This window comes from Tamandua tetradactyla, chromosome 4, assembly GCF_023851605.1.
Source record: "Tamandua tetradactyla isolate mTamTet1 chromosome 4, mTamTet1.pri, whole genome shotgun sequence".
NCBI classification, from domain to species: domain Eukaryota; kingdom Metazoa; phylum Chordata; class Mammalia; order Pilosa; family Myrmecophagidae; genus Tamandua; species Tamandua tetradactyla.
This window is the reverse complement of record NC_135330.1, coordinates 18425592-18569770: the sequence shown is the minus strand read 5'-3', so window position 1 is coordinate 18569770 and position 144179 is coordinate 18425592. Positions and strand designations below refer to the sequence as shown.

The 144179-nt window shown below is 43.4% G+C and overlaps 2 protein-coding genes across 2 annotated transcripts; both read left to right on the top strand.

Annotated features, from left to right (window-relative positions):
• Positions 1 to 45433: 45433 nt before the first annotated feature.
• On the top strand, positions 45434 to 135573 carry LOC143680177 (LIM homeobox transcription factor 1-alpha-like). The gene is made up of 6 exons (XM_077156778.1): positions 45434 to 45722; positions 74245 to 74335; positions 79723 to 79955; positions 130963 to 131135; positions 133675 to 133752; positions 135424 to 135573. The coding sequence occupies exons 1-6, from the start codon at positions 45434 to 45436 to the stop codon at positions 135571 to 135573; spliced, it is 1014 nt and encodes a 337-aa protein (XP_077012893.1).
• A 2096-nt stretch (positions 135574 to 137669) lies between these two features.
• LOC143680234 (LIM homeobox transcription factor 1-alpha-like) lies at positions 137670 to 142180 on the top strand. The gene is made up of 3 exons (XM_077156789.1): positions 137670 to 137739; positions 137949 to 138119; positions 140044 to 142180. Exons 1-3 carry the CDS (start codon positions 137673 to 137675, stop codon positions 140202 to 140204), a joined length of 399 nt encoding a protein of 132 aa, XP_077012904.1. The 5' UTR covers positions 137670 to 137672; the 3' UTR covers positions 140205 to 142180.
• The last annotated feature ends 1999 nt before the right edge of the window (positions 142181 to 144179 follow it).

Genomic DNA, 144179 nt, shown 5'->3' with positions numbered 1-144179 from the left:
TCATCTTTTTGAACATTTCATTTCTCCAGCGAAAGAAATAAAAAACAAGAAAGAAAAAACTCATACATGCCATACCCCTTGCCCCTCCCTCTCATTGACCACTGATATTTCAATCTACTCAATTTATTTTAATCTTTTCCCCCTATTATTTATCTTTTATTCATATTTTTACTCATTTGTCCATACCATAGATAAAAGGAGCATCAGACACAAGGTTTTCACAATCACACAGTCACATTGCAAAAGTTATATCATTATATGATCATCTTCAAGAATCAAGGGTACTGGAACACAGCTTAACAGTTTCAGATACTTTCTTCTAGCCACTCCAATACACCATAAACTAAAAAGGGATATCTATATAATGTGAAAGAATAACCTCCAGAATAACCTCTCAACTCTGTTTGAAATCTCTCAGCCACTAACCCTTTATTTTGTCTCATTTCTCTCTTCCCCCTTTTGGTTGAGAAGGTTTTTTCAATCCCTTGATGCCGAGTCCCAGCTCATCCCAGGATTTCTGTCCCACATTGCCAGGGAGGTTTATACCTCTGGGAGTCATATCCCATGTCGATGGGGAAGGGCAGTGAATTCACTTGCCATGTCAGCTGAGACAGAAAGAGCCCTCATCTGAGCAACAAAAGAGGTTCTCTGGGAGTCACTCTTCAGCCTAATTTTAAGTAGGCTTAGCCTATCCTTTGCAGGGATGAGTTACATAGGGGCAAACTCCAAGATCGAGGGCTTGGCCTATTGATTTGGTTGTCCCCACTGCTTATGAGAATATCAGGAATTCTCCAAATGGGGAAGTTGAATTTTCCCACCTCTCTCATCATTCCCCCAAGGGGACTTTGCAAATACTTCTTTATTCACTGTTCAGATCATTTTGGGATTTATCAGGCCATCACACTAACCTGGACAAACCAACAAAATCTCATGCCCTATTCAAGGTTCCATGTGTTTATGGTGTTCAATTAAATTGACCATATAAGTGAAATTAGGAAATGTCCTACTCAAAATATAAATATTGCACCAAGTACACATTTCTTGCTTTAGTCTCACACAGAAGTTGAGGTTTTAAAATATGAATATCTATTTTCAACACCCTGCTATACTGACGTTCCTTTGTTCTTCCTCATGCAAAAACATTTTTTATTTTGTACATTTTGCCACTATCATTGTACACTCTAGGCATTCCTAGATTATACTATCTCAGTCTTTATTGTCTATCTTTCCGTCTTAGGGACTCATTTGAAGTTTTTCTCTGGAAGTGGGAATGTCTTTTCTAGGATTGGGAGTGATTCAGTGGTGGTACCCCATCGGAGAACTGATACTCTGGGTCTGGAGAAGATCTGTAGGGTCAGTGACCAGCTTGTCACCGATAAAGCTGGAGCCTGAGTCCCCAGCCATCTGGGTATCAGCGCCTCATGCATGCATACTCTCGGTCTCCACCTCCTTTCTTCATTCTTCCTTTTTCCTTGCAGAATTTCCTCCTAGATGCACATCTTACCCTTAATTTTTTTCACAAAAAAACCAGATTGCAGCCCCCATGTTTTAAGACAAATCTATTTAAGGAGAATATATTAATTGATTAAAAATATATGTTTCACCATAACTATATGTTTCACCTAACTCCTGCTCAATGACTTATCTGACAATGACATTGGGTTGTACTTGAGACTCTCAACATACCAGAGATATCAGCATGATAATCACAGATTATACAGTGTGGCATTAGCCATCCCTGCTGTATTCATACTTGTTGGGTTTGGTAGTCTAGGCTGTAAAATATCTATCAATAGTACTGCCTTCTAATTTTATGTCAGCATGTGGAAAACAGTATTTCTGTAAGCTTTTAGTGTTTGTGAAAGAAGTATTCTCTCCCCTTTATAGGGAAGAAACATATGTGCTTAAGACCCGAAAATGAAAATAAAATATCCAGTGAAGGTAGAGGTTTTAGCCTTGTAGTGGCTATCACAGAGAACTCTAAGTTTGGTAAAGCGGGTGGTTGATGTTTTGCAGTCACATGAGAGTAAAAAGACACTGAATTATAAATCACCTTTATTGAGGACGTTTGAAGATTCTTGATAGCTGCCTTTAAGTTATTTTCCAGAAAAGCTTTACCAGTTTGTTCTCCCATTAGCAGTGAATGAATGTGTCAGGTGCTTTTCAGCTCTTCCTTCCTGTTTTAGTTTGCTAGCCTGCTCAAAGGAGATACCATGACATAGTTGGCTTTAAACAATGGGAACTTATTAGCTTACAGTTTGAGGCCATGGAAATGTCCATATCAAGGAATCATCAAGGTGATACTTTCTTCCCCAAGACTGGCTGCCAGAGATCCTTGGCTCCTCTGCCACATGGCAAGGCACATGGTGGTGTCTTCTGGTCCCTCCTTTCTCTTTGAGTTTCATTGCTCTCTGTGGCTTTCTCTTTTTCTCTCTGTCTTTATCCCTTTTATAAAGGACCACAGTAAGAGGATTAAGGCCTATCCTGAATAAGATGGGTCACGTCTTAACTGAAGTAACCTTGTCGAAAGGTCCTGCTTACAATGGGTTCACACCCACAGAAATGGATTAGATTTAAGAGCCTGTTTTTTCTGGGGAACATGCAGTTTCAAACCACCATACTTGTCCATTCTTTATTTATAAATACCTGCTGATTTGAGAGTGTTAAATTGCATTTTTATATCACGGAGTTTGAATAAGTTTTCACATGTTTATTGGTCATTTGTACTTTTTGTATTTTTCATCCTTTTTAACACAGTTTCACTCTCTTTCATGTTTATTTGAATTAACACTTTATCCTATTTATTGCATATATTTTTGTCATTTACCGTATAATTTTTATCATGTACATAAATTTGATTTCCTATAATTATATCTTTCTTTTCTTGTGCGATGACATTTATACAATACACATATGTATTGAAGTCCTTCCCTCTTCTAGGAATTGAGCCAAGCAGGAAATAATAGTGAAAGATAGAAATGTCCCTGTCTTCATGGACTTAACTTTCTGGAGATCACCAATAGTTTATTCTTGGTTTTTAAGGTTTCATTTTTTACAGTTAGTTGTTTCATTCATCTGGGTTATTTTATATTGTCAAGCAAGGAATAGCTTTCTTTTTCTCTGAGTATCCTATATTCCTGACATCTTTTGTAGAAAGTCTTATCTTTATTCCATTTATTTATAATGCTTCAGTATTTATTTAGTATTTTCTAAATTCTCAAGTATATTAGGGGACATTTAAGGGCTAGCTAAATTGTTTCATTGGTTTGTCTATAAATTCTACATTTCCATTGTCATACTGTTTTAACTCTTATAACTTTGAAATGTATGTTTTATTATCTTGTTAGAGCATGACCTTTCTTACCACTATTTTCTTTAATAAAGGCATTTTCTCCTCCTCTGTCCATTCTTCATGTTGTACTTTTAATTCATTTTGTCAAGTTGGTGAAAAATATGATTGGGATTGAATTGTCATAAACTCTGAGAAAGTATTGCCTCTGCAAGCTAATCTTTTCATTCAATGACATGGTGTAGCTCTTCCTTTATGAAATTTATCTCAGTGAAGCTTTGCATTTTCATCAAAATGGTCCCACATATAACTTCTAGGGTTATTCCTACATATTGTATGTTTTTTTGCTGCTGTGAATGAAATATTCCTTTCTCCCCAATATAAATTCTGGTTGTTGCTAACGCCACAGGAAAGGTCATATTTACATAATATCTTATATCTCTCTATGTATTTATTATTATTTATTATTCTGTTGTTTTTAAGAGTTTATTCATTATTTATTTTTAAAAGTTTTTCAGTTGACTTCCTTGGTTTTATTCATCTTCATATAATGATCATTGTTTTGTCTCCTTTTCAGCACGTGCATATTTCATGTCTGTTTTAGTACATTTTTAGTCAGAACATCTTAAATATTCAAATATTTAAAGAGTATACTTACCTTTTCCTTGGATTTTAAGGGGGGAATAAATGCCTTTAGTATTTCTATTTTAAGTGTAACGTTGGCAATAACTTTAATGTTGACATTTTTTACCAGTTAAAGAATATTTCTATTTTCTACTGGGAGGTATTGGTGTATGTTTGTATATGAGAGAGAGAGGGTAAAGGCCAGGGAGAGGGAGAGGGAAGGAGGGAGGGAGATAGAGAGAAGGAGAGAGAGAGAGAGAAAGAGAGAGAGAGAGAGAGAAAGACTCTGTATTGTGTTCAGCTTCAGGTAGCAGAGAACCCAATGAACCCTGGCTTAAGCAGAGGGGAGTTTGTTTTTTCCACATTGAAAGAAGTCTGGGGATTAGCAGTATGGGAGATGGTGTGTGTGTGTGGGATAGGGGGTTCATCACATCACTACCATCAGCAGTCTGGGCTCTTCTTGTATTCTTTCTCTCCATCCTTTGCAGGAAGTCCTTTGTCCTCATGGCTACAGAAAGACTGTGTAGCCCCAGCCTTAGAATCACATTCCAGGCAGGAGAAAGGGGGTAGGGCCAAGAGGTGAAGGGGAAAAGCCTGAAGGGTCATGGCAGCTCCTTTGAAAAGCTCTCCTGGAAGCCCCCTCAGGGGTCTTCCACTTACATCTTATTGAGTCAAATGGGCAGCCCTTATCTCTGGAAATTGGCTGGGAGAATAGGCCTGAGGATGCCAGGTTGTGTCAACCCCCAGAGAAGAGAAGTAATGTAATGATTTAGGAAATGCTCTGAACCAAGAGCCAGTGGATTTCCACTGAATTATGTTCTCTTTTACCTGTCTGTGCACTCATGAGCAAGTCACTTAACCTTTCTGTGCATGGGATGTTGTCTGCCTCGGCTACCTGGGAGGGTGGTTGCAAAGTGCAATTGAAGTCAGATTCTCAAAGTACTCCTATTATCATTCGCTTTTTTTTGCATGAGGATAATTTGTTTTTGGTTAATGAGTAAACTGCTCTTTCTTCCCTGATTTTTATGGTATTATTATTAAATTACTCATGTCTAAACAGAGCTGTAAGCTGAACAGGATATCAGAAAAGATAGCAGGAACAACTATTAGCAACAGAAATGATTCCTTTGAGGGGGTGGAGAAATAAGATGTGCAGAGAAAAAACCACAAGATTGTCTCAACTTCTCTCCAAGCAAGGATTGGAAGAGAGAACATGCAGCAAAACCATTTAGTACTTTTCCCCCGTTGCTGTGCTTCCCTTCTCTGCCTTGGGGTAGGAGAAGTGCCTGGCTTCAAAATTTAATTGAGGAAAGCACCTCCAATCACATTGCTTTGGGGGCAACTATTAATTGCTTCCTGAATTTATAGAGCACAAATAAAATAGGTTGCCAGGGAGTGAATTACCCAGTGAATATAAATGGTGGGTCATTAATGTAGCGTTGACCCAGAACCCAGAGGATGACGTGAGATCCGTGAGAGCTCTCAAGAAATTTACCAGAACCCATTTCAGCTGGAGGTGATGTGTTTTAAATCCCCCAGTAATGCAATGAGGGGAATCAAATTAGATAATAGTTTGCAGAAATCTGCTGGGCTCAGAGCTGCACTCAGAAGGATTTTATCCTCTTGTATTATCATGTTTCACATTTTGAGGCTATACCTGTGTTTCAGTGGTTTCCAGAATGGCTTTATTTCCCCCTCCACAGGGTGGTAACCTTAGCAGACATATCTGAACTGCTTTGGTGTGCATTACCTTTGCCCTTATTTTTATAGTTGTTTTTATTTTATTTAATAAATTCCCATTTTGCCTTGGTCTTAAGACTAGGAATTTAACTACTGCAAAGGGAAAGGCAAATTCAATATGTGACTTCATTTTTATTACCTTCCTTGTCACTTCCTCCTATAAGAATATTCAAGGACCCATCCCCATGTATCTAATAGTTGGGGTATGTGCATTCATTGTATTTGTGGATGGCTGTATTTCCATGTGCTTTAAAAATTAGAATCGCTAGTTTTTGGGATTTCACCACTCTACTGTCCTCACTCAGACTGGGTTCCGCAAATTCAGGGTGTCCTCCAAATTAGCAGAATAATTAGCATTGATTGGGTGCTAATTGTGAATAATGCATCGTGCTGGGGGGTGGGATGGGGTGTAATTCAGATATATGAGAGATTGTTCACTTTCTCCTGAGCCGTTGCAGGTATCCTTTCTATAAACACCTGTCGGGGTCCCTTTTTTTCTTGAGTTTTTTTTTTCCCCTTCTGATTTTTTCCAAACTAATTCTCACTGAACCGAGTCTGGGTACACCTGGGGACCCAGGTGGACTATGTTCCCTCAAAAGAATGATGGCTGCTGGGCTGCCTCCCCACTCTGCCTCCTCTACTTCCCCCTTTATCTCCTGTGTCACAGAAGTACAAGTACATCTGGTTCCAGGGCCAGCTTCGTTCATGTAACTCAGATGACCTTGGGTTACCCCACCTGCAGGTATATAGAAATGAGGGCATGCTAACATGAAAGACTTCCACCTATTCAGGACCTTCAGCTCCCCAAGTACCCCCAAAGCATTTCTGGGAATCCTAAGGGACAGTGTCTACCTCTAAATATGCCTACCAGCCTCAGTCTCCAGCCCCTTTCCTTTCCCGCACCACTTCCTCCACGAAGCGCTCTCTAGTCATGCAGCTTCTTGAGGGAGACCCACATACCTTGTGCCAGGGTGCCTACCATAAGACCGCCAGTGTAGGCCTCCAGGGGCTCCCCCTGCTCCTAGGACCGTCACTCCTCTAGGTGCTGGGTGCCACGTGGAAGCTGGGGTTCAATCATGCTGGCCGCCGGCCCTGAAGCACCACTGCTGGTGCACCAGGTCTCTGCACCCCTGCGCTCACCTACCTCCGCAAACGAGTGGATGAGGCCGGGAAGGGTATAGACCCCGTGTGACTCCCTCCACTGCTCCAGGGTATACCTGTGTCCGGTATGCTGTCACAGAGGGGGTGTCACTGGCTCCAAGTTTCCCTAATGGCCTGCACTGTGCTACGAGAGGCAGATGGTAGAGCCTCATTCGAACAGTTCTCTGCCTCCCATGGCAGTATCTGAAATATTACCATGGAGAATAATTCCTTGGGCTTTTCAGACTCAATTTTCAGGACCCTTGATTTAAAAGTAGGACAGCTGAAGAGGAGTGGCCCCAGAACCGTTTTTTTTTTTTAAAGCGACATGTTGGTGGGGATTAACTCTCAGCCTCTGGAGGCAAGGTGTTTTCAGACAGGGGCAGAAGTATTTGGTGGGTCACAGTGTCAGGAGACATGCCAAGAGTGATTGGGACTCTCCAAAGCCTCATGGTGCCTCCACAGTGGCCTTGTGGTTTTGCCAAGGACCCCTGCCAGCTCGAGGGGCCCAGCACTCAAGGTTGCCCAGCTAAGTGCAGAAGTGTGAAACTCTGTGCTGCACTTCAGACAAGCAACGGTTTTATGGCAGAGGAGTCAGGATGACAAGGATTTAGTTTTTACAGCGTAGGATTAAGGACCAAATACAAGGTGACTTGGATAATTTTCACTTGCTGGCTCCTTAACTACGAGCAATTTATCCTGACTTTCTTCCATAATGCCAATTACAGCTGTTAACACACAGTTCAAAGCCAGTGTTGAAAATACAAAGCTATAGTTAGGATTTCCAGTGTTCCTGTGCTGATTGCCCTTGGGGGGCTCTAAACCAAGGTTGGAGTTGGTGGAGATGAAAGGAAGTAGAGCTTTTCCCTGGTGTGCTTTGGCTAGCATGGACATCAAGAAGGTTTAGGGAAGGTGGGTGTAACCAGCCCAAAGAAGGGCATGGCTGAAGGGCAGGATCAGCCAAGAGTTGTTAATGTGATCTGTGGTGACATCCCTTTCATGAACCCGAAGGCTCTAACTTATTGGAATCCCAATTCCCAGTCAGCGGGGAGGGGCAGAGAACAGAATAAAAGGGGAAGATGAGGAAATGCACAGGCTCAGTTAGAGAGAGAATTAATTGATAAGACATATCTTGCTGGACTTGACAAGGTTGACAAGCGGTGGAACTCCAGAACTGTCCTTTTTATTGTAGGATATTTGAGTGGTCACCAGCAACCTCTGGGTTTTGATATCCAAGGCTTTTGTCTGGAGGAAGTGGGACCGTTTTGCACCCATATGGAAGCCTCCCAGGAAGTTTGATTCGTAGAGGCTGATTCAGTGAGCCTGTGTCCCTTTTGTCATGTTCACTGCTTCGTCCTCCAAGAGACAAGCTCAGAGCATGTTCTGAAGCTCAGAAGCTCACATGTGGTCACTGTCCCCACTCCCACCCACCCCAAGGCATCTCCCTCACAACTGGCTGAGACAGCAGTTATTTCTCAAGGAAGTGTTAGCTTGTGGAGCTGTTTGCTGCCTGCTTAGGGAGCTGGCTTGGTGGCCTCTCTCTGTTAGCTGTTAACACTCCTTCACATGGCTATGGGGTAGGGACTGGCCCCTGCCATCTCTAACATAACTACTCACTGTCTTCATTGCCTCTGCTACCCAGTCCAGATGTCCGAGGACAGCTTGGGAAATGGCAACCAAGGAGTTCCTTCTGTGACTTGGAGTTTTTGCCTTTAGAGACTGATTGGGAATTATTGAGATTTCCCAGCTTCCTTATAGATAGGCTTAGCTTCCTAAGTCCCATGCACCCATGAGGTTGATTGGTAAACATTGCATCTGTGGACTCCCTCATCCTCTGGCTTTTGTTGGGCTCAGCCAGTAAGAGGCAGTGATAGATCTGCAGGCAGAAGGAGAGTGAGGCTGGGTGTTTACTGCCCTACTGCTTCTTAGTGGGGTTCCTCCATGTTGGTTTTATCCTTTCCCTAAAAACCATAGTTATTTCTTTCCATACAGCTCTCTCTGGGTTCTGGTAATTGCTTCCTTCTCTTGCCCCTTCAGGCCTAGGGGTGATGACAGCTTCTTAAAGATTCCAGCCCTGGGAGACTATAATATTTTTTGTTGCTTTCCTAAAACCCTGCCCATGGCTTTATAAATAGTACCTTTTAAAAGTTTTTCTCTATTATCTGGCTTCAACCACCACTCTATCCCCCAAATGAGGAGATAGGGGCATGTGCTTGTATGACTAAGTAAGAAGTTGGTCGTTTTTAAGAATGGTTTATGACAAGAGGCAGATTTTAAATTTGACCTGGTTTATTCTAAATGAAAATATCAGAATGGCATGGGGTAAGTTGCAGAGGAGATGGGTTTCTTGGGTTTGGGATTCATGTGCCTATAGTTTGAATCAGCAAGGCCACTGAGCTGGGATGCAGGGCTGGCCTCATGGACAAGTAGCCAGTGCAGTTGTATGGGCCCCCAGACTTAGAAGGGTGCCGTGCTTGGTTTAATGTTCTGCTGTCACATCTTGAAATCCTTAATAATTTTATGTAACTATAAAATTACAATTCTTAATACTTTCAAACAAGAGGCCCTGCATTTTTACATAAATTATGGTCTTGCTGGGATGAGCTCCCTATGGACTCTATTTTGTTCCCAGCTGTCATAAGTTGTGCATGAGTAATCACCTGCCAGGGATGGGGCTATATGACCATTAGACGAGAGTGCTCTTTCTTTAGGGGTCATTTTTTTCTGATGCTCAAGCTCTTTGTCTGAGAGCTACAGGTGAAAGATAATTCCTCTGTATTTTGTCCAGGGTCCCTTTCTCCCCCTGGAAGTCCAAATATGAGTGTCTTTTATTTATAGCTGCATATCAAATCACCCCAAAAGTTCACAATAACAACCACTGATTTTGTTCATGACCTGCAGTTTGGGTAGGGCTCAGTAAGGATGACTTGTCCCTATTTCATGCACCTTCACATTGCGTGGCTCAACTGGGAATTGAAGATCCATTTCCAAGATGGCTTACTCATGTGGCTGGCAAGTTGGTGCTGGCTGTTGCCTGGGAGCTCAGCTGAGGCTGTAGGCTTGGGGTGGGGAGTCTTGGTGCCTTTCTGTGTAGTACCCTACGTCAGGGTTACTTGGGCTTCCTCACAGCATGGTGGCTTGATTCCAAGAGTGAATGTTCCAAGAAACAGGAAGTGGCACATGCCAGACCCTTAAACCTGGGTCCAGAAATTGGTACAGCATGATTTCTACCGTTTTTTTGTTGGTCAGAGCAATTACAGAGCCTGGCCAGATTCATGGTGAGAAAAAAGTCCTAGCTCTTGATAGGAAGAGAGTCAATCATTTATAACTAGGTATCTGCAATCTGCCACAGTTAATATATTTGTTTTTAATATTTGAAGAAATAAAGGCAACAATGCAATGAAATATTTTTGAGGGCAACAGCAAATATGGGACAGAGCTGAGCTTAGTACCTGTTAGCTCCTGATTTTCTAAGCTGTGCTCTGTCTAGCATACCACACTGCTATTTTGCATAATTTAATAAACAGCAATAACTCTTCTCTGTCCTCATGGCCCCAGTTTTCCACTTCAAAGCGCATTAGAATAGTAATAAGGGAGATATTCACAGTGCTTTTTTTTAATGCTGAAATAGAGTCTTGGCATTTAGGAAACAAAGGAAAATATCCAAACCATAAGGCAGAAGAGATTCTCGTTTGTCTCGGTTGATGAGGAGATGCGGGGACGTGAGGAGATAGGACATGCTAATCTCTTGATCTTCTAGGGGCTGAGTAGGTAGCTCAGGACCACTTGCTTAAATGGCCAGGATTGTACTAGGAGTTCTGTTCTGGATCACTTTGAAGCAATGAGTTAGGATTAAAGGCTTTTGGGATTCTGAGCTCTCCAAAATGCCCTTCATGAGGGGTATTTCACCACCAGTGCTCTCTGGGAAGCTCTGAGGACAATTAAGCCTTAAAACAACAATTGCCCCATTTTCTTTTAAAAAAAATTGAATTCTTTTGTGCAGAGGGAGCCTGAAGAGTTCACTTTCCCAGGAGCCTTTGGGGCAAGCACACCTTTCTTTCTCCTTCAGTGCAGGATCTGTGGATTAGAAGATGCCCAAACCAGGGTGACAGTCCTGAACCTCTCATGACTGTTCCAAAAAAGAGGCTAATGATAACCAATACGTGGAATGTATGGCCCTTTGGTGTGGCCTTTGGGATCTAGTCTTCGGGCATGTCTGTACAGTAACTGCAGGGACGGGCATGAAGCTCTTAAGAGCCAGCAGGTGACATCCACATCTGTCAGTTACAATATCTAGAATTCTGAAAGGCAGGTACTCTTGTCATTAGATCTCTTAGGGGCAAGTAGAACAGACTTGGGAACTTCTGAAAATTTAAGAATCCAGGTGAGTGGAGGCTTCTTTCCCTCACAAACCCATATGAAGCTAGAATGTAGCACAAGGATGATTGAACCTGAGACTTATTTTTACATATGGGAGATAATTTTTCATGTAATCATGAACCTCTGATAAAATATTTATCATTTTAGGCCTGTGTGGTCTTGTACCCCATGACTATCATTTTGAAAAACTCAGATGAATAGTTTATTCTAACCACTCAGATGCAAGTCAGGCATACCCAGGGAAGAGTACAGGGCCCTGGGAGAGAAAAAAAAAACAGCAAATCCTGTTGATTGAGATTGTTAGGTCTTGGGATTCCATTCCATCTATGGATGAGATACCAAATAAGTCTTAAATTCCTTGAATGTTGGAACAAAGAGAAGTGGGAGAGTCAGAATAGAAATACACTCTCTCAGATTTGGGGGAACCTTATAGAAAATACTGTCATAATGATGGCTTTTCTTTATAAAAATTCCTTCATTGTCCTGTGGATGATCAAAAATTTACCCAAGATTATTGTGGATAGGAGTCAAGATCAAATACAAAATCCCTCCCAAGTCCTAGTCCACATGAGATCCCCTCTATATTGCAAGTACTTGAGTGCATGCAGAGAAAAGGAGAGCCCCGCTCCCCAAACTTTTGGTTCTGCCATTCAGCTGTAATTATTTTCCAACAGACCTCAGTTCCTGACACCTTACACATCCCAGGGCCTTCTGATAGAGGTACTAGCATAACTTCCCAAATCATAAAAAAAAAAAAAAATATTAGGAGCAGAGAGAAAGAAGGGAATAGTGAAGGTGCATGTGCAACAGCTTCACCTCTACCCTGTTGGGTGCAGAAAGTCCCTGTTACTTGCTCCTTCTTTACAGAGGAACTGACCAGCTTTGTCGCTACTTCCCACAGGTGGCATGGTGATTTCTAGCTCTGCATGGTAACTCAGTGTTACTTTCTGCTCCCAGCTTGGGTACCCTGTGGAATTTGATCAAAGCAACTCTGAGTTTGCGATGCTTTATCTGTTAACTTTGTGTTCAGTAGGAATAAAGGGAGCAGACAAAGGCAGTGTGTCTTATCACCTCAGTGATCGTTTGTTTGATGATGGAAGCAGGGTCAAGTATTCCTGTCTAATAAGAGAGCTGTGGGGAGGGAACAGAAAGTTAGGAAGGTTGAAAGTGACCCAGTCTGAATCAGGGGAATATCATTGTCTTTACCCATTGCCGGAGGCGAATTCAAATTTATGCTGTTGATTTGGTTTGCTAAAGCTTCTGGAATGCAGTGTACCAGAAATAGGCTGGCTTTTACAATGGGATTTATTAGCCTACAAATTTACAATTCTGAGACCGTGAAAATGTCCAAATTAAGACATCAAGATGAAGATACCTTCTCTGAAGAAAGGCTGCTGGCGTCTGGGGTTCCTTTGTCAGATAGCAAGGCACATGGCCAGCTTTTTCTTATCCTCCATTCTCAGGTTTCATTGCTTTCAGCTCCTGTTTCCTGTGGCCTTCTCTCTGAACTTCTCTTGCTCTTCTCTTAGCATCTACGGGGCTTTTCTTTCTAAGCTCTCTCAGAGTGTTTCTCTCTGAGCTCTCAGCTTTTTCTGCCTTTTTACCCTCTCATAAAGGACTCCAATAAAGGATTAAGACCCACCTGAATTGGGTGGACCACATCTCAATTGAAACAACCTAATCAAAAGATCCCAACTACACTAGTTCTATACCTACAGGAATGGATTAAAAGAACATGGCACATACTACATAGACCTAGGATGAACCTTGAAGTGTCAGGTGCCCCTGCCTTCAAGGAATGCTCAGACCACTGTAGGGGACAAGAACCAGAGAAGCTGAAATCCTGTGACACGAAGCTGAGAGCAACACCCTTTATTTAAAAGACCTGAGGCCACATTATGACAGCCACTTATTGGCAATAGAGCATCAGGCAACACATTACTGAGTCCTTTGCTTATCTGTAAAATGGGGAGAATATTTGTGCCATGGGATTGTTGTGAATTTCTAATAAAACAGCTTTGAGGAAATTGCTGTTCAGGGTTGGTGGAGAAGTATATTTCTCATTTTAATTTTTTTCTCATGAAAGCCGTGGGATGGGATAGGTCTTCTCCTTCGGCCCTTAGAACCTAGTGATTTTTGTAGAAGTTGGATGCTGTGATATGGTTTGAAAAAGCCAGCCTACCAACCAGCTTCTGTCTCTAGACACAAGGAGGATCATTTTCTTGTCTCATGAGGAAGGGAGATGGTTTACCTTCTTGAGCACTCGCAGTGTCAGGTCCCCAGTGGTCTTTGGATTCCTGCCTGGAGCAACTCCTGAGAGCTGTTCGGGGAGAAGTGAGTGCAAGTCATCTCACGAGTCCACAGCACCAGCAAAACCTATGGGAAGAACTGGATGGAACTTGGCTGGAGGTGGGGAGGGGACGCTTCCTTGAGAAAAAGGGGAAGAAGCCACCACACAGACAGTTGCTGCTGCTGTTTGATCCTAAGCAGAGGCCTGGGGGAAGGTCACAGGATGCCCTTGCATCTTGGGCTGGGAAGTAACAAATGAGCTGACAGTCTGCCCTCCAGCCCCCCACCAGGACTTCCTCGGTTTTGCCATTGGGGGCTCTTACTAGGCAGAGGTGCCTTCCCTGCCAGGTTTTTGTTATTAAAGTTGATCCCCTGTATCAGAAAATGGAAAGCCAGCCTTGGAAATCAGCATCCAAGTGGGATTCGAGGCTCTCTCTAGCAGCCTGTGCCAAGGGCTGGGGGTGGGGGTTTTGCAGTGAGCTCTTCGCTCAGCATCCAGGAGCGAGCCCTCAGCATCATTCACTCTGTCAGGGTATCTCAGTGGTAATCACTTCCAAATGGCAGTGGGCTGGGGAGGGGGCTCCCCTCCAATTGCCCAAGGAATGTCTTGACTCAGGAGGGAAAGGGAGGTTTTCCATAAGCAGCTCCTCTTTCCAAAGGGGACCAGCAATAGAATATGAGACACCCGTGAGTCTCTCCTAGCATCATCTATAATAACATCTATGTCAACAAAACAGAAGGGGAGGGAATAATAATCTAGGTTAGTGTCAGGTCCCATCCACTGACCCAGGAGGGGCTCTCAGATGAGCGGCTCACCCCTCCAGAATGACGTATTACATTTTGAGTGTCTTCTAAGGCGGAGTCTTGAGAGCATGTGTGCAGGCAGGTTCTGTCTCTAAGTTGATAAACACTGTAAAAGTTGTTCAGCGCACACGTCCATATCCTAGCTGCGGAGCACAGTGCAAGGAGATCAAAGCCACACGTCCAGGGGGCCAACTTCACATTACCATTTACTGGCTGCATGATTTTTAAGCAAGTGATGTAACCTTTCTGAGCCTTGATTTTTCCTACTTGTTAAATGAGGATTAAAATATCTATCTATGGGACTGTTGTGAGTACTAAATGATCTAACTTCTGAGAAAGTGTGAGTCACCAAGCAGGTGCTCGGTATCATTTTGCTCAATGACTTTTAAGAAATACAGTGTCCTTCATATTGTTTCACCTTAGAGGCCATGCCTTCCTCAGGTCTTACCTGGTGCTTTGCAGAGTTTCACATTCTACAGATGAAAATACATCTGTAGATGTATTTTCCTCTCTAAAATTTGCAAGGGGCTCGATTGCATTCGAAACTATTTCATCTGTTTCTTGCTGCAGCTCTTATTGCTTCCATTTACAGTTGAGGAAACGGAGATCCATAGAGTTGGTGGGACTTGCCCTTGGCTACCTGCCTGTGCTGTGGGGTGTCCTGACTCCTAATCCAGGGCTTCCTCAGTTCTCCCCCCTGGTATCTGGTTCTCAGAGTATGACTGCAGATTCCTGGGAGTCCAGTGAGTCTTCACCGAGTGGTCTCTGGGCAGCCTCCTGTCCTGCGAATGCAGCAAATATGATAGCATCGCTGCATCTATTTCAAACATGGACTAATCATTTCCTTATGGATATGCTGACCAATTTTCCCTCAAAACTATTTCTTCCATAGGCGTTTCCTGTCCTTTTATCCTTACTTTGGCATGCAGGCTACGAAACTCTGGCCCCTTGACCTCCTGGAGTGGTTCTGTGACTTCGTTTTTAAGAAACCAAGGAGGAAGAGGAAAGTAGCATCTGTAACCCGGGAGGGACATGATCTGTGGCCATTGTGGTCTTTTTATGCTTTTTTTTTTTTTTTTGAAGTTAAAAATGTAAAATGTGTGTTGTCCAGAAACTATTTTCATTCACATTCTGAGTACAAATAGCAGTTCAGATACGGACGGTCAAATGAGTTTGGTGCTAATTGCCCATAGTACTTCGTGGTCCTTCCACCTGTGGGTCAGGCCCCTATGGAGAGAAATTCCCTAGAGGTGTGTGCAGAGTATCAGGAGCAGCCGACCTGGGTCAGGCTGGCCTCTCAGTCGCAAACTCAGATGGAATCTGTAGCAGGGATGTTGAGATCTGCAGGTTACAGGTCTGTCAACTAGCATCTCAACAGCATCTGTATGAATTATGCACACACTGCACAACAGCCAGAAGTTCTTTTGGGTGTGGCATGACCCTAGGTACGGAAGGTTCGATGCTTTTCTTAATGCCTGTGGCATGGGCCCATTTGTGGCTTTTACCTGCTTCAAGTCGTACGAGGGCTTTTGGAACTGCTCAAGCAGTCAGGGTTTTTTTCCTCTCTCTGGCTGTTTGGCTATCTGGAATTCTTGTGGAATGACAGCCAAGGTTTTTAGATAGCAGGTATTTATGAGATTTAAACCTTCTTGGAACTGGATTCAGTCAGGTCCGGACCAGTTATGAGGGACAGTGATGTAATATAAATGGATTCTCATACAAAAGTTAGTTAGGGTTTCTCTTGCTCTCTATTATCCTTCTCCTCGCTTTCTTTCAACATCCAGAGCCGTGCCCTGGCATTGCTTCCTATGTTGGTCAGCAGAATGAATTCACTGCCATTTGTTTCACTGTCATATCTGGAACGAGAAGGGAAGTTTGGCCTGGTTTGTCTCCACTGCCTGATTCCCCTGCATGAAGCCGCAGGGAGTTCTCGTGGCTGCTGCCCATATGCACAGACACAGCATCTGTCTTCTGCCTGAGAGGACACAGGGAGAGTTGCTGCCAGCAGCTTCAAGGCTGAGCCCCTCTCCTGCTGACCACTTCACTCTGTGTGCTGCCTGGGCAGTGGGAGGGAGGAAGAGAAGGAGGGTAGTCTGGCACACACAACTTCCAATAAGGATTGAAGTGGAAATCCTGCTGATGGTGGGAAGTCAGACACAGGCAGCCACACCACCAGCCGTCCTCTCTCTGGGAAGCATCAGGCACAGAATACTGGATTTGCGGTGGTGCGATAGCCACCCATGGAATGATGGTGAGATTCAGAGACTATCCAACACTGACTGTGTTTGGGAAGGAGCCAGCACCTCATGATATAGATAAATGGAGAGAGAACAAGCTAAAATCAAGTTTAGCTTCTACTGATGTATTGATTAGCTATTGCCAAAGGAATGCTGCATAACAAAGCACCCCAGATTTCAGGGGCTTACAGAATCAAGCATTTATTCTCTCACTCATGAGTGTCTGAGTTGGCAGAGGCAACTCTGGTTCAGGCCATGTGTCACAGTCTTCAGGTTGGGGTTAGCTCTGCTCCACATTCCATATGGATCAGCAGCCACTTAGGCATATTCCGTGGGGGATGACAGAAGCCAAACCGCACAGGCGTGGTCACTCACATTTCAATGGCCAGACAAGCCTCATGGCTCAGTCCAAAGTCAGTGAGGCAGGGAATTAGTCTCCATCCCAAAGGGAAGTGGGGAGAAAATGTTTATTGAATGATAATCCAAAGTATCACACACAATTATAAAGCTATACATTTCACCGACCTGAGTGCTGAAGATTGGGGATGGGCAGATAGGAGGAAGGAGGAGATTGCAGAAGTAAAAGATGTCTGATGGGTGTGTGTGGGTTTCAGTAGGGGGTGGTAAGGGGACTGATCCAGGCAGATGTTGGGCAGTAAGCTGCCTGTATCTCCGGGCGAGAGGGCCGTGCTGGTTAACCAGGTGTTACGGTTCTTAATCCAGCAGTGGTGCTGTCACCCACCTTATTTCTTGGGTCCTAAGTCTGGAGTCTTGGTTGCTTCCCTTGCTGTATTTTTCAAGGAGCTATGAATATGGGCTTCTATGCCTGTCAGAGTGAGACCAATAATCCGGATAGAAATAAATATGGTTTGAGTTGCATGCTGCCAGCTCTTGAGTCAGATTGCTGTATCTCTGTGTTTCTTTCCAACACCTGATGAATATCCAATTTGGCTTTTCATCTGTAGAATGTGTAGTTGGCCAGCTCTGCCCAGAGCCATGTCAGGGAGGACAGTGGCGGTAGGGATGTGTCTGCTTCCCGACACCTACACAGCTCCCTGTTCTCGCCTCAGCCCTGAATGGAGAGATTTCTTTTAAGATGCAGTATTTGGCCTACTGGAGCCTTTCAAACTTAAGCTTCAAGGCTTTTCCTCTTGATGTCTTCTTTGCCGCATGCTAGTTTGCTAGAATACCCTTGCATAAATGTGTCACATGTTAGAGTTCTCCCTGCCTCCTTCTTCTCTTCCTCTCCCCCTTGCTCAGTCAAGAATTTCTAGCAGAGAGGCCCATTTCTCCAGGGCCTTGTCACTGCAGGGTAGCAGTGTATGCTGATGAATCGATCTGATCCCATCACTTGGGCAGTGTGTTATTTAGCTAAGTCACCCCCACCTGGAGCCTAGTCCATCTTCTCATTTCTCTCTCCTTCCTTTCTGTCCTTCCTTCCACAAATTCCTACCATGTGTTGGATACATAAAAAAGAGAGAAAGACACATTCCTTGCTCTCTGGGAGCCCATACTCCAGAGGGTCCAAGAGGCAAAGGATATAGATCATGGTAACTGTAGCGATAAAACAATGTGCAAGTCATAAATGGGACACAAAGTTAGATGCGTCTTGCCCTCATTTGGGGAGGAGGGACTACCTAAGTAGAATTCGCAGAAAAGAAAAAGGAGCAGCTTTCCAACCGGTGGGACAGGACGATTAAAGGAACTAAGCGAGAAAGAGCATATTGTGCGCAGGGAAGAGAGAAGCTGTGTGGTGTCGTGAATTATGAAGGTCAATACAGGGATGGCAGGTGATGAGGCAGGGCAGGTTGATGGGGTCAAATCATGGAGATCCTTGGATGTTATTTAGGGGGAAGGTTTGAAACACCAAAGTGATGTGGTGACATTTGCATTGTGTTTGTATCAGTGCGTTAACTCTGTACAGTTAGTTCTCGATTATCTGCTCTTAGGGAGGAGAAAGAAGTAATTTTCATCTATGTTTCACTGCACAACCAAACCAGCTCTACACACCCCTGCTGACAAAATTTAGGGGATCCTTGTAGAAGAGTCATATCTTGGATGAAATAATTTCCCAAATAGGAAATATGTTCTTTTTGCAAGTATTTGGGAGAAGGATGAACTAACTCTTATGGCTATTGAGGTTTTTTTCTTTCCAAGATTAGATTATAACCGTGAAAGACAAGACTTATTTGGGAGGGAGAAGCTAAAGTTCACTTGCCCTGAACCTGACAATGCACCATATTATTCGGTCCTTCCGATCCTACGAGTTGGGTTCCATTATTGCTCCCGTTTAACAGATGAGGAAATTGAGACCTGGAGAGATTAAGTAGCTTTCTCAAAGTGACCTGATTAGTAAAACATGAGCCTGGATTCACCACCTCAGTTCTGACTACCTCCAGAACTGAGCTTTAAACCAGTGTGTGGCAGTGCCCTGGTGACGTCCTCACTCCTCCAGGTCCAGGCGCCATGTGCCCTCCATGGAGGACGTGATCATCTCTGCATTTTACAAAAGCAACAGTGTCTGATCTGAGATAGTCCTGCCCAGATACCTGACATGACAGCCTGTCTAAAATACATAGAGCGCTTTATGCTGTGTACCTATTTCATTGAAATATACCCTGGGCTCCATAGCTTGTATCAAGACTATTAATTTAGAAAGAGAATTGACAGGGCAGAAGGGGTCTGAGTATGGGGCCAGCGGCTTCCTTCTCACTCCCGGTCCTGCTGTCTTTGTCCATCGCCCGCCTGCTCCCCATCGTGCCTTGACTCTTTGGGACCCAGAGGGGCTGGTGGTCTGAGTGAAGAATAACCGACAGCAGGCGTGGGCAGTGTCTGGAGGAACATGTCATCGGGCTGCCGAAGCCAAGTCCGTGACCAGCACAATCCCAGGAGGGCCAGCAGTTTGTGGTTACTTGGCCACTCTTCCAGCTAAGGAATGCGCTTTCCCCCTTCTCATCTGTCTTGTGCTTTTGTAAAATTTGACGAGGCTCTATGAACAACCCAAAGCACCAGAGTGGGTACAAGGTCAGCCAACCACAAAGCATTCCCACCCCCAGCACATTTGCAGTCAGGCGGATGCCACTGGTGAGCCATAAATGAGATGATCACTTCTGTGGATAAATACAGCAGGAAAGGCTCTTGCTACAGAAAGGTAGATGCTCAGGGAGCTGCTCCCAGATTTACATGCATTTTTGGGGGCATCTTGGAGTTCTCTGACTGTTTGGTGTTGTCATCTTTTTTTTTTTTTTCACATGGGCAGGCACCAGGAAGTGAACCCGGGTCCTCTGGCATGGCAGGCAAGCATTCTTGCCTGCTGAGCCACCGTGGCCTGCCCTGGTGTTGTCATCTTGACACAAACAGAATATTCTCATAGCTCAGCATTCATGGTTTTGGATCAAGAGGCTGAAAATTATATATTATCTTTCTCCTTAAAGCTTGAAAAGGCTTGAGAGTTTCATTATTATCATTTATACTATACTCTTCCAAAGAAGATTTGAGGTAATCCACAGTGAAGACAAAGATGCAATAAAATCTTTGAAGCATGAATAAAAGAATGAGAACAAGGGGCTGATAATGGAGCAAGAGATTCCCCCCCCCCCAAAAGAAAAACGGCACGGACTAAGGGGTATATTTCAGTTGAATGTATGAAACGTAGTTCTGAGCTTCCTAGAAGCCAGGGAGAAAAGGAACCAGGCTGATTACAGGAAGCTCATTTTCTAGCAACAGGTAGCCTACCCTTGCGCCTGGGGAAAATACACTTCCCCGCCCCTCTTGGCACTTTTCTTTGAGGGGAAGGAATCATAGGGACAATTGTCCTAAGGCTATTGGACCACTTAGTGGTCCAGTGATTTTGTAAAATTGACTTTATCAATTCAATAATGCTGTTCACAGTTCCTGGGTAAAGTAAAAAGCGAATGGATGCAGGTATTTTTGGTGGACCAAACAAGAAAACTGGGGGCAAGAAGACACCATGGTCAAACGCCGTCCATGAGTTAGGAGGAACCATTTGAACAACAGCCATGCCATCATTACCAGCGACCTCTCAGAACATTCTCTTCTTCCCACAGGACAGTGTGAGGAAAAACAGGAGGGAGGAGTGTGTCGGGGGGTGGGGACTGGCTTTCCTGTGACCCCCTCTGCCTGAACATCTGTCTGTGTGACCTTGGAAAAGTCACTTCATTGTGGCTGAGCAAAATGTGGGGCCTTGCAGTTTCCTCCTTTATAAATGAGACGGTGAATTGTGTTGTGAAGAGCCCTTTGAACTCCAGCGGTCTATGATTTGGTATTTTCCCCTCTTAACTAAGAGCTGTGAACTTAAGTGGAAAGAAAAACTTCACCTTGAAAATGTAAGTGGCTTTCCAGGGATAAATAACTTGGCAACAGTTGAAAACAAAAAAGAGAGAAGAAAAAAAAAAAAAGAACGATTTTTTTTTTTTGGTCCTTTCTGAGCTCACGGTCACATGACCTTTGCTCCTGATTTTTTCTTTTTAAAGTACATCTTGGAACCTGGCTGTCGTTTTTGACACTGGAGGGGCATATTTAGCAAGGCGATCTCACCTTTTTTTTTTTTTTTAAACACCAGATTCCCTCCAGTTGGAAGCTGCTTGTCTGTGTAAACAGGGAGATGGGTGCTTCTTCGATGACTATTGAGTAAGCAGAGAGCAGTCAGCTTGGTAAGATGTGGGGCGTCCCCAAGCTCTCTTTTGTCCTCCATGAGTGTTTCCAGTAAACTTCAGTCCTTATAGAAATCATAGTGTGTCCTGGTATTGCATTGACAGAAGAGTATGTGTGTTTGAAGGTTGGTGGCATGATTTTGGACTCAGGCTACTTTTGGGGCCAGCCACAATGCTGCGTGGTGGGGCTCTGGAGTTGTAGGATTCAACTAGTTAGGTGCCAGTTAGGGCTGAGTAGGTGGTTGTAATGCCCAGTAGAATCAGAGCCATGGTGAAATCACTTGTTAAAGGGAAGGGATATTGAAACATGCCATCAGGGTTTTTCACAGATGGCACAAAGGAGCCATCCCACGGTTTCTCACCAGGTTTGGAATTGTGTTAAGCCAGTCCTGAGAGTTGACAGTTTTGAGTCAGCATCAGGCATATTCGCACAGTGGGCAGTGTGGAGAATTGCACATTTCATTGCCAAGAAAAGTAGATACCTGGGCTCTAATTCATTTCAGATCAGACCATGCTGCTGTCCAATTCCTGCCCCTCAGATTCTCTTACACTTAGATGCCACACCGGAGCTTCTCCAGTTTAGCTCTCCAGGGTGCTAAATCTGCAGGCATCCTGGGAGTCAGGGATTAGGAGAGGCAGACAGGGGTGTGAAGGGGAAGGGAGAGTTCTGGGCATTTCTTCAATATTATATGCAAGTGCTATGCAAATAAAATGCAAATTAAAACCGCGCATTCTAGCACTGAGCAAAGGTGGTGCAAATTTGCTTTTAATTTATCTTCTTTGCAGTTAAAAGTGCAGCCAGGGCATCCAGGGAGCTGTAGTGAGGAATAGTGAAGCAGGGAGGTTGCTTTGAGGTCAGTTATGGACTCGAATGTTGGACCTTCCTGCCTGATGTATGCCTAAAGAGCTGCTTTTCTGAGAACAGCTGATGAGAACCACAGTCACTCTGGAGTTTTCTCTGCACTTAGATATGAGGGAGGCTTGGAAGGAAGGGTATTAGGACTTAATTGGGGCCAGGTCAAGAGTCTACAGGGATAGAAGATGAGTTAGGTGCTTTCTTCCACGTCTGGGTAGCTCTATTGAAGAAGGCTCTGGAAGCTGTGCCATTCCAAGTGACCCTTAGAGAGATGAGCAAGCCCTTTCCAGAAGATCAAAGGGAGAGTTCAATAGCCAGGTCATGAGTCAGGCCTAAGCCTGTGAGCACATTTTAGTTGATGGCAGTCTCTGGTCAATTCAGAGCTCAAAACGATTTGGAGATTGCTCAGGATGTCAGCTGAGAGGAGGGTTCCGAGGTTGGTTTGGGTTGGCGAGGGTACTGGCATGGCATCACCTGTCAGTATCATGCTCAACAAGGCTCCTGATGGGATCAGAACCACCTTGTGATTGATTCTCCCCAATGAGTTTTATCTTTTTTTTTTTTGCATAGGCAGGCACCGGGAATTGAACCTGGGTTTCCAGCATGGCAGGTGAGAACTCTGCCACTGCACCACCATTGCCCACTCTCCCTGAAGAGCTTTGAGGAAAGTCTCCTGACACAATGACCTTTGTCACCCAGAAGGTTCTCAGGCAGCCTATCCTAGTCTCATTCAGTGACCCAAAAGTGGTGGTGAGTCAAGGCCAGGACCCAAAGCAGGGCTTGAAATCTCCCTGCCTGGGAGACCATACTGAGGGGGGTAAAGAAGGGATTTGGGGTGAGAATATTGAATTTGGATAAAAGGGAGAAGTGAGGAGTCAGGATGAGCTAAGAGCCCCTCTTGGAAGTTACTAATTGTATAGTGGAGTTCCTGAAGGAATACGTTTATTTTTCTTTCTTTTGTTTTTGTTCTTTGTATTTTCCTTTTTTTGAGTGTATTTCTTGGTTGCCCTATTATCAGTCATACATGCAAGAGCTCCAAGAGAGAAATATGTTTTAACATCCTGAAACTGAATTATTAAATGGAGATTAACTTGGTGTTGACTTTTCTTCATGGCTGATTTGCAGTATAAACTGGGTTTAAGGCATCTTTTACTAAACCTTCTGGATTTTAGTAGCTCGCTTTGGATGAGCCATTCATTAAAGATTTCATGCTGATGTTATTTGTTTAGGCTTTGATGCCCTTTTCCTGTTTTCCCTCCCCTTTTATTCAATAATGATATCTTTCAGGCAGAGGATACCTTCTATCCTGTGGTATTAAGGGTGTTTCATGAGAGAGAGCATGGCCTAGTGGGCAGTGGCTAGGCAGGAAATCAGAGAGCTTTGGTTCCCCCCCTTCCCTGATCCTTAAATAGCCACCCAGCTAGGATAACCTATAAGAATGGAGTGGGTGCTGCCCTACTGTTATCAAACATGCGCTCTAGTTGCTCACTGAAAACCTCACATCAGTTAACAAGGGAGCTCACTAGCCTCTTCATTTTGATCTTACACATGCAGAGACGAGTAATGGTTTAAATTCATGTTGCTGTGTAAAAAGTCCAATAACACGTTCTTATCAGAGAGCAGATATTGAAGGCAAGGTAAAGACAGGGTGGCTGGGGCTAAGAGACACCTGAAGGGCAGGCATTTTGTTAAAATCGTGTCTCTGAAACTTACTGTCCTTCAGCAAGCTATTCATCCTCTTTGGATTTCTTCTTCTTTTTAATCTACAAAATGGAAATATTAAAAATGCCTACCAGAATTATTGAGCAAATGAAATACAATTATAATCATCAAGAACTCCGCATGTAATAGTTGCTCAATATTTATTTTCTTCCCAGCTGCAGACGCACTTCTTAGAGCTGAAATCATAGTAGTCAGATAAGTTTAATATGTTCGCTTTATTAAATATGCACCTTCTTGATTCTTCAGTCTCTCCTGGCATCGTTGTTTGTAGTGATCAAATATTGTATATAATATTTGATCTATTGCGTTTATTACTGTTGCTATTTTGTGGGTTCCGAACACTGCATTCACTTCTGGGGGCCTTGGGGCCTCCTATTTCAGGGAAATTTTAGACCCTGTGCGGGTTCATAACAGAAGGGGCTGCCTTGATTTCCTTTGGAACACTGGTGAGAGATGATCGCAGATGCCGTGGCCGCATTTAGCCCGGGCCATCTGCCCTGGCATGGGCCAGAGGCTGGGGACATCAGCACCAGGGTCCAGAATGGCACCGGAAAGGGCATTGCCGGCCCTTCAGGCCCCACGTGGGTTGGTGTGCTCTTGCAGCTGGGTTTCCTGACTGCCTGTGTCCGAGCCCGCCTCTGACCCCCGGCCGGCAGCACCACAGACGCTCCGCTCTCTGTTTCGAGCTGCCTGACTGACGGTACCGAATTCATCCCCTTGACCTTGCTGATGGCAACCTCAGCCAGGGCTGGGTTTTACTGACTGCACCCCAAGCCTTTCAGCTGAAAGTTGTACTCGACCCCTGAGAGTTATTTCCGTCTTCAAGTGACCAGTGTCTTTGCCGGCAGGAAACCAGCTCTCATCTTCCCAACTGGCTGGGGCTGCTGCGTAGAAACCAGACCTGCCAGAGATCAGCATGCCAGCCTGGAGGCGCGTGCATGTCCCAATTAAGGAAAAGAAGGCCAGTATCGTAGCCCCAGGAGGTGTTTCTCTGAACCGTTTTGAGGTCTCAACCCTTAAGTTGATTTTTTTTTTTTTAAGATCATTCAATTTCTGTGAGGCTACTTTTCCAAGGAATACCTTTAAGCCATATATCTTTGCTGCCCGGCTTAGGAAATGGGTATTCACTTTAAACGAAATAGACATTCAATGTGCATTGTCATGTGAACCCTTCTGTCTGATGCAGTGGGCTGGGCTTTGTTATCTCCATTTTACAGACAGGGAATCAGACTCTGAGTGGTTGAATGATTTGCCTGAGTTCCCACCACTCCAGAATGCTGATATTAGGTCTCAGTTCTGCTGACTCCGAGGCTTGCTTGTGGTAGAGCAGGATGGGTTTTCTCTTTGGCTTCATGGGCTGGATGGCTTATAACTCAGAAAGGGTTTTCTGGGATACATAGTCCCAGAGACCACAATAAGAGCCTGACGTTGGAGCTGAAATCTCCTTGGACTTTTTTTCTGTTTCTGCCAGTGTTCTAGGCACTATCCTGCCCTGATGCTGGCTGTCACCGTGCTGAACGTAGAGGCCATAAAGCCTTGGCTTGCCATCTTGATTCTCAGTATTGAGTGTTCTGCTCCTTAAGTGCAAACTAGAGATATCCAGATACTGGGAGTCCAGATTTCCAGGGCATTTAAGTCTCGTGGTTGCTTGTTGAGATACATTCCTACTGAGACCCTCTCTCTAAGTTCATGGTTCTCACACCTGGCTGCTCATTAGAAACCCTTGGAAGTTAAAAAAGATCCTCATGCCCAGGTGCTACCCAGGACAATTACACCCGAATCTCTGGGGGTGTGCCCTGAGCGCCTGAGTTTTTAAAAGACTTCCCTGGTGCAGCTGTTGTAGAAAGCCACTACTTTAATCCTTGAAGAAAAGAGATTTCCAGTACCTGGGCGGGCACAAAGGCAGAAGTGGGGAAGGGCATCAGGGGGCAGGCAGGGGAAGAGATGGAGAGATTTCTTTGTTCATTCATTGAGGACCTGGTGTGCCCCATGCACTGTGCTGGCAGCTGGGGCTCTAGAGACTAGATCTAGGATACCCCCTCTTCATACGCACACAGAATTAACTACAGTTCAGCCCAGGCCAGGATACCTGGCAGACCTCGGTGCACATTTGAATCATGAAGATGCATATGCTCTTTGGCTAACACACTTGCTAAATGAGGATTTACCCTCCTTATACAAGAACAGAAAGGAAATGCACACTCTTAACAAAAAAGAAAAGAAAACATGAGGATAAATTGCTTACGACACCAGCCAGCACAGGAAACCCTGTTCTTCAAGGTGTCTACTCATTCACAGGAGATAAAAGCACGTGTGAGAGGGAAAAGGCTGCAGAGGCCTGGACCCCATTGTACAAGTTCTGATTTGGTAACTTTGTGGGGGTGGGGGGTGGGGAGCACAGGAGCTGCCTTTTACACCACACTAGAGGTGTATAAAGAGAGTGCCCTAAGGGAACATGGAGACGAAGCAATTAATTTTGAGTGGGAGACACTAAAGAATCTAATTTCAAAGTTGAGGTGATATCTGATTTTCCAAGAGCATGTCCCTTCCGCTGAGCCATGCTCATCTCATCATGCTTTCTGGGCACATTATGGCCCTCAGGACTCCACATTGCATTGTGCTGTGTATGCTGTCACCTCTCCTTGGGGAACATTGACTCTAGGGTTATTGTACTAACTAACGTACATACTTCTCAGAATTTCCCATTTTAACCACTCTCAAGTGTACAACTCATCATCGGCCCTGCAGGACCACTTGGCTTCATCTCATCCCAGTCCCTACCTCACTTTTCATGCTTTACCCGCTTCCCATCTTCCTTCAACTGATTAACTCCTGCTTGTTCTTCAAGTCTCAGGTCAGGCTCTCCCACCCCCCCCCCTTCTCTTTTTTACTTTTTATTGTACTAACTAACGTACATACTTCTCAGAATTTCCCATTTTAACCACTCTCAAGTGTACAACTCATCAGTGGTAATTACATTCACAATATTGTGCTATCAACACCAATATCCATTGCCCCTACTTTTCATCACCTCCAACAGAAACTCTGCACATGTTAAGCAATAAGTCCCACTCCACCCACCTCCCCAACCCCTGCCCCTGGTAACTCATAAACTGCTATATGTCTCTATAAAATCTGCTTCTTCTAGATATTTCATTTAAGTGAGGTCATACAATATTTTTCTTTTTGTGTCTGGCTTATTTCCCTCAATATAGTGTCCTCAAGGTTTGTCATGTTTTGGTGTGCACCAGACCTTCCCAGCTGAATACTATTCCATTGTGTGTGTGTATAACGTAGTTTGTTTGTTCTTTTTGCTATCGAGGGACATTGGGTTGCTTCAAGTTTTTGGGTATTGCAAATATTGCTGCAGTGAACATCGTCATGGAAATATCTGTTCAAGTCCCTGCTTTCAGTTTTTTGGGGTATATTATATACCCAAAAGTGGGATTGCCAGGGCATATAGTAGTTCTGTTTTCAACTTTCTGAGGAACTGCCAAACTGATTTCCACAGTGACATTTTATGTCACCAGCAACGTGTATGGACTCCTATTTTTCCACATCCTCACCAACACTTATTATTTTCTGCTTTTTTTTTTTTTTTTTAATAATATCTGTCCTAGAGGGTACAAAGTAGAATCTCCCTGCGGTTTTGGTTTGTATGTTCTTGATGACCAATGATGATCTTGAGCATTTTTTCATGTGCTTATTAGCTATTTGCATATATTGTTTCGAGATTATTTATTCAAGTCTTTTTGCCATTTTTAAATTGGGTTGTCTTTTTGTTGTTCAGTTGCATCAATTTTTTTTATTTATCTGGCTATTAAACTTTTATCAGATATACAATTAGCAATTATTTTTCCCCATTATGAAAGTTGTTCTTCACTTTCTTGATAGTGTCCTGTGACATGTAAAAGTTTTTAACTTTGATGAGGTCTATTTATCTATTTTTTCTTTTGTTGTTTGTGTGGTCCCTTTTTTTGCAGAAGAATTTTCCTAGAGGTGGGACTTGCACTTTGAGGAACATCTTATAAGTTTGATTCTCATTGTTTTATCATATGTTTTGAAGAAACAGAATTTTAACAGGGAGAGGAGGGAAAGCTCAGGAAATAATGTTTCAGCAAAGTGATGAGCCTGCCACAGAGTAGAGTGTATTCTCAAGGACTGGCAAGCCCCTGGCAGGCTTCAAGGACTCATGGTGTAGGAGACCAGGATGTGATGTTTCGCTCATGAAGGACAAAAATGGCAGGCTAAGCTTGAACTTGGGACCCTGGCGTGGGTTTTTCAGCATACAGTGAGACGATCAGATCAATTTTAGAAGGCAAAGATGCCCTTTTGGTGGCAACGTGGAGGGTCTGGTTGCTTCACTGTCTCTGAAGATTGGAAAGACCTTCTGGAGTGAAATTACAGGTAAAGAGAAGAGGCAGTACTTTCGTAATGCACGTCCCTGATGTGTGTGTGTGTGCGCGCGTGTGTCTGTATATTTAAGCAATTTAAAATAACTCATAAGCAAGATAGATATATTGGTTTTTGTTTACATATATATGATAGTAAAATTACTAAACTGGATATTTAAGCAGTTCTCTAAAGTTTACAACTGTTTCCAATAAACCTTTTCTGGCCGAACAAATATTTAGAGAGAGAAATGTGCAATATCCTCTCCTATGTTGCTCAGGATGGCGCTCCAGACCTGGTGTGCAGATTCCAGGTCCATCTGTTTGACTTGCTCATTACAGCGATGTGAACTTTCTATGTAACCCAGTTCTCCTCCCATCTTCCTCTTGGGAGGTAGACTTCTCCGGGGCACGTAGCTAAGACCTGGCACTTAGGAGTCTCTCTTTGAACAGCAGGGACACCTCACCTTTCATTTTATGGGTTTGATACTTACTCTTTCATTCTTTCTCTTGAGGAGAAATTCTTTGGGGGGCCAGGGTAGCTGGAAAAACAGAAAACTTTAAGCTACGATCAGTAATGTCCTCAAGTCATTTCTTTTAAAAAAATAGCAATGGGGCAGTGCGACAGGGGCTCAGTGGCAGAGTTCTTGCCTACCATGCCAGAGACCCAGGTTCGTTTCCTGGTGCCTGCTCATGTGAAAAAAAAATTAGCCATGATATCTGATTATAAAAGGACTGCATATTTATCATAGAGAATTTGGAACATATGAAGAACCATAAAGAATAAACTGAAACTATCTGTCATCCTACTATCCAGAAATAATCACTGTTAATATTCTGGTGTCTAGCGTCACATGTTTTTTTTCCCCTTGCTCATATATTTTTATAGAGATCATATTATGTTTATCATTTTATAATCTACTTTTTAAATTTAGCAATTTATCATGAACACTTTCCCATGCCATTAAAAGTTCTTTGGCATATCCAACATCAGTTTCAATGGCTGTATAATAGTAAATTAAACTAATGTATCATCTTATACACAGGTTGGATATCATTCTTTTGTTTTGTTTTTCTTTGTGGATTCATAACTGAAACTATGGACAGACTTCAGGTTGACATCTTTGAGTCCTCTGAAATTATATGCCAATGCTCATGTGTATAAGATTTTTATGGAGAAAAGGCCCATAGCTTTTATCAGACACTCAAAGGTTTCACTGCTAACAGGTCAAAAATCAGTAAGAAATTTGTTTACATTAAATTCCTAGCAGAGTAATCACTGGTCCAAATGTCAGTACATTTTTGAGGCTTTTGATGATATTACCAGATTGTCCTCCTTGAGGGCTGAGGCAGTTTTCACTGCCACCAGCAGTAGTTAAGGGTGCCTCTGTTCCTGCACCTGGCCAGCCTTGGCCAACCCTGACCATCACCTCCTTTGAAATGTGTCATCAAGCTATTACCTGCTGTCCTGGCTTTTAACTAATTTACTCTCAAGCATGGCAGAAGTAGTGTCAGCATTAGAGTCACAGCCACCTGAAGATACTGCAGGGGCTGCTGAGGTACAGCTGGAAGAGCCTGGGTTTGTAAGTAGAAGATTGCAAAGTGTGTCCTAAGCTTACTGAGTCCTGAGTAGAAAATTAGGGTCTGTGCCATCTCAGTGGTTGGACTGAACAGACAGTCTGGTGGCTAGGAGTTTGATTGGTAGGTTCAGACTTGATTGTGTTTCTGCCTCGGTCTCGCTACCCACTGGTTGTATTTCCTTGGGGAAGAAAATATGTGTGTAAGCTCTTTGGGTCTCTCCTTTTAGAATAGGGATAATAGTATTGTCCATCTCATTTGTACAGCTCTTATGAGGGTCAGTAAGAAATCACCTGTATGGCATTTAGCTTAGTGTCTAGCACACAGAAAATATATAAACATTAGATATCATTATTAGGCGTCTACCATTTGTTAGGTCACTGCTCTCTCCAAGTCTTAGTTGTAATGCTGAGAGTCCCAGCCTTTTCCAGGTAGAAAAAGTCTTAGTGATTGCTCAGCCCATTGTCTTCTTTTATACATGAGAAAACTGAGGTCAGGGCAATGAAGTGACTTCCCATACTGGGAACGGAGATAATAATACCAGATGGTTTACAGGGTTGTTTTGAGGACCGACTATTGTATGTGAAAGCCTTTTAAGCTCTTCCATACTGATCAAGTATCAGTTAATTGTGCACTGTCTATACAGCCCGTGGAAAATAAAACCTAATTAAACAGAACTGGGCTGACTAGAACCCTCTGATAACTGAAAATGTCTCAAGTCCTTTGTTTTCCTAAGGGCACCTACCCCACGGCCTTGCATCTGGCTGTGACCCAATAAGTGTTTTTGATGTTGAAAAGGAGTGTGGTAAGGAGTAAATCCCAAGGCAGCAGGCTGGGGTAGAGGATCATCGGTAGCCCTGGGTTGTACTTATTTATTTGTCCCTGAAGAGTTCCCTGGTCTAGTTCATCTCAGTGCCTCAACACTTAGCACACATTTTGAGGGAATGAACAAATGAATGATACCTACCTCCAAGAAATAAAGGGGGATAATTGTCATCATCAGGCATTTTAAGGTACAAGTCATTTGGGCCTTTTAGCTGGTAGGTGCACAGATTACTGCTGCATTTTGAGCACTCCTGCTGCCCAGGTGACGTTCCTGATGAGAGCTTGTCTGCTCTATATAGGCCTTATAGCTACGTCACATGGTTTGTGTCCTTTCCTTCTCTTTCTGCCTTTCGATAAATAGCAACTACTACCCCTGACTCCTTTCCTGAACCTTGTGCCCAGCTTTTATCACAGGCCATTCTCTGTGATTCTTAGACTTTTAAAAATGAAAGCAAGTGTTTCCATGGTGGTCAACTCTGAGTCTCTGGCTGCCATGAAAGAGATAGCCCCAGTAGCCACCCTCATTTTGATCTGCTTGTTATGAAAGAAGAATCCCAGCTACCCATAGACACATGATACCAAAATCTTGCTCTTTTTCTGTTGGTTTTGTTGTCTGTCTTTCAAAGCCTAAAGGAAATGTGACTCCCTTCATGAGATATCCCTGCCCATCTCAGCCGTAGAGTATAGTGGCTCAGGTTCAAATCCCAGCTCAACCACTTATTAGCTGTATGATCTTGAGAAAGTTATTTAACCTCTCAGTGCCTCAGTTTCTCATCTGTAACATGGAGATAATGACAGAACCTACCTTTCATGGTTAATAGGATTAAATACACCAAAATGTCTAAAACAGAACTTGTCATGGGTGACATTCAGTAAATGTTAGGGATTGTCATTATTTTGAATTCCAGTGGCTCTTGCTGATGGCACTAAGAGGCATAGATAATTTGAACTTGTCTAGATCACTTGTCTCATTGTCTATGTGAGGAAACTGAAGAACAGAGATATAAAATAATGGGCCTAAATTCAATCAGCTAGTAGCATAGATGGAAAGAGGCAAACCTAGTCCTTGAACCTTCCTCTTCATCACTAAGCCAGGGGCTGCTTCACATCAGTGCTTCCATCCCTTTGATCAGTTTTCCATTCTGAGCATCACATCCTTAAAGTCAGCACCTGTTTTTTATATCCTTTCATTGCCAGGACAGTGCTGTAAGAGTTGGCATTCGACCATTAGCTGCTGAATTAATGTGTAAGGAGTGCGTTAATCCCAGACACTGGACCGTGCTTGTCTGAGCTGCTGTTAAGGTGGAGAGCATTGGTCTGGTGTTTTCAGTGTAACCAGTAATAATTCTTAGATCATATATTAGTGGCTGTAAGCCATTTCTAACCATTTTCACTCTAAACCGTAGAATTGGGCAGGTATATGAAGTGCTGGTACTTAAACAGAAGCAGGACAATAAATTTAATAGGGATTTTGGGGAACGTATACCCTATGATCCAGTGGTTCTCAAACTTGAGAGCCCATCAGAATTACCTGGAAACCTTGTTAAAGCACACATTTCTGGGCCTCATCCCTGAGGTTCTGATTCAGAAGGTCGTGTAGCGCCGAAGAATTTCTAACAAGTGTCCAGGTTTTGCAGATGATCCAGGGATCTCACTTTGAGAACCACTGCTCTAATGTCTCTTCCAAATCTGAGAGTCTGTAGTTCTTATTACTCCTTGAGAACACAATAGCATCTTTTTTGTTGTTGTTGTGAGCCCAGCACTTAGCATAATATCTGATCCATAGTAAGAAATAGGAGTCTGAAAATGTCCCTCCAAGATATGAGACTGTAATCTTGGGAATCTGTAAATATTATCTTATTTGAAAAATTGGTCTTTGTAGATGTGATCAAGTTAAGGATCTTGAGATGAGGAGAGGATCCGGGATTATTCTGAGGGGCCATCACAAGTGTTCTTATAAGAGGGAGGCAAAAGGAGTTCACACGCACGTACACACACACACACACACAGAGCGAAGAAGAGGATGTGAAGACAGAGGAGAGACTGGATCAATGTGGCCACAAGTCAAGGAAGGCTGGCAGCCACCTGCAGCTGAAAGAGGCAAGGAGCAGATTCTCCCCTAAGGTATCTGGAGGGAAAGCAGGCTTGCTGATAACTTGATTTAGATTCAATGAAATTGATTTCAGACTTCTGGCTTCCAGAACTGTGAGAAGATAAGTTTATGTTGTCATTCATTTAACATTATTTTTGGGTAATTTGTAACAGGGGCCATAGGAAACTACTATAGCAGGTATTCAGTAAACATAAATTAAACGAACAAGGGAGCCAGATGCGAGTGTAATGATGTCCATAAAACTGATAATAAAATGAGAGCTGGATGTATCTGGTCCAAACGTAATGTACACGTTTTTTGTTTGTTTTGTATGCTGTGTGGCGGGGTCACATTTCATTCTTTTTCCATGTGAATATCCTCTTATTACAGCACCATTGGTTGAATTTTTGTTTGTTTGCTTTTTGTCTGTTTGTTTGTTGTGTTTTAGGAAAGTACATGGGCCAGGAATTGAACCCAGGTCTCCCACATGGCGGGCAAGAATTCTACCACTTAGCTGCCCTTGCATGTACCCCAATGCACATATTTAATAAAGGGGAGGCCCAGGTTTTTCATACACCTCAGTTTTCTTTTCACTCGTCCAGTGGTTTACATCCCAAAGTGCACATTATGACAATTCAATCACAATCTCTGATGGTAGGGCCTTTGCTTTGATATTTTTAAAAAGAGTTCTTCGGGTGATTCTAATGTGCAGACAGGGTTGAGAACTTCTGCCCAGACTGGGGCTGCTTCCTAGAAGCTGGTGGAGCCTCCTAGAGCCTGCTAAGAGCTTAATCGCCTTTGCTGCTTTAGAGATCGCAGAGTGCTCCTATCACATTTAACCGCCTCATGGCCCTCTGAGGCAGACAGGTTAAGTGTCAGCCCCTTTTTCTGAATGATGAGTTCTAGGAAAGGGAGAAGACTTGGTCAGTGGCAGATCCTCAGCCCTTCGTCTGTAGCCTGTAGCCCTCTGTCTGTAGCCTGTGACTTGGTGCTGTCACTACCTGGGCAGTTATTTACGTGTTCCTAACGTTTGTTCCCAAGGATTTATTGTCAGATAATTTTATTTTTAATACAGTTTCTTTGAGATATATTCACATACTATGTAATCCATCCAAAGTATATAATCAGTGGCTCACAGTATCACCATATAATTGTGCTTCCATCACCACAATCGATTTTAGAACGTTTTCGAAAAGAACACCCAAAACATCCTTTACCTCCCTATTATTTATTTATTTAGTCTTTATTTTCTTACTGATCTACCCATACACTGGATAAAGGGAGTGTTAGTCACAAGGTTTTCACAACCACATGGTCACACCAGAAAAGCTATATAGTTACAGAAACATCTTCAAGAATCAAGGCTACTTGAAGCCAACAGTTTCAGATATTTCCTTCTAGCTATTCTAATGTTCTAGAAACTAAAAAGGAATATCTATATAATAATGCACAAGAATAACCTCCAGAATGACCTCTTGACTTTATTTGAAATCCCTTAGCCACTGAAACTTTATTTTATTTCATTTATTTTCCCCTCTTTAGTCAAGAAGACATACTCAATCCCATGATGTCAGGGTCAGTCTCATCCCTGGGAGTCATGTCCCATGTTTCCAGGGAGATTTATATTCCTGAAGACCAAGATTTTTGACATGAACACTGGAGACATGAACATTTTCATGTATTGAACCACTTTGAATTGTGGTGGGAGAGGAGGTAGGTCAGATGTGAGACCAGGGAGCCTTGATACCATTTCTTCAGCAGGACTTTCAGATTCATCCCCTGAACCATTTGCTGGAGCACATTTGCCTCTAATTGGGTTTGGGTTACAAGCAGTCCCAATCACAGGTTAGAGTACTCGCTAGCACACAGGTCAGTGATTGAAGGGTAGAGCATCTGGAGGGAGTGGAGTCTTGCTGATACCTTGTGGTTCCCTTCCAAATGCTCTCCCTCCAGGTGCTCTGGAGGAAACTCTGCTCCTTGTCTCTTCCAGCTTCAGGTGGCCGCCAGCCTTCCTTGGCTTGTGGCCACATTGATCCAGTATCTGCCTTCACATCACCTTCTCCTGTGCATATGAGTGTGTGTGTGTGTGTGTGTGTGTGTGTGTGTGTGTGTGTGAACTTCTTTTAGCTCCCTCTCATAAGAACACTTGTGATGGCCCCCCAGGACTATCCCGGATCCTCTCCTCATCTCAAGATCCTTAACTTAATCACATCTACAAAGACCATTTTCCCAAATAAGGGAACATTTACAGATTTCAGAGACTAGGACCCCATATCTTAGACGGACATTTTCAGCCTTCTGTACCTGCAGTGTCATTTTGTCTGTGTGAATACAAGGTCAGCTGGTTCTCATTCTTTTATCAGCAATCAGAGAAAAACAGTTGAACGCACATTTCAACGACTTTGGGTGTCTGGTTTTTAAGGTGGATTAACAATTCACTCCTCCCAACCCCCAACTCCAGATGGACACACAATCATAACTTCATAAATGTGCCCATGAAAGATTAGATGGACACACAGGGCAACCCGTAGGGTGGGAAGCGGGAGCCTCTGGTGTAGGTGTTTTCTAAAACACCCCCAGAGGGACCAGAAGTCTGTTTGCTCTGTCGGCTCGGCCCAGCTGCTAGCTCCCGTGATTCATTCTGCCAATTAGACATTACCTAGTGATTTTTTATGGAGTTAAATCTAAAGGAAATTTGAGGCGGAGATCGCTTCCTCTATTTTAATTAGAATTCTAAGAGCATTTGCCTCGAATGCAACTGCACGACAGCACATCTGTACAGTGGCTGCTGGGATGGCGGTGAGGCGCCGTGCATTTTAAATATCTGGCGAGGTCTGTTTGAAGAGCTGGGTCGTTATTGCTGCTGCTGCGGCCGCTGGAGCGGGTGTGTGCATGCACACACACTCACACACTCACACACCGTACCTCATACAGATGTTTGAACAGTCGCTGGGGACCGTTGTAATAAAGGAAAACACAGTCCTCACTTGTAACCTAGGAGACATAGGATCCCACCAGAATTGGAATCTTTAACCACATCTTGGCTGTTTGCAGGACTGGCCCAGGAGGTGTTTTCCTAGTGCAGGCTTCACATGGCCTCGTAGCTGAGGACATAGCCGCCTGCTGTCCGCTCACACATAAATCCCTGGGGAGAAATAAGAGCTAAGTGGTTGTTACAAAGGGGCGAAGGGTTTGACTCCCATGACTAGTCACAGAGACGTTTCAGGCTCTTCCGTGCCACACTCTCTCATCCCAAGACACCTTTCCGCCCTCAAGTCTCCACGCATGTTATGGAATCACAGGGCTGGAAGGGGTCTCAGGAGGCCACCTGCCCGTTCCCCTACAACCTGTCAATTCTTCATCCACGCTGGCCCAGCCTGGGAGAGCTGTCCATCTAGTGACCCCCCTGGGATGGGCATAAATATTGTTATCTCCATTTAATAACATCCTGCCTCAGCAAGGTAGGGCTTATTTGTTTCAGGGGAAATGACAGTGGTTTTGAACCTAGTGACTTGGAGGTGATTTAAGCCCCCTCATCTGGATTTGTTTAACACACTTCAGTTTTATTATTCGGGTTTCATACTGAAAGTTAATGAATAACTCAGTCTGGCTCTCCTGCTATAGAACCGAACAAGGGACCCTGGCTGGGAGGCTTACTGTCGGCACAAGCAGACCCTCGATTTACACAATAGGGGCATTCCTGGGAAATTGTCTATAAATCAGATTTTTAAATTAAAAGAGTTCTTATAGGAATACGCAGTTTTATTTCTTAGGAAAAAAGAGATGCATTTTGAAACGTGAACAATTTTCCCCTATTTGACGTTTCAAAGATTGGTTGGGAGTAGGGTATTCCTCAATTGGGCATTGCACAAACTCTGTTTTAAGTCTGGGGATGGCGCAGGGGCAGGTGTGGCCCTCTTAGAGGTGTTGCCTGGGAGTTTAATGAAGCAACACTGCTAGATCCTGGAATGTTTGGGCTGGGAGATGTTGGCAGAGGGACCCACCTTCACCCTGCCCAGATGAATAACTGGAGTATCCCAGTGCCCTGAAACAAAAGGAACAAAAGAATTTTACAGATGAAGCCCCACTGTGAGGGCCACATCCTGACCTAGGCTTGTACGGCCTCCCTTTTGGCAAATCTGAGCTTCCCTCTGTATGGGTGCTCTGAGTTACCTGTAGAAACAGAGTCAGAAAGAGTTCAGTGCCTTGGGTCCCTTGGAAAAATGGGCTATCTCATATAAGAAGAGGATTTCTAAAGTCTCTGGTCCTGTTCTGCCCCCAGCCTCCCCAGTCTCCAGGCTCTGGGGAATTGGGCTGGCTCAGACTGATTTTATGGAAGGAAGCCCCCAACCCAGCCTGAGGCATCTGACCAACCAGTGGGTAGATGGCGATTTAATTGGTATTTAAAGAAAATCTTGTATGCTTCTGCTGTTATCAAGACAAATACAGTGGGACTGTCTTGACTTATTTTTCCTGTTAAACCTGTTCTTAATATTAATTCTCATCTTATTTACTTGCTGGTGGTGGGAGTGGGATGCAGAGAGATGGCGAACGTAAGTTAGCCCTGGACTCTGCAAAACTTAAGAATTGGTCATCCTCTTCCAGCAACAAACATCCTTTATAGTGTGATATTATCATTTATCGTTCTGTAATGATTTCCAGACAAAGTGTCACAAATGCTCCGAACACCCCTGTGATGTGTTTAAAAATTGGAGAGGAACTTGTCTTCAGAGCTCCGTATGCTGGTTTTGAGTCCTGTGGCACACTCTCTGGTCTCAGACAGTTTACTTCTCTGAATCTGTTTCTTTGCCTGTAAAATGACTTAACTGAAATAACCCAGAAGGATTCTTGTGAGGGCTAAATAAGGGCAGTTGTGGAATGGTTAGTGCTTGGTACTCAGTGAGCACTCACCTTTCCACTCTGGATGATCTTGTTCCATCTTTACTGAATCAGGGGAAACTGAGTCAAAGAGAAGTAGAGAACCTTGCCCAAGGCAAAAGCAAGACTGGAACGTTTGGATTTGGTTTTTGAACCTGTGCGCTTTCATTGTCCAGGTGTACTGAGTTGGGATCATTTAGACCAGTCATGGGTCTGTTGTGAAGTGAGTCAAAGGACCTGGCGTGTCAGACCCACCCTGGCTCTTCCAGGCATGATAGAAACAGGAGGTCAGGATGCTTCCTGTGCAGATCCAGGCACTGCAGGAAGAAAAGGGAGAAACATCCATTCATTGAGGGTCCATATGAGAAGTGCTTTTGTGTAAGTTATTTCATAAGATATAAGAACCCTCCGAGGTTGGAATTATTGACTGGTCTTATATGTGGGGAAATAATATATCCAGAATCATAGAGACAGTGGCAGTGATGGAGGTAGGAGCCAGCTCAGCCCCGTGGGCATTGCCCCAGCCTCTCCTGCCGACCCCACATCATTCCCCTCTAAAGTGACTGCTCTTGCATTTCAGCCTTTACATCTTGGTTCTTTTCTTCACTGGCCAAGCAGATGGGGCTCTATTTTTCTAATTAGCTAGTCCATTCTGTGATCAATTCCGGGAAAAAGTGTTTGTCACATGGCTGTAAAGGTGGAGTGTCTTGTTGCCCCCTTTGCTTCCTCCCCACTCCCAGAGTCAGACGATTGAACCATCTCAGATGAACAAGAGTCCATCAAGCCATTGAAGCAGTTTGGAAAAGAAGATTATACTGCTTTTCTTAGTAACCGGTTGCCGTGTTTAACAACCCATCCTGCCTGGGAATGCTTCCCTGCTTCTAACCTAAGCCCTTATATTCCAGGCTGAGCCCAGTTCTTTTCATTTGGTCCTCGGTGGAGATGGTGAACAGCTGGTCCTCACGGGCTCTGTAATAATCCCTTCTATGAGGAAGCCCATGTGCATGCGTTCACCTTGGAGATTTAAACCTTCTCTTGTCTTCTGTGCAGGGGGCAGCCCTGAGACTCGGAGCAGCTCTTAGATCAGAAAAGGTCTGCATCACTTCTGAGCTGTCCCTGATTTCATTTTGAGAATAATCCCTGATTTCGTGGGTGTCACGAGGAGGGACAAGAATTATAGAATTGTAGTGTTTAAAATGGTAAGGAACATGAAGCACAATCCGACTCAACCATGTCATTTTACAGATGGAGAAACTTGTCTCATGGGGTCTTGGTCCACCCAGCCTGGATGGGCACATAGGGTCTAGAGTTCCCCTGGGATGCTCTTTACCTGAGGGCTTCCCTCCAGGTGTGCGATGGGACGCCACTGGACCCTTGCATCCAGGCAGGAAGATAGAGCTGTTTCCTGCTCCATGTTAACATCCAAATCAGGGAACATATTTTCTTTTCTAAGATCAGCACTGCAGACGTGTGGCTAAGGTATAAATGATGTTCTTCCAGACATCGAGCTCTGTCCACCTGTCAGAGCTTGGCAAAGTCAGCACTGTTTTTCCCGGCTGTCATCCCCCCCCCACCCCCCCCACACACAGATAGAGAAACTGAGGCATTCGGCTCTCCGAAAGGCAGTAGACATGCATGCACACCACCCCAACCCCTTTGGCCTGTATTGGTGGCGCCAGGTTCTGGTGGCCGTTGCAGGCTGGGAAGACCTGCCTGAACCCCCCTGCCTTGTCTCCACAAGCCCTTCCCGTGGGGAAGGAAGGAACACCCAGACGGAGCCTCCTTTCTTTCTTTTCGGGTGCTCTGGCAGGTGTGAGGCAGGGAAGGCTTTGTAAGTGGAAGGACTTCCGTGTTGGCAAACCTGCTTGCGCTCAGCAGACGCCACCATAAATCTTGATGAAAACAAATGCTTTAACTAGAGGAGGACTGTTTAAAAGGCCCTGTGGGCATATTCTAATCACTGCCTGCTAATATCAGCCAGCTCAGATTTAGAATGCAGTCGCTCCCAGCGGAGGGGCCCTCCATAGGCACCGTGTAAAATGCCGCTGGCTGTAATTAACTCTGACCTCTGCTGCCTGCCTACTCACTCGCTCTTAATATTAGCTTTGACTCCCAGAATGAGCCTTCCCTGTTTGTTGTTGTTGGTATGTGTTCTGTAAGATTCTTCTTCAGCAGTCCTCCTTTAGCTCCTATTCCAATTTCAAACACACGTACGCACACTGAGCAAAGGTAGTCATATGGTATCACATGAAAATTAAAAATCACATAGGTTTTTGCAGTCTTCAAAAATTGCTTTACTCTCAATTATGCTAACAATGCAATCCTTATATTCAGAGACCACACTTAACAGTGTACAACATCCATAGTTTCGTATACATAGTTTCATTACAACCCTGTCAAGTGGGCAGGGCTGATGTTATATTTATTTAACAAAAAAGAAGAAAATAAAGCTCAGAGAGGGGCTAGCTTTTTTGACCCCGCACCCCCACCCCGAAGTGAGTGTCTGAAGCCCGGAATTTGAGCCCAGGATTTGAATTCAAGTCTTTGACCTCAATGCTGCTTCTTAAAGACCTGTGTCCTAATGGATCACAGACAGAGATCGTCAAGATGAAGGTTGAGATGAGGGAGGAGTTTACATCTTTACCTCCTGCCAATCAAGGCAAGGATTATTTAGCAATTTCTTTCTTCTACCTCCTAGCAACAAAGGGATATTAAATATAAAGTAAGCATAGGCTTACTGTGCAGGATATATTTTGGATAACAAGAATGATGAGGATAATCCCAGCTGAGATGTTAAGACTAAGTGTTTGTGCCCATGAGTGTATTTGGGTGTTTCCTTGGTTTGAAGAGCCACTATATATTTAAAAAATGTTTACTGTGCATTTGCTGCCTGCAAGCCTCTAGCCAACGATTCTACACACAGTTCTCTGCTCAAGGAGTTTATATTCGAGTTGGAGGAGACAAATCAGGAAAAAGCAAGGAAATAAGAAAAGTAATGCCATGTAAGGCAAGTGGCTAAATGGGGCCTCTTTGAGCTGAGTTCTGAGTGCCAGGAAGAGCCATCCACATAAAGAAGAAGAAGCTTCCAAGCACAAAATATAACCCCCGGTGGGAGAAAGCACAGTACAGTTGAGGCATAGAAAGAAGTCACAGAAAGATTGCAGATTTTTGTAAATCAGAAGAGGAATTTTGGATTTTATTCTAAATCTGTTGGGAAACCACAGGAGGGCTTTATACAGGCACATGATATCTGATTTATGTTTTAAAAAGATCATTCTGGCTGCAGAGTGGCCGGGGAAGTTTAGAAGGCAAGAGAAATGGAACTCTGGACATGATTTGGAGGCCCAGCAGGGGGCGAGGTTAGAGAGGAACCTCCCAGGTTCTGCCATACAGACTATTTGAGGAGGATTGGATGGGGCATGGTGAAGACCATGTGGGAGCTTGGGGTGTGTGTTCTGTATCCAGGTGGAGATGTCAACCAGGCAATTGGATATGAGCTTGGAGTATGGAGAAATGGTTGGAGATATGGATTTGGGGGTCAGCAGCTTGTGGGATGGTATTGAAATCTGTGGGGTTGAGTGGTGTACCTGGGCAGAGTGTGTGGAGAAGGGAAGAAGCAGGGGCTCGGGGCTCAAGGTTCACTTTGAGCAGGAAGCAGAAGTGTCAAGGTTGATCTTTGAAACATGCCAACATATTCCCCTCTATCCATTCACTGCATCTGTGTTCCTAACCCCAGTCAGCCCTTTTACAACTGTGGGCCTTTGGTCAAAAGGGGCTGAGTGAGACGTTTATTTACCAGTGAAAACCAATTCCCATCTCAGGAGTGTGGGGAGGGGGGCAACCCTTAAATCATGCGGATGATATAAAAGTAGAATCACTGATCTGTCAACCAAGCATTTACTATTGGTTAGGCAACCAATAGCATGGGGATGCACAAGTCCAAATTCCATAGGGTAGGCTGCAAGCTGGAAACTCTGATGAAGGTTTTCCATGAATTCTCCAGGAGAGGCTGGCTGGCTGAAGTAGATTAAATGTCTCTCATTGTGAAGACACTGTCCTTAGTTCACAGGAGATGCAATCATTCATAGATGCAATCAACTCATGATGATTTAAGTCCACAAAATGTCCTCGCAGCAAGAGTCAGGCCAGTGCTTGCTGGATCAGACAACTGGACACCGTCACCTGGCCGAGTTGACACATGAACCCAACCAGAGGCCCAGGTCTTTGCTTTTGGGTTGGGTATACCTTCTCAGATGACACATTTCAGTGGAGGCAAAAATCTTCAAGAACTAGAGAGTCCTGGAATTTTTTAGAACGTGTAACATCTTGCATTGCTGCATCTTCTTTCCCAGACGCATCGAAAGTGCTTTATGCTCCTTATCCCATCCACCCCTAAGAGAGCCCTGGGAGGTCAGTGAGGTGTGGGAGTTGTCATTCTCATTTTATAGGGGAGAAGGCCCCTGCAGAAAATCTTGCCTGAGGTCACAGAGTTAGCAAGTGCTAGTGGGAGTCCGGCTACAAGGGGTAATTCTCCATATCCTGGGGTGGAGAGATGCCTTCTTCTAAAGGGAAGTACCGATCTCATTAAAATTACATACCATGTGTATGTGAGGACCCCAGTTTAGTCTGTGGGCCTTTAAATTCCTGCCTCCATCCCCGCTAACTGTTACAGAGGGTCCATCTCATACACAGATCCTGGGGAATTCGGATAAAGGGGCTCCCATAGCAGGAAAAAGGAGTGGAAATGGTATTTAGTAATAATAAAGTTCGATTTTTATGTTTTCTCCCAGATATATAAACCTGCTTGCATACCCTTTGCCTTTTCTGCCTAGCCCTATACATACTGCAGTAGAGAACCAGGCTGAACCACAAAAGTATGCCTGCCGATTTATTGAGCTGGCTTTCTATGTGGGTGCAGAAATACTAATAATTCTAGTGGTAATCATACTTTGAAGACAACAGTGACAGTAGTGAAGCCAAAATGAGTACTTCTCCAGTTCACATTTTCAGGCTTATGATCATAATAAACAGCTTTGAATAAATTTGTGAGGTGTCATTTGAGGAGTAATGGTAAAATGTGGAAATGAACCCAGAACAACCCGTATACTCCTTTTTTTTAAAAAAAGAATCAGCTCTCAATCTACTGAGAACTGGACTCAGCTGATATCTGGAGAGGGTGGAGTATGTTGGGGTTGGGGCATTTGTTTTTATGGTTAGGGCCAAATTTAAAAGCACCACCATTTACCTTGGTTGCTAAGCCCCCCTGAGCCTGAGGTGAGGAATTCTGATTGGCAGAATCTGTAGGAATTTAGACAAGGGTTGCAGCACGGAAAAACGGGAAGCTTAGGACGGAGACCCTGGCTGCAAAGCAACCGAGTGCTTCAATAAGCCTGAATCTGCTGAGAATACATTTTACGAACATGCAGCTAAGTTGGCTGCCTTTGTTTGGGGGTTTGTTAAGCATTATCTAAAGAATGCCATGGTTCAGCCTGCTCGGTGTGAAGCCTAATTCTTCCCCTTTCTGGAGCCACGGCCTGGTGTGTTCAATTTTTCTCTCTCCATAGGGCTGCAGGCTCTCTGGTACTCCAGCCAAAAAAACACTCATATTTTAGCAAGCTTAGTCCCAGTCTGGTTGCCAGGCAGTAAAACGAGCACTTGCCCGCCCCAGGGAGAGGAGGACAGCGAGATGGAAAGGGGTCATGTAAACGACTTGCCCAGGCCCTCCCCCAAATCTCCACTTAAGACTCTGGGGCAGTTGATACGTTTACTGATGCAGAGAGACGCTGTCACATAGGCCCAAACTGTGGTCATTTGTTGGAACTCTTAATACAAATTACTTTTATTTATAGAGATGCTTATAGTAGGATGTTTGCCCTATGCCTTCTCTGGAGGGTGTTAGATATACTCGTTTGAATAATGGTATTCCAGGCAGGTGGCACTGACCCCATTTAACCGATGGGGAAACTGAGGCATAAAGAAGTTGCACCTCCTGCACTGAAAGAACGATTGAGCCTAGCAACAGTACCCTCCGTCCTTCTCAAATGAGGACAATATTGCAGAAGGAGTTAATGCCAGCCTCTCAGAGCTTCTCTCAAGTTCCCTTGTGGTAGAATAGCCTGCAAAAATGAAAATTAACGTGCACTTCAATTCTGGAAATACTTAACTATAACCAGGATTTTGAACAGGACACTGAGCTGTGCATTCTGGGGCTTCTTCTAAGGCTCATCTGAAACAGGAAACAATCACGGGGCCAGTGCTTGCTGACCGCAGTGGTAGTTTTCAGCGAGGGGCCCTCTTCTCACTCCCCTACCGGTTTATTTCTTACAGACCACAGAATCCCTGACAGAGGATAACAGATTTCAGCCTCTATTGGACAAGTTTGGTGAATTTGCAACCCCTGGTTAAAAGGCTCTTAATTCTGGAACTCACTGACAAATGAAAATTTATTGAACGCCCTTAGGCTGCTGGTGGAAGTTTAACTGCTGGGCTGCTCAAGTCAGAATTCCAGAAAGGGCTCTCCCAGTCAGAGAAGCGCCTTCCTTCTTTGATGCTGGGGGAGAAGCTTGCACCTGGGGTTCTCTGCTGTCTCTGGCCTCTTGGGCTGAGGCTCCCCCTGGGCTTTGTGTGACACTCTCCCTCCTCAGCCCCTGGTTGCTGCTCTGTACTTTTCTCTCAGCTCCAGGTACTCCGATTAATGTGTTCGTGCCACCCTTTGGGCCTCTTTGCTGCTGCACGGAGGGTGAGTTTTCTTTGGAGGAGAACTAGGCGTTAGCAGTGCTGTGCAGAGGGCCTGCGGGCGGAAGGAGGGTGTTTGCTGAATTTCTTCCAGTGCCGCAGCCTCCCATCCGACTGCCAATCAAAACCAGGAGGTAGTACGAAAGCAGGTGGTGTGAGCTGCAGGGTTTATGGAGCAAGGGAGGTTCCTGAAAGACTGCAGGTGACAAGGGGAGATGTGGAAGGCAGGAGACGAGAGAGGGTGCAGGAGGCAGGCAGACAGAAAAAAAAACAGTGGCTGTGAAAATCCAATGGTCTTGGCATCACATAGGTGCCAAAAAGCGAGTGAATGTGAGAAAGAGGTAACCCCAAAAGAAAGACGAAAGCTGCAAACAGCGCTTGGATTATCCTAGGAGCTGCTGAGCACCTCCTGTGTGTCAGCCACAATTCTAGGTGGTTGGCATACAAAGAAGAAGAAGTCATAGCCCAGTGTTAGAGGTTGACAGCACGTTGCTGACATAAAGTTGAAGAAGTCTGGGCCTCTCTGAGAATATGAAATAAACTGGTGCAGTGTCTCTGCAGGGGCTCTGCAGTCACACTGCCTGGGTTTGAATCCCAGCTCTCCCACTTACTAGCTCTGTGGCTTTGGAGAAGTTTCGTAACCTCTTGATAATCCCATTCCTTCATCTTTAAATGGAGGGTAAAAACAGTTTATATCTCCTGCGTAAGGATTAAATCAATTGACACGTGGTAAGCCCTTAAAAGATCAGCCAGTGTATGAAAACTGACATTATTAGCTATTGTAGTTATTTCCAGAAATTCATCTAAGCCCTTATACTGAAAACCATACAATTTCTGGGGGTTCAAAGACCCCTCTGTCCAACCACAGACCCCTGGATTAGAATCCCACTGTGAGAAAGAAACCCTGATGTTTCCTATCTCTTCATTTCTGTCCCTGGCCAAAGGTTTTGATCTCCTCTTCCCAGCCAAATGGGAAAGCTGGAATCTCTCCTTCCTGTGCCCTTCTAGCAGGGTGGATGCTTCAGTGCTGAGTCGGGGTGGGGTGGGGGTGCACCTAGCGGAGGGCCCAGATGAACCAGGGGGCTCTGGGACTCTGGATTCCCATAGAGCTTCGAGCACCTGGGAAAAGCAGTTCCTCTGACCCTAATATGCACGTGCCCATGGTACACGGGAGAGTGAAATGAAGGACGCGAGCGACATCGTCGCAGGGCTGCACAGCCAGCCCGTGGCCCCTGAGCAGTCCCCCGAGGGCCTGTCCCAAGTGGACACCCCTGGTTGTGAGCGCTGGCGGTCATGGGGTGGTGGAGTCTGCCAAGACAACTTCATCGAGTGGATGCCCCACCCGCAGAGCTTTGCTGATCCCTGCCTTGTCTCGTCGCGAGAGTCTTTGCACTCTGCCTGCCCTGAATTTGAGGCTCCAGTAGAAACAGCGAACTTCTTATTCTTTCCCGATTTGGGGGCTGTTGCCAGTGAGCCCATACAGCCCCCTCCTCAGACACTTGCCGTTCCGGTCCCAGGCTGTCACAGCTAAGGCCCCAGCGGCTGCTCTGCCACGCCCTGCTTGCAGCATCTAATGCTCGTTCAGACCCTCCCTGTAAGTTGCTGATAATCACTGCCATCCTTGTGCTGTGCTTTACTTTTGACTGAGTACAGATTTTAGAGCCCAAATTTTGGGCTCCGTGGATGTCCTGCTTCTATCTCATTATAGTTCTTTACTGCTGAAAGCCAGATTCCCCTCCTGTAAGTTGGACTTATTGACAATAATGGCAGTAATATAAAATTACGCGTATGTAGTGCTGGTGTACTTTAGAACATATGTTAGTATGTATTAGCTTACAAATCTTTTTCTCCTTCACGATCTCTTGCCTCTCTCTTAAGACCTGAAGAACTTATTTCCTGTGGGGCTGCTGACTGTTGTCCTATTGAATTATCCATCAGCTTACACCTGCCCTCGCTTCCTGGGACCCACAGCTGCTGCTTGTGACTGGATTTTGCCAAAAGACAGAAAGTGAGGGTGGAGAAGCCGCTGGGCTGGCTGAAATCTTTTTACCTTTAAAGAGCACTTAAGAGTCAAGTGTCTGTTTTCACGATCAAAACAGGCTTACGTTATCAGAGAAGGAGAGGCTTGTCTCCCCCATAAAGAGCTACTGATTGGAAGGAAAAAGCAGAGAGGGCTTTCCAAAATATGTCGTTACCTGGGAGTTTAATTTTGGCAAGGAAAATCAGAAAATGCGTTTTCAAGGCTGTAGTCAGGTTTGAGGACCTCCGAAGGAGTGCGCTTTGGATTTTTTTCTATCCTTCATGCCATCTCTCGTGCCTCCCATCTTCCTCCTTGCAACCTCCCTCGTGTGTGCCTTCGCTCATGTCCCGGCTTCCCTTTGTGAAACCCCAGCGACATTCCCGAGTTACAGTGTGGCTATCTCTTTGCCTAGCCCCAGTCTGTTTTTCATTCTCTGAGTTGGCTGGTGTTCAGACTCACAGGGAGGAAGACACATTCACACGTACACACGCACACTCACATGCACACACATGCACACACCCCAGCACCACAATTGTTTTAGACATCAAAGGGACCAAAGAACAGACCTCCCAGTCCTTCCTGGGTGCTGTACTTTTCTAAAACCTACACTCTTCCCTCTCTGTGACCTCCACCCTAAGAGCACTGAAGTAGCTGCCTGCATAACCATTTGCTTTTGATGTCTAGATTTGTTGTATAAAGGAAAGGAGGGGGTTTTGCTGAGGATCTAGACATAGGGGTTGGAGTACAGAGCCCAGGGGAGGGGAACCAGCAAGGGTATGTGTGAAGGAAAAGGTATTGTGAGGGATTAGAAGTCACCTAGAAGTGAAGAGACCTGTTGTGCTCCCAATCAGATTGAGTGTGACATCCTTTGGCATTTTTATTGGGGTGTTTCTCACAAATGCTAATGAACAGTAGCATTGCAGCTCTAGCACGCCCTGACTGCTGCATATTGGGGTGTGTTATTCACACTGGCTAATGAATAACTGCATGATTGTATTAACCAGCAAAGTCAAACACGTGACTGCAGGGACCCAGATGCATGTTACTTGCCTAATAAGGCCCAGCATATAGGACTCAGGACCGGGGAGGGCTCCAGCATTGGGAAGAGTTGAGTTCTGTAGCTCTTCTGTGACAATTTCAGATGTCAGTCTGGCCATGTTTAATCACTGATAGGCCTTGTTTATTGGAAATCGTAGGGTTCCTTCCACCATTAACCCCAGAGTTTCTACAGATCCTGGAAGTGCTTTTTAATTAAAAATCAAAACCTGACCAAACAAAACCAAACCAGGGGGGTGCAAGGGTAGTTCAGTGGTAGAATTCTCACCTGCCATGCGAAAGAGCCGGGTTCGATTTCCACTCCATGCACTTCCCCCAAAACAAAACAAACAAGCAAAACAAACAAAAAAGAAACACAAATTCAACAAAATGGTGCTGCAATAACAGGATACTCATATGGAAAAATAATGAAATGTGACCCCACCATACAGCATACGAAAAAAAAAAAGACACTTCCTTCTGGGCAAAATGAAACAAACTGAACTCATCTTCCTAAAAACAGGTAAAGAAATGGGAATAACTATTATGGAAGGCCTACTATGTGCCACCCAGTGTGATTTACATATGCTATTGCATTTAATCCTCCCAAAGCTTATGATGTATTATCATCTCCAATGTAGAAGTGGGGAAACTGAGGCTCAGAAAGGTTAGGTATCTCACACTTGCCTGGGAATGGGCTTCCACCAGCGTTTTACCTCTAGGGGAATCTCAGCTTTGCTTCTATGGCCGGTTATACCCGTGACTGCCATGGCAACGATGCCATAAAGTTTCAAGGGCCTGAGGAACCCTGAGGCTGTGGCTGGAGACTGCATCCCACAGCCCTTTATGAGGGTGGTGGCTATCCATCAGTCTCGCTGCCACTTCTGATTTCTCAGTAAATACTCACCCCTGGAGTCCAGTTCTGGGAAGGTGAATTAGCTAAGGGCAGTTTGGTCATTCCTCATTTCTTAGAGAGAATCAGTAATAAGCCCTGACTTCTCTCCCTAAAAACCTAAATCCCAAATTAAATCAATTCAATTTAGTTCATTCCGGCCAACATTTTCTCAGTACCTACTGTGTGCCGGGTACGATGCTATGTGCTGGGAATATGAAAATGAATGTTCCTCTAGCTACACAGTGCTGTGAGAGATACACATGTAAACTGGTATTTATAAATAAATGGATACAAGCCAGAGTAGATGTGTCAAATATTCTTAGATAACAAAGACGAAAGTGCAAATAAGTAGGTGTATGGAGGTGCTAAGAAGCTGGGAATGAGGGGTGCGGTCAGGGAAGGCCATAGCTGGACCTGAAAGGTGCAGAAAAGAGGAAAAGTCATTCCAGGAATGGCGTGAGCAAGAAAATTCATGAAAGTACGTAAAAATTGCCTGTGTTCTTCTGCCTTGTGACCTTAAGAAAGAAAGCTTTCAGGTGGCAGGCACAATGTCTTGTATGACCCTTAGAGCACTTCATTTGTTCAGGGATCTTAGAAAATGTGCACAGCTGCTGATGGAGAGGCTGCTTGTTGGAGGAAGTTGTAGGAGATCATACGATGTCTTGCTCACATCTGCAGGCAGCTGGTGGGCCACATTCCAGCTTTGTCCTTGGGAAGATGGGAAAATATAGTGTCATCCATGTCTGATATTATCACTAATTTATGGCCTTTGGGAATGGAATATTAACTTTTATTGAGTATCTATTATGTCTAGGCTCTATGATATGCTCAGGGGACCAGATAGAGAATGACTGATGTTACGGTGAATTAGGGTGGATAACATTTTTAAGAGCCCCATATGTACCTTTAAGTGCTTATATATATATTTTTTGTATTAAAAAGTATACATGAGATTGTCTCCCAAAATGAGTGGGGTCATTCGATTTTCCTTCCAAACGGGAGGATGATTATCTCTGGCCTGATTTTAAAAACATTATGGTGGTTCAGTTGCCTTTTCTTTTACACAAGGTCTTTGTTCTGAAAGGTTATTTTTTAAATCAATAAAAAAAAAATCAGTTGAATGATATTGTTAATGAACTTGGAGAACTTTCACTTAAAAGAAGCCCATGGGAATTTTCACAGAGTATGACGTATGAAATATAGCCTAGATTATCCTTTTATGAAAATGGCTTTGAATCATTATATATCTTGTAGTACAAACACATCTCATTTGTCACATTTTAATTGATAGAGCAGAATGTAATAGTCAAGGAATTTAGTTGCTAAAATTCTGAAAGGATTTTGTGATAAGGTTAGAGGCAGAAGGTGGAATCTACCACATCCTACTGACCTCACTAGTTCCTTAGGCTGATGTCAGTGTTCACTGTGCAACTAGAATGTATTCATAATAATATCAGAGTGGTAGTAGACTTGTTGGTCACCAAACCAACATCCACACCTCTTCCATTTCTCCCAAATGACTTAGGGAAAGTAACCCTGTATTCAGGTCCAGGGGAGGATGCTGAGTAGGGTAAGCCATTCGGGCATAGCATTTCCATGATCCCAGTGTGGCCCCATCCCACTGATGGAAGGACTTATGTTCCATGGTAAATGGAAATGTTGCTTTTCTTGGATGGAGGTAAGACTATCTTGTGACCATGAGGGGATCCAGCCCCTGTTCTAAACCTAATCTCCGAGGGAGGCAGAGCAGAGTAATGAAAGGAAGGTAGGGCTTTGATGAATCATCAAGCCATTGACTGTAATGATTCTTAGGTCTTCTAATCTTATATGTTAATAAGGAACTTTCTTTTACAAGTCAGAAAGAGATGTTTATTTCTGTAATTTCATTAAAAAGCCTCTAAAGTAATATACTTGGTGTTTGATATGGACAGTGGAAGAAGCCAGATAGTATGTTACACTCTTAGGATTTTGTGTCTATGTGTGTCCCCTTAGGAATAAAGGGTTACATCACCAGAGTTGGTAGTGTCCTGTGTGGGGGCCTACTTTGGTGAATACTTTTTCCTTAAGATGAGATCTTCTACTAGATTGTAACTTCTTGAGGGCAGGGGACTCATCCAATTTACTTTTTTATCTCCAGCATCTTGACAAAAGTGTTCAGAGAGGAACGAAGATAAATGATTTAAAACAACCAGTCAGTGAGTGTTTATTACTCAATACTAGTGTATCTAACACCAAGTAGGCAATGGCGGGGGTTGATAAGAGTGATAATGAAGAAGGTGATGATGATGATGACAACAATAGCAACAGTAGGCTATCACACTGTATCAAGTAACTTTTTACAGAAGGAACTTGTTCTTGGTCACACATCAAGTCAGAGGTGAAAAGCTGACTTGCACACCCAGGCGGGTGTGTGCTGCCCACCATCCAGGGCAGATATGTTATAGTCAAACTAGGATGAGATTAAATGGCCTCAACCTCCCTGTACCCAATTTTCTAATCTGTAACATGGGGATAATGATAGTATCTGACTCATATGATGGGTTGTCATGGTTGGGGACATGTGTCAATGCGGCCGAGTAGTGGTAGCTGTTTATCTGATTGGGCAAGTACTGGCCTGTCTGTTGCAATGAGGACACTTCATAGGATCAGGTCATGATCATGTCAGCTGCATCCACAGCTGATTCCATTTGTAATCAGCCAAAGGGGAGTGTCTTCTACAATTAGTGATGTTAAATCTAATCACAGGAAGCCTTTTAAGGAGGACTCAGAGGATACAGGCCCCATTCCTGCTTCGGCTGGTGAGCCTCTCCTGTGGAGTTCATCCAGACTCTCCATCGGAGTTGTCGGCTTCACAGCCTGCCCTGTGGATTTGGACTCTTGTTCCTGCAGTCACGTGAGACACTTTTATAAATTTTATATTTGCAAGTGTTCCCTGTTGATTCTGTTTCTCTAGAGAACCCTAACTAATACATCTTGGTACCGGGAGTGGTTCTTAAGAAACAGAATCTTAAAAATGGGTTTTTATGAATGGTTTTCTACTCTGACTGGACTCAGAGACACGAAGGACTCTGATTCCCATAATCAGAATGACACTCCCAATCCATGGAGTGAGATGGCAAAGGAGATAGTCAAAATATCATCATTCGATTCTCCTAATGCTTCGCTTGTACGAAGCCAGACTCTAGGGGATAATGTTTTTGACACCTTTACAGAGTTTTGTAGAAATAAGAGTTATAGAGATGTTGGTTGGTTGTTGTTAGATACACTGTCTACATTAAAGGGTGAAAGGGATGGGCTTAAGGCTTCAAACGAGAAGCTTAAGTGCCATCTGAAAGATGTAGAGGTTTCTATGAGTATCCTGAAGGAAAATCTTATTTCCTGTAGCCGTAGACTTGAGATCTCTGAAAATCAGACTCAGAATCTCATTGTTAGAGTAGCAACTTTACAACGTAAACTGAAATCTCAGTCTTGCATGGTGTCTGCCATTAAAGTGAGGGCATTGATTGGAAAGGAGTGGAACCCTGAAAAATGGGATGGTGACATATGGATTGATAATGATGTTGGGGGTGAGGTTGAAACCCTAGGCCATGCTGAGCCTTCTTTAGATAACCCTGTAATAGTCTGCCCTGAGGACATAGCTGCCCCACCTCTAGCCTGCCTTGAGGAATTGGCCACCCAGCCTCCTCCTGAAGGAATTAGCCCTAGAGTGATTAATCCTGTTTCACCAGACGAAACTGCAAATGAAGGCCCTGAAGCAAATGGCTTGGAAGATATTTCTAATTCTTTTCATGACCCACCCCCACCACCGCTTGTTTCTTCCAGGCCTATAACTAGACTAAAGTCCCAACAGGCCCCTAAAGGTGAGGTACAAAGTATCACACATGAGGAGGTACGTTATACTCCAAAAGAACTGTGTGAGTTTTCCAATTTATATAGATAGAAATCAGGGGAATATGTGTGGCAATGGATTTTAAGAGTGTGGGATAATGGTGGGAGGAATATAAGGCTGGATCAGGCTGAATTTATTGATATGGGCCCACTAAGCAGAGATTCTGCATTCAATGTTATAGCTCAAGTGGTTAGAAAAGGTGTTAACAGCTTGTTTGGGTGGTTGATTGAAACATGGATCAAAAGGCGGCCAACATTACCTGAGGTTGAAATGCCAGAACTGCCCTGGTATAATGTAGATGAGGGGATCCAGAGGCTTAGAGAGATTGGGATGTTAGAGTGGATTTATCATGCAAAGCCTGCTCTTACACCCCAGGAATGTCCAGAGGATGCACCTTTTACCAGAACAGTGAGAAATAAATCTGTGAGACTAGCACCATCATCCCTGAAGAGCTCTGGTTGCACTTCTCTGTAGGTCAGATATTACTGTGGGAACTGCTGTCACTGAGCTGGAATCCTTAAACACAATGGGGATGACAGGATCCCGAGTTGGCAGAAGCCAGGTGGCAGCATAAATCACCAAAGACAGGGTAGATGTGGCTATTATAATAGACAGCAAACTCAAAGGAGGCATCAAAATTATATGACACGCAGAGATTTGTGGCATTGGCTAGTAAATCATGGGGTGCCTAGAAATACAATAGAAGGGCAGTCTACTAAATTCTTGTTGGAGCTGTATAAACGAGAGAGTTCTAGGTCAAGTGAACAGAAGTCTAACCTGAATTACAAAAACACAGAGTCAGTTCCCAGACTTGAAACAGTTTCCCTGAATAAAGGGGAGGCCAGGTCCCTTTGGGGGAGAAACCTGTTACACTGCCACAAATTTATACTGTTAATCTTCCTCCAAGTCTTCCCCAAGGAGACTGACGGCCTTTTACCAGGGTAACTGCACTGGGGAATAGGAAATGTTCAGATATTTCGGGGATTATTAGATACTGGTTCAGAAGTGACATTAATTCCAGGGGACCCAACACATCACTCTGGACCACCAGTCAGAGTGGGGGCTTATGGAGGCCAGGTGATCAATGGAGTTTTAGTGCAGGTTCATCTCACAGTGGGTCCAGTGGGCCCCCGGACCCATCCTGTAGTTATTTCCCCAGTTCCGGAATGTATAATTGGCATAGATACACTGAGCAACTGGCAGAATCCCCACGTTGGCTCTCTAACTTGTGCAGTGAGGGCTATTATGGTGGGAAAGGCCAAGTGGAAGCCACTAGAACTGCCCCTACCAAGCAAAATAGTAAATCAGAAGCAATACCGTATTCCTGGAGGGATTGCAGAGATTATTGCCACTCTTAAGGACTTGAAAGATGCAGGGGTGGTGATTCCCACCACATCCCCGTTCAACTCTCCTATTTGGCCTGTGCAGAAAACAGATGGGTCTTGGAGAATGACAGTGGATTATTGTAAGCTCAACCAGGTGGTAACTCCAATTGCAGCTGCTGTTCCAGATGTAGTACCTGGTATGCAGCTGTTGATCTTGCAAGTGCTTTTTTCTCAATAGCTATTAGTAAGGACCAGCAGAAACAGTTTGCTTTCAGCTGGCAAGGTCAGCAATATACTTTCACTGTCCTACCTCAGGGGTATATCACCTCTGCAGCCCTCTGTCATAATCTTGTTCGCAGAGACCTTGATCGTTTCTGCCTCCCACAAGACATCATACTGGTCCATTATATTGATGATATCATGTTGATTGGACCTAGTGAGCAAGAAGTAGCAACTACTCTAGATTTACTCGTAAAGCATTTGTGTGTCAGAGGATGGGAGATAAATCCAACAAAAATACAAGGGCCTTCCACCTCAGTAAGATTTCTAGGTGTCCAGTGGTGTGGGGCATGTCGAGATATCCCTTCTAAGGTGAAGGATAGGTTGCTGCATCTGGCCCCTCCCACAACCAAAAAAGAGGCACAACGCCTAGTTGGTCTTTTTGGATTTTGGCGACAACATATTCCCCATTGGCTGTGCTACTCCGGCCCATTTATTGAGTGACCAGAAAAGCTGCTAATTTTGAGTGGGGACCTGAACAAGAGGAGGCTCTGCGACAGGTCCAGGCTTCTGTACAAGCTGCTCTGCCACTTGGGCTGTGTGATCCAGCAGATCCAATGGTGGTGGAAGTATCAGTGGCAAATAGAGATGCTGTCTGGAGCCTTTGGCAGGCCCCTATAGGAGAATCACAATGCAGACCCTTAGGATTTTGGAGCAAAGCCTTACCATCTGCTGCAGATAACTACTCTCCTTTTGAGGAACAGCTTTTGGCCTGCTACTGGGCCTTAGTAGAGACTGAACACTTAACCATGGGCCACCAAGTTACCATGAGACCTGAGTTGCCTATCATGAGTTGGGTGTTGTGTGACCCACCAAGCCATAAAGTTGGGTGTGCACAGCAACACTCTATTGTAAAATGGAAATGGTATATACGACATAGAGCCAGAGCAGGTCCTGAAGGCATAAGTAAGTTACATGAAGAAGTGGCACAAATGCCCATGGTTTCCACTTCTGCTGCCATATTACCTTCTTTTTCCCAGACCAGAGCTATGGCCTCTTGGAGAGTTCCTTACAGTGAGTTGACTGAGGAAGAAAAAACTCGGGCCTGGTTTACAGATGGTTCAGCACAATATGCAGGTACCACCCGAAAGTGGACAGCTGCAGCATTACAACCCCTTTCTGGGGTGTCCTTGAAGGACAGTGGTGAGGGGAAATCCTCCCAGTGGATAGAACTTTGAGCAGTGCACCTGGTTGTTCATTTTGCTTGGAAGGAAAACTGGTCAGAGGTGCATTTGTATACTGACTCATGGGCTGTTGCTAATGGTTTGGCTGGATGGTCAGGGACTTGGAAAGACCATAATTGGAAAATTGGTGACAAGGAGGTCTGGGGAAGAAGTATGTGGATAGACCTTTCTGAGTGGGCTGAAAACATGAAGATATTTGTGTCCCATGTGAATGCACACCAGAGGGTGACTTCAGCAGAGGAAGATTTTAATAATCAAGTGGATAAGATGACCCGTTCTATGGATACCAGTCAGCCTCTTCCCCCAGCAACTCCTGTCATTGCCCAATGGGCTCATGAACAAAGTGGTCATGGTGGTAGGGATGGAGGTTATGCATGGGCTCAGCAACATGGACTTCCACTCACCAAGGCTGACCTGGCTACAGCCACTGCTGAGTGCTCAATCTGCCAGCAGCAGAGACCCACACTCAGCCCCCGATATGGCACCATTCCCCGAGGTGACCAGCCAGCCTCATGGTGTCAGGTTGATTACATTGGACCCCTCCCTTCTTGGAAGGGGCAGCAATTCCTTCTAACTGGAATAGACATATACTCTGGATATGGGTTTGCTTTCCCTGCATGCAATGCTTCTGCCAAAACTACTATCTGTGGGCTTACAGAATGCCTTATCCATCGTCATGGTATTCCACATAGCATTGCTTCAGATCAGGGAACACACTTCACAGCAAATGAAGTGCGGGAATGGGCGCATGCTCATGGAATTCTCTGGTCTTACCATGTTCCCCATCATCCAGAAGCAGCTGGATTGATAGAACAGTGGAATGGCCTTTTGAAAACTCAATTATGGTGCCAACTAGGTGGCAAAAACTTGAAAGGCTGGGGTAATGTTCTCCAGGAAGCTGTGTATGCTCTGAATCAGTGTCCGCTGTATGGTGCTGTTTCTCCCATAGCCAGGATCCATGGGTCCAGGAACCAAGGAGTGGAAATGGGTGTGGTGCCACTCACTATTACTCCTAGTGATCCACTAGGAAAATTTTTGCTTCCTTTCCCTGCTACCTTGAGTTCTGCTGTTCTACAGGTTTTAGTTCCAAAACAGGGTGTGCTTCCTCCAGGAGAAACAACAATGATACCACTGAACTGGAAGTTAAGATTGCCACCTGGTCACTTTGGGCTACTTATGCCTCTGGATCAACAAGCCAAGAAGGGGATTACATTATTGTCTGGGGTAATTGACTTTGACTATCAGAAAGAAGTAGGACTGCAACTACATAATGGAGGTAAAGAAGAGTTTTCTTGGAATATGGGAGATCCCCTAGGGCGTCTATTAGTACTACCATGCCCTGTGATTAAAATCTATGGAAAACTGCAAGAACACAATCCAGGCAGGACCACTAATGGCTCAGAGACTTCAGGAATGAAGGTTTGGGTCACCCCACCAGGCAAAGAACCACGGTCAGCTGAAGCGCTTGCTGAGGGTAAAGGGAACATGGAATGGATAGTGGAAGAAGGTAGTGATAAATATGAACTTCGACCACATGATCAGTTACAGAAACCAGGACTGTAATGCTGTTTTGTTCATGTTATACTGTTTAAGTTGTAAGATATCAAGTTTAAGAATGAATGTTGCCTAAGGATTTGCACCCTATTCTGGAGAGATTTAATGTGTTTCCAGTTATATGCAGGACAGTTGAGTATTGTCAGGTAAAAGAAAAAATGTGTGCTTATTTGTTTTCATTTGGAAATTAAGTATGGTTTAAGGTGATATATATATAGGTGCCAAGTTGACAAGGGGTGGACTGTCATGGTTGGGGACATGTGTCAACTCGGCCAAGTTGTGGTAGCTGTTTATCTGATTGGGCAAGTACTGGCCTGTCTGTTGCAATGAGGACATTTCATAGGATTAGGTCATGATCATGTCAGCTGCATCCACAGCTGATTCCACTTGTAATTAGCCAAAGGGGAGTGTCTTCTACAATTAGTGGTGCTAAATCTAATCACAGGAAGCCTTTTAAGGAGGACTCAGAGGAGACAGGCCCCATGCCTGCTTCGGCTGGTGAGCCCCTCCTGTGGAGTTCATCCAGACCCTCCATCAGAGTCGTCGGCTTCACAGCCTGCCCTGTGGATTTGGACTCTGTTGTTCCTGCGGTCACGTGAGACACTTTTATAAATTTTATATTTACAAGTGTTCCCTATTGATTCTGTTTCTCTAGAGAACCCTAACTAATACATGGGTATAAGGAGCAAGTGACTTAATCTAGCACCTTGTCCGTGTTAAGGGATAGATGACCAGTGTTTAATATCTGTTGTCCTCATTTGGTTCTACCTTGAGGTGGTTCTCTGTAGTCCTGTGGATCTGAATGCGCTCCCAGTGGGACCTGATCCATACTTGGCACTCCATTAAACGTCCTTTTGCATCCTCATCTTGGATTGTTACTTAGCTCTTATTTTGCCACTTGGCTTTTTCTCATTCATATATTCTGAACCATCAACTAGATGTTAGACTTCTCTTAGAAAGGGATGATAGAAACTTTTGTAATCCCTATAACATGGAGTGACTTAATATAGTGAATACAGCAAGTGTTTGTTTATTCAGAATAAGTTAATATACAACCAAGTACTAAAATATGTGCAACTTCATATCAAAAGAGACAAAACAAGGGAGTGAGTTAGTTAAGCATTCATTGTATAGCAGCCCAGAGGGGAAGATGAGGCCTGCCTCCATGGATATGCTCCAAGGGCCCCTAATTGGTTGACCTGATGTTCTTGACAAACATTTCCCTTTGGAGTTGACCTATTGTATATTTGACTCTGCTGAATGAATGACATTTATTGGCACTTATTAGGAGGTGTTCACTGAGTGCTTGGTTTCTTTGTGAAACTGGCTGCAGAGGCGCCCCTCCACAAGACACTCGCTACCCTCTCTTTTGAAAGGCCTGGGGAGTGCGTCCCTAGCCATGACATGCTTCGTACACCTTCCTCCAAGTGTTTGCTCAGAAATAGCACTCTCACCAGCCAGACACAACACATTTGGATTTGCCCAAATAACAAGTGCAAAGAATTGCTCCTTTCAAATCCTCAGTGCTGTCTTTACCTGAGCAGAGCACTTAGTGCTCCTTCAAGCTCATGTCTCCAGCTGGGCTGTTACAAATCCAAACTATAAAACTACTTTGCCTGGGACAGGCAGGAATGTGGGCACAATGCATAGACGGACCCATAGGAAGTCCTTCTATTTCCTCTTCAGCTCTGGCGGATGAGCTTATAAATGCCTCTCTGCGGCCCATGGAAGAATGTCCATGGGAGATCTAAATCCTACCTTCCTCTCAGCCATCCACACTGTTTTGGGATTTTCTCAGATTGCATTCTAGGCTGAGGGCTCTGTCAACCCCAGGTTTCCCCTCCCTGGCCTCTTCTAAACCACACCATCAATAACCCTTGCTCAAAGACCCCATACAGACCCTAAGCACACTAGGCTGATTTCTCAGGGTCCCCTAGGGTTGCTGGGGTTCTCAGTGCCTCTTATTTCAGCATTCACCAGACAGTGGAACTCAGCCAGTTAACTTTTCTGTCCGTCTTCAACCTTCCACCCCTTTCTGCCATCATATCCCCCTACCTCCACAGCCCAAGTCCCTGACACTCCCACAATGCTTCCTCCATCTGTGTTGATAGAGGGGCCCCATGCTCTTGGAGCTGGGCTATATACTTGTTTAGGCCCATTGGGGGTGGGGCAGGCTGGAGAGAGCATGGAGGGAGGAATGAGCCGGGCTCCCTTCCACAACCTCGTTGCCACTCTCTCATTGGCTGTGCTGCTTTCAGTGAATGAATGAGGTTGGTTGATGCTCCAGCCACTGGTGTAATCAGATCTCTGTGGGCTCTTGAAAAATGGAGCTCTCTTCAGCAGCAAATGTTTGCAATTAACTTTAACATATGGTGGAATTTGTTTCTGTGTCTGTAAAGCATGATAGGCAGTGAGGATCTGGCGGAGAATGCACCCAGCTTGTCACGCCCTGGGCCTAACTCGTGGGAGGGACCTTTCCACTCAGTTTGGAGCACTGAGACACCCAGGAGGTAAGCGGCCATGGATGAGTCAGTTGGGGCCCTGAACTTCCCTCTGGCTTGTCACATCCCCTTCCTGCCAGATATTTCTACTTGTTCAGTAGCAAGGGGAAAGTATATTTTTCTCTCTTTTATGTTGGTAGTCAAAAGCCTCTACCTTAGTGATTCTTGCTTCTCAGTTTTGGCCACTGCCTGGATACTGCCCAGATCTGGTGTTCCTGGTACAGTGCACCTACAACTGTAGGAGTAACCTGCAGGATCCCCATGCTTTGCTCTTGCCTTGTCCATGTTAGTAGGAATCAGATCAGCTCTATTTCAAAATCCTAGGTCAATTATATTTGTTAAGATGGATTTGGCTGCAAGTAATAAAACCTGAACGAACAGAGGCTGAAACCAACTGGAGAGTTATTTTTACTTAGCAAGATGTCTGGAGGTATGCATTCTTGGATGGGTTTGGCAGCTCAAAAATGTCATCAGGTCTCCAGCCTGTCTCCAAATTTCCACCCTCTTTCCTCAGTGTGTTGACTTGTCTAGCTTTATCACCTAATGGCTGCAAGATGGCCTCCAGCCTCATATGATAGTCCAAAGTGGGAAGGAAGGGCTGGTACTAGGTGCTTCTTTGTTGTTTACCTCTTATTTACAGAGGAACAATTTTCTGAAAAGCCACCAGCATACTTTCCCTTATCTCTCTTGGCCTCTAACTAGGTCACCTGCCTACCCCAATGCATGTCACTAGGGTGATTGGTCTGCCTGGCTTAGAGAAATCATGACTCATCCCTGGGATTGGACACATTGCAGCCCAACAAAGTCACAGTTATCTTAGCAAGGTAGAAGTGGCTACTGGGAAGTGGCTTTTGGAAATGTAAGCAACAGTGGTGATCTTCCACTGTCAGAAATGCAATGGACATTAGGATGCCTGAAACTGCTGGAAGAGAAGAAGTGATTCCTGAGAAGCAGGAGGGTGTGAAACATGGGTTCATAGTGGTCCATTCCTCTCTAGACTCCTCTCACATCTATCCTGTGTGCTCACCCCTAAAAGATCATTCTTTCTAAAGTGCTGCTTTTTTCACGTTATGCTTATGTTGAAAAAACATGTGTCCTATAAACTAGACGTTAAATTCAGTTTAGCATTCAAGGCCCTCTTCTGTCCAGTTCAAAACAACTTTACATCTGGCAGGAAACACATATTTCTTTTTCTGTCTCCTGATATTTCCCTGTGCAGAGCAGGTATCAGTCAAGCTGGTCTACCTCCTATCTTCTTAATACACCTGGGGCTTCTTGCCTCTACACCCTTGCTCACTCTAGGGTCTCTATTTGGCAAGTTTGGCCCATAGCTCAGCCTGTTTGGATTCTACTTATTATTTAGGGCTCTCATTTAAGTCATCATTTCCTTGGTGAATCCTTCCTTGATTACCCCACCTGGAAGTTTCCCAAGTCTCCTTTGAATTTCTATAGCCCTTGTTATCAGTGTACCACATGAGCCAGTGAAGAGGCTAGGATGGCTTTATGGACTGTGGGAGGACAAGGCATGAATTGATTCCTGAAGTCTGGGAAGGTTTGGATTTGTAGAGAGGAGAGAAGTCATGCCATGTAGTTGGGGAATGGGAAGAGACTGTCTTTAAAAATTCAGTAGGGTCCTCATTTTCCTACTTTTGCTTCACCTTTACTTGAAGCATCTCAGTAGTCTTTCTCAAGGAGCATGTAATATGATCTCTTGGCTACCATATTGGACAGCACTGAAATAGCACATTTTCATCGTTTCAGAAAGCTCTGTTGGTTGGCCCTGAGCTACAGGATCACCAGGGGGAATGTCCTAGTGGGGCTGAATTCCTGAAGTCCTTTAGTGCAGGGAAGTTTCCCACATTTATTCTATTAGTTCACTGCACTCTGGTGATGATCTGTATTGTAAAGATGAAAATGCAAGCTCTGTACAAACAGGCCTTTTGGGAAGCTCGTTCTCAGCAGGTTACTTCTAACCAGCCCTGTCCTCGGCACTGAGACAGATAACACCCTCTTGAGTTAATCTCCAAATAGAGAGTCTAGACTCATTATCTTACCCTCTTTTGTCTCAGAGCCTCCAAGGACTGAAGTGTGCTTGGCAAGATAATGGGAGTAAGTGAAGAAACAGGAAATCCATCACTGGGTAGCTCTTGCGAGTCTTCGGTGGCTTAGCCAGGGATGAGGTAATGAGTCTAGACTCTTGAAGAAACTGCATGCCTGGGCTATTGGGAATTTCTCTCTTTCAAGTTTGGGTCCACTACATAGAAAGTGAAGCTCAACTTCTGTGAATTCTTATGTTGTCTGACATTTGACCTTTGTAATGGTTTTCAAAATTTTTCATAAAAATGTAAAGCACATATAGAAAGCTAAAGCCTGGTTTCACCATGCATTTGTATAATTGTGGGCTGTTTTGCAAACTGTTTTCATTTGCCCCTGACAACTGATGACATGGGTATCACTAACTCCATTTTACAGTTGGTGAGAGTCAGGCTGGGAGAAGTTAATTAGCTTGATTGAAGTTATACGGCTAACAAGAGGTAGAGTGGGTACTTAAACTCCGGCATTTCCAGATATTAGTCCAGTGCTCTTTCCACGACACTATAGTTACCCTCCTTAATGGTGCTCTAAAAAGACATTTTAACAAACCTTCTACCTTATTTCTATTTGCGCATAGTGACAGTAGCTGTGGGAGTATTTGCTGGCGATCCTACCCACACAGTGGCAATCCCTCTCGATGCCAATCCTGAGGCTTCCATGCTTTGCACCTTGTTTAGGTGCAGGATGTAGATTATGCAGCCATTCTGCTCACTCTTGGACCATCTATTCCAATTCATGAGGTATCTTTCACCTTGGCCAAAGAACATCAGGAGATGGGCAAATCTGAGGCAAAGTAAAATTATTTGGTATATTACATGGCAAATATTAGCACTTAGGCTTTTGTGATGTTTTGGCTTAAGCTTGCCTCCTTCATTACTAGATCACATAATCCAGAGGGATCCAGACTTTGTGTACTTCAAATATGACATTGCAGTAATTTTACCTACAATGTCCGAGAGCTTTACTTGCTCTGAGTTGAGACCAACATTTATTCCGCTTGTGCAGTAGATACCATCTGACCCTCTCTCTTTCTCTGGTGGAGATTCCTTTAGCACTTCTCCCACCTCTCAGCTACATCTTGAAGGTTCTTATCAGCATACAAACATTCTATAATTGCTCCCTTAAAACAATCTCTTAACTCTATACCTGCTTTCATCCATCCCTCCAGTTCTCTGAGCCTTTTTAGCAAAACTTTTGGCAAGAGATGTTTGCTCTGTATCTCTGGATCCTCTCACTCCACTGGGGCTTTCACCCCAGCAACTCCATGTTACGGAGTCCAGTGGTCAGTGCTCAGCCCTCATCTTACTTGAACTGTCAGTAGCATTTGACAGTTTCCATCACTCCTGTTTCCTTGCAACACTTGCTTCTCTTAGCTTCCGCTCCACTGTTCTGTTTTTCTTCCTGTCGCTCTGGTCATTCCTTCTCAGTCTCTGTCACCTCTTGCCTGGAGTATTTCAGTGTCTCCTAACTGGCTTCCTTGCTTCTGCCCTTGCCCTCCCCACAGATCTCTCTCAACACAGCAGCCATACTGAGTCATGGAGACTTCCAGCATGCCATTCCTTTACAAAACACCCTCCTAGAGGAGAAGTCTAAGTCATTGCCATGATCTTCAAGACTTTCTTTGGTCCATCCTGCCTTTCCCCACGTATTACTTTACTAGGGCCACTATAATAAAGTACCACAAACTGGGTAGCTTGCAATAATAGAAATTTTTTCTCATTGTTCTGGAGGTTAGAAGTCCAGAATCAAGGTGTGCTCCTTCTGACATAGGAAGAAATCTATTCCATGCCTCTCTCCCAACTTGTAGTGGTTGCCAGCAATCTGTGGTATTACTTGGCTTATAGCTGCGTCATTTCAATCTCTGGCCCTCTCTTCATATAGCCTCTTCCCTATGCATCTTCTCTGTGTCACTATATGTCCTCTCCTCTTACAAAGACACCAGCCATATTGGGTTCAGGGCCTGCCTTAATCCAGTGTGACCTCATCTTCACTAATTACATCCATACTTTATTTGCAAATGAGATCACATTGTGAAATTCCAGGTGGACATGAATTTCAGGGGGACACTATCCAATCTAGTACACCCCCTTACTTCTCCAATCTCAGCTCTTATGACTCTTGACCTGTCCACCCCATTCCAGCCACACTGGACTCCATACTATTTCTCTGACATACTGGTCATGCTTCTACCTCAAGGCCTCTGGATCTGGTGTTCTCTCTGTCAGAAATACCCTTCCCACAGATATTGGGGAGGTCCACTCTTTACCCTTTCTTTCAGATCTTTACTCAAAACATCTGCTATTCTGCGAAAATAATAACCCATCCCTGGCACATCCCCTCCTCCCTTATTGCTTCATTTTTATCTCTTGCATTCATCAACATCTGACCATTTATTCCTTGCCTGTTTTCTTTCAATCAAATGTAAACTTCCAGGGCAGGGATGGGTTTGCCTGAGTTCTTTGCTGTTACATTTCCAACACCTAAAACAGTGCCTCAATAATGCAGCTGGGATAGTAAGCACTCAGTAAATGTTTGTTATATGAATGAATAAAAGCTTTTCCTCAAATGATCTATAATTTGGGTTTACCAATTTCCTTTTTAGTATTGGTAATTATACAAATCCATCCATGTGTCTCTTTGTTGAGAGAAGCTGTAAGATTCATAAGGTGCTCCAAAACATGCCCATAAATTAGGTTATGATCTTTAAGTTATTTCATAGTTGGTGGAGAGGGGCTGTGATATTTGTCTACTTTTTCTCTCTCTACCCCTCTCATGACTGCAGTTTGTAGGAAGAATATTTTTCCATAGAGGTGCTGATCTGCCCTTGGAGGGGCTCAAGCTATGACTGTCATCTCAATAGCCGTATGTCTCAGTGACAATGGCAGTTGCCAAATTTCCTTCCAGTGTAGGTTCTACTTAGTAGCACTGCAATGGAGGTTGATGCCAAGGCCTACAGCTCCTCCTTCGTGGTGGAGAAATGTGCAGGATTGGGGAGGCATTTACATTTGAGCACAAAGCAGTTCCTGCCTTTGCTGGAGAGGTCCCTCCTTCCTGGCTGACGGGGGAAATTTCTACCAATCAAGTACACCATTTCATGGCAGCTTCATGCAAGCTCCTCTGCCTCCTCCTTTGCCAAAAGGATAAGCCACTGCCTTTGCACCTGGATGTAGATAACCTGCCTGACACCGAATGAATCAAGGCAGGCAGGTTCCCTGGAACCAGCGAGAGAAGCCTCTGGCTTTATAGCCCCAGAGAACATGGAAAGAGGGTTATGCTTTGGCCTGGAAGAACAGATCTTCAACTTCCTTATTTTTCTTCAAACTGTAAAAGTATCTGAGAAGCAGGAAAGTGCCAGGCCCTTGGGTATGCCTTGCCTTGCCTTTATTTGACACTCTCCCTTCTAGGCCCATCGTATAGATTTTAACCCTGAGCAGAGCACAGGCAGCCTTAGAAACCTGCGTTCTCTCCAGAACTTCCTTGGGTTTGGGAACACAGTAACTTGTTGCTGTTTATTTCCATGATGGGGAATGGGCGGGTAGTTATAAGAAAATCTTTCCTGACTCCTGGTTGTAGCATGCTGGAAACAAACCAGATACCCAATCTAATTGAGCCTTTGTGTGTCTGTGTGTATGTATGTGTGTGCACGCACTCTGCTTGTACCCATAACTTGTCACTGTGATTCCAAAGCAGGAGTACTTTTTCACAGAGATTTTTGTGGTTCTTTAGCTTCCTTGTGTGTCCCTATCCTCTAATCCTCTGAATGAGGCTGGATATGGGGAGCAGAACCATGTGAAACACATCTGAGAAGAAAATCATATCCCAGACGCGCACACGAGTGCTGTGGTTGGGGGTGGGGGGCTGCTGGCTGGCGTTGCATACTTGCCACCATCCCCCCTGGTTTTTCCATTTCCACCCTGTCCCCACTTGCTTGTTTCGGCACAAGTTCCAAGGTTGATGCTCTCCTGGGTGAGACTCAGCTTGGGTCGTTTATCTCAGAACCTAAGTGGGTTCTGTTTCATGAAGTGGAGGGCAACCTCTGTCCTTCCCTTCCTTATATAAAATATTTAAAAGGAGCCTCAGCTAAGGATAGTGGTAGTATGGCTTTATGGTCACATACTGTTTTTCATTTTCTAAGTACCATTCTACCACTTGATCCAGGACCAACCTCTTAAGCCAGGTTAGGCAGTGATGTAATAGATCTTCAGTGGGTTTGGGCATGAGCGTACTTGGTTTGGATCCTGGTGCCCCCAATTATTAGCTGTGTAAAGATGAGCAAATTGCTTAAACCTTCCCAGGCCTCTTACTTCTCTTCTGTGAAATAGGAATGAGTTTGGAGCAAATGAGTGGCATGAGATGACTTAGTTTTTCATACAATCGCCCTGGTTGCTGTGTGACAAACTCGGTGGGGAACATGGCAAGAAGCAGCAGGAGGTCTCTTTAGGAGGCCATGGCAGGGGAGATATGATGGAACCATGGACTGTCATCAATTGCTATGGAGTTGGTGATAACTGATCAGATTCTGGCTGTGCTTTGAAGGGTGAGCAGAAAGGGCTGGTGTACAGATTGGATATAAGATATGTGGGAGAGAGGAGTCAAGATGCATTCTAAATGTATATATACTGTGGAATATTATTCAACTATAAAAAGGAATGAAGTCTCTGTGTCCTTGAAGACATCACATTGAGTGAAATAAGCCTGACACAAAAGGTCAAATATTGTATGACCTCACTGATTTGAATTAATTAGAATTAGCAAACTCACAGAATCAGAATCTAGGAGATAGGTTACCAGGGGACAGGGTGGGGGGTAGGGAATGCAAAGTTAAGACTGAAAATGAATGTAATTAAGCACTGAAATGTGTGTCTTAATGGGATTAAAAGGTGGAAATGTCAGATTGTATATATGGTTACAGAATAAAAAATTTAAAAGATAGCCATGGAACGACACTACACAAGCAGTGAGCCCTAAGTTTAAAACACAGACTATAGTTAATTAGTACAGTTACAAAATGTGCTATTATCACTTGTAACAAATGTTCCACACTGAAGCAAGGTGTTAATAATAGGGAGGCTAATAATATGGGAATCATGTATTTCATGCATGATTTTTCTGTAAACTCACAACTTCTGTAATAAAGAAAAAAATATTTTAAAAGAAAGTGGGCCTAAGATTTTAACTCTGAGTAACAGGAAAAACATAGGTGCCAGTGACTCTGGAAAGGGATAAGCTGAGGTGGGAGCAGATTTGAGCCAGGATGTGGTGGATGGAAAAGGATCAGGAATTCCATTTTGGTTTTGTAAAGTGAAGATATTGAGTAGGCAGCTGGGGAGATCTGGAGTGGAGAGAGAAATGTCAAAGTCAGTTAGCTTATAAATCATGTTTAAAGCCATGGGACTGGAAAAGACATCCAAGGAAAGTGAGTGAAGGTAGAGAACATGACCAAGCATTTCAGGTCAAGGGAATGAGGAGGGACTAGCAAAGGACACCAGGAAGGAGTGACGAGTAAAGTAGGAGGAAAACCAAAAGGTTTAATGCCCTGAAAGCCACATGATTAACTATGTCACATGCTGCTGCTAAACTCAGTATGCTGAGGACGTGAGCAGTGTGGAGGCTATTAGTGATCTCGTTGGGACAGTTTTGTTAGAAAGGGGGAGACAGGAACCTTTCTGGATTAAAAGAGAGTGAGAGGAGAAGAATTGAAGAGAGTAAGCAGAACTGATTCATTTTCTACAAAATAAGAATTAGATGGTGGGAAAAGTGGGATCAAGAAAAGGACAGGTGTTTTTCCCCCAATATGGGAGAAATAAAAAAAATACGTATAACATTTGTATAGGGATAGAGAATATATGCTGTGGTTCTTGAGTAGGTGTGAAACAATGGAGCCTAGAGCACTAGTTGTCCCTAGATAGGTGCACAGGACACATTTGGTGTCAAATGGAAAGGGAAAGGCCTTTTAGCAAGTCAGCATCTAAGAGCCTGGAATGGGATTGCATTTAACTTCATATAACTGTCTCCTGACTGTGTGTGGGTTAATCAAAAAGAGCTTTTATTTTTCTCACCAGAAAGAAGTCAACAGGTAGGAAGTCCAAGGATAATGCAGCTGTTCAAGGAATCTATCAAGGATTCAGGTTTTGTTCTTCTTTCTCTGAATTCTTTAACAGATAGCTTTCATTTTGTTGGTCTCAAGATGTCTGTTTCATCTCCAGGTATTGCATTTGCATTCCAGGCAGAAAGAAGAGAAAAGGTGAAGAGTAATACGTATGTGCCAGCTGAGTCTTCCTAATTTTATCAAGAGAAAAATAGCTTTTCCAGAATTTCCCTCTTCCCTTCCAGTAGAGGAGTAGTGTTCATTGGCCAACACTGACTCACATGGCCTCCTATAGCTGCAAGGGAGTCTGGGCAGTCAAGATTTTCAACTGGGAACACAACCACCTGGATTTTTTTTTTTTTTGTATGCTGCATGGTGGTGTCCCATTTCATTCTTTTTCCATATGAGTATCCCAATATTGCAGCACAATTTGTTGAATTTTGTTTGTTTGGGGAAGTGCATGGGCTGGGAATTGAATCCGAGTCTCCTGCACGGCAGGCAAGAATTCTACCACTGAACTGCCCTCGCACCTCCACCACCTAGATTTTGATTCCATGAGAACATTGTGTCATCCAGTTTTTACTGGGTGGAGAGACAGTCGAAGGGCAGAAAGGGTAAAATGTTGAAGAGTAAAAATAAAAACAAGAAACAAGAACTGACCCACTTCCATTGGATCAGACTGCCTTGAAACCCTCGTTTGGAGTTCTCAAGACGCCTGGAGTCTAGCATGAAAGGAAGGCAACACAGTCTCACGGGAAAGAGGCTGCTTTGGAGGTGCAGGACGCTGGCTTTTTTGCTCGGGCTCTGTCTCTGCTGAATTTTGTATAAAGTGATGCACTCTGCTGTGATGCCAGTTTTATTCCGTTTATGATGAGGAAGGACAATAGATTCTGACCCCCCTTCCCACTTAATTCTTGATCTGTGATGTTCTACAAAGTGACAAACACTTTGAAATCATGGAAATAAAAGCATTCTAGAAATCCAGATTTCCATCCCTCAAATACGAAGGGAAAACCCCACATGTTAGTTTCCTGCCGGTTTTATGCCATGGTGGAAGATTTTTACTCAAATTGTCAGTTAATGTTTTGTGCACACACACACACGTGTATGTGTGTGTATGTGTGTGTGTTCGAGAATGCTGGGTGGTCCTTCAGTATAGGTGTTACGTGTGAGGCAGAGGAGGATGGTAGCACCTGCCAGTATTGTGAGCATCTACCATGTGTTAGGCAGTGTCCCAGATAATTTAGGAACATAATCATTGGGCTTCAAAATACATCTAGTTCCTAATATAGTACTGTTGGAGCTCTTACATTATGACAGTATTCCTGTATATGGCTTTATATATATAGTACGATGGTGATAATGAAAAGTGATGGTGATAAAAGCAAACAGCATTTGCAGAGAGCTCGGTGTTGCCCCCTGCTGGGATCCCAGAAATTTTCCCATCAAAACACCATCAATAATGTCCTTGTCCTCCTATCATTACACACACACACCCACACCTCCCCCCCACCCCCCAATCTCACAGAACCCAGGAAACATACATTCTTTGTAAGCATATACACTGTACTGGCAACTTGCCATTCAGCCAAGCCAAAAATTGTGGAACAATAGGAATCTGTGCCCAGAATATTAGCTAAAAATACCTCATTCCCCAGTTCTGTTGTTTGCTGGGTATGTTTAAGCACATCCCTGGAGAGTCGTGAGGATGAAGGGAAAGGAAAACTGACGTTTTCAAAGGAAACTAAATCTTTAACTCCCTAAAAAGAAAACATACATTTTTCTGTGTGTCTGTTTTATGTTTCTTGCCATTTTTGCATGTCTTTGTGACAATATGGAAAGTCTGTAATATAAATTGTGCCACCTTGGCGTGGGTTATTGGATCCAAGATTTCACCGCAGTCTTTTGCTCCATGACCTGACTTGTAGACAGCTCCCGAGAAAAAAAGAAGCAGGGGAGGGAGAAAGCATCTAAGTAGGAGAGACTTGCCGTCCCTCCCCACTGCTCCCCCCCCCCCCCCCACTGTCTACCCACTTGGCTGCTGAGAGCATGGCTTAAGAGCCTGGGGGACACGTTTCCATCCCACATGGCCCATGCTAGCCTCTTTTGTTTCTTGATCACTGACTGAGCCCCAGGCCGTGAATAGCCCTCCCAATAACCTTAGCTTTCTCTGTGGCCTGGGGTGGGTCACTGCTCCTTCCCAAGCCTGAGAAGAGAGGCTGCTTGACCCCTCAAGGGTCTGACAGCTAGGGGAGCAAGGCAAGAGTCTGGACGTCTCAATGCACATGCTCATAGTGGTCAGCAGCATCGGCAAGAAGCCGTCAGCTGAGCACTGAAATTATATAGGCAAAGGGTCCGCTCCAAATATTTGCCAGATAATGTCAGCATTAACCAAATAGCAACTGTGGGCTCTGGTTGGCTAGACATGGCGCTGCTGACTTCCTGGACAGATGCTGGGTGTTGGGCAGTGAGTGTGGGTGATGGTCAACACTGGTTGGCTAATGTCAATATTTGCTTTGGGTTAGGGTAGACCATAGCCATAGTTGTCTGAATGAAATGCACTCCCATTTATTTTCAAGTATTTGGCCCTTCAAATGAGTCTGTGGGTCTCTTCTACAATAACTTATGGAGGGCTTGTTGAAGTCTGATTTAATTTGCTATAATAACGAAGAACAGAAATTCAGGGCACACCTGAAGTTCTCTTTTTGGCTCAGCCTGCTGTCTTAAACTAAATTAGCTTATACAGATATTTACATGGAAGATACATGAAATTGATTTCAATAAGGGGAATTTATAGCTACTGCTTATTGAAAGCAACTAGTATGTGGCAGATACTTCAAATACGTTATCTTTTTTTAATCTTCAAAATATCTCATAAAGTAGTTATGATCTCCAAGAGGGTCTCTAACTTGCTCAAGTTCTCAAAGGTAGGACGAAAATTCAAATCCAGGTTCCATCAGATTTCAAAAGCAGTCCTTTTTCACTATGCCTTGCTGACTCTGGAATCCATGCTCTGTGAGAACAAGAAAATTACTTGGTTCATATTTTAAGGTAAAAGCCGCGATTGCCAGCATCATTTGCAATAGCCATGTGCAAGACGCTGTGCTTCTCCGTGGGGCCAGCGGCTCCCAGTGCCTCTGGGATGTGCAGACATCATACTTAGCAGTTCTCTCTCCCACTCTTCATCCCATTGTATGGTTCTCCTCACTACTCCCCAGGAGCCGCAGGGACACGCAGACTCCAATTGGCTCTGCCAGCCCCTTATTGTTTTCCATTTTCTCACCACTGCAGAGTCTTGAGACTCTCTCCTATAGAAGATCCTGCCACTTCTATTGTCGCAGCAGACTTTCCCACCGCCCCAGCACCACGTGCTTAGGGGCTTATTGTGGTGGTGTTGGCTCAGCCTCAAGGACAGAGACCTTGAGCCAGCTGACAAGGTTGCTCATGTCACTACTTCTAAGGCCACAAGCCATGCTTTTGGTTCCCAATACTTTTGAATTCTCTTCTCTCACCATCTCTCCTTGAGTTTAGCCACATGGTCTCCCAGACTCCCAGCAGCAGATTTCCCCGACAGACAGTTTTGGCTTATGGCCAATAGTTGTCTCTGTGCCTGGATGACCTCAGTTACCAAGTCAACATGGCACTTAATGAATGCTGCTATGCTGCCCCCTGGTGGAGAGGGTGGAAACTGAGTGGCATACGGATTCTTGAGTTGCCCAAGACCCTGCCCTGCTTTCTAAACCAAAGGGTTCATGTGCCCTATCAAAGATAGTTTTGGCAGTGCCTATGGGAAGGCGGCATGATCTGTAGTGGTCTACTGTCTAAGATAAAGGTGGCTCTGATTTCTTATTTCAGAGGGGCAAAAATAGCACACAACCGATTGTCCTCAAGTAGGAATCAGAGCTTTTTATGTGGATATCTTGTCCTCCATCCTTCCAGTATTTGTCTATGGTGTGGAGGCTTTGAGAAGCTCTGTTTGGGGCCTGCAGGGCTCTTGGTCAAGACTAATGAAGACCTCAGTCTTCCCAAATGTACTCTTACATCAGGAAACCTCTGGAGTGTCATAATGGGAGCTCTCTTACATTCTCGTGCAGTCCTTATGGATCTCAGAGTCCTTTTTCTGGGATAGCCCAGGGTTTGCATGAGGCTGCTATATTTTGCAGTATTCCTGTATATGAGATGTTGAGTTATCAGCCTGGAAGGAAAATGTGGGGATGGTAAGCATCTAGTGCCTGGTGTTCCAGGAAGATGGGACAGGAGTGGGTGCCTGGAGGAAGCCATAGGAACTTGTGGGTCAAAAAATCAGGCATATGCCACTAAGGAGAAAATTAAGTTCAATTCACCAGTTTGATTTTACTCTAATATATGGAGCAAACAGGCATTCCAACTATCTATGCCAGAGCTGGTGGTTAGTAGGGTATATCTAGATAAATTCTGTGCGTATAAGCTAAGTCATGGCAGATGGAAACTCAGACCTGACAGGCTCTTCTTAACTCTGCTATACTTTCAGGACAGCACCCCTGAAAAGCTGACCTCTGACATTCTTGCATTGTCCTTTGCCTTAATCCAGAAATACTTACCCCCACCTGTCTCTTCCCATGCCCGTTTCCTCAAGTCTCGGTTCTCCCAGCTTCCGGCACCATGATTCATCATCCATTTACTGCTTTCTCTTTCATGTTTTATTCTCAGCTTTTTTTTCATCATCATCGTTATCATTACCATCACCACTGTAATAACAAGCATTTTACTGAGGATTTACCATGTCCCAAGCACTATGGTAAGCAGTTTTAATGTATTAGATCAGATACTTCTCATTGGGACCCTATGATGTAGGGCATTTCATTATTCTCATTGTACAGATAAGGGAACTAAGGCCTCTATAGCCTGACCAACGTCACATAGGTATAACGTGGTAGAGTTAGGGTCTGGACATGGGTTTATTAGATTCTGCCATGTTTCCTTGTGCTACATACACTCTATTTCCATAACTCAGTCTCTTTCTGGCTGGGCTTCCTCGAGTCTTCCTTCGTCCAGCTCTGTCCCTTTGGCCTACCTTTTTGTGTAGGCCTTGAGAACAGTAGCTTACAGGGCATGTAGTGAAGAGGCTCAAGCAAGAGTTGTCTTGTTTCTCAATGTTTTTGGAGTCAGAGTAGACTCTTGGTTTTGAGTCAGAGAGTTTCCCAGATACTCAATGTCCATAGAGGAAAGACCTCTTTCCAGGAGTCCTTTCAGGTGCTGTTTGGGCCCAGGAACTGAGTAGCCTTAAAGGCTCAGCTTGGTAACTACCCCCTGCCTTTTCCCTATATGCAGGCAGCACAGTCTCAGGACCTCCTACAAAACAGTGCTCTAACCGGAAACCCTCTCTGTGTGAGGTAGCCATCTTATCTGCTTCATCTGTCTGATGTTTTTTTTCAATGAATACAGTATTTGAGAGTGTATAGGAGAGAAATGGAAAAAAAGGACCCATGAATCAGCTATCCCAGAGTGTCTCTCTTCTGTGGAGGAGGGACATCGTGAACTAATCTGAGCTCAAATGTGGGTAAGAATCTCTGTGGGTTCAGAAAACAGTTCTTTTTCCTCTTACCCTAAAATTCAGTAAGGTAATGAATAAAGGTTCCTGGCACTGAAGGAATAGTCAATAAAGATTAGTTCCATGTTTTTCCTGTTTACCACAAAAGTCTTTTTGTTTGCAGTCATATAGTTTTGGAGCTGAAGTATATTCTAAAGATAAGAAGTCCAGCGTTCACAATGGTGAAGTGATTTCCCTAGGATCTCACAACCAGCACCGAAATGCAGTCTCTGTATTGCGTTTCAGCACACTCCTATCCCACTACAATAATTCTTGCAGTACGGAGGTGTTGCCTGAAGTTTTCCTCTTTGTTGATTGCCTTAGACTTGTTCTTTAATGGTTTTTCAGATATTAAGCCTTCATATCTGCTTTTTACTTAATTTTTTTTGTTTAATTCTTACTGTATTAATGTATATACAACTTGATATTTACCATTGTAACCACTTTCAAATATACAATTCACTGGTGTTAATTAAATTCACAATGTTGTGCTACCACCACCACTATCCATTATCAACTTTTCCATCCACCCAAACACATATCTACTTTTGAAACATTTCTTATCTCCTTAACTACAGAGCTAGAGAGTATTTCTATCGCTGTAGTAAGTGTGAAACTTCAAAGTTGAAGTGACTTAGGGAGCTATCTACCTGTGGGTCTCAAACATGCTTTAGGAACAAAACGCTTTCTTCAAACAATATTTTTTTCTAGAAATGAAACAAATATATCTGCCTTAGCTGGTGTGTGTGTGTATCCATATATGTGATCCCTTTTAGCCTTAGCTATTGTATTTGTATAGGTCAAAATTACTCCATATCCATGGTCTTATTTAATCCTCTCTAATCTAGAAATGTAGGTGTCATTATTGCCTTTCATTTTTTTTTAACAAACTGAACCTTAAAAGGTTAAGTAATGTGCTCCAAGTCACACTGCCTGGAAGGCTAGTCCTTCTCACCAAGACTAATAGTTATGCATCTAACAGCTTGTGGTTGTATAAGAAGAGGGTAAGCAATTCTTAAACACACATATGCAAATACATGTACATAGATGTGTGTGTGTATAATGGGGCTATGTTTTCATTTGCAGAATTATCCTAGTAAGGCAGTGTCACGATAAAATACTGTTTAGAGACCTGGATTTAGGTGCTGGCAGAGTGGGCCTTCCTGGCTGAAGGATGTGGGGTGAGGAAACACGGGCAATAGAGAACTTACCTCACCCCATCCGCTAAGGAATTCTTGATATGAAACTGATCTAGGGCAGTACTTTTCCACTGAAGATAAGGAAGTGGAGGCCTGGGGAAAGGTAGTAGAAAAACTACCTTTGGTAAAAGGAAAGGACCCTTGAGTCCAGATCTTCTGACTCCAAGTCCCATGCTCATTCCCTAAGTCAAGTTACCTTTCCTTGTCTTGTCCTCTTTGGCTTTCCACAGGACACCCAGCCTAGGGCAGGGTGGCTGGAGGTGGGCTTCAGGAAGGACAGCTTAACTTGGATTATCCTTGCCCATAGTGCTGAGAGTATGTGTGTCATCTGAGGCAGCGTGCTCTGCCTGGTTGCCCAGGAGCCGTGCATCCTCTGGAGTCACTGCTGCAGTCTGGGCATGAAATCATGCAGATGTCGGAGCCAGAAGGTGTTGGGAAGGAACTCATGTGGTGAGGAAGAAGTGTTCTCTTAGGAGAGGGCACAGGAAACCCTTAAGCACTAAGGCCACCTTTGGGGCAAAACAAAATAAAACAAACAAAACCATCAACAAAGGTCAAAAGACAGAGACGGGGCAAATAAAATCGACTAAAAATTGTTATACTTGGTAGTTCATAAGTATTCCACATCCGTGTCCTCATTTAATCTTCCCTAATACAGAAATGTAGGCATCATTATTGCCTTTTGCATTTTAAAAAACTAAGGCGTTGAGAGATTAAGTGATGTATGTGCCTCCAAACAGTGGCCAAGGCCATGGTTCCAGACTCTTTCACCAAAAAGGAAGAATTAGGCATCTTACATTTTGTGGCTGTACATGAAGAGATAGAAGTCTTAGGGATCAAATGGAATTTCAGCCAGCCTCTAAGCTTCTCTGTCTGGCCAAGGATGTGGAAAAGGACCAGAGGGAGCAGAAAAAGATGTAGGGGAGAGAGGGAAGGAAGAGATAGAGGAGGGAGAAGACCAATGATCCATGGCCCCTAAACCAAGCCATGCGGATGGCTTCCTCTTTTGTGGCTGTCCTGACCATTGCCCTCCTACTTATCCCTAATGTGCATGCCTGTGGTCATTGATTTAGATGGCCTGATATATCACCACATCCCCAGGGCCTTCCCCACAGAGGGTATGCATTAAGGAAAGGAGAGCAGAAATAAGTGCTTAGTTTCTGGGACAGGTACTGCTCTAGATGCATTACCATGCAGTGGATACTATAATCCTCATTTTACAGGGCACTGACATGCAAAGAAGAGATAAAGAGTCATTTGAAGAGTTTCCAGAGCTAGGAGAGTTTATAATGATGGGAAAAGTTGAGCCTTGTTGTGTGCGCCTAGAAGGGCTGGATGTGTCTGGGAACCTCGCCTAGCTTTGCAGGGCACAGCCCGTCTGCCAGGCTCTGAACCCAGAGTGAGGTCTCATTAGCATTCAAAGAGGGAAGTAGCTGTGGAGGATGCCATCCAGGGCATTAGGAAGAGACAGGCTGTGTTTTAATTACGACCTGGACTTTTGAACAAATCCTTTTCTCTGCTTGTCTGAGCCTTAGAGAAAACAACTTGTGGGAGGTGTGCAGTTGGCAGCTGGGTCCACAGTGGTACCCGTACAGCTGTGTACACATCTGGCACGCAGGTGGTGGACTCCTTGCAGGCACTTTTTGGCCTCGAATTGCTTTGGGGCTAGGGAGGCTAACCAGAACCAAGGTGGTCAGGTGAAGTTGACCTGAACTGGGCCCAGAGGGGAAGAGCTGATGGAGAAAATGGAGAGAAACAGGTCTACTGTCCCCCCCACCCCCACCCCCTCTTCTCATAGTCTGGGATCCCCATTTGAGCCCGGGCATCTCCCGCCACTTCGTCCAGCAGCTCCTGAGTCAATATGGTGGGCTTCTTTGTTGAGCCCCAACCCTCCCTTCTCCCAAGCCAGGGACATTTTTGGAGTGGGGTATGAAATTAAGAAGAGAGGAGAAAGAGGAGGAGATTAACAGGGTAGAAGTTAGACAAGCACAGATGCTACCACCTGCTGCTGCAGATTCTCAAGTGCTTATTGACTCCCTGGGAGCGTTTGTCTTGAGTCTGTTTAACAGTTCATTCCAGGGAAAGGGGAGGAGAAGGAGGGCTTGGGGACAAAGGGCCTTTGACCGGCTCCTGGAAAAGCTTTGATTAGTTTTTTCAGGTTGACAAACAGTGATGGTGAGGGAAGCAGGAGCCTTGGGGCCCAAGAGATGAACTGGGTGGATTTTCTGCTGAATGCTCAGTGTCCAGCATGTAGGGAGGAAGTAAAGGCAAATATTCAAGGGATGGATGTTACCAGAGGTGCAGACACAGAGAGAAACCACACCTCTCTTCTGGAAGAAGAGAGAAGGCAGGGGAAGGGCAGCTGGTACCGAGAGTTCTGGGTTTTTTTACTCTAGTCCAACTTGTTAGTGGTGAAAGAGGCACACCGGCACCTTGGGTTGTTCCCCAGATTCTCCCGCTTTCTGAAGTTGAGAAGCAGGGCCAGGCATAGCAGGAGAGGTGTCTCTGAGATGCCTCCCGTCGAGGACCCGGGGCAGGAAGGCTTGCTGTGGTGGCCTCAGACTGCATTGGGAAGCAGCACAGGCACTTCCAGTCTCGAGCTGTGCTGGCCTCTGTCCTGGGAAGCTCCTCCCTAGAGGATTCATGGGAGGTGCTTCATTCTCTTCTCCCAGCCTTGGCTTCCTTTCCTCTAAGAGTCTGAATTGCTTCCCTCTCTTGTGCCAATCTGGGTGTAATGCCTCCTTGGGAATCCCTTTAACTTCCTCTTCCCTTCTCCCTCAAAACATTTCCTGGTCTTCCAGGAAGCTTGCAAGACGAACACACTGTGCACACTTGGATAGACGCAAAGTCATGAGCTTGTAGAGTTTCAGTGCTGCCAAGTGATTAAATATTGAACCCAGACTGTGGCTTTATGCCCTTCTCTTTTGTATTCATGGGACATTGCTTTGTATTGGCCTCATCTTCTGCTTCCTTAAGGTAAATCCCTGAAGGTGGGCATTATTTATCTATTCCCTTCTTTGTTTATGTGAGCTCTGTGAGGTCAGGAACTTTACCTTGGATCCTGCTGTGCCTGCAACAGCATCTGGCACCTAACAGACACGCAACATCTATTTGTTCTATGCATCTGAACGCTGTCAGGTAGTGGTTTCTTTTCCTCCCCTCCTTGTTAAGACACAGAGTGTATGGTGCATTTCGGGGTACACAGTGGATACTTCTCAATAAGTAAAGAAAAAAGATGTGGAAGTGAATGAATGAATGTGTGAGTTTTGGGGAGGGGTTGGGCACACTTGGGCCGTCACGGGGCTTGGCCTGCGTGTAAGAACTCTTTTCAGTTGTCTGTGTTTTGTTGGCTCTGCCGAGGTGGCACTGACTGGCAGAGGTAGGCAGCGTCAGCCCCGGTCACACTCCGTGTCAGCTCGGGTTTGTCTTCATGTGTGTCAGGAAGGGAGGGTCCTGGATCTTTTAGTTCTAGGAGCTCGCTCTGGCCATTCTACCCCCTCTCGCCATCCTTCCTCTTATGCCATCTGACCTTTCCACAGCTATTGATCTCTCTGGAATGCGGGGCCAAACAGAGAGAGTGTTTGGAGAGAGACGATCGCCACCCACCCCCTTGTGCTACTACTTTAAAAACTAAAACAGGTTTTTATTTTGGAAATTAAAGAGTGCCCAAATACTCGGATATTTAGGACAATTTTTAGAGTATGTTATCTTTGTGCCGGGGCCAGGGGCTTTGACAAAAGCAGTGATGTTATCAAGAAGCAACTGAAACAAACCCCCAAACCAGAGAGATCTGTTTTAAACGTTAGGTCATTCATAGGCAGAATCAACTGTTATTGATCTGGGTTATGAGGAAGAGAACAACCTTTATTGAGCACCTACTATGTGTCCACTCCTAAGCCAGGTTCTTTCTACAAGTTATTTCAGGAAGAGGGTGAACAAATTAGATCCACAGGACAAATCGAATCAACTTTTATCCTGTACCCTCCCAGTGCAAGAGACTGTGGAGTACTTAAATATTCCATAGGCCTTGTTCTTGAAATATAAGCTGTTGGCAAGATTACTTACAAATCTGAGAAAATAAAAATAATAAGACAAGATTGAAAAAATACTTTTACTTAGTGCTATGAAGCAATGATCGTGGGACTAAGAGCTGAAAGGGGCTGTCTGGCCTAAGCCAGGGCCACGGAGGTGCAAAGGGGTGAAACAACCTGTCTGAGGATTTGGAGACAGTTATCTGCAGAGCTGGTGGCACAACCCCGAACTCCTGATCCCACTCCAGATAACTGCTGAATGACCAGTGCAGACAATTCATGTTATAGGTAGTCAAAGGAGGGGGAGTGGCTTCTGGCTGGGGCAAGAGGAGGTTCAGGGCAGGATTCACAGAGAAGGTGGGAGCTACTTTTTGGAGGGTAGGGTTGGGTGCTTATAGATTAAATAAGAAAGGAAGGGCTTCCTGGGAGGATAGAATGGCATAAACAAGCTCAGAGGTAGAAATCAGGAATGTTGTATATGGAAGTCCTGACATTATTATCACCCATGAGCAAAGAACACCAGAAGCCTGGGAGCAGTTCTCCATGCTGGGAGCAGTTCTCCACGCTGCCCTATTCCTAATCCCAGCCCAGACTCCAAGCTGTGAGTTCTGTCCCATCTTCCACTGCCTTCCCTGCTGCTGCTTGAGTTCTGACTTTTTATTACTTTTGAGCTGCTCCCCCAACTTATCTCTCTACTCCACCCTTCACACTGTCATGAGTTCCGTTCTTAAGACTTGGCTCTTATCACATTAAAAAACATTTTACTGATTCCCTGTTGCTGGATAGATGATACCCAGCTCCTTGGAGTATAGTTGGCCATGACCTACCTCACCTGCTACTCCTCCTGAAGCCCCCTACCTCTGGCTTGCTAGAGTACACACCATACTGTAAGGGCAGCATGCGCTTTAATGACCTTAGGCCTTTGCACAGGCTGTTCCCTCTGCCTGGAATGTCTCCTCCCCACCCCCACCCCCACCCCTTTACAACAGCCAGCCTCCTTTCCTTCCTATCAGTCATTTGACCAGGATTTATTGAACCCATAATAAAATGCAGTCCCTAACCATCGTTTCCTCTTCCCATATCCCTCTGCTCACCCTGCCCCTTTAAGTATCTGAACCCATCTTTCTTTTCATTAGCTGTAACTCATTTCAGGAAGGGATTTTCCTTTATTCATCTTCACATTGCTGGTACCTACTACTCTGACACACTCCAAGTGGTTTGTGAAACAAATTAAATGAAATAGGTATTAAGTCCCAAGAGATAGGCTGAATTTAGGTTTTTGAGGGCATGGAATGTCAGGCTGGGAAGTTGGGTTGCAGTTAATCTCTCAAAAACTGGACTATATATCAGAATGCTCCAAGGAGCTTTGTTAAAAATTCACATCCTAGAGCCACACTTTTCTATACATTGACAGGAGTGTTTCTGGAGAACTTTGTGTTACTGTTATTGTTGTTTTAAACAGTAAACTCACCTGGGGATGCTGGGCAGCCTGCCTGACACCAGTCTGGAGACTGACTGTGGGGAACACCATGTCATAGGACACACCTGATTCACCCTGCACATCAGTTCAGATCCCATTCTGCCAGTGGCACTCACCCTTCTTTTCTTAAGCTTTTGGTAGAGTGACTCAACTGAATGATTTTATTTCAAGCTCTTCAGGGTATACCCTAGATTTAAGGAATGTTCTGTCACAAGCATCCTTGTCTCTGGGCTTAATGTTCCTTTTGCTGTTGATTTGAGGGGAGTCCCGGGCCCAAGCTGCACCTTCCTCACAGTGCATATCCCCACTCTCTCCCCTGCTGCTAGGCTGTTTGCTGTCAAATGTGGGGGCTGCTTTGAGGCCATCGCACCCAACGAGTTTGTTATGCGGGCCCAGAAGAGTGTGTACCACCTGAGCTGTTTCTGCTGCTGTGTCTGCGAGCGGCAGCTCCAGAAGGGTGATGAATTTGTCCTGAAGGAGGGACAGCTGCTCTGCAAAGGAGACTACGAGAAGGAGAGGGAGTTGCTCAGCCTGGTGAGCCCAGTAGCTTCAGACTCAGGTGAGTATCCTGTGATGGGCATGGGTTGCAGTTGGGTGGGTGGAGTGTAATGGGTCGGAAGTCTGCATAGCTTCCTCCCCAGAGAGCCAGTCATCTCAGCAACCTTGATCCATGGCAAGGCACTTCTATATTTCTATGAACTTCCTTGTAAGTTTGGAGTTATCTGTTATCTGTCAGCTATTGCTTAATAAGCTAATAATGCTGGGTAAAAATAACCCCTCAAATCTCATGACATAAAACTATAAACACTTGTTCATACATTCACAAGTTTGTGAGTTAACTGGAATGACTCTGTTTCAGTCTGAAGGTCTTTAAGTCATTTGGGGTCTGCTGTCCTTAGCTGAGCTTAGCTCTAGGCTGTAGGTCAGGTTCCAGTCTGCCCTGTATGATTTATTCTAAGATCCAGGCTGAAGGAGCAACAGCTATAGGTTATGACATCTGCTGACAATGGCAGAAGTTCAAGAGGGCAAGGCCAACTATACAAGCACATTCAAAGCCTCTGCTCACAGCATGTCTGCTAATATCCTGTTGGCCAAAGCAAGTTACATGGCCCAACCCAAAGTCAAGGGAAGAAGAAATATACTCCTTGCACCATGAGGCCCTGGTAGGGCAGAGACGTAATACTATAAAAAGGGAATGAAGAATTGGAACCAATAATTCAACCTTCCATAGTCATTTAATTGCTCTAAGCCTGCATTTCCTCACTGTCATGTGGAAAAGATGGACTCTATCCAAGGCTTGGGGGGATCACATAAAGAAAGGAACTAGAATGTATTTGTTCCTCTTCATCATCACTCACCACTCACTCTGTAGGGATGGGAAAGAGCAGGGATAGGGGAGGTGTGGAGGTTTCATGGAGCAGGTTTCACAAAACCAAAGACATTAAATTAAATAAAAACTGTCTAAATTAAGTGTGAAATATCATCCCAAGGTATTAGGCCCCTCAGGGCAGGATTTGTCTTAGCCTGGCCTTCCTTTATTGCTCAGTAAAATCTACTGAAGTAATACCTGTTGCCAATTCCAGTCTGATTCCAAACTCCTGAGGGATTATCAAACCTCCTACTGAACTCCTGGTAAGAGAGCTGACTAGTCCATCTGTAAGCTCCCTCTTCTGCGTAGTCAGCCACTTTGGAAGGCTCTGACCCCTCCCACTCTGCACACCAGCCTTGCTGGACTTCAACATTCACTCCAGATCTTAAAAGTCTTTTCCCTCTGTACCTCTCTTTCTTCTTCTTTGGTCTTTCTAGAATATTCTTTAAACTTCCCTCTACAGGCTGCTCCCTTGGGGAAGTCTTCCCTTACACTCTATGGTGGTGAGTTTCCCTTCATTTCTTCTACCATGACATTACTCCCACTTTACCATGGCTCCTTGTTTGGTAGTTTGTCATTCTCTGCAGACCACTAAGCTCCTTGAAGGACAGTGTGTGTCTTCCGTGGGCCTAGCACGGGCCTGGAACAATGAAGGTTGCTTGGTAAATCTTGGTTAAACAAATATATAAATACATGAAATAAAGTTATTGTTTCATGGGTGATATGGTGCACAAGGACAAGAGGGTTGGAGATGGACAGGTGGGGTGCCTTTTCCTGGCTGCCTCACTCATCTGTGTGACTTTGGACAAGTCAGTGAACCTCTCTAAACTTCAATTTCTTTAACTGTAAAATGATGATAGCCACATCTACCTAATAGGTATGTTGTTGGAGAATAAAAGAGTTAATGCATATAAAAACCTGGTGCTCAATAAATGCTGATGCTTAACTTATCCCTGCCAGTGTTAGCATCTTCGTAGCAGTTCTGTTGTTGCCTATATACCTCCTAGCTGCTTCTTCTTGGCTGATCCTGGCTGTAGCTTTAAATAATCTGACACCAGGACAATCCCAACCCCCATTGGGCTCATTGGTCTTAGTTTTCCTGGATTTGTTTTATCTTGGGGAAATCTCTTCTTTCCAGGAACACTGTCACTGACATACTGACTGTTTCTTTCTGAGGCCATTGGCTGTATTCTAAACTGGCCCCATTCTAAAGTCAGCTTCTAAGCCATCCAGTTGGTATAAGGAGGTCAGCTCATCCCATCATTTTCCTTCAGGTATCTTGCCGTGCCCACCCACTTAGGTTTCCTCCCCAGACTATTGCAAATGCTTCAGATTCTCAAAGGGCTTAGGTGCCATGGTGATCAGAATGCCAGCATGGCTTTATAAAAGGCATACACATCCAGAGGGACACAGTGTTCTTTCTTACATGGGAATGAATGCTGTGGTTTAGCCTTCCTTGGAACACAGTTATGTGGGACTTCATTGCTAAGTTATCCAGTTGGCCCTTGTATCAAAAGTACAGATAATAACAGACTAAAGATTCAACATGAGCCATTATGATCACCACCTCACCTCCCCCCAAAAGCCAAAAAAAGTAAAAGCTGGGTTTATGTATCATTGATAGAATTATAATGTCCAGAGCAAGGGACCTGCAATAGGCCCACTTTTCTGACCACATTTTCAGCAATATGTTCAGTTCTGGGCACTTCTTTTTTTATGTTTTATCTTTTAATTTTTATTCATATAACATATGTGACCTAAAATTTCTCCTGTTTTAACCACATTTACATATATAATTCAGTGCAATTAATTATACTCACAATAATATGCTACCATTACCACCATCAAGTTCCAAAACTTTCTGATCAACTCGAGTAGAAATTTTGTGCACATTAAGCATCCACACTCCATTCTCTAACCAACCCCAATCTCTCCCATAATAACTTATATTTATATTATTATATTATATTATTTGATGAGTTTGCTTATTCTAATTAGTTCATGTCAGTGGGATCAAACAATATTGGTTCTTTTGTGTCTGGTGTATTTCACTCAGTATAATGCCCTCAAGGTACATCCATGCATCAGAACTTTGTTCTTTTTTACTGCTGAATAATATTCCATTGTATGTATAAACCACATTTTGTTTATCCATTCATCAGTTGATGTGATGGACATTTGGGCTCCTTCCTCTTTTGGCAATTGTGAATAATGCCGCTATGAACATCAGCTTGCAAACATCTGTTCGAGTTCCTTCTTTCAGTTCTTCTGAGTATATACCTAGGAGCAGCATCGCCAGGTCATATGGTAATTCTATACTTTGCTTCTTGAGGAACTGCAGAACTGTCTTCCATAGAGATTCTGGACTACTGGAGCTTTCTAGTTTATTCATTCATGAAGTTGTTCAGTCGACATTTCTGTAGTGCTTGCTACATGCCAGGGATGGAGTCATGATATGAATGATAAAAACGACATTAACCACATCAGTGAAGGAATTGTATATGTTTAGGCTAGAAAAATGAAGACTAAATGAGGACATAATTGCTGCCTTCAAATGATTGGGTCAGACTATTTTTTTTTTAACTTTGGAGGGCAAAATTTGAGTTCATTCAATTATTCAAAAAATTCATTGAATACTTATGCGATAGATAAAAAGGTTCAGGGAAGCAGCTCCTTACTAATAAAGGGAATATTAGCATGTCATTCTAGTTATTAGATCTAACAAAGAATGAAATTGCTCAAGAGATAGACTGCCCCTCTTTTTGGAGCTGATACTGGGAGAAGGATTCTAGAAGACTTCTGTGGTCCCTTTCAAATCTAAGAGTCTATGACGGCTTTTAAAGCTTTAAATGAAATGACATTAAAACCTCAACCAGAATCAAACATATTGTCTTCACCACTCATTTTGTCCTTTATATAAATGCTGCCTATATTGGACCATAAAATGTTTTGGGTGCCAAAGACTGCCTCACTAATGAGAGGACAAGCTTTTGAGAACAGGGTTGTAGCTTTTAATTCCTTTGCTCCCTAAACAATGCTTAGTATGCCTCTGAGAAAAGAGCAAGTGATCAATAAGTAACTAATGAGCTTAATTAAATCTAAAGGAAAGAAGCCCATCTCACATTAGGGGTTTATAAAAAGCAAACAATTTTAGGATCTGTCCCAGTACAAATACACTTTTTTTCCTCCTTTCTGTACTGGTGCTTTACAGATTGTAGATGCTTGATAAATATTTGTTAAGTGAATGATTGAACGGTCTGTCATCTTTAATGTTCTTATCAATGATTTGGATGAAGACACAGAAGGCAGATTTATTCAATTTGCAGATGACACAAACCTGGCAGGGAACGCTGTGTGGCAGCTGATACTCTCAATGTTCAATAAGACTTTGACAAGTTAACAGAACAGCATAAAGTCAGCAAGTTGAAATCCAACCACTGTATCTCAAAACTCAATTATCAGAATATGAAGTGGGGCCTGTTTTTTTTTTTTTGTCTGTCTGTTTGTTTGTCCTTTTTTTTCTTTCTTTTTTTATTTTTTATTTTTTTACTATTATTATTATTTTTATTTTTTTTCTCTATATTAACATTCTATATCTTTTTCTGTTGTTTTGCTAGTTCTTTTCCTAAATCGATGCAAATGTACTAAGAAATGATGATCATGCATCTATGTGATGATGTTAAGAATGGGGCCTGTTTTGATGAAGTTTCATGTGGGATTTTAGGAGACCAAAAAGTCAATAGCAAGCAAAAGGATGTTGCTGCATTAATACAACAATAGTGTCCCTCACGTGTGATTCGAGTTTCATTATTTTAGTTTGCATTGGTCAGATCATATTTAGAATATTTGATCTAAGAATAAATGATGGATTTTGGGAGGATACTTACAGATTAGAGGGAGTCTCCAGGAGCATGCTAAATGATAAATACCTGAAAAACGTTAGGATATTTAGCTTTGAGAAAATAAGACTAAGGGAGATATGAGAATCACACTCAAGGTTGCAGACCTGTGTCCTGAGGGTAAAATGACAGACTTTGGTTCAAAACAAGGTAGAACTATGTCCAAAAATGGTGCAGACTGGACTGCTCTTCGAGAAAGTGAACCTGTTTGTCCTTTAAGATTTTTATTAGAGTGTATGGAAGGCTGGGTCAGCTACCTCTGGGGCTGCTTAAATGTAGGCCTCTAGGTTTTATGATGCTGACTAATCTGACTTACAGAAAAGCTGTACAGGGATATGGAAAACCAAACTCAGGAGATCCTCGGCTGTTGGATGTTCTTTTCTTGGGTGGCCCAGCCTCTTTTGTCCTCGTCCCTGATTTACCAATGACCTTGAGTAGCCTCCTGAGCAGAGGAATGGAATTTGTAGCCAGCATTGGGCAATTTTCTGTGGGCTCTCCAGGCAGCCTGTCAGAATGCCACAGCCTGTACTCTTCAGTTTGACCAGAAAATCACAGACTCTTTCAATTGGTAGCATATTGGAGGCTATCCATTCAACAATAGGGAGCTCTTAACCTCACAGAATTGTTGTACAGAGCCCCAAAGTTGGTCTCCATGTATAACCTCAATTCTTGGCCTTGGTTCTATTTTCAGGAACTCACCAAATAAATCAGTCTCTGCTCCATGTGACAGCCCTACAAATTTAAGACAGAGATCCTAATACTCTCTAGGTTTTCTCTTTTCCTTACTAGGTCTTCCTCATTCTTCCAGCTATCCCTTGTAAGAGATCTTTTGCTCCATCTTTAAAAATACTACAATATCTTTTGAATGTATCACTCAGAAGGGAATACTGTTTTCCATATGTACTCTGAACTAGCACAGTGTTATTTTTTTACTGTTTGTCATGCACAGACAACATATTGTATTGTGTAGCCCATGCTCGTGGTTGGGGTGGGGGCCTCTGGGGCTGTCCGTGGGCAACCATGGCTTCTGGTTGCTTCATGTTGCATCTCTTAATTATCTGCATCTCTTATCTTCACATTTTCTTTTAAAATCAAGGTCATCTGAGAGTGTCCTGGTACAGCTATTTTCCTAAAGTTTTAATTAAAAAAATTAGATTTACAAAAACAGTTGCAAAGATAATATAGAAGTTTCCACATCCCCTTCATCCATCTTTCCCTAATGTTGCCATTTTACAAAACCAGAGTACATTTATCAAACTAAGAAATTAACATTGGTACGACACTATAAACTATAGGCTTTATTCTACTTCACAGGTATTTCTTCTCATGTCCTTTATCTGTTCCAGGATCTAATCCAGGATACCACATTGCATTTAGTGTGCAGCTATTTTTATATTAAGTTGACTTCCGTTTTTCTTCGTTTTTGGAATCACTGATGAATGTCTAGTCAGGATTTCATTTTTTGCCCCTCCCTCCAACAGTATCTGTTGTGTTTTATATATTTTTTTATCAACTCTCACCATGGCATCAAACTGTGTTGTTTGATGGTTTGTTTGGGGGTTTCTCTGTTTACCATTTTAAATCTTTCTTTCCCTGAAGACCAGCATACATTTTAGATTATGCCTCGGATTTATTCCTTGACTGTTATTTTCTCCCCCATAGTTCAAACGATCACATTCATTTGGTTTACTAGCTTTGTCTTGTGGGTTTGAGAAAATCCAAGAGTAGCTGGGCCCTGCATTCCTTCTTTTTATCTTCAGAGAGATGATACTTTCACCAGGGGAAGGCAGAGCTCTTTTAGGTGATCTGCTTTTGTAGAGGGATGTTCCTGGACAAAGCTTGGGTTGTGAAGTCCCCATCATAAGAGCCTCTTTCTACAAAGGAGGCTTTATGTTTTAGGTTAATGTAGCAACTTCATGGCCTCTGTTTTACAGTTAGTATGGACTGCACTGTGAGGATTAGGCTGTTTCTCTCTCCTGGGCTCTGTGCTCACATTGCTTGGCACACAACAGCACTCAGGAGAGGTTGGCTTATTGTGTGTATAAATTAACTTTGTCCTGTGTATATTAGCCTCTGAGGTCCTTAGTAGAGACATATTAACCTCCAGTGTGACTTTTTTTTCTAACTGAAGCCAGAAAGAGAATTCTTCACACATGCTGTTTTTTTTTTTTTTCCACATGGGCAGGCACCAGGAATCAAACCTGGGTCTCTAGCATGGCAGGTGAGAACTCTGCCTGCTGAGCTACTGTTTTTTTTTTAATCCTTCTAATTTTCCTTGGGATATGGGTTGGTGCTGCTTAAGAAGATCCAGGAACCTCTCCTGTTACTCTCATTGTGCAATGCATTCTTTTTCTCTTCTGAGTCAGGTTCATCATCCACTCACATTTAGATACTTGTCTTAATTTTCTCCTACAGTCTCAGAACTAGTGGTTTCTGGATTCATTAAGAAGTATTCCTTTCATCCTATCTTGGAACTCTTCTTGTTCACCAATAAATTAGAACAGAGAGGTAGCAGTTACCTCACAAGTACTGGAAAATGTTCTTCAGTCTTCTGGAATTATCCTATTAATCCAAAGTTATGAATTTTTAAGTGCGGGAAACAAAAGAAGTCAACAGTAGACATAAGAAGGGCTCATTCTCCATATTGTTGTGCAAAGAGCTTGGGACCTAAAGATACACAGGTCTGGATTTGAGTCTTGCGTTACACTCACAAGCAGTGTGACCCTGGGCAAGTCACTTCCCCTCTCCAGGATTCTGCTTCCTAATCAGTAAAAGGGGGTTATAATACTTCCTTGTTGGGTTGCTGTAAAAGCTCATAGTATAATGCATTTCAAGGGCTTGGCACGGGGTTGGTGCCCAGTAAATGCCAGCTATCATAACATCTCTTGGCACAGGCTCTAGGTACCTCTGGGTAGCTCGGGGCTTGTATGCATATTTCTCCAATGAACTATCATTTCACAAACACATTATCTTCTGTCTTTGCTCTTCTGATTTAGATGCTTCAGAATAACTGATCTGGGGAGCATCTCAAGATGGTAAAGACTGAAGGCCTTCCAGTTTGGATAGCTAGGGTACGTGAGCTACATATGAACTGATCCATACCAGGGCCTCCGTGTCTGAGAGGTGCTCTCCAGTTTCTGAACATTAGAGCCAGTGTTGCATCCTGGAAAGGCAATGCAGAAGACCAGGAGGAATGGTCTTGCACTCAATTCTGAGAGGTATTAGTAATTTCAAGCAAGAAAGGGAAGAATTGATCTAATCCAGCTCCCTTTCTTTTACAGACTAGTACACTGAGGCTTACAGTGCTTATGAGCTGAACTGTTTGGAGTGCCCAGGTATCTTCTTATTCCTGAGCATAACATTTTCCAAAATATAGTTTTCCTGGGCGACGGGGCGGAGTAGTGGTTAATTTTCATGTGTCCCTTAGTCTGAAGGTGGTGGTATGTCTCACACCTTTGAATGAGTTGCTTTTGGAGCAGCTAGACTTCTCTCTTGCAGCACTGGTCTTTGAGCCTAGAAAGGACATTGAACCTGACATTTCCCAGTTGGTGAATGCACAATACAGCTGAAGCCAAAGTCACTATTTCTTTTTCTGAATAGGCTTGTTAGCTTTCTCTGCTACTCGCCATAATCTGTTTAGATCCTTCCAGGTGGTCACCTTACCGACCTTTAATTCAGCAGATATTTCTCGTAGACACTGTGTCAGACTCCCTGCTAAATGCTATATTTTGTTGCAGAAACAAGAAAGCCAGAGGGGTTAGTGAATACTGAGTAGCACAACTGAGAGGAAACATCTCAGCTAACATCCTAATGTCAGGGGAACAGGGGAGCCAGACTTTTATAAAGGGCTGAGAGCTGGGGAAAGAGATGTCGCCTGGTGCCAGGGGGTGAGGGGTGGATCTTGTCATTCTTTTCTCTAAGAAAGAAGGGTGAGAGAGGGGTGAGCTATTAATAAAAACATTGAGCAAGCATTAAAAATATTCTGATAAATCTTGTATTTGTGAAGAAATGGATTTAAAATGTTTTAGATTTTCCTCTAGAGCAGTGTTTTTTCAAAAAACTCCTCATTAAAGAGGCATTTCTTATAACATTTTTACTGCAACTCAGTAAAAACTGTTTTTAATCTGACCTAGTATATGCATTCATATATGTGTGTGGAGTGAAAGTTTGAGCATGTGGACTGATTTATTCCATGCCCTATATGTAATATTTTCTATTCTATTTCTTTTTTAACGCTGGTTGCATCTGCTGTATCAGTTTCATAACCTGCAATCGATCATGACCTGAAGTCTGAAAAATACTGCTTTAAAGGGCAATTACATACAAAGCTGTGCCCAGATTTTGGGAATGGTATAAATTCCTTAGATTTCAAAACAAAAAGAATGTTTTAATCTTCTACATATATCCACACTATTTTAGATGCTGAGACTAAGACCAAAGACAGAATATACTGTTCCTGACTCCAACAGTTTGGCACAGAGCCTTACATACAGTAAACAAGTAACAACTGTTACCTGCTTTTATTGTTGTTGTTATTAAGTAGATATGAAGAGCACACATATTTATAGCATAAGTAATACAAAGGTCTTTGTGGATGATTTCTGATTTATTAATTTGGCATCTGTGGAGAGTAGACAAGAGGCAGTTATAACTGCTTGATCTTCCAGGTTTGCAAAATCGATAATTTTGTCTCTTGTTAGTACCACAGCAGTGGAATTGACAGTCATTTGTTGCCTTCAGTCTGAGGCTCAACACTTCTTTTCTGTACTGAACCTTTGTCTTCTAGTGTATTTGTTTTGTCTTCGTAACATAGATGGAGAAATAAAGACACAGGATACTCGAGTCAAGGATAAGCCAGAATAAGAACTTAATTCCACCAATTACAAGTCGGGACACTTGATACTGAAACACAGAAGTTCAACCCTTGCTATAATTGTGAGTTGGGTAGAGTTTATCTTTGGTACTTGAAAATTTACAGGCAAAGCACAGATCAAAATTGAGTGAATTCAGAAATTCCATGTATTATCTCTTCTCCACTGACTGAACTTTAATTTTTGGATAAGTATTCACTCAATAATTTCGATTAAAGTGAATAATAAAAACATAATTTAAAATTAGTTGTAGTCACTTCAAAGCATATTTAATCTGTAATAGTGTGCTGTCTGCAGGCATTCATTTTTCCTGCACAGTCCCTAAAAGGAAAAATTGACCAAATGGACAATTAATCTTTGTGATTTTTACATGATGATGATAATGATGTTAAGAATGATTGAACGCTTATCTGCACAAAGCATTGCTCTAAGCACTTTATTTGAATTAACTCATTTAATCATCATATCAAGCTGACAAGGAAGGCAATATTATGATTATTTCCATTCTACAGATGAGGAAGATGAGGCATGTAGAATTTAGTAATTTCCCACAGCTAGTAATTGAAAGAGCCAGAATTTAAACCCAGGCAGCCCAACTGCAGAGCTGCATCGTTAAGCACCATGCTGCTTTGCCTAGTCAATAAACTTGTACACATATATTAAAATAGACCTCACATTTTGTTCTCACGTTTCACTGACAGCTCTCCCCTGCTAGCTATGGCAGTGCTCCAGGTACTCAGCAGGACTTACTACCTAGGAGACCCCAACCAAAGAACCTTTTCACATATTATTAAAGCAATGAAAACAAGATGATTTGAACTGAGTTTACACTCCCTTTAAGAACCAGTCACAGGTTCACCTTCTGTCTAACCTCTATTTCCTCCTTAAAAATTAATTACTTTCCCTATATTTCCCATGGATACCCCCTCTAAGAAGGTAGGAGGTTTTGAAGTCTCCAAAGACACCATGATGTGTGAATGCAGAAGTGTTTTAAAAGCACATGTAAGGTATTGTTATTTTTACAATTACTTAACTTAAACTTCTGGTTCTGTCCCGTGAGTTATTTGATGGTATCAGGAAAAAACAACTGATATTTTTATGTAGATGAAGAGGCATCAGCTGTGAAAATCATGGCCCTCATTAATTAAATCAATAAAAGTACAAGTATGGGGCAAACGGTACACATCAGAACTTCTTCTAAAAGGTTTCTTCTTGTCATCTGCTCTTTTAAACCCACATACCGGACAAAATAAACTCAGGTTTATTTTTCAGTGGCAGTGACGACATTGTGCCTCTATCTACCTTTTTAACTGAATCTTCTTTGGGGAAAACGGTGTGACTTTGCAGTAGTGAATTTTAGGAGTGTAGTCTATGGCCAAGGTGAGCAAGCCCATGACTTTGATCTTTCAGTATCTGTTAAATGATCTTTCAGTATCTGAGCTAAATAATCAGAGATTCACTTTCTCTTACTGTCATGTAGTAAAGGCATAGGGTGGGGAAGTGCAGGGAAGACTCTGGTTTCTTGCACTGAGATTCCATTTCTGATTTCCAACTAAGAGGTTTCCAGACAGATCTGAACATTTTCTAGATCATTTACTGAGCACACGTTAAAATCACCTCCAGTATTTCCCTGTGCTTTGGTGTCAGTAACCAAGGGAAAACTCTGGAGTCCAGTTTACTAAGGATTGGTGGCAAATCAGGCTATGGCGTTCTCTGAGTACTTGGGTTTTTGGTGCTGTAAAAGTATATGGAAAATTGGGTAATTTAAAAACCATTTGGATTCTCAGTGATCCAAATACAAATTTGGACACTGGAAACCAGAGGCATGTGTTGGTTTTTCTTGGTGATTCTGACCAGGTATTTGAATGAGTCATTGTGTGTGCGTGTGTGTGTGTGCACATGCATGTGTGTTCATGTGTTAGGTGGGGTCAGTGGGCCCCACTGGCATTCTAGCTAAGTGTCCAGGTATTCTTTCTAGAGATCTGTGAGGGTGGAAAAGCAGTGGCTGAGTCAATCTGATATCCTTCCCATCCACAGGTGTTTGCTGAGCACCTGCATCAGGTATGGATTGAGTTTGGGACACAAGGAACATATAGAAGTACATGAGTGTGTTTATTCAATAAACTTTCAAACCACCAACTACATAGCAGGTCTATTCCAGATGGAGTTATAACTGCTCTCATGAAGCTCACAATCTAGTGGCGGGGGAGTGTTAATACCCAAATAAAGAACATTATATGCTTAAATGAGGGTTAACTTCAAAGTATCATCCTATAAGACTTTTCCTCTTAGGTATTTTTAAAAAATACTTAAGACACCACCTGTGGAATGATATTGGGACTTAATTGGTCTGGCGTGCAGCCTGGGCTTCAGAGTTTTTAAAAAACTCCCTAGACGAGTCTAATGCGCAGCCAAGCTTGAGAAGTACAGCCCAGAAGAAGGGGAAGTTCAGTGGGACAGAGTAGAGACAGCACTAGACCAGCTATTCTTCCCATCTGCAGACCCAGGAAGATTCTGGAGTTAAACCAGGAGGCAGTTTTTTTTTTTCTGTACAGTGAGCAGGTGTAGTTTGGATTGCCAGATTTAGCAAAAACAAAACAAAAAAAGCCAAACAGGCTGCATGGGATAATACTAAAAAATTACCATGTCTGGATATATATACACACACTCTGTTTACAGTATATTATAAACAATAAAATTGTTTATGTGAAATTCAAATTTAACTCTGCATCCTGCATTTTATTTAGCTGCCCGAGGTATAGTAACGGTCTATGGAGGAACTAACGGTGGTGATTGGTGCTGGAATCTGCAAGGGTATGTGTGTGTATATACAGAGAGACACACGAAACAGAGATAGAAACACAGAGAAATGATGTTATTTTGTCCCAGATAGCCTTGTTCACCTATCCCTTACGTACGTGGCTTGGCCCCAAGGACACGGAGGCTTCCCTGTCCTGGGTCTAAGGGAAGAGCCGCGAATGGGAATCTCCCGTTACCTTGGCAACTCCCTCCTGCCGTTTGCTCAAAACAGTTCGAATTACACCTTCTGCTAGGCAGTTCCCAGCCCGTTGTCTTTTCCATCTCAGCACTCGGGCTGGTGCCGGCATAGGGCGAGTGCAGCGAGGCCTGGCACCTCGGTGCCAGTCTAATCCGGGCGAAGCTTCCAGGGCCGGGGGCGGGGCGCTCGGCGCCTGAGCGCCGCATTCAACCGCGCGCATTCTGCCCGCTCTTCAAAGACCCTTTAGAAATGTAAGAGGGTGGGCGCAGAAACACACACGGCCGCCAGTTTTATGAGAAAATGCAGATAAAGAGCCTGGCGGTGGGGCCATATGTTCCCCATAATCTCCAAAGCCGTCACTTCAATTAGAGCCTCCCCTGAGTTCTAATGCCCAATCCTGAGTAAACACGCCGCTCTGAAAGAAGAACTCGGTTTCCAATTAAAAGTGTACTAACGTCTCTCCTTCCCTTAATTCCCGCGGACCAAAGCCCCGCGCGGGCGGAGGCGCGGCCGGGTCGCGGCGGGGTCGTCGCCGTCCGTGCCGCGCTGCGCCGCCGCGCGTTCCCAGGTGACGTCAGGCGGGCCCGGGATTAGGGCGCGCCCAGCCCTCCCCGCGCCGCGCCGCGCACTTAATTAAAAGTAAGGCCGCGTTAAGTCCGCCGGCGCTCGGACGGCGGAGCCGCGCCCGCGGGCTAGCCTTGCCGCGAGGGCTTTCCGAAGCAGGTGCTGGGGGGTGGGGGGCGGGGTTGCGGGAGCTTTTTGTTTTGTTTTGCTTGAGAGGGGAGGGGCACGTTGTTGGTTTTTTTAGAGGCTGAGATGACCTTTCGTTTCCCGCACCCTCTCCCGGTCCCCGCCGTGCACGCAGAAAGAGGCTCAAACATAACGTCCCAGACGCACAGGCCACCTGAGCTGGCCTTTCCTTTTGGCTAGCTCCCTGGTCTCTTGAATAATGTTCTGCAGATATCGCAGATCTCTCTCTCTCTCTTCTTAAAAATTCCAAGGGCGTAAAAATAAATGGTAGCCAGACGTGAGGTTATTTTAACACCTACTAGCATTCTTTGAGAGCCCTTTAAAGTGCTGAATCCGAAATTCGTTGTACCGGCAACCTTATGTAATTTTACATAATGAAATTCTAAAATCTTGGTTTCTGTTAATGTTTTCAGCAGAAGTGGTTGAAACTTGCGTGGTTTCTGATGGGAGGTTGACTGATAGATTAACTTTCTGGCCTGCATGAAAGAATAAAAGAATTAAAGCCATTATCTGAAAAATTCCAGAAACAACAAGAACAAAATCCTGGGTAGATTATTCACATGCAAATGCTTTTCCTTCTTTCGTGAATTATCTGCCCAAGTAATTATTTCAGTTTTTGGTTTGGCCTTGGCGGTCAGAGAATTCGTCTAAGTCCATGACTGTTTGTTTATTCCTTCCCTTCTGATTGATGTTAACTGAATTAAATTGAGGCCGGTTCAACAAACTTTTTGAGGGTCTGTCTGTTAGACACTCTGTTAGATATTAGTGGCTACAAGAGGCAGGAAAATCAACCTCTGTTTTTCAAGCATTCAGAGTCTTCAGTTTCTAAGTTCTGTAGGAAATTACACTAAAGTATAATGCACGTGTATGTTATAGTAGCTATGCAAAGTGCTATGGGATCACAGAGAAGAGAGCAGTAATTCACCTTGAGGCATGTGTATGTGTATGAAGGGCAGAGGACTCGGGATTATTTGGAAAATGGTTTACAATAGATAAGGCATTTTAACTGAGTCTTGTCTGAGGGCCAATTTTCCAGTGATGGAGGGCAGGTGAAAATGGTGTTACAAAGAATGGTGAGACTTTGTGTTTACAGAGTTAACAGAAATAAGGTATCTGGGCATTGGTGGAGGGGCTGGGTTGTAGGGATCCCCTGCAGGAGCAGTGAAATTTGTTGTTGGTGCATGGCCACGTTAATCCCAAAATGTGAAGGTTTTTGTATGTTTTATTTGAATATGTCCTGGTGGGATCGAAGTCTAATTGGCTATTTGTAAACAGGGCTGTGAGGTTAATGTCAGCTTTCAAAGAGAAGTATGAAAGATAAACTGAAGTTGGGGAAACATTACAGAGCAGGGAGGCTGGGCAGGAGGTTGTTGTAATGTTTCAGAGGAAAGATGAAGGCTTGAACCAAGGCAAAGTCAGTACACTAATTGGAGAGAGGCTTCAGAGAGAGGATATGTTCATTCATTCTTTCATTTTCTTCAATATATACTGAATCCCTTGTATGTGCGGAACATCATTCTACGTGTTGGAGGTACAGTGGAGCACAAAAACAAGCCGAACACCTGCCACCAGGGAGCCTAAATTCTCCAATGTAAATGAACACTTAAGTGTAGAAAGAGAGGTTGAGGTGAAAGATTTCTTTGAGATTTCTAAATTTTATGCATAGTGATGTTGCAAGCTGAGATAGGTCAGAAAGGAAAGAGGGCTCTAACTAATGAATTCGGTTAGGGCATGTTGAGTTTGAAGATTTTGCAGGCCATGTGGATGTCGACATCTGGTAGGTAGTTGAACACATGGATGTGGAGTTTAAGAGGGAGGTCAGACCTGCATTTGGGAATCACAGAAAATCTGAGGAATTAAAACTGGTTGTCCTTTCCCAGTGTCTCCGCTGATGTAATTGTCTGAGTGCATGTCTATAGCAAAAACAAAACAAACAAAATCGCAGAGTTACTATGTTTCTCATAGTGTATTCCACCACCCACAGCATCAGCATTGCCTGGGAGCTGGCTAGAAATGCAGATTCTCAGGCCCCACCCCAGACCTGCTGAATCAGCAACACCAGGTACAGGGCAGGATAGCTGTGACAGTGTTCTACTGTAAAGTCTGGGAACCGCCAAGCCAGAGAAGTTGGTGGAGCTCACCAGATACAACTCAGAAAGTCTGAGTTGGGGCCCAAGGGGGAGCAGTGGGTGCCTGTACTTCTTGGTGCCGATTGTCTCCAAAGACTGATCTGTGTAAATTCAGTCCTGGGGCAGCTGTGGATTGTTCTGATTCCACTATGGAATGTGTGAACCCAATATGATTAAGTCCTGAAGTATTATATCATTGATTCCGGGTGCTTTCTTTTTTTTTTTTATTCTAGAATATTCCTGACATTGTGGGGCTTCTGCCCTGTCCCACCCACCTCAGACTTTGTCCAGACTTCTGTCTGTCCGTTACTTTGCTAATTTGCCAGCCGCACTGTGAGTGAATGGTTGTGAAAGAATTTATGTTTCAGATGAAGTGTGGACAAAATGGTTTCTGAAATCCCTTTTAACTCTGATTTTGCGGCTTAAACACACACCCCCACATGTGCACACACACACACACACACACCTCCCCCAGTCTCTCCTTTCTTGTTACCATCATCTCCATTGTCACACATTTTTGAGCCCTCTTCCATGACCAGCCCCAGTCTGGTCACCCACAGCACCTAAAAGATATAGAAGACACTGCCTCTGCAGTCCAAATGGGACAGCAGGACAGACACACTTGAAAGATCAGAAAATAATACCCAATTATCTGTGCATCAGTTAATGGTGATTTGATGTATTCCCTAAGTGTTTAAATAATTTTAGAGAAGAGAGAAGTTGCCGAGGATATGAGTAGTCTGTTAATGTACTCTTTTAAAATGAAGGTTGTGGGTTATAGATACCGGGGTTTAATTTCTAGTTCTTCTACCATATAGCTGGTGGCCTTGGATAACCTCTTGGAGCTTCGCTTTCCTCACTTGTACAATGTGTTCATAGGCCTGATGTGAGGCTTGTATGGGATCTTATATGTAAAGTGTTTACTGCAGTGCCTGGCACAAAGTAAATGCTCAATAAAGGAAATCTAGTTTTATATATAAGCCTTGGGGACAACTGTTGGATTCTTTCAATGTCCTATTCATACATTGGCAAAAGAGACTGAAATCCAAGTAGTGGCAGCCCTCCAAGGACACCTTCCTAACTCACTGAAGTACCCTTTTCATCTGGTTGGGAATCTGCCACTTAGGCTGCCTGACAGTGACACAAGGAGCCACAGCTGGCATTAGTTAATCTAGCAGCTGGGGTGTGAGCAGAGGGAATGCAGGATCTTGAAGGAGGGACAAAGGGCACAAACACTAACTCTGCAAAGAGGAACGTGATAAAGGGAATGTGACATTGGCTCTAGCACTTTCCGCAAGCCCTGGCTTAGATTTATGCGTACAGGGTAGTCAGTTCATTTGAATCATGTTTGTTTGCATCTTAAGGAACTTGGGAACCTCCTCATCTTTGCAGAATTACATGCCTTTCCAAAAGTGGACAAGGCAAAGATGCCAGATGGCAATTCCTCTGGAACAGTTTCAGAAAGTGTTCTCCCTCCGTCCTTCCTTTTCTATGTTGCATCGCCTCCCAAAATACTGTGAGCCCACTCCATGTTATATGAGAGGGTGATCCATTGGGACCTGATTTTCCCTTCAAAACGCTGGCAGCTTCATTCACTGGTGCTTCTCCGAGTTTTGAGAAAAGGAATGGAAAATGTCAGTCTCTGAGCCCAGACATAGTGCTGGAGACACGAGACTCGCACAGACTCCTCCACACCCTCAGCTGGGGGCTCTTTGCTCTCCCGGCCCAGGGCCATATCCCCAGCCTTCCTGCTTCCTGGACCGTGGAGGCGGGTACCACACCTGATCCAGTTTGATTTCTTTGACCTTGGATGTGCCCAAAGATCAGTAGGACAGCAGAAGGGGTTCCCCCCTCCTTGTTTGAGAGACACCCCCCCACCCCCACCTTGAGAGTTCCCTGTCAGATACACAGAACATGTTGGTTTCACTCATACGGCCCCCTCAAGGCATTGAAACGTCTGTGTAGGCAGATTTCCAATAATAACTAATTTGTAATCATTAAGGTTCCAAAAATTGGAAGAAACTTGTCTCAGAGTGTTCCAAAGGTTAGAGTTTCTCAAATTTTAAACTTTAGAATTTTCATATATAAATTCTCAGTTTAAGTAGAGGGAAAAGGATTATTCAGATGTAGCAACAACTATATTTTGTACTAAACGTGGATACATGGGAACTTAACTAAAGCACCCTCTATTAAACAGAATACTTCATCTGAAATCCTTCTTTAGTAGAAAGAAGGAATTAATCTGAAATAAATTAATATAAAGGATTCTTTTCAAAAAACAACCTTGACCCAGGTTCAATTCCCGGACCATGCAACCCCCCCCCCCCCCCCGCCCCGCAAAAAAGTCTCCTTTTGGGCAGTGCAAGGGTAGTTCAGTGGTAGAACTCTTGCCTACCATGTGGGAGACCATGTTCGATTCCTGGACCATGCAGCTGCCCCCCAACCTCACGCCCCAAAAAAACCAACATTGAGGAAGTATTTTCCAGAGTTAACCAGCTCCCACTCATCCCAGTTTCCTACAATTTCTACATGTGCAGTTGTATAAAGCAATTGTTTATGTTTAAAATAATGTCCCTCAGGACTCATCAAAAAATTCAGAATTAAAAAGAGATTAATTGTGCCTGCAAACTCTAGTTACTGAACTGGGAAGATGGAATAATTTATATTAGAACACTTTTTATCCACAATTGAGTATTGCTGTTCAGTCATATGGATTAGGGTATAGAATTAACCAGAATAACCTATTCCCTGGGCCAATACAGTTTTTACACTGAAGTGTTTTCCAGTCTGAACAACAGGAGCCTGAATCAGAATTGTCCAGTATTTCAGCTCTCACTGTGTATGATTGATACTTGGGGAAAAAGATTGATACTTGGGGAAAGAACGCTGGGCTCCAAGCCAAGAGACTTGAGTTCTAAATTTGTGGCTATTCCCAAACAAGGTGTGTGATCTTAAACAAGAAGTTGTTGGTGGAGATATTCTCCAGGTTTCTTTATTTTCTCTGATGACATGCTGTTTCCCAGCATGCTCCACCAAGGCGCAGCTGGAGAGTAAGCCATAACATTGCATTTATGTGATGATTTGTGAGCAATGTGACAGGGCCCTGGGAAACCCGTTGGTTCTGCTTTTAGCAGCCCATATTGGGAGTTAGTGCCTTATATGTGTGGCTGGTTGTGCCACCAGTGACATTTGAGAAATTCGTGAGAGAATATGAAAACTCAACTGGTCACCAAAACAGCAGTTTTAGGGAGTGAGGGTTTCTTAGGCATTGCCTAGGGAAGAGCTTTGCCATCTCTTTTCTATAGCTATCCACTTAATCATTATAATAAAATTAAAATGGGAGAAGCCTTAATGGAAACAGAACATAAGATCAGAAATTTCTGTTGACCATCATAAGCACTTTCTCAGGAAGTCCCATTTAGCATTTCTTCAAATGAGCACAGTTGGTATTTTGGGCAAGAACAGTTTTCTCTCTTTCATCTGTGGCCCCCATCCACTAAATGCCAGTAAGGTCACCAACCATTGTAACAAATAGAGGAAGAGCCTCTGGAACATTTACAAATGCCACTTGGAGACAGACTTTCCTTGCCGAGAACCATTACTTAATTTAGAGATCATAACCAGGCAGCAGATTTGTTAATATTTTCCACTTTCACTTAAAAGCATAGACGATTGAGTTGAAAGGGATCTACGATATTATCCAACACAATTCCTTCCTTTCAAGTTGAGGAAATAGTTTAGGTGCCTTGTTCATGGCTACGTTTTAGTTGTTGGTAGAGTCACATCTAGTATCGGGCTCTCTCCCACCTAGTGCAGGGTTTCAGTCTGTACACAGTACTGCTTCCTTCACTGTCATATTATCATGGTCCAAGTGCTATTTGGAAATATGTGAATGAGTTGTGATTAATGATGAGAATTACAGTATCTTCTAATAATAGATGCCCCTACAAAGGTCTAAGCCTTGGGGTTTTTTAGAGTGATCATTCCCTTAAATAATTTATCTAGATTAAAGGAACTCATGTGCCTAAAACAGAGATGACGCTCTGTTTCATGGTCCAACATACAATTTTTTTTAGCCATGTTTTAACGTATTCAAAATCGTGATGTAACTCACAGTTGGCATCATGAGAAAGCACTGTATCAAAGTTTAGTTGGCCACATTATTTTCTTTTTTTGGCATCCACAGAATAATGGCATGTTTTACAATCAAAGACATCTTAGATTTAATGCAATAATATAGATCATTTCCAGGACAGGTCATAGAAGATCATTTCAGCTTTAATTCTTCCTAGAGGTGATTCATCTTGTGATAAAACCTTTTTAATTTCGTATCTGTGCATGACATAACAGTATAGAGATTGGAGATATAGTGAAGAGAGGCTCTATAGGCAAAAGTGAGAAACTGCCGAGTTTCTCTCTTCAGTCCCTGGACCCATTTTCCTTTAAAGTCCTTTCTGGTCTTTGGTTCTTGTCTGTGGCATTTTGGATCTAGCCGTGGTGCTGACTACTCCCAGAAATTTTGAACTGAATTCCAATAAATCCTGTACCTGTTGCTCTGGTATAAGTTTTCCAAAACTAGTTTAGAGTGGGGCGGGGGAGGGAGGGAAGATTGAGAATGTGATTTGAACTGAGTTTAGGTTTCTTGGTGGTGAAGGAAATGGAATGTCTGGAGATGTTTACCTGGCAAATGAAGGGATGTTTGCCAAATCTGTGAAATCATTCATCACTCTAGAGGAGTTATCCAGTGGCCAACCCAGAGACCAGAAGCAACTCTGTTGTAAACAGAGTTTAATACAGAGAACTGGTTACATGGGGAACAAAATTGTTGACATGACAAACAGGTCAGCATGGTGAGACCCTGTATAAATAAGCAACATAGGGAAGCTGCCACCATCGTAAGCTGGAGGGGACAGAGTGAGGAGGTGGCATAACTGCTGGTGACGTCCATTGGAAGCAGAAACCATAGCAGGCTTGTCTGGTATGGACTGGAGCCATGGAGGAGACGCAACAGCTGCCAGAGACTCCACCCAAGGCAGAGAGAGGTAGGGGGAGCACCTGGGTTTCTCTCTTTGTTCTGACTCCTGGTTTCTTGCAAATGCCTCCCATTAGCTGAACCCAGACATATGCAAGAGCCTGTGAGGGTCAGTTCCCAGGTGATAGAGAGGAGAAAAAGAATGAATCTTAGAGCAAACAGCCATGAACTGGCACGGGATTTATGAAATCCATCAAACAAATGAGGAAGTGAATTAGGAGCATCTAAAAATGGTTTCAAGAAAATAAAACAATTAGAAACAGTTTGTCTTATTTGAAAATAAAGCAGCGTGTTAAAAAATGTGGGATCTACTTTTGGCATTGGGTAAAGAGCAGGTAACTCTGGGTGAATCCCAGAGTGGATTAGGCAAGAAGCAAAGAGTATTAGAAAGCCCTGACCTAGGGAGGTAAGGACAGGGACCTGATTCTGCCACTTGCTAGCTGTGCTTTCCTGTTATGCGTGGAATAAATCCAAATTCCTTATCCTGGGAGGCCTTAGATGATCTAGCTCCTGTCTCCTCACCTCATCTTCTACTTCTCTCCTCGTCACTATACCTGGCCACTACAGCTTTGTTTCTCACTTTTGAGCCCACTGAACCCATTCCTGTTCCCTCTGCCTGGGGCATTTTGCCCTGAGCCCTTCGTTTGGCTTGCTTTCCCTTGTCACCTCCAGATGTCACTGTAAAGGAATTTTGTCCCACAAAAGACAGGTTCAGATCCTAACTCATGTCCTTGTGGATGTGAACCTTTTAAAGAGGTAATTGTTAGTTAAAGTTTTGACATACTGAACCAGTGTGCGTCTTTTTTTTAAAGATTTTATTGAGATATCTTCACACACATACAGTCCATCCAAAGTACACAATCATTGTCTTACAATATTATCATGTAGTTGTGTATTCATCACCATGATCATTTCTAGAACATTTGCATCATGTCAGAAAAAGAAATAAAAGGAAAAAAGAAAAAAACTCATACATCCCATGCTCCGTACCCCTCCCTCTCATTGACCACTACTATTTCCATCTACCCAATTCTTTTTTTTATCCCTTATCCCTCCTATTATTTATTTATTTTTTGTTCTTATTCTTTTTTACTCAGCTGTCCATACCCTGGATAAAAGGAGCATTAGACACAAGGTTTTCACAATCTCACAGTCACATTGTAAAATCTAGTTATACAATCATCTTCAAAAATCAAGACTACTGAAATACACTTCAACAGTTTCAGGTACTTCCTTCTAGCCACTCCAGTACACCATAAACTAAAAACGGATATCTATATAATGCATAAGAATAACCTCCAGAATATATTCTCAACTCTGTTTGAAATCTCTCTTCCACTGAAGCTTTATTTGTCTCATTTCTCTCTTTCCCCTTTTGGTTAGGAAAGCTTTCTCAATCCCATGATGCCAGGTCCCAGCTCATCCCAGGTGTTCTGTCCCAAATTGCCAGAGAGATTTATACTCCTTGGAGTCATGTCCCATGTAGGGGGACGACATATGGTTTACCTGCTGAGTTGGCTTAGAGAGAGAGGTCACATCTGAGCAACAAAAGAGGTTCTCTAGGGGCCTCTTATGCATAATTATAAATAGGCTTAGCTTCTCCTCTGCAGAAATAAGTTTCATAGGGGCAAACCCCAAGCTTGAGGGCTCAGCGTATTTAGTTGGTTGTTCCCACTGCTTGCGAGACTATCAGGAGTTCCCCAAATAGGGGAGTTTAATATTTTCTTCTTTCTCCCCAGTCCCCCAAAGGGGATTTTGCAAATACTAGTCTCTGCCAGAATTATTATGGGATGTATCAGGGCATCACACTAACTTGTACAAACCAACAGGATCTCATACCCTATTCAAGATTCCATATAATTATGGTGTTTGAATAAACTGACCATACAAGTTAAATTAGGTAATGTGCTACCCAAAATATAAATTTTGTACCTGGTTATACACAAATAGTTCAGTATATCAGAATTTAGAAATAACAGTTTCTAAACGGAACAGATGTGACTGCTGTAAGAGCTTACAGTTTAGACTGTAAGCTACCTTTACAATAGGCCCCAGTCTGATAACCCATGCTCTCAACTTCAATTCTCTGAGTTTGAATATTATAGTTAGTCCATATGAGGAAGGCATGATAATATTTGCCTTTTTGTTTCTGATATTTCATTCAACATACTTTCCTCAAGGTTCATTCACTTAGCTGCATCTTCACGTCGTTCCTTCTTGTAGCTGCTCAGTAGTCCCTTGTCTGTATGCACCACAGTTCCCCCTTCCATTCTTTAGCTGCTATCCCCTTAGGCCACCTCCACCCATTCTGCATCTTGAACACTGCCGCCACACACACCAGTGTGCAAATGTCTGTTCTTGTTCCCACTCTCAATTCCTCCGGGTATATATCCTTGCAGAATCTTTGGCAACCCCACCCCTAGCCTCCTGTGGAACCACCAAACTGCCCTCCAGAGGGACCGTACCTCTCAGATTCCCTAGCAAGAATGAATAGGCACATCTTTCTCCACATTTTCTCTAGCACTTATTTTCCTCTGTTCTTTTTTTGGGGTGGTGGGGGGTACATGGTCAGGGAATCGAATCCAGGTCTCCCACATGGGAGGTGAGCATTCTACCACTGAACCACCTCTGTACCTTCTCTGTTCATTTTTAAACAGTTTTGTTTGCACATCATACCAACCAACCTAAGTAAAAAGTCAATGGTTGCTGGTATAATCACATAGCCATGCCTTTACCACCACAACTTGTATGAAGACATTTCCTTTTCTTCTTCATAGAATCCATATTCCTCCCCCATATTCCTAACTGGTTGACATTTAGTTTTGGCATATGCCTTTGTTACATTCAGTGGAAGCATATTACAGTGTTACTGTTGACTATAGACCCTAGCTTGCATTGATTGCGTTTTTTCCTGATGCCATTTTCGACACCTTGCAATGTTGACATTCATTTGCTCTCTTTCATGCAAAAACATTGTATATTTGTACATTTAATCACCATCCTATCCACTGTAGGCATTCCTAAGTTATACCGTCTCAGTCTTTATCGTCTGTCTTTCCTTCTGTTGTACCTTTATTCAGTGTTCTTGTATTATTGTGCTACCATCAAGTAGTATTGTGCCATCCATTTCTGAATCTTTACAATCAATCCTATTGCACATTCTGTACTCCTTCAGGAACAAATGCCCAATCTCTACCCTCTTTCTATCTTCTGGCATCCTGTGTTCTTAACTTTGACTCTCGAAGTTCACGCATTAATGTTAGTTCATATTACTGAGACCATACAGTATCTATATTTTGCTTCTGGCTAATTTCACCAATGTGGGTCTTACTCCATATGTCTGGGGGCCTTATAATGAGACGACATTCAGACACAGTCAGTTGTAGAAACCAGAAGTCAGTAAAGACCTAAAGTCAGAGAATGCTAGAGAGAAGAGAGAGAATGCATGTGATGGAGGACTGCCATTGCCAAAACTTTACCAACTCTTAGAAAAAAACAGGGCCTTGCCGGCATTTTAATTTTAGACTTCTAACCTTCAGAACTGTGAAGCAATAGCTGCTTATTGTTTTAATCTAATCTATTATGTGGTGTTTGTCATAGCAGCTCTGGCAGACTAGGACAGTCAGCTTCTCAGTGGGGTCCTCCCTGACCACCCTGTCCTCAACACCGACTTTCTCCATCCCAGTCACCCTATTCTAAAGCTTTCATGACACTCTTCCCTATTTAAATTCTGTTTAGATTCTAAAGCGATCTAGATCATTCCTTACTTATTTGATGTAGTCCCCCATTGTAATATAAGTTCCCACGAGTCAGGGATCTTGTCTGTTTAACTCACCACTGTGTTCCCAGCACCCAGGACAACAATGGCTGAAATGTAAATGTTTGCTGAATATATAAACAAAGAAATCCCTTTTTTTGGTACTCACTAAATGGTATTATAATTGTCTGTCTGTAAGACTGTTTCCCTAGCTTGTGACTTAACTTTTGGGTTCCCCCCTCCTCTTTTCTTTAACTGCTTTTCATTTCTCATGTTAGTAAGACCCTTTTGGCTGGGGTATTTGATATTACTTTATAATTCTACAGTTGTAGAAATATATTAAGAATATTAACAGTTTGAACTTGAATTTCTGGAATTTATATTATTCTGTACCCAGTACATAAAACAGAGATTTGGAGAAATTGAATACTTTACCCTAATATGGAACCCAGGTCTTGTTGACTCCAATGCCTCTTCTCTGTTGCTTCCGAGTTTTACAAAACTAAAACCCAAGGCCCTTCTTTTCTGCCCTGCTTACCTCTCCCACATTCACTGTCATTCCTCCAGCTTACCTTCTTAAATCAGTGGGCTCCAGCCACACTGACCCATTCTGCCCTCTTTGCACAAGTTGTTTCTTTGGTCTAGAACAGGGCTTGGCAAACTATGGTCCCCACTGCCTGTATTTGTAAATTAAGTTTTATTGGAACACAGCTACACCTATTCATTTATCTATTACCCATAACTACTTTCACATCACAGCAGAAGAACTGAGAAGTTAAGATAGGAACTGTATGGTCCAAAACGCCTGCAATATTTATTATGTGGCCCTAATAATAAGGTTGCCAACTCCTGACCTAGAATATTCTTGCCTTTTTCTCTTTTGATTTTAAATTTATTTTTGTTAAATCCATCCTGTTCTTTCTATAGGTTGTCTTAAAACTCCTGCCCAGATCCCCCTAAGATAGAGTACCATAGTACCCAACGCATCTCATCCTGTTTCGTAAGTGACTGTTAGCCTGTCATCTCCTCCACTAGATCATAAATTCTGTGGTCTAGAAGGCAGATCTATATCTTGTTCGTGGATATATGCTAATCAATTTTCAAAATAAATATTTTTAAATGAATACATGAATGACAGAACTATTAGGACCCTCTATATGTTGAAAAATATTTACCTCTGAAAATAAAGCATCTATAAAACTAAAAATTCCTTCAATGGGAAAATGAAATTCAGCTTTAAAGAAATTTGACTTATGCCCAACTTCTCAGGTGCATATTTGCTGTATAGAGCAAGGCATTGTAATATATGGCGAAGCTGTATTAACTTAGATCCCTATAGCAAGGTTAAGCTGCAGCTGCTGTTTTATCCCATTTGCTACCTGCATTTTTCCAAAGGTCAGTTCTACCTGCAATGGCAAATTATTTCTCCATTTTCAAGCTTTCCAGTAATCTCTGGCTCCAGATCTCCTTGCATCAGTGGAGATGAAATAGCTGACTATGAGGGAGGACTTATTTAAAAAATTGATCTAAGACGCTGAAGCTAAACGGACTCATTTGATGACATTCGTGTTTCATGGAAGATGCACAGTTTTGGAGTCCTCTGGGTCTTGCAAGCAGAAGGACTGCTCAGCACTTTGCCGCAATCCTGGAAGAGGTGATAATGAATAAAGTCAGCAAATGGAAGACAGCACATTAGGGTAAGGACAGATGAGTCATGATGCAGAGTCCTTTCAGAGGTTCCTTGCCCTTTCACCAGCCAGGGTGTTCTAGTTTGCTAGCTACCGGAATGCAGTATACCAGAAATGGTATGGCATTTAAAAATGGAAATTTAATAAGTTGCTAGTTACAGTTCTAAGGCTAAGAACATGTCTCAGTTATGACAAGTCTATAAGCAAGTCTATAAAAATGTCCAAATCAAAGCATCCAGGGAAAGATACCTTGGTTCAAGAAGGCTGATGAAGTTCAGGGTTTCTTTCTCATCTAGAAAGGCACATGGCCAACATGGTCAGGGTTTCTCTCTCACCTGGGAAGGCACATGGCAAACACGATGGCATCTGCTGGCTTTCTCTCCCGGCCTCTTGTTTCATGAGGCTTCCTGGGAGGCGTTTTCCTTCTTCATCTCCAGAGGTTGCTGGCTGGTTACTCTGCTTCCTGTGGCTATGTCATTCTCTGCTCTCTCAGAATCTCGTGGCTTTCTCATTGTTCTCTAGCTTTTCCCAAAGTACTTCTTCTTTTAAAGGATTCCAGTAAAACCCATCAAGACCCACCTGGAATGGATGGAGACACTTCTCCACCTGATCATGTTCTTGGGAGAAGCTGAAATAGAAATGGAAATTCTCCCTTCTGACTGCTGAAATCATCACTTCTCCTTTTAAAGCCTTCACCTGATTAGGTGAGACTTCTGTCATTGTTGAAGCAATCTCCTCAGTTGAATGTAACTTTAATCAGCCATAGATGCTATCACTTATTGATGACTTAAATCCACAGAATATTCTCACAGTAACAATCAGGCCAGGAATTGCTTGACCAGAGGACAAGCATAAACTGGACACCATGAACTGGCCACTTAACCATCACAGGCATGAAAGTCTTTGTTGACTGAATGTAAGACTCTGTTATCACTGTTCACACCTGTTCAGAAGCTCTTATCAGATCTGTGTATGTGTATGTGGGGTGTGTGGGGGAGAGAAACAGGGAGGAGGAGGGAAAGAGAGGGAGGGAGAGGTGATGGAAGGGTGTAGAAAAAAGGAGAAAAGTATGGAGAGAGAGGAAGGAGCATTCTAGACCAGTGGTTCTCAAGGTGTGGTTCCTGGACTAGCAGCATCAATGTCTCCTGGGAAATAATTAGGAATGGAAAGTCAGTCCCCTTTCCCCTTCCAAGTCAGAAGGTCTTTGGGCAGAGCCTGGCAATCTGTGTTTCAAGGTGATTCTGAGACATACTACATTAGAGAATCACTGTTCTAGAATAAGAGACTGTAAATACAGTGGTTTTAGGTCCAGAGCAGCGTGGACCTAAACTCTACTTCTGTTTCGACAATGAACTCTATACTTTGTTGGTAATGACAGGATTGAGAAGAGTTTTTAGTGTCAGAAATTCAAGGCTAACTAACTACAGGAAGCATCTGTGATGGTGCTATTAACAATGATTTCATCAATATCAAGATCATCTTGGGGCTCTCAATTTCACTTAAGGGTAATACCCATAAATACTTTCCAAATGGTTGTGATGGAGTTCACTGTGCAATTATACTTGGTTCACAGTTAATTTAGGAAAAGCTAAATTATGTATGAAATGCGCCTGCCTTTCTCACCTAATCTTTTGTTCTCATACGTGACAAACCATGGCTTTGAATATGACTGTTGAAGATCTCTCACTTATGAAGAGCAGCCCCTCCCTGACAGGGCTGAGCTCCCCTCCTTCCCAAAAGCTGTCCTTGGAGACTCTGTTGTTCAGTCTTGGAAGGACTGGCTGGAGGATAAACTGTCCATTGCACATGCTCTGCAATGCTATTCTCCCTCTCTGTCCCCGTTTCCATGTTCCTCCATGTTCTTCAGTCTCCCTCTTTCCCCTCTATCACTGTCATGGTTAGGGACAGGTGTCAACTTGGCCAAGTTGTGGTACCTGTTCATCTGATTGGGCAAGCGCTGGCCTGTCTGTTGCAATGACATTTCATAGGATTAGGTCATGATCACGTCAGCTACATCCACAGCTGATTCCATTTGTAATCAGTCAAAGGGGAGTGTCTTCTGCAATTAGTGATGCTAAATCCAATCATGGGAAGCCTTTTAAGGAGGACTCAGAGGAGACAGGTTGCATTCCTGCTTTGGCTGGTGAGCCTCTCCTGTGGAGTTCATCCAGGCCATCCATTGGAGTCATCGGCTTCGCAGCATGCCCTGTGGATTTTGGACTCTGCATTCCTACGGTCACGTGAGACACTTTCATAAATTTTATATTTGCAAGCATTCCCTGTTGATTCTGTTTCTCTAGAGAACCCTAACTAATACAATCACTAATGATCCTAATTTGGGACTTCTTTTTGTCATGACTTACTCTCCTATCCTCCTTATTGAAAAGTGTGATCAATATCAATATGAAGGAGAAATTCAGATTGTAGTTTAAGGGAAGTAAATTTCATCTCAACAGAGCCCCAAGAATGGTGGTAGCTAATCAGCTTTAACTTCTAAAAAACACAGGAAGTTGGTTGGAGCATGTGAATGAATTTGTGGAAAATGGAAGGACTCTGCATTGTACCTCCTAGAGCAGTGCAGTGCCATTGTGGCCTTTGGTTTTAGTTCTGTTCATTTTGTATTAATTCATCTCCTGCTCATTAACAATTAATTGTTAATTTCCTGAATGCTCAGCATGGTGTTGTGTTACGGAGGATGCAAGGATGATTTAGACTTTACCTCTGTTTTCTCGAAGCCTATTCTAGTTAAAGGGAAGATATACAAAGTGATAATGATGATGAGAATTAGCCAGTATTTATTAAGTATCATGAGTCAGATAAACCCTGTACATAAGTTGTCTTATTTAATTCTTATAATTATTCTGTTGGGTAGGTGCTTTTAATCCATCTTACAGATGGCAAAACCAAGACTTAATGCAAAGGCAATTTGGCCAAGACCACTAACTAGTAAATAATGGACTGTGGTTTCAAAACTAGAAATGCTTGAGTCCAAAGCACAACCACTCTGCTATACTGCCTCCAGAAGTATGTCATGACAGAATTTTGGATTGGTCTAGGGCACTATTTTTTTTCCAAAAAATTCACACTTAGTGCTTATAATATTATTTTAGGCTGAAATGATCTGTGAATAATGTAAGGCAATGCAAAATTGTTTTCTCATTTTAATATAATTGAGTAACTAAAATGCTTGAGGTAGACACATGCTCCAAGTATTTGGAAAGGGAGAAACTAATGTGGACAGGAGTTGAAGAAGGCTTCAGGGAAGGAGGTAGTTTTGGATCTATTTGGTGGCATAGAATTATGGAAGCTAAAGAAGCTTTCCCCACTCCCCTCAGCCATTCTTTAGCTCATTGCTCAATTTTATTTTCTTCCTCATTCTTAACATTGCAAAAATCTAAATTATGCTTTTGTTTATTTATTCATTGTCTGTTTTCTCCCACTGAAGCTAGGAAGGCAGAGACTTTATTGATTGTATCCACTCCTCCTCCGCTGTGCCTGGCAGAAAACTTGTACTCAGTAGGCACAGTCAAGATACAGTTGGTGAATGGTGGGATTTTCTGTTGGAGCAGTTTGAGTTGTATAAACAGTGGAATAAGTACATGAGCAGCCAAGAGGCATAATATAAGTAAGAGTAGTTAATATAGCTTACATTTTTATAGTATTTTACAATTTTTTTCAAAATGCTTTTACCTATTTCATCCCTATTGAGTTGCACAACAATCCTATCAGGGTAGCTTGGCAGCCTTTTATTCACCTGATTTTACGAATTAGGAAGTGTGATGGTTAGCTTTATGTGAGAACTTGTCTAGGCTTTGGCGCCCAGGTACTTAATCAAACACTGATCAATCAAGTTGTTGCTGTGAAGGTATTTGTAGAAGTAGTTAACACCGACAACCAGTTGAGTTTAAATAAAGGGGACTTTACGAGCAACAACACAGATTTCCTGGAGAAGATATTCTGTCTCAAGACCTCGGAATCAATTCCTGCCTGTGTTTCCCGTCTGTTGGCCTACCCTCCAAATTTCAGACGTGCCAGCCCCCACAGATGTGAGCTAGTTCCTTAACACACATGCATGCACACACACACACGCACACACACGCATGCACTCACATTGGTTCTGTTTCTCTGGAGTAAGCTGGGCTCAGAGAAGGTAGGTCACACTGCTTGGTGAATGGTGGAGGTGAGATCAGATGGCGGAAGGTATCTGACCCCACTTTTCCCTTCCCTTTTCCTTCACCTGTCAGCTGTGTGTGGTGTGGACTGGACAAGCATCTAAAGGCACAGAAACCACCTGGGTATTGGCCTTTAAACCAGCAGTGGGGTCTGATCAGAACTAGGCCATGTCTCAGCCAAGGGCAAAGATGGTCCTATCATCTGTGTTCATTGGACAACCTCTATCCCTGACTAAGTCCCAGGGAATGTGGCCAGAGAGGACTCACTGCTGCATTGAGGATAGAATGTAGCCAACTTATCCTAAGTCTGCAATCACCCAGAGGACATTTGTTGATACTTCATCCTTTTTAAATTTGGAGGAAAAATGAACAATTTGGCTTCCAACTCTAACTAGAAGCAATTTTATTTTCTCATGTATTTTATCCCCATGAAGACTAGTAATTAATGCAGTATAATTAGATTACTCCAGGAAGATAGATTCCATCTGCTTACTTCACTTCCTATATCAAAATAAACATACTCAAACCTTGTCGATATATACCTAAAATAAAGTCATGTATATCAGCACTGCCCCTTCCCCCCATACTTACCAAACCATGGGGTTGGCTGGACTAATGAGCTTCCATTGGGATGACCTCCAAGCCCAAACATCTAATTCAGCTTATCAGCTGCATTCAACCTCTCTGAGGCTGACCAAATCAAACTAAGACAAGGCATGTTTTGTTTTTTAGCATATTTACCCATACTTGAATTGAATACAGTGAAGTTGCTGTAGATGAATCTTCTGATATCCTGGCTAAAAGTATCAGGCAAATCTATGCCAAGGTACATTCAGCATCAGTATCTGTCCTTATCAGTTTTGTGTTGTATGTGGCCATGTTTTCATTGAAAGGGAAGGAGAAAGAGATGGAAAAACTCAAAGAGGGAAAGATGCAGAGTGTGTTTGTGTGAGAGAGAGAGATGTGGGGAAGAGGCAGTGAGGAGGGGTAGGTGTTAGCATATGGCCTATTCCAATGTGAAAAGGGCTAAAGCTGATGCCATTCAACAGTAATTCTTCAAGCACAAGGTTTCCCTTTCAGGAGCAGCAGCCAGCCAAGAAAAGAGAAAGGAGCTGCGGAAAGAGAAAGGAGCTGCGTCTGGGCTGCAGTGGGCAGCCAGCACTCACAGAGCAGAGACACAGCTCCCCTTTGGGGCATGCCTGGATCTGAACTGGAATGTCCTGAGGTCTGACCTGCCAGCTCCTCCCCCATGCCTGGCAGAAACTAGCATCTATAGCAGACTTCTCTGAACAAAGGTGTCTTTCTTGGGACACTCTACCTGCGGCCTGACTCAGGAGCTCTGCTCCTGTCTTCCCCACTCTAGATGTGATCAGTGCACTGTGGTTAGAGACCTTCCCTGAGCTTGCCAGTGAGGAACTGCAGAGGCAGGCTGCTTGTGGTGTGTGCGCATGTACACACGTATTGTGGTGGTGTTTGGGAGGTTGTGTAGGATTTAAAATAAGCTCTGTCCCTTTCGGATTGAAAAGAACAGCTTTTCTAGCTGGAGCTCAACGAGAATGTTCCACCCACCAAAAAGCCTTCCTTTCTAGCCTTTTCTTTCCTCACTCTTTAATAACAGCAACAACTCCTGCAGTTGGGCAGCACCTGATATTTTGCCGGCACTTGGATATTCACGACAACCCTGTAAGGCAGGTCGGACAGGCAGAGGGCAAGTCAGGGTGGGAGAAAGAGCACCCCGGCCGAGAGTCCTTGGATAAAGGATCAACCCCACCCTCATCCCATCTCAGTTTGCTCATCTGTAAAAGAAGGATAACACCTATCCTGCCTCATAGGATTGTAGTGGGAAACAACGAAACCGTGCAATTGTGAAAAAATGCCAGATCACGTATTAGGCAAGCATAAGGAATTTCTGTATCATCTCATAGATGAAGAAATTGCACCCCAGAGATATGAGGAATTTTATCCAAGGTTGTACAACTTGGTGGCAAAAATAGGACTAGAATGGAGGTCTCCTGTATCATGATAGTTGCTTTCTACCACCCCACATGGTCTGACACAAGTCAGATTCTTCACCATCATTCCCAGTGGGCTCTGGGAGACAAAGTATTTGCATTTTCTCCTTTGGTTGGCCAGAACAAACCCAGGTGACTGTTATTTGCTTATTCCCTATTTGCTGGTTAAAAAGCCTTGCTTCCCTGGGCAGCGTAACAGTGGCTCAGTGGCAGAATTCTCGCCTGCCATGCCAGGGACTTGGATTCAATTCCCGGTGCCCGCCCATGTTAAAAAATTTTTAAAAAGCCTTGCTTCCCTCTTCCATGCAGAGATAGTTGGTTTGGGATATCTCTGAGCCTTGACTTGGGAGCAGTCGAACCTTGTATGAAATCCTGGCCTGCTGCTTAGACTCTGTATGTGTTGGGGCAAATTATTTAACCTCTCTGAGGCTCTGTCTCTCTCTAAATACACACACACACACACACACACACACACACACACACACACACTCATACCTTTATATATATGTATATTTACCTTTTTTCTTTATGAGAGAAGTCGTGTGTTTACAAAACAATCACACATAAAATACAGGATTCTCATTTACCACTCCCCTCCCACCACCATTCGTTAACAATTGATGGTGGCACATTTTATACTTGTACTCTTAACTATAGTCCATGATTAAAATTAGATTTCACTGTTTATGTGGTATACTTCATGGGTTTTTTCTTAAAATTTTTATTCTGTTACCATATATGTACAATTTAATATTTCCATTTTTAATTAAATTCAGATATATATTTCAGTGCTTAATTAAATTCATAATGTTATGCTACTGTCACCACTATCCATTACTAAACGTTTCAATCATTCCAAATAGGAACATTGTACATTTTAAGTCTTGACTTCCCATTCCCTGTCCCCACCGTATCCCCTGGTAATCTGTATTATAGATTTTGACTCTATGAGTTTGTTTATTCTAGTTGTTTAAAATCAGTGAAATCATATAATATTTGTCTTTTTGTGTCTGGCTTATTTCACCTAATATGATGTCTTCAAGATTCATCTATGTTGTTGCATGTATCAGGACTTAATTCCTTTATATGACTGAATAATATGCTACTGAATGTATATATTGCATTTTATTTATCCATTCATTGGTTAATAGGCACTTGGGTTGCTTCCATCTTTTGGCAGTTGTGAATAATGCCACTTTGAACAGTGGTGTACATATATCTGTTGAAGTCCCTGCTTTCAGTTCTTTTGGGTATATACTGAGTAGTGGAATTGCCAGGTCATATGGTAGTTCTATACTTAGCTTGCTGAAGAACAGCCAAACTATATTTCACAGCGGCTGCACCATTTTACATTGCCACTTGCAATGAAAGAGTGCTCCTTTTTCTCTGCATCCTCTCCAACACTTTTTGTTTTCTGTTGTTTTTTTTTAATAGCAGCCATTGTAGTGAGTGTGAAATGGTATCTAATTTAGGCTTTGATTTACATTTCCCTGATGGCTAATGATGTTGAGCATTTTTTCATGGGCTTTCTAGCCATTTGTATATCTTCTTTGGAGAGACATCTATTATAATCTTTTACCCATTTTTAATTGGTTTGTTTGTCTTTTTGTTGTTAGGTAGAAGGATTTCTTTATATATTCTTGATTTTAAATCTTTTCAGATATGTGGTTTCTAGTTTTTTCTTCCATTTATGTACATTGTCATACTACTTTCATGATAAATCCTTTGAGGTGCAGAAGTTTTAAATTTTGATGAGGTCCCATTTATCTGTTTTTTCTTTTGTTGCTTGGGTTTTGTGTGTACTAAAAAACCATTGCATAAGCAGGGTCCTGAAGATGCTTCCCTATGTTTTCTTTTAGGATTTTCATAGCTCTAGCTTTATATTTATGTCTTTGATCCATTTTGGGTTGATTTTTGTATAAGGTGTGAGGTGGTGCCTCTTTTTTTTTTCTACATATGTGGGCTCTGGGAATCAAACCCAGGTCTCTGGCATGACAGGAAAAAATTCTGTCACTGAGCCACCATTGCACCAGTGCCTCTTTTTGATTTTGCAAATGGGTAAAACAGTTTTCTCAGCAACATTTGTGGAAAAGACTATTCTTTCCCAATCAACTGGTCTTTGCCCCTTGTCAGAAATCAGTTGGCCATAAATGTGAGCATTGATTTCTGAGTTCTCAGTTCTATTCCATTGACCTATATGTCTGTCCTTGTGCCAGTATTAGTATCATGCTGTTTTGGTAATTGTGGTTTTGTAATAAATTTTAAGACTGGAAAGTGTGAGTCTTCCAATTTCATTCTTCTTTTTCAAAATAGCTTTAGTTATTTGGGGCCTTCCCTATAAATTTAATGATTGGCTTTTCCATTTCTGCAAAAAAAAGGTTATTGATGGGATTGCATTGAATTTATAAATTGCTTTGGGAAGGATTGACATCTTAATGATGTGTAATCTCCCAATCCATGAATATAGAATATCTTCCATTTATTTAAATAATCTTTGATTTCTTTTAGCAATGTTTTACAGTTTTCAGTATACAAGTCCTTTACATCCTTGGTTAGATTTATTCCTAGATATTTGATTCTTTTAGTTGCTATTATGAATGGAATTTTTTTCTTGATTTCTTCTTCTCATTGTTCATTGCTTGTGTATAGAAACACTACTGATTTGGGGGTGTGGATCTTGAACTCCACCTGTTTGCTACAGCTGTAGAAGTACAATATACCAGAAATGGACTGGCTTTTAATGATGGGGGTTTATTAGCTTAGTTCTCAGCGCATGAAAATGTTGAGATTAAGTCACCAACAGAAGAATTCCTTCTCTGAAGAAAGGCTGCTGGCATCTGAGACACCTCTGTCACATGGAAAGGTACATGTCCAGTGTCTGCTGTCCTTCTCTCCTGGGTTGCATTGCTTTCAGCTTCTGGCTTCACTGACTCTTTCAGCTTCCATGTGGTCTTGCTTGCTTCTCTGGGGCTTTTTTCTCTAAGCTCTCTTGGCCTTTTCTCTCTTTTATCATAAAGGACTCCAATAAAAGGATTAAGATACACCTTAAATAGAGCCGGTCACATCTCAATTGAAATAGCCTAACCAAAAAGTCCTACCCACAATAGGTCTATATACAGGAATGGATTAAAAGAACATAGACTTTTCTTGGGTATATAACACCTTCAAACCAGTACACTTCGCCCCCTGGAGCCCCCAAAATAGGTTCTTTCTAAATGCAAAATACATTCATTCCATCACAATATCACAAAAATCTTACATCATTTTAGTAACAATATTAAGTACAAAGTCTCATCAAAGTCACTTACAGGTGTGGTTTGTCCTAAGGCAAAATTCTCCATCTGTGAACTAGTGAAACTTAGAACAAGCTATCTGCTTCCAATATACAAAGGAGGGACAGTCATAGAATAAATGCTCCCAACTCCACTGGGAGAAATTTGAAGGAAAGTTCTGAAAAACTGCAGGGCTTACTTCATTATATTTATAAATGACATTTTATCCTCAGGGTTTGAGTTCTAATAAAAATAACATTTTATTAGATGAATAACATTTTATCCTCAGGGTTTGAGAGAGTAGTAACCACACCCTTACCAAGGGCTTGCACAGTAGCCCTTCTCTTACACATTGGGGTGAGGACTGTAACATCTCCAAACATTGGGGAGATGGCTGTGTTCTCAGCCCCACCCTCCTCAAGCATCAGGGTGGCAGCCAGACTCTCTCCAATCCCTACATGTATTAGGGTTCTCTAGAGAAACAGAATCAACAGGAAATATCCGCAAATATAAAATTTATAAAAATGTCTCACATTACCATGGGAATGTAGAGTCCAAAATCCATAGGGCAGGCTGTAAAGCTGACGACTCCAATGGAGGGTCTGGACAAACTCCACAAGAGAGACTTGCTGGCCGAGGCAGGAAGAGAAGTGAGACAGTCTCTTTTGAATCCTCCTTAAAAGCCTTCCATTGATTTGATTAAACATAACTCATTGCAGAAGACATTCCCCTTGGCTGATTACAAATAGAATCAGCTGTGGATGCAGCTGATGTGATCATGATTTAATTCTATGAAATGTTCTCATAGCAACAGACAGGCCAGCACTTGTCCAACCAGACAAACAGGTACCACCCCAGGCCAAGTTGACACATGAACCTGACCATGACACCAGGGAATGTGCTCCACTTTCTCTAAAGCCTGGGGCAGCAACACCCTTCCTAAACAATGGGAGTAACTAAGCTCTCTTCAATCCCCCAGTCCTGGGGTAGTAACACTTATCTTGAACAATGGGGTGGAGGGCCACCCTCTGCAAACGCTGGGGCAAACTCATCTTTTCCATGTGCATGAGTAGGTCCACTTCCCTGGCCTAAGGCATCTTTTATCCAGACCTTAGTTTTCATGGTTCTGCTTCTGAAGTCATTGTTTCCTTCAATTAGTCCCTTTTATGTCTCTTTTAGTCCCAGCTGGTAGTGGTTCCATTCTTACAGATCTTGTAAAAGACTCATTGGTTTTACATGCAGTACAGAGAGGTCCCAACCATCCATCAGATAATAGGACTTTCTATAGATCCTTTCTGAATAACTCTGTCTCCAATCCTGACTCGTACTGACATGGCTGACTGATTCCATGTTTGATTAAATCCTCACATGGGGTGCTCTTGTCTGGAGACTTGTTTTCTAGAAGCTCAGAATTTTCCAAACTATCACTTTCTGGTTTCTTTGTACCCAAGAGTTCAATTCTCAGCTCATGCCTTTCCTCTTGCATTTTACTATAAGCTGCAAGGAGAAGCCAAGCCACATTTCCCACATTTAATTTGGAAATCTCTTTAGCCAAATATTCAACCTCATCAATTTCAGATTCTGTCTTTCATCCTATATAATGAGTAATTAAAAAATTTTATTGTATAATATAACATATGTACAAAGCAAAGAAAGAAAAAAGCAATAGTTTTCAAAGCAGTCTTCAACAAGTAGTTAACAGGACAGATCCAAGAGTTTGTCATGGGCTACCATACCATCATCTCAGATTTTTCCTTCTTGCTGCTTCAGAATAATTGAGACTAGAAGGAATAAATGTTTTTTATCATCACAATTGACTTTGTTTTTCTTTTTTGTGAAAAGTAACATAAAAAAGCAATAAATTTCAAAGCAAAGCATAATTATCCAACTGTTTTAAACCTCCCAAATTATTATTATTGTCTTACATTGTTAAAGTTTATTCAATTTAACTCTTAAATTTGTTAATATTTTGTTTATTATTGCTTCTTGCATTCCCTTCCTCTCTTCTGAGTTCAGTTTCTTTCTGTTTGTGCTTACCTCTTGTACCTCCTTTGCTAGTTTTTATAATTAAGGTTTTTTTGTGATGACAATGACTTTTTTGTGAAATTGATTTTTCTTTTTTGTGTGAAAATAACATATATACAAAAAGTAATAAATTTCTAAGCACAGCACAACAATTAGTTGTAGAACAGATTTCAGAGTTTTGTATGGGTTATAATTCCACAAGTTTAGTTTTTTTTACTTCTAGTTGCTCTAAGATACTGGAGACTAAAAGAAATATCAGTGTAATGATTCAGCAATCATATTTGTTTGTTAAACCCCACCTTCTCTATGTAACTCCACCATCACCTTTGATCTTTCTATCCCACTCTTTCAGGGTATTTGAGCTATGTCTATTCTAACTTTTCCATGTTGGATGAGGCTGTCAATAATATGGGGTAGAGAGATGGAACTAGCTGATGTTCTAGAGATGCTGGGCCTTCTAGGTTACAGAATTTATCTGGTCCAGGGACCCGTCTGGAGGTTGTAGGTTTCTGGAAAGTTACTCTAGTACATGGAGCCTTTGTAGAATCATATATATTGCCCTAGGTGTTCTTGAGGATTGGCTGGAATGCTTTAGTTGGGGTTTGGCAAGTTATGATAGGTAGCAATGTCTAACTGAAGCTTGCATGAGAGTGACCTCCAGAGTAGCCTCTCGACTCTATTTGAACTCTCTCAGCCACTGATACTTTATTAGTTACACTTCTTTTCCCCTTTTGGTCAGGATGGAATTGTTGCTCCCATGGTGCCAGGGCTGGACTCATCACTGGGAGTCATCTTCCATGATCAGGGCTCAATTTTGCCACATTTTCTGCCACTTTATAACAAGGGTCACCTTTCTTCCAGTTCGCACTGAAAGATTCATCATTTCTGTCTAAGTCCTCATCAAAAGTACCTTTAGCATCCATATTTCTACCAACAATCTCCTCAAAGCAATCTAGGGATTTTCTGGCAAGCCTCTCACAATTCTTCCAGAATCTTATCAACTTATAAAGCTTTTCCAGCATTGTTAGTATTTGCAAGTAGCAGTACCCCACTCCTGATACCAAAATCTGTTTCAGTTTGCTAAAGCTGCCAAAATGTGATTTACCAGAATCGGCTGCCTTTTAAAATAGGGATTTATTCACTTAACAAGTTACAATCCTAAGACCATGAAAATGTTCAGATTAAGGTGTGAACAGGAGGATACCTTCTCTGAAGAAAGGCTGCTGGCATCTGGGACACCTCTGTTATATGAAAAGGCACAGGGTCAGTGTCTACTATTCTTTCTCTTCCAGATTTCATTGCTTTCAGCTTGTGGCTTCAGTAACTCTTTCAGCTTTTGTATGTCCTTGCTTGCTTCTCAGGGCTTTTTTCACTAAGTTCTCTAAGCTTTTCTGTCCTTTATCCTCTCATAAAAGAGGCCAGTAAAAGAATTAAGACCCACCTTGAATGGAGTGGGTCACATTTAAGTTGAAATAACCTAACCAAAAAGTTCTCCTCACAATAATGCCTGTCTCCACAGGAATGGATTAAAAGAACATGGCCTTTTCTGGGGTACATAATAGCATCAAATCAGTATACCACCACTTTGCTGAGTTCATTTGTTAGCTCTGGTAACTTTGTTGTGGATCCTACAGAATTTTTTTGCACTTAAGGTCATATCTTCTACAAATCGGGAAAGTTTTATTTCTTCCTTTCCAATTTGAATGCCTTTGTTTTTCTTGCCTAATTACTCTAGCAGAAACTTCCAGTGCATTGGTGAATAACAGTGGTGACAGTGGGCATCCTTGTCTTATTCCTGATCTCAGAGGGGAAGCTTGCAGTCTTTCCCCATTGGGTAGGATGCTAGTTGTGGGCTTTTCGTATATGTCCTCTATCATATTAACGAAGTCCCCTTATTTCCCTAGTGTTCTAAGTGTTTTTATTAAGAAGGGATGGTGAATTTTGACAAATTCCTTTTCTATATCAATTTAGATAATTGCGTTATGTTAACATGTGTTACATTAATTAATTTTTTTTGTGTTGAACCAATCTTGCACATCTAGAATCAATTCCATTTGATCATGGTGTATAATTCTTTTAATAAGTTATTGGATTTGGTTTGCTAGTATTATGTTGAAGATTTTTGTATCCATATTCATAAGAGATGTTGGCCTGTAACCTTCTTTTCTTGTGGTATCTTTATTTGGCTTTGGTCTGAGGGTGATGTTGGCCTTGAAGAGAGAGTGTTCTCTCCTCTTCAGTTTTTGGAAGAATTTGAGGAGAATTGAAATCAAGTCTTTTTGGAATGTTTGGTAGAATTCTACTTTTGAAGCCATCTAGTCTGGACTTTTCTTTGTTGGGAGGTTTTTGATGACTGATTTACTCTCTTTACCAGTAGTTGGTTTGTTGATAGCTTCTCTTTCTTCTTGAGTCACTGTGGGCGGCTTGTGTGTTTCTAAGAATTTGTCCATTTCATCTAGGATATCTAATTTATTGGTGTACAGTTGTTCATGGTATCCTCTTATAGTTCTTTTTATTCCAATGGGGTCAGTAGTAATTCTCCCCTTTCTTTTCTAATTTTAGTTATTGTTTATATTTTCTTTGTCAGTCTAGCTAAAGATTTGTCAATTTTGTTGATCTTTTCAAAGAACCAACTTTTAGTTTTGTTGACTTTTTCTGTTGTATTTTGTTTTCTACTTTATCTCCACTCTAATCTTTATTTCCTTCTTTCAGCTTGCTATGGGTTTAGTTTGCTTTTTTTTTTTCTAGTTCTTCCAGTTTTGAGACTCAATCAGGTCTCTCATTGAAGTCTTCCTTTTTTTTTCCTCGCATGGACAGGCACCAGAAATTGAACTCAGGTCTCTGGCTTTCTTTTTTTTTTTTTTAATGCTAACATTTAGAACTATAAATTTCACTGTCTTCACTGCCTTTACTGCATTCCTTAAGTTTTGGTATGTTGTATTTTTATTTGCATTTGCCTCAAGCTATTTTCTAATTTCACTTCTGATTTCCTCTTTAACCCTTTGGTTATTTGAGTATATTAGTTAAGTTCCACATATTTGTGGATTTTCCATTTATCCCTCTGTTAGTGATTTCTAACTTCATTGTGTTGGTGGTCATAGGCTATATACTGTATGAGTGCAGTATTTTTTAAATTTATTGAAACTTGTTTTGTGACCTAATACATGATCTTTCCTGGAGAATAACCTGTGGGCACTTAAGAAAGAATGTGTATTTTGTTTTTGTTGGGTGAATTATTCTATATATTTCTGTGAGGCCTGGTTGGTTTAGACTATCATTCAAGTCTTGTATTTCCTTATTGATCTTCTGACTAGATGTTCTATACATTACTGAAAGTGGTGTATTAAAGTCTCCTACTATTAATGTAGATCCATCAGTTTCTCCCTTCAAATTTGTCAGTATGTGCTTCATATATTTTGGGGCTCTGATGTTAGGTGCATATCTATTTATAGTTGTTACCTCTTCTTGTTGAATTGTTCCGCTTATCAGAATATGGTGGCCATCTTTGTCCCTTGTAACTGTTTTTGACCTAAAGTCTATTTTATCTGAAATTACTATAGTATCTTTTTTGTTTGTTTTGTTTTGTTTTGGAAATGCCGGGTCCAGGAACCAAACTGGGGTCTTCTGCCTGGCAGGCAAGAATTCCACCATTGAGGTACACTTGCACCACCAGTATAGTATCTTTTGATTACTCTCTTTTGGTTTCTAGTTGCAGGATATATTTTTTCCATCCTTTTACTTTCATTCTACTTGTAGCTTTGAATTTAAAGTGAGTGTCTTGTAGATAGCATATAGTTGGGTCATGCTTTTTTATCCTTTCTGCCAATTTCTGCCTTTTGACTAGAGAGTTTAATCCATTCACATTTAAAGTCACTACTCATAATATAGTACTCTCTCCTGCTATTTTGTTATTTAGTCTTTGTAAGTCTTATATCTTTTTGTCCCTCACTTCTCTTAAAACCTATTTTATATTTATTTGATTTTTTTTTTTTGCTTTACCATATTGAGTGCCTTCTCATTTCTATCTGAATATATTTTTTCATCTATTTTCCTTGTGAATACCATCAGGTTAATTTTAACATCCTAAGTATATAACAATCATATTTGGTCTCATACCAACTTCAGTAGCATACACATATGTTTTTCCTATACCTCTCTATACTTTTAACCACTTATATTTTTGTACAGATATAAGTCCAGAACCATAGATTTATAATTACTTCTTATCCATATGCATTTTGAGCACTTGTTGGAAGTAGTGGAGTTACATTCCAAACAATACAATTCAGTAATACTAGTATTTTTAATAAACAAAATGGTTTCCTTTATCACATGTCTTTATTTCTTTATGATACTTTGAATCGCTGTCTAGTATCCTTTCCTTTCAGCCTGAAGAACTCCCTTAAGCATTGCTTATAGAGCTGGTTTAGCGGGGATGAACTCCCTTAGTTTCTGTTTATCTGACAATGTCTTAATCTCTCCCTCGTTTTTGAAAGACAATCTCATTGGATATAGGATTTTTGGCTGGAGGTTGTTTTCTTTCAGTGCTTTAAGTATTTCTACCTAGTACCTTCTTGCCCCCATGATTTATGATGGGAAATCAGCACTCATTCTAATTGGGACTCCCTTGTATGTAATATGCTGCTTTTCTCTTGCAGTTTTCAGAACTTTTTCCTTGTCCTTTTCATTCAATAGTGTGATTGGTATATGACGGGATATATTTTTCTTCATGTTTATCCTGTTTGGTGTTCTCTGGGCTTCTTGGGTATACAAATTCACCTCTTTTGCTAATTTTGAGCCATTCTCTGCCATTATTTCTTTGAGTATTCCTTCTGCCCCTTTCTCTTTTTGTTTTCCTTCTGGGACTCCCAAAATGTGTATATTGGTGTGCTTGATCATGTCCCAGAGATGTCAGGCTATTTTTACTTTTAATAAGTCTTTTTTCTTTCTACTCCTCAGACTGAATCATTTCAAGTATCTTGCCTTCAAGTTCATTGGTTCTTTCTTCTGCCAGCTCCATTTTGTTCTTGAGACTCTCCTGGGAATCTGTCATTACAGTTATAGTGATCTTCAACTTTAATGGTTTGGTTTGGTCCCTTTTTAAAATTTCTATCTCTTTACTAAAATTCTTATATCGTTCATTCATTGTTTTTCTGATATTCTTTAGTTCTTCTTTATGTTTTCCTTAATTTCTTTGAACATTTTTACAATCGTTTTTCCTAAGTCTTTGTATATCCACATTCTGGTTTTCTTCGTTGATGTTTTCAAGATTTTTATCTTCTTTCTTTGGATGGGCCATTACTTTCTGTTTCTTTGTCTTGTACTCTTTTTCTTGCACACTATACATTTTAATAGTTTAAAATGTTAACTATGGGCCTTATTCTCTGTCTTTTTTCTTGATTTTGTAACAAGAAAACAAGTATTACTGAATTGTATTGCTTGGAATGTAACTCCACTGCTTCCAACAAGTGATAAGACTGAGATTTCCTTGAGCTCCAGCCCTCCTATCAGGAAGGTCTGCCTGAGGCAAATACAGTGTGTGGGGTTTCCCTGTCTTTCGGGGCGTGTGTCTTGTCCTAGGTTTTTGTTTGTTAGTTGCTCTGGAGTTCCCTATAAAGGGGACTCATTGTCCCGTCTGTTTCCCAGGAGCCAGACTCCCTCTCCCGAGTGTTTGAAACCAGCAGACCTCTGCTCTGTATTGCCTGCCTCTGTTTCATTGCCTCACACTGTTTTTGCCTGGAGGGTAGATTCTGGGAGGAGGGTCCCTCCAGAGAGGACTTTCCCAAGTCAGTCTTTCCCAGTAGGAACTTGACCAGGGAGCTATGAAGGGGGTGTAGACTGATTCTAAAGAGCCCTGGAGAGGGAATCAGGGAGGCTGCCAAGAGCTTCTCCAGAGACTTCCCAAACCTGAGATTTACTGGCCTGCCCAGCAAATGCAGCCCTACTGCTAAATGGCCCCTGCAGCCCTGGGGAAGTGACATATCCTTAAGTCTCCACTCCCACTGCCCCTGTCCAGAGTGAGCTGAAACAATGGCCACCCTGAGACCGGGCCCCCAGTGGTCCTAATTTGCTAATCAAAAGCTCTGATCAGTGATTGGCCATGGCCACCCCTGGGTCTTGGAAGGAGGATTTTTTTCGTCCTTTCTGTTACTGGTGAGCTAGCCAGAGACTGGACTCCTTAGCATCCTGCCATGAGAGTAGGGGATGGGTACCAGTAGCCACCACCTGGAGAGAGCCATGCATGGTTCTTTCCCGTAATTTATCAGTCTCTCCTGGGTGCTGTACAGTGTTCATCTGGCCTTGGGAGTTTCAAAACAGTTGTTTCAGACAGTTCCTGCCTGTGTAATGGTTATTTTGGTGGAAGGACTGAGTCCTGCAGCTTCCTACTCTATCACCTTCCCACAATCACCTCCTTTTATTCTTTTATTAGAAGGGAAGTTAAATAACACCTTCAACCCAGTGTTGCAGTACAGATGAAATGAAATCTGTACCCTGAATACAGGGTCTGACACAGAATGGAAGCTTGAGATGTGGGCATTTCCTTTTTTTTCTAAGGGTCCCTGTCTAGAGCTGGGATTGGAGAGACTTCCTCCGCCCTGTCTCCAAAGCGGGCATTGCAGCTGGCTGTGATCACCTGCACATGAGCCCAGCCATCCAGGAACAGGTGTTTATGTCTTCCTCATTCTCTGTGCCCTGTGCTCTGGTCCACGCTTTCCCCATGGAATTCCAGCACAGAACCCCACTGGTGACATCAGGGCCCCTCGTAGGCAGCCCCAAGTGCCCTCTCAGCCTTTCTTCCCTCTCCCCAGATGTGTACCCTCCGCCTGAGGCCTGGACCTGAACTGACACCCCTGCCCTCCTGGACTGACCTCTGCACACTTTGCTCTCTTGCCTCCCTCTGGTCTATGTACAGCCTTCTTCAGAACACCTGCTTCCTCTCCTCTAGCTTTTCAGATCCATTCCTTGTTATGTATAAACCATCTGCCTCCACTAACTTCTTTGGTTTCATTGATGTCCCTCTTTTTGGAATGCCCACATTTTTATTTATGATTTTGCCAAGCATACAGGGCTTCATCATATACTATTTTACACTCTTTATTTCCTGTGGGCCAACTCTCTTTAACTCTGTGTTATGGATTGAATTGTGTCCCCCACTCCCACTCTGCAACATGTTCGCGTCCTAACCCCAGGTTCCAGGGATGTGAAATTTGGAAATAGGGCCTTTGAAGATGCGATTAATTAAGATAAGTCCAAAGTGGATTAGGGTGACCCCCATCTAATAAGCCCTTATAAAAAGAGGAAATCTGGACACCGAGATAGACAGTCAAACCCACGGGGGGAATGCAATGTGATGATGGAGGCAGAGGCTGGAGTGATGCAACTACAAGCCAAGGAATACCAAGGATTGCAGCACTCCAGAAGCTAACAAGAAGCAAGGAAGGATTCTCCCCAGCAGGTTCAGAGGGGGGCAACACTTTGATTTTGGACTTACAGCCTCCAGAACTGTGAGAAAACACATTTCTGTTGTTTTAGGCCACTCAGTTCACGATACTTTTTATGGCAACCCTGGAAAACTAAGTCACTCAGCTTTCTGTTCTTTAAGAGGAAGAGGTTGTCTTATACTGCTTTTTTTTTTTTTCATCCTTTCACAGTACACATAACATTTCTGAGTGGGTAGCATTATTTAAGGAGAATTTATATTATTTGATGAGCCTCACTTTCCCAAGTAAATTCCCTGCTTCTATGCCTTTAAACATTCTGTTCTTTTGGAATAAAATACACTTCTCCTTTTCTACCTGGCAACTCCTGTTCATCTTTGGTGTGATTAATTTTCAGCTCTGGTGACATCTGTACTGTGTGGCCTTCCCCAGTACCCTACCCCGACTTCTCTGAACAGTTGTCATTATTTTGGTGCTGAATCTTTCTCCTTAATTCTGAGGTCTCTGTGAGAGCTACAGCTGAATCTTCATCATCCCTGCATCGCAGTACTGTCCTGACACAGTGCCTAAGCATGAGCCCACGATACATGCTTACTGAATGAATGAATAAGTTCAAAGTCAGATCTTTTATGGGAACTTAGTTTTGGTTTGAGTTAAGACTTCTTTGAAGAACTGTGTCTGAGAGAGTTTCAAAGCAGTAGCTTCATAGACTTCGCTTGCCCCTTTCAGGAGAACTACTTACTTGAAATTCTCTTGGATTTTAAATGCTGCTTTGAGGCCATTGCATCCAGAGTTGATCACTGCTATTCTCAGGGAGAATGGAATTCCAATCCTGTAATGCAGGGCAGTGGCCGAAATAGCTTCCTATATATCCCATCTTCATAAATCCCTTCCTTGCTCTCCTTTTCCTCCTCCCTCCACCCACAGCAAATCCCAGACTTTCTGTACTCCCCCAGCCTAAAGGACATTTATGAGGCTCTTCATAGGGGAAGCATCTGAGGCCTTTTCCTGCTTCTCCCTTCCCTAGCACGAGGGTCTATGGTCCCCCTCTCTCACCCTCACCTCCTGGGCCAAGCTCAGATATCTCTTGCCCTGTTTATGGGCTGTTGGGATTTTTCCAACAACCTGAAATGAATCTGAGAGGCCCCCCACAGATAATGCAGCCCCGTCTCAGGGCCATAAACCATGGTTGAAGCTTTCATCAGTGATTGCTTATGTCATAAATGAGTGGGAGGAACAGGCAAAGGGAAAGAAACAGCCCTGAACCATTCCAGATTTTTTACAAGGAAGGGGAAAGAAAAGGCCCCGAGAAACATGTTCAAACTTAGTGCCAAGCAAATTCATCTTACTCGGGTAGGTTGTGTGTGGAGACAATCTCTGGACTTCCCTGCAAGATTTATGCCGTGTTTGTGTCTAAATGGCCTCCAGGGATGCTGACATTTGTTGTCAGAGAGCAGCAAGTGGTGTTCCTTTCATCTCCGTTGAGGGGTGTCAGCTTAAATGATGAGGAATAGCTCCGTCCTGCATCCGGGTGTGGGAGCCTCTGGCAGTGGAGAGGGGCTGACTCTCCCTGTGCTCCCGCTTTTCTGCCATTGTAAGGTTTTTTTCCTTGTCTTCTGCCCTCCAACACGCCTACAGGTTCTGTTAGTAATCTCCTGGCTCTTTCAAAATTTTGCTTTCCCTGGAACAAATTGCTAAATTTGTTTTAGGCACTACATATTTCCAGGGTGCAGCTGTGATTGGGGTCAGGCAGACATGCCCTGCTTCAAGAGAAGGTGGAAACCTCAGTGAACATCACAGGGGCAGCCTAAAAATTCCCTAGGAGAGTCAGAGCTCACCATTCTGCCCCTAATATTTACAATACAAAAGAGGGAATCTGGGTGATGTCCGTGATCCCTCACATTCCTGTTGGCGATTGGGTCCTGGCATCTGTCTGCACTCTGAGAGGTGCCAAAAGGCCCTATCACCCCACCATCTCCAGACCCTCTCTCACTCAGCTCTACCAGGACACTTGAAATACCCATGTTGGTGACTGTTGGGGTGGAGGCATTTCCTGTTAAATACATGTTATTGATGGTGGGAGAGAACACATCAAACCATGGCCACTCATTGTCTTCATGGTGTCTCAGATTATTCAGTGCTTCCTGCTCCAGAGTCAGAGCCTGAAAGAATGTGACACAGGATATGAAAGTTCGAATGGAGAACAGGAGGTCAGGAGAAGTCTAGAGGAGAGGTCAGCCGACTGTGGTCCACAGGCAAAATCTGGCCCACCTCCTGCTTTGGAAAGACAGTCCCATTGGAATACAGTCCTACCCATTCATATTGTTTAGTGCAGATTGACAATGGCAAGTTGAATAGTGGCCATGGAGACCACGTGACCTGCAAAGACTAAAACATTTGCTATCTAGACTTCTACAGAAAAGGTTAGCCAACCCCAATCTAGAACATGAAGTGTTGCGTGAAAGACAAAATGGGGGCCTTGAAGCGATAGAAGGCAGAGTGAGCTGTGAAACAGCAAAAAGGCATTGGAGGGAAAAAATGTACCACAAAACAAAAGAAATATTCCAGAAACGAGTATTTTTTTATTGTTAACTCCTCCTCCTCCTTCTTTTCCCTTCCTCCTCCTCCTCCTCTTCCTCCTCTCCTTTCCTTCTTACCCCTCCCCATCATTTCTGTCTCCGCTTCTCCCTCCGCATTCCTCCATCCTCTTCCTCCGCTTCCTCCTTCTTCTCCCCCTCTCCTTCTTTGGCTTGGAAACAAACATATTTTCCTCTCTCTTCTTATAGGGGTCTGGAGAGAATGAATGAGTAGCACCCATGATGTGTTCTGTATCCTCCAAAAACGGCCATCAAAATCTGGCCTAGGGGCGGACCACGGTGGCTCAGTGGCAGAGTTCTCGGCTGCCATGCCGGAGAACTGGCCTGGGAGATGGGTCTTTTCTCCCCTCCTCTCTGTTGTTTCATGATTGAATAACAGCTGTTTGAAATATGCATGTACTCTTCTGTCTTTGTATCCTAAACAAGATGAATACAGTGACATCAGCAGGAAGACTCAAGAGGCCATCAGCTGTCCTGCCTCTGGAGCTCTGAACAAATTTCAGAAATTATACTTTCCTTCTGGAACCAGTCCCAGCTTCCTCTCTCTTTCTATCCCTTCTCACAAGTACTCACATACTCACACTCTATGAAATCGACTCTCTGTGTTAACTGGAAGGACTAGCATGACATGACTTGTCATGTTTGCAAAGATAAAGAAATGAGCCCTTGGCATTGTAAAATCTTAATTCAGATCCCACCAATATGCAAAATTATTAGCTAAAAACATGTATCTAGTACCAAGAATACTTCTTCTATGTTGAAATAATGATCATAATGGTTATTAAGCACCTACTGCATTCTAGACAGTGCTGATCTCTTCATATGTATCATCTCATTTAATTCCAGCTACACTGTTACCTTCCTCAAAGAAAAAATAGAGTCTTGAAGAATTTGTTCAAAATCACACAAAGTAACTGGCAGAGATAGAACTTAAATTTGAGTGTCTATGACTCCACACCCATGCTGTAGACACCATGCCACATTGCTTTCCCAATGGCTGTCAACATATGAGTAGTTACCACAAAATCTAGCATTAGTTTAGACTCTACATTATTCTGTTTATCAGTACACATTTGCATCATACTATGTGAGGATAGACTAAATGAGTCAGACTGGCTGTGTAAGGCATTTGCAAACACCAGTTACTTATAGTCATCTGTCTTGCAGAAGATCTGCACCATTCTTGGGAGGAGGAGATGTCAGCCCCGTTTCCTCGGAAATGTCACTGAAGAGCTCACTGGTCCAAAGGAACATCCTTTGACCCTGAAAAGTCCACGACCAGAGAGAATCACTGGCCTCATTAAAGACTGGGCTCTGGGGAGTGTTTTCCTCAGGCTGACATACAAAGTATCACAGTCCAAGGAGCTTAAAACAAGAGAAATCAGTTCTTTCAGTTTTGGAGACTAGAAATCTGAAATCAAGGTGTCAGCAGGGCCACGCTCTCTCTAAAGGCCCTAGAGAAAAATCCATCCTTCCCTCTTCCACCTTCTGTTGGGTTCCCTGCAATCCTTGGCTTGTAGATGCATCACTCCAGTCTCTGCCTCTGTCTTCACATGGTGTTTGTTTTCTCTGTGTCTCTCTCCCCCACCACCACCACACACACTCCAGTATGACTTCATCTTTGTTACTTAATTATGGTTGAAAAGACCCTATTTTCAAATAAAGGTCACATTCTGAGGTACTGGGGGTTAAGATTTCAATATATCTTTTTAGGGAATGTAAGTTAATGCATAACAAGGAGTTTCCAAGGAGCAAGTTGAATAGGGCCTGGCAAGGGTGGATCTGCATACTCGGTGGCTTTCTTTTTTCTACCTTATATCCTCTGGTGGGGTCTTATTTCCCTGGGGCTTTTAGTTCTGAAGTGCTTATTTTTTCCTTGCCATTTTAAGACCCACCTTCTTGAAAGATCTTAAAACCTTTTCCTAGCAAGGTGTGACAGATAATGTCACCCCTGAGAAAGCTCATTATGTTACCAGTAAAAAAGAGCAGCCCAGAGTTGACGATGCCAGAGTGGCCACCCCTTGTCATGAGGATTCTTGTTTTAACTCTCTTTTCCTTTAATTGTTTGGATTTTTTATTTGTGTATGGTGTATGGGATGGGAAGGAGGGAAAAGACATCCTTGCTACAACATCCATTAAGAGCCTCCTATGTGCCAGGGCCTTGTTAGCTGGTTTGTATTTAACACCACTACTCCGACGACACCTGCTGGTTGGGTGCTCTTGTCTTCAGTGTGCAGATGAAGCTCAGTAACTTGACATAACTTGCATAGAGCTGTACTTATAACAAGGAACAGAACTGGGATGGAAACCTAGGGATGCCTATATCCATTTCTCTTGCAATTACGTCATAGCTCATGCCCTTAAGGAGTTCACAGGTGAGCATTCATTCATGTTCAGATTATATTTTTAAATGTTCATGGAGAAAAGAAGCCATTGACCTTTCAGATAAAATAAGAGTCTCTGACTCTGGTAGAGGCCCAGGGTGAAATCCCCGGTCTATCAGAACTCAGCTGAAGCCTAAACCACAGCAGCATATGCAAGTGAGCATCCTTTAGATGGAGAGTGGGAGTGAAGAGCAAAGATGCTCAGGGACCACAGTGTGTCCCTTTCCCCTGGCATTCTTGAAGCTGGCCAGAGGGGACAAGAACCAGGGGACAGGAGCTGGGGAAAGCCCTTGCTGCGAAGGTTTCCCACTGGGGGAAATAGGACAGCCAAGCTCTTTGAGGACCCAGAGATAAATGAAGTGCTTGTGTGAGTAATTTGGGCACACAGTTGCCTAAGGCTTTTAATACACAAAGTACAAAGAAGTCCAGTATTTCCAGACCCAAGAAATATCTTCTTGGGAGTGTGAAGTCTACAGGATAGAAGAGGTAGCCTGGGAAAGATTATGACATACACTAGAGAGCTTTATTTTTAAAAAGTTCCTCCTTTTATTGTTTACTTCTTGTAGTTGAGGAAATTCACGTGTTACACAGTTCCTTTAATAGAGTTGTTTGTTTTATAGGCAAGCAATTTTGATTGATTGTCTGGTGATTCTCATTATCTGTACCTGCAGGTAATCTAATTCTGTTTTCCTAGGGCCTTTGAAATGGCAACACTTTCTACCACCTGGCAGGGACTAGAATTTCAGACGTAGAGCCTAGGAAGTTATACCTGACATCTCTAGGTCTAGTTTTGAAAGTTGACAGCTAAGGAATAGTAGCTAAACCTTGTTATGAACCAAACAGCATTCTGAGGCCCTTATCAGTGGTAACTCATTTTATCCACACACCAACCCCAGGAACTCTTATATCCCAAGCTTGCAAATGAGAAAATCAAGTCATGGAGGGTTAAGTATCTTGCCCAGAGTCACTCAGCGGGAAAATATGGAGCCAGAATACCATTCTGTGATCAAGTTCTGAGCTATAATGAGGCTTTCAGATCACCCCACCTGGGCTGCTGCATTCATCTGTAAAGCCACCTGGAAATGTGAATCCCAGCACCTTATGATGAAATCACAGACAGCTCTAGGGAGTGGCCTCCAGGAGCTCACCACCCAGCTTTCTGCTTCTTTTAGGCAAAAGTGATGATGAAGAAAGTCTTTGCAAGTCAGCCCATGGGGCTGGGAAGGGAGCTGCTGAGGACGGCAAGGACCATAAGCGTCCCAAACGCCCCAGAACCATCTTGACAACCCAACAGAGGAGAGCATTCAAGGCCTCGTTTGAAGTATCTTCCAAGCCATGCAGGAAGGTACAAGAGGGAAGAAGGGAGGAAAAGGAATCGGGCCCCACATCTGCATGTGCACCCTGGACTCCACTGGGGATGTAGGTGGGCACCTGGGGGGCAGGGTGGTCGGGAGGCTGTTCAGACAGAGCCTGTGTGGATGGCCTCCTGTCCTGCTGGAGACTCCCAATAGAATCTCCCTAATGCATTCATGCATGCATACCCACTCCAGCTGGCCACTTACTCACACTTCTCATCTCATTGAGGCCAGTGGGAATATTAGGTGTCAGTTGGGTGATAGACCAAGATGCTATAACAGAGTCTAAACAATACAGTGGCTTAATGAGATCGGAGGTTAGTTCTCTCTTATTTCACAGTCCGGAGGCGAGCTCTCCAAAACTGGTAGAGTGACTCTGTTATCCATCACATGGGTCCAAGGGACTGCTCCCAGTTGTCACCATTTTTCCTGGCACCTGGGTAGAGAAAAAGGAGGTGGAGGGCAAGCAGCTGCCTTTTTAAGGACATGCTAGGTGTGGCTCATATCACTTCCACACATATGCATTGGCTCAGTTTTAGCCTTCTGCAAAGGAGGCTGGGAAATGGATCTTTGTGGGCAGCCCTGTGCCCTGCCAAACTTGGGGGATTCAGTTACTAATAGGAGGAAGGGGAAAATGGATATCGGAAACAGCTAGCAACCTCTGCCACAAATAGCATCCATTTAGTATACGCTTGCCATTTACTGCGTGCATGCCATATACCAGGTACTGTTTTTTATACAATAAAAAGAAAGAAAAGAAAGGTCTGTATTGAAATTCATGGGAGAAATAAATTTTCTTAAAAAGCATCCTTTTTAAGTAGAAAAAAGCATCATTTTTCTACTATCCTTGTCTGTATTAACCAGCTTTTGCTGTGACAACAAACAACTGCAACTTTTAGTGGCTTCCAACAGACATTTATTTCTTACTCCTGAGCTGTGGGCTGATGGTGGCTCAGCTGAGCTCAGGTAAGACCCGCTCCACCTGTCTCTTATCTAGGAATGCAGGCTGAAGGAGCAGCACCTGGGCCTGACATTCGCATGTGGCTGACAGAAGGCGAGAGGCCAAGTCAAAATGGGCATGCCCATCAAAAGGCTCTGTTTGGATGATATCCCATCTGTCACCAAATGGCCAAAGCAGGTCAAGTGGCCAGGCCCAAATGGGTGCAGTGGGGAAGTGCATGCCCCCACTCTAACCCCCATGGAGCAGGAGAGGGAAACTTGGATATTTACTGAACAGTAATGCAGTTTGTCATAATATCTGACCTTTAAAAAAGATTCACTGTAGAACTCTTCCTTTCCCTACCCTGGCTATAGCAAGCCTCTGAGGGAGGCACTGATAGAAAATGAAACTAGGCTTGTACACGGACAAAGTGATAACCTGACTCATTTATTTGCATTTGTTGCATGTGCTGAACTCCGAGCCTCTGTATGGCCCTGGGTCCAGGCCACTTGTGGAAAGATATGTGCACACATAACCATAACCCTGGGAGAAAGCTCTGAGGCCTTTAAGAGAGGGGCCAGCCATGAACTGCGCGAGTTGAGAGAGGGGAGAGGTCATTTCTGTCTGAGGAATCAGGCAGGGCTTTGTGAAACAGGTGGCTTTTGAGCTGGGCCTCTGAAGGATGGGTAGAGTTTCACCAGGTGGAAGTGAAGCCTCTGTGTGCATTGCTGTTTAAGTTGGCTTAGTAGAGGGCCATGCTTAAAACATCTTTTCTAATCACTTGCCCTAAAGCTCAGTCTAAGTGGCATGATAAAGTTGAAGTAGTAGTTCTCAAGGCCTCCAGTTGACTCTAATCACTTATTTATTCACTTATTTATTCAAATAGCTCCTTCCATCCCATCTCCTTCCCAGAACCTAACCAAGAAGTATCTGTGTATCTCAGCTCCAGTTTTCAGAAGCCTGTGTTTCTTGCATCTTTCCTTATTGCCACCTTGTCAGCCCACGTGCCTATATGGAGGGCAGATACGTAAACACATTTCTTCCTTCTCTGGGTTCTCATTATCCCATGTCCACATACCCTCTGTGCATCTGCCCGTGTGAGAGCTGCCTGCCTTGCTCTATCACATTCTAGAAGGCCCCCATCTTATTCTTTGGGCAGGGCTCACCCAAGACAGCAGTATTGCGTATTCAGTTAACCCCCAAAGTCATGTAGAGCTGTGATGGACAAAACAAAACATTTATATCAGTAAATTTAGACCAAAGAAAAGAATGAAAGCGATTCATATATTTTTGCATAGTCATTTTCACCCAGTTTCCCTTAAGTGTGTGAACATATATGTGTGGGTTATAGCAAAGGCACAATGATAGCTCATGTCTGAACAGCCTCTTGAAGGTCTAATTCCCAGAATAAGAGAAATCCAGAAACACCTCCTGGAATATACATGTGAATGGATGAGTATTCCTTTTTGTTTTTGTTGTCTATAAGATGTGGCTCTTCTTGGCCTCCCCATGCACTACTGGGAAATGTCCTGCCCCCTTCTTTGGAAAGTTAATGTTTCTGTATTTTCTAACGTTCAATTTTTTTCAAGGTGAGAGAGACCCTGGCTGCAGAGACAGGGCTGAGCGTCCGTGTCGTTCAGGTGTGGTTCCAGAATCAGAGAGCTAAGGTAATCTGCTTCTAACTTATGCCGACATCATAGCAACACAGAGACATTGTACTTGTGGCCAGGCTTCCTAACTCCCTGGATAGAGTAGTTCTCTCAAGTCACAGGTTCTGTTTTCAACAATCAGTTCGGCCACAGCAGCCCTGCAGAGGGGTCCAGACAAGGGGCAATTGATTAGCTGAAATGGCTGTTATTTTCCTAGTGGCCATGATATGAGCCTGGCCAGCCGTTTGCATGAATAAATGTCTTTCAATCAAAGTATGCACTTTTAGTTCAGGTTTATTTAACCCTGATACCAAAGTCCTCTGAAAATTTCAAACAGACCACAGATGAATGTATAAACAAAATGTGGCACATACGTATAATGGAATATTATTTGGCCATAAGAAAGAAGGATCTTAGGAGATACACTGCATGCCATGTGGAAGAACCTTGAAAACATTGTGCCTAGTGAAATAAGTAAGGCACATAAGGACAAACATTGCATGATAGTATTAATAAAAGATGATTAGAAATAGCAAATTCTTAGGACAGAAAGTAGATTAGAGGTTACCAGGGGAAGGGAGTAAGGGGATGGGAGATTGGAAAAATATGATAAATAAAATAAAATTTCAAACAGCTGCCTCGCAATGCATGCGAATACTATCATATTGGCTCCTGCCAAGATCCTTATTCCCTGCCATGATATCTTCTAGTCCTTTTGTTCATCTGTTTTCCTACCTCTGAAAAATGCATTTGTCCTGTGACCCATTGCTCTAGAGCCCTGATCATTAGTGGGTGATAAATTCATGTCTCACCATTTGATGATGATTGCTGCTGACTAAAACAGCATTTCCCTAACTTAATTCCTCGGAACAGGGCTGTCGATGGATATTCTGTCATAAAATGAATCCATGGTTAATAAGTTTGAGAGATTCTGTATTCTGTGGCTTCATAAAGCACAAGAACATGCTGAAAGCTCTGAGAAATCCTGCAGTAAAGACATTTGTTTAATTGAAAAAAAGGTAGTACTTCTTCCACACACACCTATACTCTGAGTATGTAGTAACATCTCATGGAACCCTAATGTTCTAAAGAACACAGTTTGAGAAACATTGGGTCAAAATGTTCCTTCCCTTAGAAAGTATCTGTGTGTTAACAGGGTACTTAGGGAGATAAGCACATTACCCAGAGGCATGAACCTCACGGTAGTTCTCTCAGAAGCAAAGGCCAGCTGGAAAACTGGGGAGGTGTCAGAGAGCATGAGCCCCCTGGCATCCCCAAATCACACCCTATCAGTAGCCCCTTGCTCCACATTCAGGCAGGGCTAGTCTTCTGCACTCATCTACAAACTCCACAGCGTACACACGTACTTCCTCACAAATAACAGTCACAGTATAAGCAGCATGTTTCATTTGCTCAGAGAGAAGCCCCCTCCCTACGTTAGGCTGCACCATTGCTTGCATCTGTCTTTCCACCGCAGCAGAGTAGAAAAGCCCTTCAGCTCGATACATCTAATTTGAAGTATTGCCCCTCAAAGCCTGGCTCCTTTGCTGACTTAAAACCAGGGAAATGGTCCCTCTGCTGCACAGACAAGCCCTTTCACTGTGAAAGCATTGCTTCCTGTTTCTTCCTTACTTGGTGAGCCTGCTGCAGGCCTCCTGACTTCTAATCCTGTGATTCTCTTTTCGTCAGATGAAGAAGTTGGCCAGGCGGCAGCAGCAACAGCAGCAGGATCAGCAAAACACCCAGAGGCTGAGTTCTGGTAAGCTGGGCTCCTCCCGGCCAGTCCTTGCTGGAGTTCAGGCTCTCCTCCCAGATGCTTCCAGCTACCCAGCTCTTTGAATGAGATTTCTGGATTCATTGATGCCCAGTCCACACCTGCTTTGAGAGATGGGTCCTTCAAGTGACATCTGAACCATGAGGCAATTGTAAGCGAGTTGAGCCCAGAACTGCCGCTTAGCGGTGGCACTAAACTTATCCAGAGCCTCCTTGCTCTCTGATCCTGCCACAGTGTCAGGGAAGTCAGTATCATGTGCGGATATTTCCATTTTTTTCATCCTGCTTAGTCCTCCTTTATCTGAGCTAGTTAATTTATTACCTCAATAATGTAAAGTAGTAAAAATAATAGAATAATCCCCTTCTTTGTCAAGTAATTTGTTGTTCACATGATACTCTCCTGCATGCTAATTGACTCACAATACCCATTCCGAGGTGAGCAGATTACTCTTTCCATTTCACAGATGAGCAAACAGAGGCTCCACCAGACTGAATGACAAGTCTTAGATCAGTGAGGGGTGGAGCTGGGCCTGGAAGCTCTCTTCCTGATCCCAAGTTCCACTAGGCCATGCTGCCTTCCTGCACCCTTTCCTACTGTTTGGTTTTTTAAGGAGGTGGTGTGAGGACTGGATGAGGGTGAAGAGGAGCAAGTTTTGGGAGCCTTCAAGGAAGTTAAAAGAAAAAAATAAAAAATAAAGAATCATTATATTGGAACAAGATTGCTCTTTAAAGGGATATGCTTCCCAATAAGTCCATCCAGAATTCCCTGAATAGTTCTTTTGCACCTCAGGGCAGTGTTTCTCATACTTTAAATGTATTCACAAGTCACCTGGGATCTTGTTAAAGTGCAGGTTCTAATTCAGAAGGTCTGGGTGGACCCCAAGATTCTGCTTTTTTAATCACCTTTCAGGTGATGCTGTTGCTTTTGGTCCATCTGGACCACACTCCAAGAATGTGATGTTGGTTCTCAGTCCCCTCACCAGAGCCCCTTGGCTTTACACGGATCCTGCCCTGAGCTGGACACCTGGCCCAGGCTTTACCTAGCATTTGATTTACTGCCTCCTGCAGCCAGGAGTTCCCTTGGCTTATCTTCTAAACCAAGCGGTATCTTAGCAACAAGATATATACTCAAGGGAGAGGAGAAATGAAACCAGGGCCTAGATGCTGGGAAATGGCAGAGCAGTCACTGGTCAGGAGACCAGAATTCTGCCCTCAGCTCTACTGCTAATGCTGTTTGACCTGGGACTGGCCTTTACATCTCCTTGTGTCTCAGGCCACACATCCCAAAGTGGGCCAGTTATCTCTATCTCCCAGGACCCTGGTAGAGTTCAAAGAGGATCACAGGCATGAGAGGGCTTTAAGAAGAATCAAGCAAGTTGACTTATATAAGCCAAAAATCTCAAAGGCTGTCTCAAGGCGTGGAGGACACAACTCATAGTGCTTGGGGCTCTCTCTAAAGAAGTCTGAGGATGCCTCCCAGGGTAGACTTAGGAAAGCAGAGGCTGGTGGAGGGAGAAAGTTGATCCCATTGTGTAGATGAGGCCGTGGAGTCTCTGACAGTTAATGGAACCAGGCTCTTAGAACCACAGCAAGATGTGGAGGCAGGAACTGAGTCCTCCTTTTGTCATAAAATTCTTTCCATGAATGTAGCATGGTGTAGTTACAAAGCACGTGATACACGAGCTCATGTGATCTCAGCTGTCTGAGGTCAACGGGGCCAGTATGAATGATTCCCACTTGACTGATGGGCTCACAGTGGTTAACACTGGAAGGATCTTTAGACTCATCTACTCTAGCAGCTGCCAAACATGTTGAATAATGCCAGCACTCTTTGTTCAAATCACATATTTTGAGGAAGCGCTCAAAGTTCAGTTGCCTCCATTCCATCCCTATCCTCCAAGGTGATTCCCGATGACCTTCTGTGGGGCAGAAGCTAGAAACCACTGATGTCACACAAACCCTTCCATTTTATAAAGGAGGAAACCACATCCCAGAGAAATAAAATTGTCTGGCCAGAGTTACACAGCTTGTGTGGAAGCCGAGATGGCTGTCGATGATTCTCCCCACCTGTGTCCCCTCCCACACTAAATGGGGCAGCTCTGGAGTGTGCCTGCTGAGGTTAGGTCATAAAAGGCATTGTGATTTCTGCTTTGTACTCTTGGATCATGCCCTCTGGGGAAGCAGCCCATGAAGAGGTCCCCATGGTCAGGCAACAGTGGGCTCTCAGACCTGGTACATCTAACTCTAAGTCCAGGGCTTCCTGCACTGCTCTGACCTGCCTCTCCCTCTCTCCTTTGGAGCAGCAGCAAAGACCGGTGCTGGGAAGTAACACTAGGAAGTAGAGGGTTGTAGCATCTGGAGGATGCCCTGAGGCCTTCTTGCCCAGCATGGGACACTGGGCTGCACGATGAGAATGACCTGCCTTCTTCTTTGTCCCACAGCACAGACAAATGGTGGCGGGAGTGCTGGGATGGAGGGGATTATGAACCCCTACACTGCTCTGCCCACCCCTCAGCAGCTCCTGGCCATCGAGCAGAGTGTCTACAGCTCAGATCCCTTCCGACAGGGCCTCACCCCACCCCAGATGCCTGGAGATCATATGCACCCTTATGGTAAGAGGGACTCCACCCCGACAGGGACCTCTCCCAGCTTGCTTGCATGGGTTTCTTATTCCCTCACCAGTACATCTACACAGTTCCTGTGAGCTCACTGAAGCCCCCAAACAGATTGAGTTCCCCATAAAACAATGCTAAAAGCAGAATAAGTACCCCATAAACTAATGGTATAATCATCTAACCAATGACTACTGAAAAAAGACCGAACATATTTATTAGTGATGTTTCCATTTCTTCTCTTTCTCAAAGCTTCTTCTTTGTTAGTTTAAGTAGGTTTTGCTTTCATTGTAGACCTGTGTGTTGTGATTGAATTTCACAAGTCCTACATTTCATGCCAGGTGGGACGCGCACATATTTGCAAACAGTAGCAATGTTGACGCAGGCAGAAGGCTTTCATTAAGCAAACGTTTACCTAAAGAGAAAATATATAGAGGCACATAAAACACATTTTCTAATTGGGCAACCCTACTATGGATATTGGCAGGTGATCTAATGTAGTTCATGAAACATAAGCTGACCTTTAATGGTTAAAAGTATCCCACTGCCCAAACTGGAGTTCGTTTACAGGAGGGGTGTGTGGGTCACTGAGCCTCTCACACTTGTCCAGCTTCTAGCTGAAGCTAATGGGCAACAGCTGGGGCTTGGGGACCCTGGTAGGGTGGGGCTATGGAGGGCTCAAGTTCAACTTCAGGGCCAAATGAAGGCCACTGCGTTTTCATACAGAGAAAGCCAGTGGCCTGAGGAGTGCATTGCTCTGCACTGTGTAGTCTGCAATGAATATAACCCTGGTGGCTAAAAATAAAATTTTCTTCAGGGAACCTGCAAAAGCATTAGTAGCAGAGAAATGCGCCTCATCTCACAGACTTTGTCAAACTTCCATTTTGCCTTCATCTTAAAAAAAAAAAAACTCCGTTTATTGTTAAAATCACTTCTGCCTTCCCACATCATACATTCAAGAAATGTTTAAGTTCTGGCCTTTGCAGGGACTTTGTTGATCAGCCTCATTCATTCTTATGTGCATAGTTACATGTGTGCCTGCTCCAGTGACTTCCACTCTCTTTGCTTCCTTAGAAAACACGTGTTAACATCTGTGCCGTTCTTCACCCCACAGTTATAGGAAGACAGGACACATGAGTTTTTTGTAAATCCTTAAATCTTCCAAGTCTCAGGGGTCTTGTTACATAAAGGACCCCTGTGGTGAATCCTTTAGTGAAATAGATAATCAAAACCAGATGATATGTTTCATAAACTCCAGTTTTCGTCTCTCCCGTTTATTTGAAATGGAGGCGAAATGTCCAGCACCTCCAGTTTCTAGTCACAATGCTCCCTCAGCTGCTCCACAATTTGCCCTCGTGGTTTCTTCATCCAGGGTGTAAATTAGTTCTTCAGTGTACAAATCGGGGGGTGCAGCAGGCACTCAGTCAAACCTTGCCGTTTTGACAGGACAAATGTTATCACAGCCAGTTTCGTTAGCCTCAGTGACGGAGCCGGTGCTTGTTTTCTTACCATCCCTCCTTCAGGAACCATTTTGAGGCCCAAGTCTTCAGGAGCTCTGTCTGTGCCCGTCTCTCCTGCCCATTCCCTGCACTCGTTGTTGAGGTGTCCTGACATTTGCTTATATTGTACTCACTTCAGCACTTTGTCGTACCCCACTTTATACTGTTTTGAGTTGTTGCACTTTAGACACTGACCCTTGAAAGAGACCATAAATAGTCTGATACATAGGGGTTATGCTTGTTCCCACTTCCCTCCATAGATCCTGCTGCTCCACCTTTCCCACCCCTTCCCCTGACCCAGTAGAAAGCTTCCCGGGGGGGGGGGATGTGCTTAGGCAACACTTGTTAAATTCAGTTGAATTTGCTAGCATGGAAATGAGTCACTCCTTTCAGACCCTCACACCAGTGTTTCATCTCCATTTCAGGTGCCGAGCCCCTTTTCCATGACCTGGATAGTGACGACACTTCCCTCAGTAACCTGGGTGACTGTTTCCTAGCAACCTCAGAAGCCGGGCCCCTGCAGTCCAGAGTGGGAAATCCCATTGACCACCTGTACTCCATGCAGAATTCTTACTTCACCTCTTGAGTCCTCCCTTAGAGTTCTGTGGCTCGGCTCCCAGAGGGAACCACCATATGTGAGGGGTTGGCTGGTTTTAGGATGGGGCAGCCAGGGAAGAGGCGGGCTGGGGAGGGAGTTTTTGTGGGGATGCTGTTGTATAACAATATGATGTAGCTCAGCATTTCCAAAGACTGAATACATAATGGATTGCATAGTTTAATGTTTCTAATAAGAGTCTTAGCGTTAGATATGAAGATGTGTTTATCATTAAAGACAGGGACTTTTAATATAGACCTTCTCATACAAACTAGGTACCTAGGGACTCCTAACAACTTCCCACCATTTTGGGGAAGCTCTTTTCAAGAGGTGCATACGCCCATCCATCTATACACCCATAGACAGACAGGTAGATAGATGTGTGTATGTGTGTGTAACCTTTCATACTTTATCATCAAAGTTTATTCCTAATTATAACAGACACCAACTGTACAGCAAAAGTAACTTTATTTTCAGTGTGAACTATATTTAAGGAAATGCTTAATGCACTTAAGTTATAAAATGAGATGATTTACTTTTATAAACTTTATTTTTAGTTTGAAGAGACTTGTCTGCAGGGCAGAGAGGGCTGCTCCATCTAGCCCCGCAGCTCTGAGTGCTTGAGTTACTTCTGTTTTCAGATAGTGTTGCTGAGGTCTGCAAAGCAACTGAGTGGCTGACAGTGTTCTCTCGGGGGCTGTTGTTCTCTGTAGGGGTAGAATCACTGGACTTGAGTGGGAAGGGACAACACCTGATCCTGTTCTTAGAACATCTAAAGCCCAGGCTCACGGACTTTCTTCTAAATTCAGACCCGTGGTTGTGGGGCAGTGCTAGCTAAGTCGGTCATGCTCTTGAGCTTCAGCACACGCTGATGTGGAAGGAGGCCGATGGCATTTACCTACCTCACTGGGAAACACCGAGGCTTAATTTACCTCCAGGACACCTGAGCAGGGGTGAGAGTAATACCTGATATTTGTTCAAAATCCAACCAGACCAGTTGGCAAAGGAGCAGATGTGGGGCTGCAGATCAGGAGAGCTGCTCCACCTGCCACAGTCCCTCCTGTAAAGCCTGAGCTGGCAGAGGTAGCAGCTCAGGGCAGGGCCAGAGACCTTAAGCGGGGAAGAGGCCAAGGCTGGGGGGCTGCAAGAGGGCACCGTGCAGGGCTCTACAGCAGGGGTTGGCAAGCTACGGCCTGCAGCCCAAATTTGGCCGTTAGGGTTGTTTTTGTATGGCTTGCAAGCTAAGAATAGTTTTTACATTCATAAAGGATTTTAAAGAGAGTATGCAACAGAGACGGTATATGACCCACAAAACTTAAAATATTTACTATCTGTAGTGTCTGGTTCTTTACAGAAAAAGCTTGCTAACCCCTACTCTAGAGGGTCTGTTTCTGAACAGCCTCCTGGAGCCCATGGAGCGAGAGGTAGAGGCGCAGAGCCCTCCTTCTGGTTCGCTCTCCTGACCCTGAGCACAGGTGACCCGGTAGCCATTGTCCGCAGGGACTGCTCTACACCCTCTTTTCCACATGTGGTGCTGGAATGGGATACTTCTGTGCTGGGAAGGCTCCTGGGCAGCCACAGCGAGGAGGCCGGGAAGGCAGAGGTCAGCTGGGGCTCCTGCTCTGAGAGGGGCCGTGACCCGCTCAGCCTCACTCGGGGCTGCGGCCGGAGCCTCGGACACAGCGCCGCTCCCCACCCCACCCCCCACCCCCTACGCTCTGCAAAACCCAAGCGAACATGTCCCCTTCTGTAGAGTCTATGTTGTGTGATTTTTGTGCTCTTGTTTATAATCTGTGCAAACCACCAAGAAACCCAAACCCTTCTGGTGAATGAGAATCATACAGATGCTGTATCGCACCAGAGGCTTCTGTGGTAGAGATGAGTTGGAGAATGTAGCTGATACTACGTGAGTGAAAGCCAATAGAGATCCTGATTCCACTCCTTAGTGGCATACCAAGATGAAATTAAAAACCTCTTACAAATGAGCTGTTGTTTATTCAGAGGTCGGGGGGTGGGGAATTGGGGACATGGGTGTTTCGTCAGCAGGCGTGGGGATGAGCTCCGGTGAAGCTTGGAACAAATGGAAAGAATGACTGCAGCGAAACCTAACAGAAAAGCAGTCTTCAGCCCCCTTCCAAGATGGACTTCAAGAAAAGGGCTCAGAGAGGGAGGTGTGGGAACTCCACATCCTTGCCCTGAAATTCCTCTGGGGAAGAGCAGTTTGAGATATGCATTTGCTTGAAAACCAGAGCAGAGTCATGAGACAGGAGAAGTTCTCATGCAGGATTGAAGGCAGATGCCTAGCCAGGGTGGGGGAACAGAGTGGAAGATCGTGGCTCCCCTGATAAATTATCCCCAAATTTTCAACAGTTTTAAATGTATTCTGTGGATGGGGCAGTTATTAGGACTCTGAAGAAGAGAGGTGAGGAAGCAGTATAAAGCCAGGAGGCAAACACTCAAGAGGCAGCACCGTTTTTTTTGTATGTTCTCTCACCTGCAGTTGTTCAGGTCCTATGGCCCCCACTGTCAGGCTCAGGCACCCCATGCTAGAAGCTGCCTCTTCCTTCTGCTGAGGATTGAGAAGAAGAGAGGTGTGATGAAGGCCAGGCCGGCAGGAGGAGCCCACCAGGGAGGCCTGCATCTCAGACCACCTCCTTTGGCCTGGGCCTCATTCTGACTCCAGTTTCCAGAGACACCTTCTGCCTGAGACCCTTTCCTCTCATGTTTGCCTAATTATCCTTCACAATTCTGCGTGGACTTTGCCTTCCCAAACAAGTCTGCAAAGCAGGGTTAGATGCCAATATTGTAGCATTTGGACTAGTGCAATTTGCTATAGCAAATCCCCAAATTGTGCAATAAATGTGTATTTGTGCTCATATAAGAGAACTGGAAGGAAGTTTAGGTTAGAGGGCACTTATCCGTGTGCAGTGAAGCCTTTGCCATTTTCAGCTCATGACTTCCGGGCTTTCACCAGGTCTCCACTCCAGCCAGTTGGAAGGTGGAAGTGAGAAAAGAACAATGCGTGGGGGAGGTTTCTATGGGCTGGGCCTGGTAGTGGCTCCTGTCTCTCCCACCCACTGTCTTTTGGCTAGAATTCTATCCCAAGGAAACCCCCACCGGCAAGTAGGCTGTGAATGTGATTTAGCCGTTGCCTGGAGGAAGAGGAGAGCATGGGTTTTGCTGAGCTGTTGGCAGCCTCTGCCAAGGTATTCCTCCAAAGGATTCCAGTAGCAGCCGGTGCTGTCTCTGCTCTCATAGCACTGAAATGTTTGTTTTCTTGTCCATCTCTCCTGCTAGCAGCAAACTTCTTGCGGAAAGAAGCTCTTATTCTTTGCTATTTCAACTCTCAGAGGAAGAGAACAAAACGCTTGGCATCTAGCATAGCACCTTATAGATGCTTTTAGGTGAATGGATGGGCCTGGCAAACTCTGCCATCTAGTTTTGGTACCTCCAGTATCCTTGTATATCTACAGCTCCATTCAAGGCATTTTAGAGTTAACTCCAAGGACTCTATGGGTAGTTGTACCCCAGGGTAAAATGGTTTCCACCCCTCATTGGGCAACACCAACTTGAATTTTGGCATTTTTTTGCTTTCCTGATAATTATCCAAAATATCCCTCAGAGATAGATTCTGTCCTGAGTCAGGCAGGAACACTTGATTTATTGTCTGTCTATCTTTGCCGGCCTCCCCACAACTCTCCTCTCTGACTCTCTTCTCTTGGCCCTCTCTGCCTTTATCATTTTATTTGTATTTGCTAAACCACCCACCACGTATTTCCACTTTCCCGCAGGTTCTATCAGGGGTTCCTAGCCACTCTCTTCCAGAACTTCCTCTCCAACTGGCCATCTCTCTTCTGTCTTTTCCCCTTATTTCCTGTGCTGGATGCCCCCATCCCCAACTTTAACATGCCCAGACCTGCTGGTGATAATCAAATGGAAGCAGCTTTTTTTTTCTTTATCTTACTT

Bases quoted from the DNA above. Each gene is read 5' to 3' on its own strand.
- LOC143680234 (XM_077156789.1), top strand. From the start codon at position 137,673: ATGCCCTCTGGGGAAGCAGCCCATGAAGAGGTCCCCATGGTCAGGCAA. The intron at 137,740-137,948 runs GTACATCTAACT...TTTGTCCCACAG, and splicing joins ACAGTGGGCTCTCAGACCTG to CACAGACAAATGGTGGCGGG. The intron at 138,120-140,043 runs GTAAGAGGGACT...TCTCCATTTCAG, and splicing joins AGATCATATGCACCCTTATG to GTGCCGAGCCCCTTTTCCAT.
- LOC143680177 (XM_077156778.1), top strand. From the start codon at position 45,434: ATGAAGGACGCGAGCGACATCGTCGCAGGGCTGCACAGCCAGCCCGTG. The intron at 45,723-74,244 runs GTGAGCCCATAC...CTGGTTGCCCAG, and splicing joins CGATTTGGGGGCTGTTGCCA to GAGCCGTGCATCCTCTGGAG. The intron at 131,136-133,674 runs GTACAAGAGGGA...ATTTTTTTCAAG, and splicing joins CTTCCAAGCCATGCAGGAAG to GTGAGAGAGACCCTGGCTGC.